We start from the raw sequence: 113,249 nt of genomic DNA, 5'->3' as shown, positions 1-113,249 counted from the left end.
TGCCAAATGACAGTTTAGGTGGTCATTTAAGACGGCTTGCATGGCGCGTGCGATAATGTGCTCAGACGAAGTGTGTAGTTACCAGTCGGAATTATACTCAATGAAGCATTCACATATTATTTCTTCTTCAAATAAAGTCACAAACTAAACATATTCACCAATCAAGACATGATATATCCCACAATGACATGCAGCAAAATTATAAGACAGTATCTCAACTCTTTTTACACATTGCAATTAATGCAATTTCTATTAGTTCTTTCCACTTCCAAACAAAAATGTGGTTGAATTATTCAGCGTATGATCAACCTGTGTCAATAAATCCTGGACCATGGTAACATATATGCGTACGTATAGTTGTGAACGTTGCTCAATAAATAACTACAGTACTGATACTCCATATTAAAAGCATTGATTTGCCGTTAAAATGAATTCTGTAATAACGTGCCAACGGTAGCAGTGACAATCGAACACTGCGGTTTTAATGTTCCACGTGTTCACAATTTAATTATCGTTAAGGATTAAAACAAATAATAACATTGGGAACTAAAACACATTTGATTGCATTCCGTTATCAAACATAGTCAATGTTCGCTCTGAAGACATTCCCAGGACAATAGGGTAAGGGAGTGGGGTGTGTGTGAATCAGTGCGGGGTGGATAGATGGCAGGGGGGGAGGGGGGTTAGAAGGCAGTTGGTGCAGAATGGATGGATTGAGACAGGTGAATTAGTACATGTTGGTTGGAGTAGGTAAAATTGTGAGGGGAGAGCATGGGGGATGTCAGAGGTGTTGAATGGGGGGGTTCAGTACGGGATGGATGGGGTAGACAAAAGTGCTGGAGAGGAGGGGTCCCAGTATAGGGGGGGGTCCGCGATGTACTGCGGAGTACTGGTTGAGGATGATCACATTGAATGGCGGTGCTGGCACGAAGGGCCAAATGGCCTATTCTTGTACCTATTGCCTCTTGTCCCCACCGTTGAAGCTCTGGGCCCGACTCTGGGAAAGGCCGCACCAAACCAGCTGCAAGGCCACGAGGAGCGAGGTGAAGAAGTGACAAGGAAGAGAGTCGCATCACTGTCGAGGTAGGCGCCTGAAAACGGTTTCCCCCCTATTTTTCACCCACCACCCCCCACACAAGACATACAGAGAAACACTAAAACATACTTTTGGACACAAAAAACAAAAAAAGTCGAAACAACAAACAGGCTAGTCCCATTCAGTTTTCTCTTCAGCATAATAGGCATGCTCAATAGGGTTCAGATCGGGTGATTTTTAGCTTTGAAAATCTCCTTTGTTGCTTTGGAAGTATGTTTGGGATCATCGTCTTGGTGTAGAATGAACCGCCGGCCAATGAGTTTTGATGCACTTAAAATGATAAAAACAGAGAAGGGACGTGACAGACTGTTGGCGAGTCGGCCATTACGGGCGCCACCGTAATGTATCATCAATGAAGATAAGTGAGCCAGTTCCTTCAGCAGCTATTCATGCCCAGGCCATAACACCCCCAGCACCACCACCACCCTGTGGGATTCCACCGAGTGCTCACGTTTTGTTTCCCCTCCAAAAGGAGTGCAGGTTTGAAAGGTTAGTTGGCCTGTGTTGAAAAAAAAATCCGCTAATATGTCAGGTGTGGATATGAAGGTTAGATAACGTAATACTAGAGAGATAATGCTGGAGTAACTCAGCGGGTCAGGCAGCATCCCGGGAGATCATAGATCCCCAGCTAGTCCCGAGCTGTTTCTCACCTGCAGACACCACCAACGTCTGCACAAGAATGCAGATTTCTGCGGACGCCCCTTTTCTGCCGCTCCTGAATCGCCCCGTTGTTTGGTAGCACCTGGCACCTAATCCCTGCACCATGTGCTGCCTTCTCCCTATATCCCTTGACCACTAGCCCCTAGAACTCTATCTAACTCTCTTAAATCCATCCAGTGACTTGACCTCCACTGCCCTCTGTGGCAGGGAATTCCACAAATTCACAACTCTCTGGGTGAAAACGTTTTTTCTCACCTCAGTCTTAAATGGCTTCCCCTTTATTCTAAGATAGTGGTCCCTGGTTCTGGACTCGCCCAACATTGGGAACATTTTTCCCTGCATCTAGCTTGTCCAATCCTTTTATAATTTTATATGTTTCTATAAGATACCCCTCATCCTTCTAAACTCCAGTACAAGCCTAGTCTTTTCAATCTTTCCTCATATGACAGTCCCGCCATCCCTGGGGTCAATCTCGTGAACCTATGCTGCACTGCCTCAATCACAAGGATGTCCTTAAATTAGTAGACCAAAACTGTACACAATACTCCAGATGTGGTCTTACCAGAGCCCTGTACAACTGCAGAAGAACCTCTCTACTCCTATACTGAAATCCTCCTGTTACGCAGGCCAACATTCCATTAGCTTTCTTCACTGCCTGCTGTACCTGCACGCCAACTTTCAGTGACCAGTGTACAAGGACACCCAGGTCTCGCTGTACCTCCCCCTTGCCTAACCCCATTGAGATAATAATCTGCCCCCTTGTTTTTGCCACCATTTATCTATATTATACTGCATCTGCCACGCTTCTGCCCACTCACTCAACCTGTCCAGGTCACCCTGCAACCTATTAACATCCTCTTCACAATTCACACTGCCACCCAGCTTTGTGTCTTCCGCAAACTTGCTAGTGTTGCTCCTAATTCCCTCTTCCAAATCATTAATATATATGGTAAACAGATGCGGCCCCAACGCCGAGCCTTGCGGCACTCCACTCGCCACTGCCTGCCATTCTGAAAATGACCCGTTCACTCCTACTCTTTGCTTCCTCTGCCAACCTATTTTCTATCCATGTCATCACCCTACCCCCCAATACCATGTGCTCTAATTTTAGTCACCAGTCTCCCGTGCGGGACCTTATCAAAGGCTTTCTGAAAGTCTAGGTACACTACATCCACTGGCTCCCCCTCATCCATTTTACTTGTCACATTCTCAAGAAATTCCAGAAGATTAGTCAAGCATGATTTCCCTTTCATAAATCCATGTTGACTTGGACTAATCCTTTTACTGCTATCCAAATGTCCCATTATTACCTCTTTAATAATTGACTCCAGCATCTTTCCCACCACCGATTTCAGGCTAACTGGTCTGTAATTCCCCGTTTTCTCTCCCACTCCTTTCTTGAAAAGTGGGATAACATTAGCTATCCTCTAATCCACAGGGACTGATCCTGAATGTATTGAACATTGGAAAATGATCACCAATGCATCCACTATTTCTAGAGCCACCTCCCTGAGGACCCTGGGATGCAGACCATCAGGCCCAGGGGATTTATTATCCTTCAGTCCCATTAGCCTACCCAATACTATTTCTCGCCTAATGAAAATCTCTTACAGTTCCTCTACCCCCTTAGATCCTCTGTCCTCCAGTACATCTGGGAGATTGTTTGTGTCTTCCTTGGTGAAGACAGATCCGAAGTAAATGTTCAACTCTTCTGCCATTTCCTTGTTGCCCATAATAATTTCACCCGTGTCTGCCTTCAAGGGACCCACATTTGACTTTGCTACTCTTTATCCCTTAACATATCTAAAGAAGCTTTTAATGTCCTTCTTTATATTCCTGGCCAGCTTCCCTTCGTACTTCATCTTTTCAGCCCGTATTGCCCGTTTTGTTTCCTTCTGTTGTCCTATGAACGTTTCTCAATCCTCTGGCTTCCAGCTACTCTTTGCTGTGTTATACATATTTTCTTTTAGTTTTATGCTATCCCTAACTACTCTTGCCAGCCACGGTTGCCTCCTACTCCCCCTAGAATATTTCCTCCTTTTTGGAATGAAATGATCCGGATTATGCCCAGAGATTCCTGCCATTGGTGTTCCACCATCATTCCTGCTAGTATCCCTTTCCAGTCTACCTTGGCCAGCTCCTCTCTCATGCCTTCTTAACCCTGCAACTGCATCACTGACACTTCCGATTTAACGTTCTCCTTCTCAAATTTTAGATTAAAACTAATCATATTATGATCACTACCTCCAAGCAGTTCCTTTACCTCGAGTTCTCTTATCAAGATGTTTGCGAAAATCCTCGCAGGCATGCTGAATGTTAACAGGTAGCTAAGAAGGTAAATGCACCGTGCTTTTCCTGGTCACTGCATCAGGGTGAAGAGACCAGGTTAAGGGGCTGTCCCACTGTACGAGATCATTCAAGAGCTCTCCTGGGTTTAAAAAAAAATCAAACTCGTGTTAAGCACGTAGAATGTACGTAGCTGGTACGTCGGAGCTCGGGACACTAACGGCAGGTACTCGGGAAACGCGGTAAGCTCGGGAAGAATCGTGAAGATTTTTCAACATGTTTAAAAATGTCCACGAGAGCCCCGAGTGCCAACGAGCGGGTATTACCGTAATTCTCTGAGTTCAAATTAGGGGAAACTCGGGAGAACTCTTGAATTAGCTCGTACAGTGGGACAGCCTCAATCACCAGGTTGCTGGTGATATAGCTAACTAGGAAAATGGACAGTGGATGTAGTGTACCTGGGCTTTCAGAAAGCCTTTGATAAGGTCCCACATTAGAGATTAGTGGGAAAAATTAGAGTACATGGTACTGACATGGATGGAAAATTGTTTGGCAGACAGGAAACAAAGAGTAGGGATTAACGGGTCCCTTTCAGAATGGCAGGCAGTGACTAGTGGGGTACCGCAAGGCTCGGTGCTGAGACCACAGCTATGTACAAAATACATTAATGATTTAGATGAAGGGATTAAAAGTAACATTAGCAAATTTGCAGATGACATAAAGCTGGGTGGCAGTGGGAACTGTGAGGAGGATGCTATGAGGCTGCAGGGTGACTTGGACAGGTTGGGTGAGTGGGCAGATGCATGGCAGATGCAGTTTAATGTGGAATAAATGTGAGGTTATCCACTTTGGTGGCAAGAACAGGAAGGCAGATTATTATGTGAATGGTGTCAAATTAGGAAAATGGGAAGTAGATTTAATTTCCCTGTATGCAAATAGCAGGGGATGTAGATTGTTAAGAAAACGGGAGCAAATGAGGTCCATTAATGGTCTTTTAAAACATTACACTTTGGTCAACATTAGAGTTGCTGAGAGGTAGTAATGGAGACAGTTCTCATTATATTTCCTGAACTAGAATGATGGAGGTTTCTTTGGAGCAGATGGGGACAGAAGACTGCTGGAGTGCGGTTATGACGATGTCAGTGAAGACTGTTTCCAATTGATTGGAGCACTATTTCAGAACCCATCCAGGCATGCAACTTTCTAAAAAATATTCCCCTTGTAAAAGCAGGTCTGCCCCACATATTTTTCCAGCTGGTGCTGAATTCCATGGGCATCATGAATACAGTACCATAATACCATATGACATAGGAGTAGAATTTGGCCATTCAGCCCATCGAGTCTACTCTGCCATTCAATCATGGCCGATCTATTTTTCCCTCTCAGGCCCATTCTCCTGCATTCTCCCCATAACCTTTGTCACCCTTGCAAATCAAGAACCTAGTAAGGGTCCTAAAGTTTTGAACCAGCATCTTGTGTGCAACCTTATAGAAAGTAGGTGCAGGAGGAGGCCATTCGGCCCTTCGAGCCAGCACCACCATTCATTGTGATCATGGCTGATCGTCCCCTATCAATAACCCATGCCCCATATCCTTTGACTCCACTAGCCCCTAGAGCTCTATCTAACTCTCTCTTAAATCCATCCAGTGACTTGGCCTCCACCGCCCTCTGTGGCAGGGAATTCCATAAATTCACAACTCTCTGGGCGAAAATGTTTTTTTCTCACCTCAGTCTTAAATGACCTCCCCTTTATTCTAAGACAGTGGCCCCTGGTTCTGGACTCACCCAACATTGGGAACATTTTTCCTGCATCTAGCTTGTCCAGTCCTTTTATAATTTTATATGTTTCTATAAGATCCCCCCCAGTGAATACAAGTCTATTCTTTTCAATCTTTCCTCATATGACAGTCCCGCCATCCCAGGGATCAATCTCGTGAACCTACGCTGCACTGCCTCAATCACAAGGATGTCCTTCCTCAAATTAGGAGACCAAAACTGTACACAATACTCCAGATGTGGTCTGACCAGACCACTGTACAACTGCAGAAGAACCTCTCTACTCCTATACTGAAATCCTCTTGTTATGAAGGCCAACATTCCATTAGCTTTCTTCACTGCCTGCTGTACCTGCACGCCAACTTTCAGTGACTGGTGTACAAGGACACCCAGGTCTCGCTGTACATCCCCCTTACCTAACCTATCAAGGGCCTTGATTGAATGTGCATGACAAATTTGTTCACAGCTCCTTATAAACCAGATTTGCACCTTTTTCCACATATCTCAAGCCAAAATATCATTGATGAGATTTCATTTCAGATTTTGGATCCAGTCCACTTATCCTACATTCAGGCACACACACACACACTAGTAAACATTAAATGTATGGAAGTTATACACAAAACGCTGAAGTAACTCAACGGGTCTGGCAGCATCTCTGGGGAAAAGAAATAGGTGACGTTTCAGGTCTTAAATCTTTGTCACCTATTCCTTTTCTTCAGAAATGCCATCTGACCTGCTGAGTTATTCGAGCATTTTGTCTCTATCTTCAGTATAAACCATCATCTGCAGTTCCTTCATGAACATTAAATGTATCCTAAAGTCTCTGCAGCCAAATACAAAGTCCATAAGTCTCAATGACAAACTGAAGATGCACAAAATCTGAAAAAATAGAAAATAGACAGTAGATAATAGACACTAGGTGCAGGAGTAGGCCATTCGGCCCTTTGAGCCAGCATCGCCATTCAATGTGATCATCGCTGATCATCCCCAATCAGTATCCCGTCCTGCCTTCTCCCCATATCCCCTAACTCCGATATCTTTAAGAGCCCGATCTAGCTCTTTCTTGAAAGTTTCCAGAGAACCAGCCTCCTCCGCACTGTGAGGCAGAGAATTCCACAGACTCACCACTCTATGTGAGAAAATGTGTTTCCTCGTCTCCTTTCGAAATGGCTTACCCTTTATTCTTAAACTGTGGTCCCTGGTTCTCGACACCCCCAACATCAGGAACATGTTTCCTGCCTCTAGCATTTCCAAACCATTAATAATCTTATATGTTTCAATAAGATATCCTCTCATCCTTCTAAACTCCAGAGTGTACAAGCCCAGCTGCTCCATTCTCTCAGCATATGACAGTCCCGCCATCCCGGGAATTAACCTTGTAAACAGGTTGTAAACAGTTGTACAGGGTATGGGTGAGACAACACCTGGAGTATTGTGTACAGTTTTGGTCTCCACATCTGAGGAAAGACATTCTTGCTTTAGAGGGAGTACAGAGAAGGTTCACCAGACTGATTCCTGGGATGTCAGGACTTTCATATGAAGAAAGACTGGATAAACTCGGCTTGTACTCGCTAGAATTTAGATGATTGAGGGGGGATCTTATAGAAACCTACAAAATTCTTAGGGGGCTGGACAGGCTAGATGCAGGAAGATTGTTCCCGATGTTGGGGAAGTCCAGAACAAGGGGTCACAGTTTAAGGATAAAGGGGAAATCCTTTAGGACCGAGATGAGAAAAACATTTTTCATGCGGAGAGTGGTGACTCTCTGCCACAGAAGGTAGTTGAGGCCAGTTCTTTGGCTATATTTAAGAGGGAGTTAGATGTGGCCCTTGTGGCTAAAGGGATCAGGGGGTATGGAGAGAAGGCAGGTACAGGATACTGAGTTGGATGATCAGCCATGATCATATTGAATGGCGGTGCAGGCTCTAAGGGCCGAATGGCCTACTCCTGCACCTATTTTCTAGGTTTCTAGGTTTCTAAACCTACACTGCACTCCCTCAACAGCAAGAATGTCCTTCCTGGATCCAGGAAATGCCCAAAGGGTCGGGCAACATCTGTGAAAAGGGAAACTGAATTACAAAACGCAAGATGAATACCCCTCATCAGAAAAGTGAAAGAGAAAAGAACATTAGTTCATGTTGCAGACAAGGTGGGGAATGGGTGGAAAGGAGAAAGGGAGGGTTTGTGACGGGTGAAACCAGGGTTGCCGGGGGAAACATTGCCAAGGCATTTTGTTCAAGGGGATATAAGGATAGTTAGGATGGTTAGAAATTATATTATAGAAAATACAATAAAATGTTGCAGGCGTGTGTAACATGACCAGCAGGACAGAACAGACAAACACTACGCCAATATCACTGATGGACGACTTGTAGCAGGTGATCAGTTCCCTTTACGATTGAAGCTAATGAGTTACCTGATCTTGGAGAATTTAATATAGAGTGCAAATGGCCACAGTGTGGCCATGTGGAAAACAATGCGTTGTTCTTCAAGCTAACACTGGCTTCACTAGAACATCAGAGGAGGCTAGATATATTTAAATAAGAGTGAAAGTGGAAGTGGGAGTGAATTGGGGAATGAAAGTTGAAGGCAACAGGAATCTGTATGCCCCTCTTGCAAACTAAATGCCCGTGTTTTGCAGATAATCTAGGGTGACGGAGTAACTGAAGGAAATTCACATTAGTCAGGAAATGGCGCTGGGTAGACTGACAGGACTAAAGGCTGATAAATCCCCAGGGCCTCATGGTCTACATCACAGGGTACTCAAGGAAGTGGCTCTAGAAATTGAGAATGCATTGGTGATCATTTCCCAATGTTCTATAGATTCTGGATCAGGATTTTGGGGTAGCTAATGTTTTCCTACTTTTCAAGAAAGGAGGAAGAGACAACGCAGAGAATTATAGACCAGTTAGCCAGACAACGGCGGAGGAGGCTAGATATATGGAAATAATTATGAAAGATGGAAGTAGCAGCGCATTTGGGAAGTACTTGACAGGCAACAGGAATCCAAGTCAGCATGCAAACTAAATGGAAATTATGCTTGCAATAATCTGGGGTTTTATGAGGTTGAAGGGGTCACATTAGTCAGGAAATGGCCAGCGTAGACTGACAGGACTAAAGGCTGATAAATTCCCAGGGCCACATGATCTACATCACAGGGTACTCAAGGAAGTGGCTATAGTCGGCCCGTCGACCCGGCCTCGCGGCCTACCAGCGGGCTTGGAGCGCTGTTTCCTGGCGGGGCCCGCCCAACACCTCGGCCTCGGTGGCGGCGCAGCGCTGGAGCGCCATCGTGGGGCGGAGCGGGCGATGCCTTGATGTGTCAGCAGCTGTCCGAGCACCACCTGTGGGTGTAGAGCCCCGGTGAGCTGTGACCGCTCCCTCAACCCCTCCGGGCTGTGAGAGGGAGCGGAGCGGGTGCGCGTGGGGAAGATGAGCAACATCGGAGAGATGGGGGGGTAGAGGGAGAACAGTTCGACTGTAAAACTATCTCCAGCTAGAATCTTGCTTTGCCCAGCCGCTGTGTGGTCCCTCTGCTGCCGGCGGAAGACCACCCCCTACTGGACGGCCACTGGTCGGGCAATGCGCAGATGACCAAGTTCCGGATGGCCTCAATATGGCCTGACTTTGGGGGGGGCAGGGTGGGGAGTGGGCTGTGTGCCTTCCCCCATCCTGCTTCCATTGTGCTCTGATTACCTTTTTGTGAAAAGGATTTGCTGTTAGAACTTGTCCAAGATGGCTGCCGTGAAGGGAGAAATTACATGGCGCATTTTAAAAAGCCAATGCCAAAAATTGTTTTTTGATTTTCTGTACATCTGCTTCTGATGGCCTCCTTTGTGCCGGTGTTGTGCTCAACCCATATTACCGTTTATATGTTTTTACGGTACCCTATGTGAAGAGTCATTGACGGATATCGCACAATAATAAAACTGGCATTATGGTTTAATTCTAAAATGTTGCAACGCATTGCATTTCCCAAGTCTATCTTGGAGAAATTCAAAAATGTTCGGGGTATTTTTTCCGACCGTAACAAGGAGGAAGTTACACGCACTACCTGACCAGTTAGCCAGCCACGGTGGTGGGGAAGATGGTGGAGTCAATTATCAAAGATGTAATAGCAGCGCATTTGGTTAGTACTAACAGGATCGGTCCAAGTCAGCATGGAATTACGAAGGGGAAATCATGCTTGAAAAATCTGGCATTTTATGAGGATTACAAGTAAAATGGACAAGGGAGAGCCAGTGGATGTAGTGTACCTGGACATTTAGAGTGCCTTTGATTAGTTCCCACACAGAAGATTAATGGGCAAAATTAGAGCACATGGTATTGGGGGTAGGGTATTAACATGGATAGAAAATTGGTTGGCAGACAGGAAACAAAGAGTAGGGATTAACGGGTCCCTTTCAGATTGACAGGCAGTGACTAGTGGGGTGCCGCAAGGCTCGGTGCGGGGACCGCAGCTATTTACAATATGCATTAATGATTTAGATAAAAGAATTAAAATTAATATCAGCATATTTGCAGATGACACAAAGCTGGGTGGCAGTGTGAACTGTGAAGAGGATGCTATGAGGATGCTGGGTGACTTGGACAGGTTGGGTGAGTGGGCAGATGCATGGCAGATGCAGTATAATGTGGATAAATGTGAGGTTATCCACTTTTGTGGCAAGAACGGGAAGGCAGATTATTATCTGAATGGTGTCAGGTTAGGGAAAAGGTAAGTACAACAAGACCTGTGTTCCCTAGTAAAAAAGTACAACATGGAGTGAAGAAAGCTAATGGCATGTTGGCCATCATAACGAGAGGGGTTGAGTATAGGAGCAAAGAGGTCCGTCTGCAGTTGTACAGAGTCCTTCTGCAGTTAACAGGGCCCTGGTGAGACCACACCTGGAGTAATGTGTGCAGTTTTGGCCTCCTAATTTGAGGAAGGGCATTCTTGCTATTGAGGGAGTGCAGCGTAGGTTCACAAGGTTAATTTCCGGGGTGGCGGGAGTGTCATATGAATAAAGAATGGAGCGGCTGGGCTTGTACTCACTGGAATTTAGGATGAGGGGGGATCTTATAGAAACATAAAATTATCAAGGGATTGGACACGCTAGATTCAGGATACATGTTCCCGATGTTGGGGGAGTCCAAAACCAGGGGCCACAGTTTCATAATAAGGGGTAGACCAATTAGAACAGATGAGGAACAACTTTTTTTCACAGAGAGTTGTGAAATTGTGGAATTCTCTGTTAAATAGAGCTTTTTGATCTAAATAGCTAGTTTCCACTAGTGGAATCAATGGATATGGGGAGAAGGCAGGAACGGGGGGGTTCTGATTGTGGATGATCAGCCATGATCATATTAAATGGCAGTGCTGGTTCAAAGGGCCAAATGGCCTACTCCTACACCTATTGTCTATGTATCTCTGTAGCACTCACCCAATCTGTGTTTTGTTTCTCCAATGCAGAGGAGACCTAAATGTGAACATTGAATGCAGTAAATGGGCGCTCAAAACATTTTCTTTTGCTAATTATCCAGCTCTTCTGGCCATTGGTCTGCCAATATCAAACTTTTCCTGACTGTTAAGCCAGGGAATGTGGCAACGTAATTTACTACAGCCATTTGCCTGAGCCTCCTGAATCTCTGAGTGTCCTTCACGGATAACCTACCACGACCCAAGGCTGACCTTAAATGCGGAATCCAGTTATTTTTGATCGGGGAAAGTCTGCTCAAATTCAAAGGTAGACAAAAATGCTGGAAAAACTCAGCGGGTGCAGCAGCATCTATGAAGCAAAGGAAATAGGCAACGTTTTGGGCCGAAACCTATCTCAAATTCAAGTTGGATGCAAAGTTTGCTCCCTGGGATTATGTTTTTTTTTTTCTACCATCCACATATTGAAAAGACATTATCTAACCATTATTGTTGAGGCATAAGAGACTGCAGATGCTGTGTAATACAGAGCAAGACTCAGGTGCTAGAGTTATTTAGTGGCAGTCTCCATCGAGGGAATGGACAGGCGGCCTGATGAAGGGTCTCGACCCGAAACGTCACCCATTCCTTGTCTCCAGAGATGCTGCCTGTCCCGCTGAGTTACTCCAGCATTTTGTGTCTGCCGACTGAGAATGGATGCAGACTGGGCAATTGTTTCACTGAATACCTATGTCAGTCGGCCTTGGCTTACTTGATCTACCGGTTACCAAATATTTTAACCCCTTTTCATTCCCATACTGATCTTTCTGTCCTGGGCCTGCTCCATTGTCAGAGTGAGGCCACATGCAAATTGGAGGAACAGCACCTCATATTTCGCTTGGGCAGCTTACATTGAGATGGTGCAGACATATAAACACCTTGGAGTGCACCTTGATAACAAACTGGACTGGTCTGTCAACTCTGACTCCCTCAACAAAATAGGCCAGAGCAGACACTTTTTCCTCAGAAGGCTCAAATCCTTCAATGTGTGTAATGACATGCTGCATATGTTTTACAACACTGTGGTTGCAAGTGTTATTTTCTACGCTGTTGTCTGCTGGGGCAACAGCATTAGTGCAAAAAACAGCAAGAAGCTGGACAAACTGGTTAAACGAGCTAGCTCAGTGCTGGAATGGAGAGTGGACTCTGGGATGGATGTGCTTGAGAGGCGTATGAGGCACAAGGTGCAGGTCATCCTGGAAAACCCTGGGCATCCTCTCCATGTAATTCTGGAGAGTCAAAAGAGCACTCGGAACACCAACCGTCTCCTCTCCCTGCCCTGTAGAACGGAGCGGTTCAGGAGATCCTTCACCCCTGCAGCCATTAGATTTTATAATACGGACCGCTAGGCTGTAGGGGGATGCATTCTTGCAATTTTTAATTTTTGATTGTTAATTATTGGTCTTTTTAAGTATTTATTGCTCTCAGGTAGTGTCCACAGTGTATTCTATGTATTTTCTGTCTGTGTTCATTTTGAATCTGTGGGTTTGTTGGTTGGGGGCTTCCGGACATCTGAATTTCCCTGAGGGGATCAATAAAGTATTTATTATTATTATTATTATTATTATTATTATTATTATTATTATTATTATTATTATTATTATTATTATTATTATTATTACAACCCAGCGGTATGAATGTTGATTTTTCCAATTTCAAGTCAAGTCAAGAGAGTTTATTGTCACAAAAATACAGGAGAAACTCAGCGGGTGCAGCAGCATCTATGGAGCGAAGGGAAATAGGCAAGGTTTCGGGCCGAAACCGTTCTTTAGATGATTTTCCAGCATCTGCCGTTCCTTCTTAAACAAAGAGTTTATTGACATGTGTCCCAGATAGGACAATGAAATTCCTGCTTGCTGCAGCACAACAGAATATTGTAGGCATAAATACAGAACAGTTCAGTTCAATATACACATAAATAAACAGATAAAGTGCAATAGGCTGTTACAGTTCAGAGTCTGTCGGTGGCGGGTTTAATAGCCTGATGGCTGTGGGGAAGCAGCTGTTCCTGAACCTGGATGTAACAGATCTCAGGCTCCTGTACCTTCTGCCCGATGGTTGCGGGGAGATGAGTGTGTGGCCAGGATGGCGTGGGTCCTTGATGACGATGGCTGCCTTTTTGAGGCAGCGACTGCGATAGATCCCTTCGATTGTAGGGAGGTCAGAGCCGATGATGGACTGGGCAGTGTTTACAACTTTCTGTATCCTTTTCTGCTCCTGGACCCTCAGGTTGCCGAACCAAGCCACGATGCTCTCTACTGTGCACCTGTAGGTCTAATTTGAAATAACCCTTGCAATCCCTCTCTTTCTGCTCCTCCCCCACGCTAGTCCTGCCTGTACAAGCTTATACAAACTTAAAGCACATGGCATTGGGGGTTCAGTATTGATGTGGATAGAGAACTGGCTGGCAAACAGGAAGCAAAGAGTAGGAGTAAACGGGTCCTTTTCACAATGGCAGGCAGTGACTAGTGGGGTACCGCAAGGCTCAGTGCTGGGACCCCAGCTATTTACAATATATATTAATGATCTGGATGAGGGAATTGAAGGCAATATCTCCAAGTTTGCGGATGACACTAAGCTGGGGGGGCAGTGTTAGCTGTGAGGAGGATGCTAGGAGACTGCAGGGTGACTTGGATAGGCTGGGTGAGTGGGCAAATGTTTGGCAGATGCAGTATAATGTGGATAAATGTGAGGTTATCCATTTTGGTGGCAAAAACGGGAAAGCAGACTATTATCTAAATGGTGGCCGATTGGGAAAGGGGGAGATGCAGCGAGACCTGGGTGTCATGGTACACCAGTCATTGAAGGTAGGCATGCAGGTGCAGCAGGCAGTAAAGAAAGCGAATGGTATGTTAGCTTTCATTGCAAAAGGATTTGAGTGTAGGAGCAGGGAGGTTCTACTGCAGTTGTACAGGGTCTTGGTGAGACCATACCTGGAGTATTGCGTACAGTTTTGGTCTCCAAATCTGAGGAAGGACATTATTGCCATAGAGGGAGTGCAGAGAAGGTTCACCAGACTGATTCCTGGGATGTCAGGACTGTCTTATGAAGAAAGACTGGATAGACTTGGTTTATACTCTCTAGAATTTAGGAGATTAAGAGGGGATCTTATAGAAACTTACAAAATTCTTAAGGGGTTGGACAGGCTAGATGCAGGAAGATTGTTCCCGATGTTAGGGAAGTCCAGGACAAGGGGTCACAGCATAAGGATAAGGGGGATATCCTTTAAAACCGAGATGAGAAGAACTTTTTTCACACAGAGAGTGGTGAATCTCTGGAACTCTCTGCCACAGAGGGTAGTTGAGGCCAGTTCATTGGCTATATTTAAGAGGGAGTTAGATGTGGCCCTTGTGGCTAAGGGGATCAGGGGGTATGGAGAGAAGGCAGGTACGGGATACTGAGTTGGATGATCAGCCATGATCATATTGAATGGCGGTGCAGGCTCGAAGGGCCGAATGGCCTACTCCTGCACCTAATTTCTATGTTTCTATGTTTCTATGTACCACTGTTGGAATCCATACATCTCTTTGTTATCATCTCTTCCACAGCCAACAATGGACCATTGTGGGCTCCACCTTTCCTTGGTCATCAATACTGGTTTGCTCTGAACCTTTTCATACCTCTAGTATCCCTCTCCCCTGGCTCACAGTCTGAAGAAGGGTTTTGACCGGAAACATCACCCATTCCTATGCTCCAGAGATGCTGCCAAACCCGCTGAGTTACTGTTAGTTTGGGTCAGGACTCTTCTTCTGACTGATGGAATAAGGTCCTGACCAGATTTGTCACCTGCCCATTCCCTCTACAGTTGCTGCCTTCATTAGCGTGGGTGCCAGGGGTTATGTGGAGAAGGCATGAGAATGGGTTTGGGAGGGATAGATAGATCAGACATGATTGAATGTCGGGTAGACGTAATGGGCCGAATGGCCTCATTCTTCTCCTATCATTTATGAACTATGAATTTGACCCGCTCAGTCATCCAGCTCTGCATTATTGCCCAAGTGTATAGGGTGATTTCACGAAAGGTCATTGGAGCGTAGATCCGCACCCACGTGACCGAAAATCTCAAGTGGAGGACATGCTAGACATCCGGTACATGTTAGTGGATGGGAAAACACGCACTTTCCCACCCGTTAAAAACATAGAAAACGGCCAGGTTTTGATCTGCAATTTACTGTGCCAGTCGGGGTGACCGTGAGGCACAGCTACCTAGATTTACAGTTAAAAAAAAGATAGAAACTAAGGTAAATTAAAGAGGGAGCTGAAGGTGCCAATCCATCGGAAGTGAACAGCGAACATTTGCCGTGGAGATTTAAGGGTCCAAAATATCGGGAATTATCGCGTTTGCTCGCTGAATTTCATCAAAAGTAAGGCATTATTGACTTAGGTCAGCTCCCTCTTTAATTTACCTTACTTTCTATCTTTTTTTTTACTGTAAATCTAGGTAGCTGTGCCTCACGGTCACCCCGACTGGCACAATAAATTGCAGATCAAAACCTGGCCGTTTTCTATGTTTTTAACGGGTGTGAAAGTGCGTGTTTTCCCATCCACTAACATGTACCGGATGTCTTGCATGTCCTCCACTTGAGATTTTCGGTCACGTGGGTGCGGATCTACGCTCCAGTGACCTTTCGTGAAATCACCCTATTGTGTACAAGAAGGAACTGCGGATGCTGGTTTAAACCGAAGAAGTTTCTTCGACCTGAAGAAGGGTCTCGACCCGAAACGTCACCCACTCCTTCTCTCCAGAGATGAGTTTACTCCGGCATACTGTGTCTATTTGTTGGTACAAATCGGTTTCCCCTCTTCTTCCATTATAACCGCAAATGCTTCATCGTATATTGCGGTGTCCTAATAAATAAATAAAACGTGCCAGTTAGTCTTTAGTTGTGGTGCTGTTAATGTATTTACAGCAAGGATGCATTTTTGATGCATTCAACTTTTCCTGCGTGTTGTGGTGTCAGTAATAACAGTGGATTTCACACTAGGGTGGGCATGTCTGCGGAGTGATAAACACAAGACCATGATATCCACAGTAGGAGGGGGAAGGAAGGGGAATTCCCAAGGAAAGACAGAGTGGATAAATGAGTGGAAGGCACTGCTCGACGTGGGGCGCTGTTGGCTGTGTTTTCCAAAGATACTAGAGTATTTTCTGTAGAGGTGGCAGCTAGCTGCTCGTTTTGCCCGCAGTTGCCAGAAGCTCAGTCGCTCCGGACTCGAGTTTGACCGCGGCCCCGGTGAAGCTGCGAGACCCAGACTCCGGCCCCTGTAACCCACCGACCCTGGATCATCGCGGGGGGACCTTGCCGGCTGAGAACACGACTTGAGGGGCGAGAGCAGCCCGCTGTGGGCTGGGTTGGGCTGCATAAACGGTAAGGTGGCAGAGCAGAGAGCGGAGGAAGCGCGTTGAGGTTTTTTGAGTTTCGTTTATTGATACAGTGAGTGTACAGTGGCAACTTCGGCCCACCCAGTCCACGCCAGCTCTATCCATCCATGCCATCCCACTCTCTCATCCACTCCCTACACGCTAGGGGCTATTTTACACCAGGGGAGGGGCAATTGAACGGAAAAGCCTGCAGGTCTTTGGGATGCGGAAGAAAACTGGAGTACTCGGAGGAAACCCACACAGTAGCATGGAGAACGTGCAAACTCCACACCGCCAGCAACCCGTGGTCAGGATCGAACCTGGATGTTTGGCGCAGCTCTACCAGTTGCACCACTATCTATGCTGCCCTTCTCGAGAGATATGGGGGGGGGGGGGAGACAGAGAGAAGGGATGGATCAGTGTTTGTGCCCAGAGTGAGGGATGGGGGTGCCCCTGCCCAGGTGAGTGGGCAGAGGGACTGTACCTGGGTGCAGGGTAAGACATGGTTTGCGTATGCCTATGAGATGTGGGTGTGTGCGTGTGTTCGGGGGGAGCTGGGGTCGGGTGTATGTGCTGGAGGGAAGGGCGTCTATTCGTGCTGGGGGGAGGTGTTGGGAGCAAAGATCTTATAGTGGAGCAAGATAGGCTACTCCTGCCAAATACAATGGGCTGACGTGCAGTACGCTACGCTACGCGTTTTTCTCCGCCCATTTTAGTAACCTGATCCTACCAACCCGACTCGCAATGTAATCCAATGTAATCTTATAGCAGAGTTACATAGAAACATAGAAATTAGGTGCAGGAGTAGGCCATTCGGCCCTTCGAGCCTGCACCGCCATTCAATATGATCATCCAATCAGTATCCTGTACCTGCCTTCTCTCCATACCCCCTGATCCCCTTAGCCACAAGGGCCACATCTAACTCCCTCTTAAATATAGCTTATAGGATCTTAGGTGTAATTCTGTTAGTTCTCACCTCTGTTAATTCTTGTCAAGAATGAAATTTGACTCTGGTAAAAGTGTTTTCTTTTAAAATGTTTTTTAAATAATTTCTTTTTAAATGACTTAAGTCGCTCCTGTTTCATCTTAAGCCTGCGTCTTCTATTTTTGGAATCCTTAACTGGGGAAGTCCCACTCCATCCATGTCCATGTCATGAAACATAGGCTGTGTTTGAGTTGATTTTGTATTCCACTTGCACTCTGTAATTCATTCATCTAATCACATTCATGTAATCACACTGTTCACATCTGCACTATTTGGGAAAATAATAGCAATATGAAGATTACAGTTGCTCTCGCCCTGAAATGTTACTTAAAGTTTTTGTGCTTATTTTCTTTTTTCTATGGAGTTGTTTCTCCACAATAAACGGGGTCTGGTCTTCCCAATAACCAGAGAGTGGAATGAGATCGGTCTGTAATGGTGGGGTTATCTAATTGTAGAATTTCACAAAATTAAATTTGTTTAAGCAAGATTTATAAATGATGTATAACTTAAGGATGATTTTATTCAGCGAGCATACAACGGACTAGATTGTGCTGGAAGGAACACACATACATGGATGTGATATAGATGTATATAATCATGTAACACACAAAATTATATTTATTCTGATTTTTATATCCAATGTTCAACTTTATTTCAGACCAAACAAGGGACATTAAATAATAAACATTGTAAAAAATTGTAAACCTGTGAACAAGATGGCGGAGGCAGGTTGCTAAAATGAGTCCTAAAATCACCCATGATTCCGCCCATGAGCGTACTACATGTTTGCGTGAGAGTAACCCATCTTGCTCTGCTATAAGATCTTTGGTTGGGAGTATGTGTGGATAGACTTGGCTTGTACTCGCTCGAATTGAGGGGGGATCTTATAGAAACTTACAACATTCTTAAGGGGTTGGACAGGCTAGATGCAGGAAGATTGTTCCCGATGTTGGGGAAGTCCAAAACAAGGGGTCACAGTTTAAGGATAAGGGGGAAATCCTTTAGGACCGAGATGAGAAAAACATTTTTCACACAGAGAGTGGTGAATCTCTGGAACTCTCTGCCACAGAAGGTAGTTGATGCCAGTTCATTGGCTATATTTAAGAGGGAGTTAGATGTGGCCCTTGTGGCTAAAGGGATCAGGGGGTATGGAGAGAAGGCAGGTGAGTTGGATGATCAGCCATGATCATATTGAATGGTAGTGCAGGCTCGAAGGGCCGAATGGCCTACTCCTGCACCTATTTTCTATGTTTCTATGTTACTCTGCATATCAGGGCAATGGGGGTATGTGATCATTGAGGGGCTGGTGGTGAGGGGGGGGGAGAATGTATGAGCTGATGGGTCAGGTGTGGGGCCAATAGCTTGTGCCCAGGGTGTGGAGGTGGCCTCACCCCAGCCCAGAGTCGTGGACTGTGGAGTCATAGAGCGATATAGTTCGGAGATAGATCTTTTGGCCCACCTTGTCCACGCCGATCAAATGGGCAAATTGGTCTAATTTGGTCCATATCCTTCCAAACCCTTCCTATCCATATATCTGTCCAGATGTCTTCCGACTGTTGTAATTGGATCAGTTTCTGAAATTTCCTCTAGTGGCTCATTAAGGATACAGACTGCCTTCTGAGTGGAAAAAGGTGCGCTTGAGGTCTCTCTTAAGTCTCTCCTGTTTCAGCTTAAGCCTGTGTCTTCTATTTTTGGAATCCTTAACTGGGGAAGTCCCACTCTATATCCATGTCCATGTCATGATCTTGTACACCTCACCAAGGTCACAATTTGGCCTTCTATATAGCCTTTCCCTATAACTCAAGCCCACAAGTTCAGGTAGCATCCTGGTGTACCTTTTCCACATCATTACCAACTTAATGACAGTTAGGCAGGTACATAGATAGATAAGACAGGTTTAGAGAGTAGTGTAGCTGGGACATGTTGGCCGGTATGGGCAAGTTGGGCTGGAGATGCTGTATGACTCTACGACATTCTTACTTTTTCTGGGTGGCCAGAACTGTACACAGTACTCCTACATTTGTTGTTTTACCAACAATTTATAGAGCTGCATCATGTTGTTTCAACCTCTGTACTCAGTAGCCTTCTCAATGAAGGCAAGCCTGCCAAATGTTTTCTTCACCGTTGCCTTACTTACTAGTTTTAGCAAATTGTTTATTTGTATTAATAGATCTCCCTGCTCCACAACACCTTCAAGGCCTCCACCATGTACTGTGCAAGTCCTGCCCTGGTTTGACATCCCAAAGTGCAAAACCTCATACTTGTCAGAATTATATTTCATCTGCCATTCTTTGGCCCATCTTGCCAGCTAATCTAGATGGTGCTGTAAACTTGGATATCCTTCCATGCTGAAGATAGACACAAATTGCTGGAGTAACTCAGCGGGGCAGGCAGCATCTCTGGAGAAAAGGAATAGGTGATGTTTCAGGTCAAGACTGTTCTTCAGACTGAGAGTCAGGGAAAGGGAAACGAGAGATATAGACGGTAAATAGAATGAATGAATGAAAGATATGCAAAAAGCAACAGAAAGGTGGAGCCCACAATGGTGCATTGTTGGCCATGGGGTAGGTGATAACGAGTTATACAGACAGGGAAACTCAACAGGCCAATAGTGAAACTAGTATGACGACTAGGGTGGGGGAAGGACGGAGAGATAGGGGATATGAGGGTTATTTGAAGTTAGAGAAATCAATATTCATACCGCTGGGTTGTAAGTTGCCCAAGTGAAATATGAGGTGCTGTTCCTCCAATTTACGTTTGGCCTCACTTTGACAATGGAGAAAGCCCAGGACAGAACCCAAACCACCCTCTCACCAGGCACTTTCCCTGCAGCCGCCGAATGTGCAACACCTGCCCTTAGACCTCATCCCTTGTGTCTGTCCATGGACCCCAACAGTCCTTTCGGGCAAGGCACAGGTTCACATGGGGCCTTTCCAAACGTAATCATTTCTATTCTTTGGGAAACCTAGTTCCTTGTATCCACAAGTTTTTTTTTGCTTTCTCCCCTTGGTATGATGGCTACTACAAAGTTTCATGGGGGGTACTGATGTAGGAATTCCTTGGTGATGATTAGAGTTATAACCATATAACCATATAGCAATTACAGCACGGAAACAGGCCATCTCGGCCCTTCTAGTCCGTGCCGAACACTTACTCTCACCTAGCCCCATCTACCTGCACTAGGACCATAACCCTCCATTCCTTTCCCGTCCATATACCTATCCAATTTATTTTTAAATGATAAAATCGAACCTGCCTCCACCACTTCCACTGAAAGCTCATTCCACACAGCTACCACTTTCTGAGTAAAGAGGTTCCCCATCATGTTACCCCTAAACATTTGTCCCTTAATTCTCAAATCATGTCCCCTTGTTTGAATCTTCCCTACTCTCAATGGAAAAAGCTTATCCACGTCAACTCTGTCTATCCCTCTCATCATTTTAAAGACCTCTATCAAGTCCCCCCTTAACCTTCTGCGCTCCAAAGAATAAAGACCTAACTTGTTCAACCTTTCTCTGTAACTTATGTGCTGAAACCCAGGCAACATTCTAGTAAATCTCCTCTGGTACTCTCTCTATTTTGTCTATAATTTTACCTATAATTTGGCGACCAGAATTATGAGGCAGGCTTGTTGTGCTGGTAGGGTATTTTCCTACATATCAGTTTCTAATGTTAATTAATTAATGGTGAAAATGTTGTGGGGATCTCCTGAAGACATTGGAGCAACTTTAAAGCTGTGCGTTCTTTATTGGCACTCCTCACAACATATAAATGTGAAACAGAATTATTCAGCTACATTTTGTTTAAGAAAGAACTGCAGATGCTGGAAAAATTGAAGATAGACAAAACTGCTGGAGAAACTCAGTTTTCCATATGCTTTAGTGCAGGTAGATTCACAATCTCTTCAACATCCCCTCTTTGACAATAAGAATTTGTACATTGAATTCTCCCAATTTTGTTAGTCCTCGCTGTCTCCTCCCATCCCTCAGCCCTCGGGTTCCTCCTCCTCCTTTTTCCTTTCTTCTCCCCCCCCCCCCCCGCCCCCATCAGTCTGAAGAAGCGTTTCGGCCCGAAACGTTGCCTATCTCCTTCGCTCCATAGATGCTGAGATGCACCCGCTGAGTTTCTCCAGCACTTTTGTGTACCTGAGAATTTATCAATGACTGGATTTGGAGCTGGATTATATAATATAATGTTTTTGGGTCATATTATCTTATAACAATTATCTAATCGACTTAAAGCTACAAGAAACATAAAAGTAATTTTTGGTGACATTCAAAACCATAAAGTTCCTCCTCTTTGTTCCTTCAACAAAGATAATCTGTTCCATTTCTTTTAATTTCGCTTTTTTCCCGCAGAATGGTAAAGAGAAAATGCAAAAAAACAGACAGATGGCGATTAGTCCACAACTAACTATTATGCGAACATAAACTGAGAGGCAGGACATATATTTCGATCACAGTATCCTTAATGACTTGTGTAGGAAGGAACTGCAGGTGCTGGTTTAAACCGAAGATAGATATAAAAAGCTGGAGTCTCAGCGGGTCAGGCAGCGTCTTTGGAGAAAAGGAATAGGTGACGTTTCTCCAGAGATGCTGTCTGGCCCGCTGAGTTACTCCAGCTTTTTGTGTCTACCGTCAATGACTTGATGCTATACCATTTACTGGTTAATAATGTTATCAATTGAGCTTTCCACCCAGACCGCATTCTTTTCTTTGAGTCTGTTCCAACAGATTTGATGAGGGGTCAACATTCACGGGCCATTTGGATGCTATTAAATGCTACTCACTTGCGATGGTGGGTGAAATAGAGGTCAAAGATATTTGCACTTTTTGAAGAGCAAGTGAGTTGCCCTCTGTATTTTGTCCAATATTTATCCTGGCTCTGCTGAAACAAATCATTTGATTCTTATCAGATGTTTGTGGTTAGTTGTGAGTTTGGCATGTTTTAGCTGATTTAGTTGGCATGTTTACAGGTGACTTAATGGGTCTGGCAGGAAAGAGAGCAATCAATCAATCAAAACTTTATTGTCATTCAGAAATACATAGATATATGCAATTCTAAATGAAATTTTGTTGCATATGGCTCCCCCTGTGCAACACAAAAATAACAGAAGGATGAAATAGAAGAAATGGATAAAAAGATAAAATAGATAATGGTGGTGGCACGTTACATGGCATTCAAGAGTCTGATGGCTCGGCTCTTGCAAAACCTGGCCGTTCTGCTCCTAAGGCCCCTGTCCCACTTAGGAAACCTGAACGGAAACCTCTGGAGACTTTGCGCCCCACCCAAGGTTTCTGTGCGGTTCCCAGAGGTTGCAGGTGTTTGCCGGAGGTTGCAGGTAGTGGAAGCAGGTAGGAAGACTGACAAAAACCTCCGGGAACCTCCGGGAACCGCACGGAAACCTTCGGTGGGGCACAAAGTCTCCAGAGGTTTCCGTTCAGGTTTCCTAAGTGGGACAGGGGCATAATACTACGATATCTCTTGCCTGAGGGCTGCAGAGTGAACAGTCCATGATGGAGATGTGTGGGGTCCTTTATAATACTGTTGGCCTTAGACAACCAACGTTTGCTCGGAATGTCTCCGATTGAGGGAAGAGAAGTCCTGATTATTTTTTCAGCCGTCCTCACCACTCTCTGCACGGACTTCCAGTCGGAGGCTTTACAGTCCCCAAACCAGACAGAGATGCAGCTGGTCAAAATGTCCTCTATGGTGCCCCTGTAGAAAGTGGTGAGGACGGGATGGGGGAGGTGAGCTCTTCTCATTCGGCGCAGAAAGTGCAAACGCTGCTGCCCTCTCTTAACTAGTGATGTGATGTTTTGTGACCAGTTCAGACTGTTCGTGATCTGCACCCCCAGGTACTTAGTGCTACTGACCAACTCCACATTGATGTCATTAATGTGTAGTGGTGTGTGACTGTGCCGGTTTCTCCTGAAGTCAATGATGACCTCCTTTGTTTTGTCAACAATCAGGATCAGATTGTTCATGTTGCACCACTCCACCAGTTGTTTCACCGCCCTCCCTGTAAAATGAAATGAAGTGAAATGAAATGATTCAATTTATTGTCATTGTCAGTGTACAGTACAGAGACAACGAAATGCATTTTTAGCCTCAAAGGGAGACACAGGGCTGTTGTGTGCCCTGCCGCTGTACTTCATTACAGATGTGGTTTTGCCCAAACACAACTGTATGCACAACAGTTTGAACCGGCTACCTGGGTCATCAGCCCATTGTGCTATCTGTCGCCTCAGCAATTGTCGTCCCAGATTAGGCTGTTGTGTCATCTGCGTATTTCATGATGTGGTTTGTACTAAACCTGGCACAACAGTCATGGGTCATCAGGGTAAACAACAGTGGACTCAGGACCGCTGCCCTGAAGGGAACCGGTGCTCAGAGAGATGATGTTAGAGGTGTTGTTTCCAACCTGCACCGACTGGGGTCTGTCAGTGAGGAAGTCCGGCAGCCAGTTACACAGGGGGGTGCTGAGGCCCAATGAACCCAATTTGCTTACCAGGTGCTGAGGGATGATTGTATTGAACCCTGAACTAAAGTCCACGAACAGCATTCGCACATTCACTTGGGGATATATTTGAGTCTGAGGAAGGGTCTCGACCCGAAACGTCGCTGAGTTTCTCCAGCATTTTTTATCTAAGTGAGATATATTTGGTATTGTGAAAGGTTTTGATCCATGATGACTGACTTACAGTTTCTGAAGCTACTGTCATGTATAGCTAGCTATATCAGTAATGTATTAAGAGTTAAACACAAGTTAAACTCATGTGTTGGACAGGGTCTTTAGTGACAAATTCGATTTTTACGTCTAAAATCCTTCAAGCTTAGACCACAACTCATAAAGTTTTTACTTCAATTTGTGCTCTCAACTTCAAGTTCAAGTGAGTTTATTGTCATGTGTCCCTGTATAAGACAATGAAATTCTTGCTTTGCTTCAGCACACAGAAAAATAGTAGGCATTGACAACTTCAGCATTTTCTGTATCATTTCATAACCCCAGATTGAAAGAAAACAATAGACAGGCACACGACAATATTATCTATTGTAGAACTCATCTATTGTAATGTGTCACAGTGGTGCAGCAGCAGAGTTGCTGCCTTGCAGTGCCTGAGGCCTGGGTTCGATCCTGATGACGGCTGCTGTCTGTCTGGAGTTTGTACATTCTCCCCGTGACCGTGTGTGTTTTCTCCGGGTTGGCTTCTTTTTTTTAAAATTTTTATTTTATTTTTATTAGAAGTACGGTAAATTACAATCCTACACAACACATATATCTTAATACATTTTTTGTACCGCTTCATTTTTTTTGAGCTTTAAGAAAAAAGATAGAAGTAAGGCAAGTAAAGAAAGTGCGCAAGAGTCGTGAAGTGCAAGAGTGTTGGGAAAAGAAAGCCCCTTAGAAAAGAAGTTAGAGAAGGAAGTAAAGTGAGAAAATAGACCCTAGAAAAGAAAGAAAAAGAAAATAGGAACAATCGCTCTATTATAACATTAAACTCCGCAGAAAGGGGACTACCAACCAAGTCTGTTTTTGTTGTTTTACCTCCCGTTACCAGGTCCTGATACCATTTATTTATTTATTTATTTATTTAAATTACTATTGCACCTCATACTTGTAATAGGTCCAGAAACATAGACCATTAATTGGCTTCTATAGATTGTCCATAGTGTGTCGGATAGAACAAGTGTACGGGTGATTACTGATTGGAGCGGACTCCATAGGTTGAAGGGCCCGTTTCCATCCTGTAACTCTAAACTATACTAGAGAAAAACACATTTACCAGCAACCATTCGATGCAAGATTAAAAGTCAGTAGCTTTTTTATTGGAATGAGTTTGATTGTTGACAAGTGGGGGTTAATGTTTGTCTATTGCTTTACAATTGTTTACTTATGTTTGGTTACTTCATATATGAAGTTTGTATGTGTATAATAGTTGTATGTATATATATATGTCTGTAGGTATTATGGGAAATTGCCTAGTATTATTATTATTAATTAATTGATTTTTAAATATGGTAGAAGTGTTGGGGAAAAGGGGTGAGATTTAATAAGTTATTCTTCTTCTCACTCCTTTTCGAGCTTGTACAGACACAGAGTTGGACATTGGAAATTTGCTTTTTGGTCTTTTCATTGCTTGTAAATATTGATTGTAATGTCCAATTGTTTGATAATTTCGATTTTGTTACTATTAATGTCTTTAATGTCTTTACTTGTTCGGAATAAATAAATAAAATAAAAAGTAAAAATAATTGTTAAAAGTTAACTAAATCAATGACTAATAGAAAATACAGGTTGTCAAGACTTTATGCGTCTATTGCATGAAGAAATGAAAGGGGAAATACACTCGCTGTAAAGGAAGTATCGTATTGCTTTATCGTGTGGGTGGAACAGGCTTTGCTTATTCAAATAGTTTGCCAGAGGGATACATAGTCACAGAGGGATACATAGGCATGGAAATAGTTTATTATTTTGCAAGCAATAGCATTCTTCACATTTTCTACACATCTAAACCAGAATTTTATGCTAGATATACTGAAATTATTTTCCCCTCACAAAGTTGACTCTAGGCTAGGATTCTATTCATAGAAACATAGAAACATAGAAATTAGGTGCAGGAGTAGGCCATTCGGCCCTTCGAGCCTGCACCGCCATTCAATATGATCATGGCTGATCATCCAACTCAGTATCCCATACCTGCCTTCTCTCCATACCATATATAATATAACCATATAACAATTACAGCACGGAAACAGGCCATCTCGACCCTTCTAGTCCGTGCCGAACACATAATCTCCCCTAGTCCCATATACCTGCGCTCAGACCATAACCCTCCATTCCCTTCCCATCCATATAACTATCCAATTTATTTTTAAATGATAAAAACGAACCTGCCTCCACCACCTTCACTGGAAGCTCATTCCACACAGCTACCACTCTCTGAGTAAAGAAGTTCCCCCTCATGTTACCCCTAAACTTCAGTCCCTTAATTCTCAAGTCATGTCCCCTTGTTTGAATCTTCCCTACTCTCAGTGGGAAAAGCTTATCCACGTCAACTCTGTCTATTCCTCTCATCATTTTAAAAACCCCTATCAAGTCCCCCCTTAACCTTCTGCGCCCCAAAGAATAAAGCCCTAACTTGTTCAACCTTTCTCTGTAACTTAGTTGCTGAAACCCAGGCAACATTCTAGTAAATCTTATTCCTTGGAGTGCAGGAGGATGTGGGGTGATCTAGACGTGTATACATTCATGAGAGGAATAGATTGGGGAGAGGCACAGAGTCTCTTGCCCAGAGTAGGGGAATCAAGAGGCAGAGGATTCCCCTACTCGATTCCCCTACTAGGTTTAAGGTGAAGGGGGAAACATTTAATAAGAACCTGAGGCATAACCTTTTCACACAAAGGGTGGTGTGTGAATGGAACAAGCTGCCGGTTGAGGTTGTTGAGGCAGGTACTATTGCAACGTTTAATAAACCTGTAGACAGGTACATGGATAGGACAGTTTTAGAGGGAAATGGGCCAAACCCAGGCAGGTGGGACGAGTGTAGATGGAACATGTTGGCCGGTATAGGCTGGTTGGGCCGAAGGGCCTGTTTCCACGCTGTAAGTCTCTATGACTCTAAAGCAAATGATAGTGAAAAGCTTTTGAGCCGTCATGCTAAGAAACCAAACCACCGCAATGAAAGGTCCAGGAGAAGTAAGCCAGTCAGAAAAGATGATGCATGCATGGTGACTAGGTTCCCATATCCATCAGATACCTTTACCGTTAAGCCATTTGGTTGGAATAAATTACCACTCTGCTTCCATTATCCCACAGAGGGCATCAAAAATGTTTACAACTAGGTCAGATTTACAACAATCAAGCAAAAATCCTTTTGCCCAGCAAACCAGGTATTCCTTAGCTTCACATATTGTTGTCTCTTTCCATCCCCCCCCCCCCCCCCCCCCCCCCAAGCCCACATCTGCCATCAGAGTGAAATGTATCCATGAAGGTCCTGTTAATGTTACAGGCCGCCATATGTTCAAATCCAGCTGGGGCATCTAGGAATGGAAAATAATGGCTGATTTTGCAGGTGGGACTAGTTTAGATGGGGCATGTTGGTCAGTGTGGGCTATTTGGGCTGAAGATAGTCATATAGCATATTTCCATGCTATATGACTATCTGATCTGATTGGATAGTCCACAAAACATAGCTTTTCATTGTACCTTGGTACATATGACAATAATAAACCTAACCCTAAAGGGCCTGTCCCACTGCGGCGACCTAATTTGCGAGTTTAGAAGAGATTGCCCTCGACTCATACTCGCAGCATGGTCGACACGAGGTCCTAGGAGGTCTTTGTAACTCTCCTTCATGCTCGAGAGTAGTCCCCGCGTACTCGCGGCCTCAGCTGGGTCGCGGCGTATTTTTCAACATGCTGAAAAATGCCCGTGAGTAAAAAAAGGTCGCCATGGAAAAAAAAAAGATATTTTGTTTACTCGTAGGTTTAGTCGAAGTAGGTCGTAGTAGGTCGGCATGTTATTCGTAGGTAATCGAGGGTCATCGAAGGTAATTGAAGGTAGTCGAAGGTAGTCGTAGATAGTCTTCAACATAGTCGAAGGGAGGTCGAAGGAGATTGAAGGAGGTCAAGTCAAGTCAAGTGAGTTTATTGTCATGTGTCCCTGTATAGGACAATGGAATTCTTGCTTTGCTTCAGCACACAGAACATAGTAGGCATTGACTACAAAACAGATCAGTGTGTCCATATACCACAATATAAATATATACACACATAAACAAATAAACTGATCAAGTGCAAATAGCAGATAATGGGCCACCAATAATCAGAGTTTTGTCCGAGCCAGGTTTAATAGCCTGATGGCTGTGTGGATGTAGCTATTCCTGAACCTGGTCATTGCAGTCTTCAGGCTCCTGTACCTTCTACCTGAAGGTAGCAGGGAGATGAGTCTGTGGCCAGGATGGTGTGGGTCTTTGATGATACTGCCAGCCTTTTTGAGGCAGCGACTGCGATAAATCCCCTCGATGGAAGGAAGGTCAGAGCCGATGATGGACCGGGCAGTGTTTACTACTTTTTGTAGTCTTTTCCTCTCCAGGGCGCTCAAGTTGCTGAACCAAGCCACGATGCAACCGGTCAGCATGCTCTCTACTGTGCACCTGTACAAGTTAAAGAGAGTCTTCCTTGACAAACCGACTCTCCGTAATCTTCTCAGGAAGTAGAGGCGCTGATGAGCTTTCTTGATAATTGCGTTAGTGTTCTCGGACCAGGTCGGCTTCACTCTCCACTATTCGGTGTCCAATTTTCCCGAAGCTAGTCGAAGCTGGTCTTCAACATAGCCGAAGGAGGTCGAAGGAGGTCTTCTACATAGACGAAGGAGGTCTTCAACATGACACTTTTTCAAACTCTCCTAAACTCTTCTAAACTTGCAATTAGGTCACCGCAGTGGGACAGGCCCTTAAACTTAAACTTGATGTGCAGAAAGTTTGTAATTACACTTCTGTCAAAATATATTGGTTGAACATTACGTATACAGTGAAAACGTTTTCCAATTAAACCCGATATTACTATACATGAGTACAATCAAGCCATGCGTAAGTACAACAGGTAGTGCAAAGAAAAACATTAGTGTGCATTTCTTAAATGGAATAGAATTAAAAGATTTGGACGATTGTATTGGATGATAGTAGATAATCTTCTGGGACTGCGATGCAAAGAGTCGGCATGTTCTGGTACCATCTTACAGCTTTTACTGCATTGGAACATTAGTAGTGGCATACTTTGGGTTGTGGTTGGTGGCTCGCAATGTTTACTGGAGTAATACAGATTTCCTTAATGTGCAAAAACCTATCAATCTCTGCAGATTCGCTCCTCAGTGCTTCTAACAATTAATGCCCATTAATTTTCTTGTATAAACAAATGCTTGTCATCGGCTAGTGCAAAACCTATCTGCAAATGTTGCACTGGCAACATGCATGAAGTTAACAATTGGACACTCAAGTTCACTTCCATATCTATCTCTTGCTTAAATGTGGATCATGTCTTTGTCAGGTTGGGAAGTTACTAATGTTGTGCCTCTATTTAAGAGGGGCTGCAGGGAAAAGCCTGGGAACAACGGGCCAATGAGTCTAACATCTATGGCTGGAAAGTTACTAGAGAGTATTCTGAGGGATAAGATATACATGCATTTAGATGAAGAAGGGCTGATTAGGGATGGTCAACATGGTTTTATATGTGGAGGCCGTGTTTCACGATTGAGTTTTTTGTAGATGGGACCAAAGAGGTCACATTTTTGTAAGTGGTCAAAAATGCTATTGGCAAATTGGCCTTCATCAGTCATTGTATTGTGTATAGACGTTGGGAGGTCATATTTCAGTTATATAAGACATTGGTGATGCCGCATTTAGAGTATTGTGTTCAGTTCTGCGCACCATGTTATAGGGAATATATTGTTGGAGTTTGAATGGGTACAGAGATTTATAAGGCTGTTGCCAGGGCTCAAGGGTCTGAGTTATAGCGACAAGTTGAGTAGGTTAGGACTCTATTCCAGTAGTGCAGTAGGATGACGGGTGATCTTATAGAGGTGTACAAAATTATGAGAGGAATAGATCGGGTGCAGTTACATAGTTCCTTGAAAATGAAGTCACAGGTAGATAAGGTGGTCAAGAATGCTTTCGGCACATTGGTCTTCATCAGTCAGAGTAAGCTGGAAAGGGTACTGAGAAGATTAACGAGTATCTTGATAGGACTTATGGGCCTGAGCTATTGGGAGAAGTTGAGCAGGGTAGGTTTTATTCCTTAGAGTGTGGGAGGATGAGGGGTGATTTGTTTTTTGATGCATATTGAATTGGATTGAATCTTATTGGCATTGTCTCATAAGAGATAATGAAATGGATTTTCCTTACAGTCATAATTTTTTTTAAAAAGCACAAGCACAGAATTCCACGACACACGTCCCCACAGCAGCACCAAAGTTCCCCACTGTGAGGGAAGAAACCAGCCTCCTCGCTGATGTTCCCCAATGTTCACCCGCGGTTGTGGCCTCCCGAGCACCCCGTAGTCGCCGCCACGGGTGGCCCGATGTTCAGGCCCTCTCGCCGGGGATGGTGGAACCCCGACGTCGAATCCTGACGGAGAACATCCTCAGCGGCCCGGACCTCCAAATCAGCCACCTCCCACCGGAGTCCGCAGCTCCCGAAGCCCACAGGCCGAGCCGGGCGGAGACCCCCGACAAAGGGTGATGAGTGCATGGAACGAGTTGCCGGAGGAGGTGGTCGACGGAGTTGTTTATCACAGTTGTTTAAAAAACGGTACGTGATTTAGGGAGATGAGGGGCAAACGCACAGTGGTGGCGCTAGTGTAGATGAGGAATATTTGTCAGTGTGGGCAACATGGGCTGAAGGGCCTGTTTCCACACTGTATGACACTATGACTCTAAGTCATGAAGATTAATTGTTATCGAAATTATTGTGTATTTTTTTTAATAGGTTTTTTTTGTTAAAAATAAAAAAAGTTAAAAGTTTTTGCGCAATTGAACATTTGATATCAAATAAGAGTTCTATTTCCATACAATGTTATGCTGAATGTTTAATTAGAAAATATAAAGGATTGTTGTGATAATATTAGCTTGTAACTGGGAGAAGGGCGGAGGGAGTTACAATGAGGCTGGCTTGTTGCAAGATAGGCAGATATATTGTCACTTGGCAACTGCATCATCGGAGCTGCAGAGGAATGTACAGTAGGCTTTGCCAATAGTTTTTTTTGGAAGGCATCCATGTTTAACTGGGCACTGTCATCATTTCCCGTAAATGGCTGTAACAGAAGCATGGTGTTGTCGGTAAGGAAAAACAACAAGGCAAGTAAGTAAGTGTGGACTGCTGGAGATTGTGTGTGTGTGTGTGTGTGTTGAAACTGCAGTGAAAGCAGAGGATTATTATAAACAATGCCAGGTTATAAATGTAACATCTCTGAGTCAGAGAATTGGCTGCTAGTAATAAGAACGTTTCAGTATTTAGTGCCGACCCCGGGAGGACGTTTTAGACAAGGAGCTTTGAAGGGCGGCCTACATGCTAGGCCTCATGTCTTCAGTGGGGCAGACTCAGAACACAATAACATGTAATGTCCTGTGTAATCAAGAGAGAGGTTTTGAGTGAAATCAGATAGTGAGTTAATGAACAACTGTGTCAGGAGGAGCAAGAGATAATATGTTCATATCCATACCAGCCTATATGGCCCTCCCTAACCTCTGCATTCCTCCAATTCTGGCTTTTGCTGTATCTCTGTGTAATGGTTACTTTTCCTGAAACCCAGTTTGAACCCAGTATCGATCACCGTCTTCTGCATCAGAGTCAAGTCAAGTCACATTTATTTATATAGCACATTTAAAAAACAACTCTCGTTGGCCAAAGTGCTTTACATTTGTTATAATAGTATAAACAAACAAACTACATACAAATCACATATAGCCCTCGCTCAGAGGACGTCAAGAAAGGCTTGGGAGTACAGATGAGTTTTAAGTCTCGACTTAAAGGAGTCGATGGAGGGGGCAGTTCTGATGGGAAGGGGGATGCTGTTCCACAGTCTAGGAGCTGCAACCGCAAAGGTGCGCGGTCGCCCCTGAGCTTATGCCTAGACTGCGGGACATTCAACAACCCCAAGTCGGCCGATCTGAGGGACCTGGAGGTGGTGTGGTGGGTGAGAAGACTTTTAATGTAGGAGGGGGCAAGCCCATTGAGGGCTTTGTAGACATGGAGGAGAGTCTTGAAATTTATTCGGAACCGCACAGGGAGCGAGTGGAGAGAGGCCAGGATCGGGGTGATGTGGGCCCTTTTTCCGGTGCCCGTCAGGAGTCTCGCTGCGGCGTTTTGGACCAGTTTCAGGCGGGACAGGGAAGATTGGCTGATGCCAGTGTAAAGGGCGTTGCAGTAATCTAATCATAGACCCTAACGCTCAGCAATTGCCATGAACTCAGCTTTCATTCTTTTTCTCCTTTAGCAACAGTCTTTACAAACTAGAAACAAGGAACTGCAGATGGCGATTTACGCAAAATGGCACAAAGTGCTGGAGTAATTCGGCGGGTCAGGCAGCATCTCTGGTGAACACGGACAGGTGAAGTGAAGTTTCGGGTCTGGACTTTTTGGGTTCCACAACAGACCCATCGATTCTGCATGCTCCTACCCCACCAAACTCATCTCCACAAACTTGCATTCCATCCTATCCAGTCCCTTTCAACCTACATTCTCTCCTCTCTTCCAGATTTATTTGCTCCCCCTCCCCCGCCTTCCCCTCCCCCGCCTTCCCCCCCCCGCCCCCTCCCCCCCTCCTTCCCCCTCCCCCAGCACAATCAGTCTGAAGTAAGGTCCCAACCCAAAACGTCACCTATCCATGTTCTCCGCAGATGCTGCCTGACCTACTGAGTTACTCCAGGATTTTGTATCATTATAAACTACTTTTGATTATGGTTTTGGCCCACACTGCTAATGCGTACAGTCAAAAAAATAGTCTGGAGATGCTGAAATTTGAGCAAAATATAAACTGCTGGAGGAACTTGGGTGAGAAGGAGTTGAAGGGACTGGCAGCATCTCTTGAGAGAAATGGACCAGCCACAGAGTTCCCAGTTGCAAGCTACTTCCCTTCTCATTCCCATACAGGAGAGAAGAGACAATAGATGTACAGTGAAAACCTTTTGCTGTGTGCTAATCAAACAGCGGAAAGCCTACATGATTACATTCAGGCCATTTACAGCGTACAGATGCAAGATAAACGGAATAACGTGATTAACATTTAGTGCATAGTTAATGTAAGAAATATTGCTGTGTAGAGAATTGAAAGTGTGGAGCGATTGTAATGTGTGATTGCAGATCCTCTTCTGTGACCAGCGCATAGACAAGGGTGGCACGGTGGCGCAGCGGTAGAGTTGTTGTCTTGCAGCTCCGAGACCCGGGTCCAATCCCGACTATGGTGCTGACTGTATGGAGTTTGTACGTTCTCCCCGTGACCCCGCGGGTTTTCTCCGAGATCTTTGGTCTCCTCCCACACTCCAAAGACGTACAGGTTTGTAGGTTGATTGGCTTGGTATAAATGTAAATAGTCCCCAGTGTTTGTAGGATAGTGTTAGTGTGTGGAGATCGCTGGTGTGCCGAAAGGCCGGCTTCCATGATGTATCTGTAAACCAAACTAAACTAAACACACAGAGTCGCCTGAGTTGGGCATCAGATCCTTTGGTCAAGAATATTCTCACCGAGCATGATGAAGAATCTTCATAATTTATTGACGTTCAGCATCAAAATAAATAATTAGATAACCAATGTAACATTGAAGTATCAAGGGGTTTTATAAAAATCATTTGACATGCATAAAATGACATCCAACTCAAATGATGAAAGCAGGATAGTGGGACATGTGCCCTGGAGGGTGTGTTTTAATGGTTAGGTATGCAGGAAGGAACTTCAGATGCTGGTTTAAACCGGAGATAGTCACAAAAAGATGGAGTAACTCAACGGGTCAGACATCATCTCTGGAGAAAAGGAATAGGTGATGTTTTGGGTCGAGACCATTCCTCAGACTGAGAGTCAAATGGCAGAAGGAATGGGGTGGAAGATTGAACCCTGTTTCGACGAATGCAATCAACCCGGCGTGCACAATCAAATAAGATCAATTAGAACAAGTTGTCCTACAACTTTAGGCTGTGCACCCCATACGCAAGAAGAAGAAGCAGAAGGAATCCGAGAGGGGGAGTAGCTAGAGAGGATGTGGCAGAACTCTTGTCGGAGAGAGGAGGAGAACCTTGAAAATAGGCATACCTTGAGGAGATTTCACAATGGAGCAGATGAGATGTGTAGGAAGGAACTGCAGAAGCTGGTTTAAACCGAAGATAGACACAAAAAGCTGGAGTAACTCAGCGGGCTGTGCTCCAACTCTCTGTTTGGCTCAAGAGGATAAAATTGCAAAGTACTCCAGGTGTTGTCTCATCAAGACCTTCTAAAATTGCATTGAGATATATACATATCCTAGTGGTCAAATCCTCATGCAATAATGATTCAGTTATATTTTATTGTCACATGTACCTAGCTATGGTGAGATTCTTTTTTCTGCATACAATACACAAAGAGTCACCATGTTTCTAGTGCCTACAAATTTACAAAAGTGCTCATTAGTATCATGTTGATCCCTCTTTTTTATTGGCGCCCCTACCCCCACCTCCGCCAAGTCCCTCTATTCCCAGCGGTGTGGCCCTACCACCCGCGTGAACGGAACCCTCCAATTTCCGGTAGCCCTTGCCGTCTCCTCCCCTTCTCAGCTCTCCCTCAACACTCGGGCTCCTCCTCTTCCATTTTCCTTTCTTCTCCCCGCCCCCCCCCCCACCCTCCATCGGTCTGAAGAAGGGTTTCGGCCCGAAACGTTGCCTATTTCCTTCGCTCCATAGATGCTGCTGCACCCGCTGAGTTTCTCCAGCACTTTTGTGTACCTTCGATTTTCCAGCATCTGCAGTTCCTTCTTAAACACATTCGCTACGCAGCCCTTCCTCAGCCTGACAGTCCTCCTCTGCCCGACTGCTCTGCCCCGTCCATGGCCCATCCGGCTTGGCGCTTCTTTGGCCCCAGAGAAAAATACCAAATTGAGCTCTTTAAAGGGCCAGGTCCCTGGTTTACCTCCGCTCTGTTCCCCCCCCCTACCCCTGGCCTGGACCCTTTACTCAAACTCTAAGAGAAATGAACTGGGGTAAGATTAGACACAAGGTGCTGGAGCAACTCAGTGGGTCGGCAACACCCCCAGAGAATAAGGATGAGAGACGTTTTGGATCGGGACCCCTGTTTAGTGTGAAAGGTCCAGGCTAGAAACACCCCCCCCCCCCCCATCACTCCCCCCCGGAGATGCTGTCCGACTCAGTAAAGAACAACATACCTAACTGCCTCCTTGCACATAAACTTTCACTGACTTGTGTATAGAATGCCCAAGTCCCTTTAAACATGAACACTACCCAATGATTTTAAAAGTACACGAAAAAGCTGGAGAAACTCAGCGGGTGCAGCAGCATCTATGGTTTTAAAAGTAATCTGCATTTGTTTTTTTTAATCTATTGAAGAATATAATCTCACATTTTTGACATTGTAATTATGATCAGCCTGTCTCTATCCTCTTGAAACCTCTTTGCATCCTTCGCACAGTCGCATTTGCGTTTACTTGGCAGCATGCCTGGCGTCACTCCCGGTACTTTGAAGAGGTGCGTCCAATAGTTTTGGTTTAATTCATTGTCACGTGTACTGAGGTACAGTGAAAAGGTACAGGTACCGGTGGGCGGCGCGACTCACATCGCAGCGGCCTCTGCAGTCCGTCTGTCTTTTTGTTATTTATTGTCCCGTTTTAATGTAGTTTTTATTTTTTTTTGATGGGGTATGTGTGTGTGTGTGTGTGTGTGTTTTAAAATCTTTCCCCTGCACGGAGAACCCGACCTTTTCCCTGTCGGGTCTCCGTTGTCGTTGGGGCTGCAACATGGAGCGGCATCCGGCAGGAGCGACCTGGGGCTCCAGTCGCCGAGCTGCGGACATTCACCATCGTGGAGCTGGCCGAGTCCGGAGCGGGTGGAGCTGTGGTGGCGCGCTGCTGCGACCCGACCCCTGGAGATTCGGAGGCTCCAACCGCAGGTCTGGCAGACGGGAACACCGGGAGCCCGCGGGTCTCTGCTGGGAGACCGCTTTTCGGGGCTTCCGCAACGGCGACTTCTCCCGCCCGAGTAGCGGGGTCGAGGAGTACCTGGAGCGGGGCCTTACATCACCGCCCCGCGCGGCTTCAACGGCTGCGGGACTTTGTTAGCGCCCGCCGGGGGGTCCAACAACAAGATCCGGAGCGCGGCCTTGCATCACCCAGCGCGGCGTTAATGGCCGCGGGACAATTGCCATCGCCCGCTGGGGGCTTTGACTCTGACATCAGGAGGGGAGAGGGAAGTGCAGGGGAGAGATACGTTTTTTTTTCCCTTCCATCACAGCGAGGAGGAGATGCGCTGTGATGGATGTCTGTGTAAATTGTGTTGTGTCTTGGGTCTTTTTTTCTTGTGTGTATGACTGCAGAAACAACATTTCATTTGAGCCTCTAATGAGGTTCAAGTGACAAATAAATTGTATTGTGTATTGTGTACACAAAAATGCTGGAGAAACTCAGCGGGTGCAGCAGCATCTATGGAGCAAAGGAGATAGGCAACGTTTCGGGCCAAAACCCTACAGTGCAAAGCTTTTGTTGCAGGCTAACCAGTCAAATAATATGAGTATGAGTAATATAGTATGAGCATCATCAAAGACCTATAGTTAAAAGTAATTTATTGTGAAAACCACTGGACAGTTGCATAGACTGTGTCGCCCACAACAGAATATAGCTGAGTGGAAAAGATCTGGTGGTAGGAACAACTGTTTCTCCAGTCACAACTTGTCCATGTTTTGGTCTGTTGACATCAATCAAAGTGATGGCTGTGTGTATCTGTGTGTTTGTGGGTGTCTTCATTCTTTAAATAAGCTTTTAAACTAAAAACCAGAACGCCAAGATCGGTGCATTTCTAATAACTTCTAATAGTTTCACCACGGAAATAGCAGAGGATTACTTTGTGGGTTTCAATACTGAAATAAATGTGTGCATGCTCTTCAGTGACATGAGGTAATAGGATATTCTTAGCATTTATTCAGGATCTAATATTGGTTTAGTGTGAGTTCTAAATATAGAGAGTACAAGCCAGTTTTACAGTTAGCGTGCTTTAGCATTTAATATTAACCAGCAGAGTACACTATTGAAAGGTTAGAGCTGTAGTCTCCCTATCAAATACAACACTGGCTTGAGATTATGTTCTTGTTAAATGTTACTGAGTGTATGCCTCATTGTCATGTCATTGTCAATGGTGGCTGATTGGGAAAAGGGGGAGATGCAGCGAGACCTGGGTGTCATGGTACACCAGTCATTGAAGGTAGGCATGCAGGTGCAGCAGGCAGTAAAGAAAGCGAATGGTATGTTAGCTTTCATTGCAAAAGGATTTGAGTATAGGAGCAGGGAGGTTCTACTGCAGTTGTACCGGGTCTTGGTGAGACCACACCTGGAGTATTGCGTACAGTTTTGGTCTCCAAATCTAAGGAAGGACATTATTGCCATAGAGGGAGTGAAGAGACGGTTCACCAGACTGATTCCTGGGATGTCAGGACTGTCTTATGAAGAAAGACTGGATAGACTTGGTTTATACTCTCTAGAATTTAGACGATTGAGAGGGGGTCTTATAGAAACTTACAAAATTACAAGGGGTTGGACAGGCTAGATGCAGGAAGATTGTTCCCAATGTTGGGGAAGTCCAGGACAAGGGGTCACAGCTTAAGGATAAGGGGGAAATTCTTTAAAACTGAGATGAGAAGAACTTTTTTCACACAGAGAGTGGTGAATCTCTGGAACTCTCTGCCACAGAGGGTAGTTGAGGCCAGTTCATTGGCTATATTTAAGAGGGAGTTAGATGTGGCCCTTGTGCCTAAGGGGATCAGGGGGTATGGAGAGAAGGCAGGTACGGGATACTGAGTTGGATGATCAGCCATGATCATATTGAATGGCGGTGCAGGCTCGAAGGGCCGAATGGCCTACTCCTGCACCTAATTTCTGTTTCTATGTTTCTATGTCGCCGTCCTCTCAGCTAACAATGAACCATTCCACGTTTCCTTCAACATCCGCCTTGCTCTGTCATTTTCACACCTTACCCTTTCATATCTCTAGGCTCCCTCTCCTCTGACTCTCAGTCTGACGAAGGGTCTCATCCCAAAATGTCACCCATTCTTTCTCTCCAGAGATGTGCCTGTCCCGCAGAGTTACTCCAGCATTTTGCGTCTATCTTCTGTGCAAACCAGCATCTGCAGTTCCTTCCTACACACATATAATCTTGTTTTTATTAGATGCAAGCTCAGTTATGCGAATGCTGTAGAACATGCGCTCCAGGGATTAGGGCCTGAGGCACTCGTTAACATGATAGAGGATAGTATGCTGGTGCATTATGTACCTTGATTGATTGTCCAGGCTATCTTACACAGTGGAAATTTGCCTACAATGAACAACTGATTCTCCAGACATTATTGTGTCAGCATTATTATATCAAAACATTAGGCGTGGCTCAGGTGACAACCTTCGCACTTTTGAATTAGAAATGTATTGGTTTAGTCCAATTCCAGAGACTTTATCATGGACATATAAGTAAATAGTCGAGAAAATGGCGGCGCTCCAAGATGGCGGCGCGCGCAGACGCAGCGGCCCCTCGGGAGATTGTCGGATTATTATCAGGGGCTGGATTGTTTTTATTGTTTTTTTTATGTGTAAAATGTTTACGTATTATGTGCGATGCTCTGGTATTCCCTGGGAAACGTCTTCTCATTTTGCACTGTACAACTGTTGCCTTGCAAAGTGACAATAAAGGTTGATTGATTGAAATGTGTGGTGTTGGTTGGTTGGTCATCTAAAATTGATTAATGTAATGGTCACACTCTGGGGTTGTACGTAGTACCCAAGCGGAGTATGAGGGACTGTCCTCCCCCAGTTTGCATGTGGCCTCACTCTGGCAACGGAAGAGGCCCAGGACAGAAAGACCAATGTGTGAAGGGGAGTTCACAACCAGAAGATCCAAGTGCCAGCATTTGGCGAAACAATCGCCTGGTCTAAAGGGGGTCCAAATGTTTGAGTATAGAAGCTGGGATGTGATGTTAAAATTGTACAAGGCATTGGTGAGACCAAATCTGGAGTATGGGGTACAATTTTGGTTGCCCAATTATAGGAAGGATGTCAACAAAATAGAGAGAGTACAGAGGAGATTTAGTAGAATGTTGCCTGGGTTTCAACAACTAAGTTACAGAGATAGGTTGAATAAGTTAGGTCTTTATTCTCTGGAGCGCAGAAGGTTAAGGGGGGAACTTGATAGAGGTCTTTAAAATGATGAGAGGGATAGACAGAGTTGATGTGGACAAGCTTTTCCCTTTGAGAATAGGGAAGATTCAAACAAGAGGACATGACTTCAGGATTAAGGGACAGAAGTTTAGGGGTAATATGAAGGGGAACTTCTTTCCTCAGAGAGTGGTAGCAGTGTGGAATGAGCTTCCAGTGGAAGTGGTGGAGGCAGGTTCATTGGTATAATTTAAAAATAAATTGGATAGGCATATGGATGAGAAGGGAATGGAGGGTTATGGTATGAGTGCAAGCAGGTGGGACTAAGGGGAAAAAAAATGTGTTCGGCACGGACTTGTAGGGCCGAGATGGCCTGTTTCCGTGCTGTAATTGTTATATGGTTATATGGTTAAATGCAGTAGATCAGGTAAGAGGAGGTGCACGGGATCCTCTGCCTCACCTGGAAGTGTTGCTGGGTCCCTGGATGGGTGTGAGGGAGGAGGTGTTACACCTGCTGCAGCTGCAGGGAAAGTACCTGACGAGGGGGTGATTTGCATTGGAAGGGATGAGTGATCCAAGGAGTTGCAGAGGGAGCAGAAACCAGTGGGAAGTTGTTGGCAAAGTAAATTAGATCAATGAGTTCTGTACTGGAGGCAGAACTGCTGCAGTTGTCGATGTAAAGGAATAGTGGAATGATAAGGAAAAAAGTTTCATCCAGAGGATGAAAAGCTATGGACATTGTGGTGAAAGCAGACCCTTTTAGATGTCAACAGCAAGAGACGGCAGGTTGTTTAAGAAGGAACTGCAGATGCTGGAGAATCAAAGGTACACAAAAAAGCTGGAGAAACTCAGCGGGTGCAGCAGCATCTATGGAGCGAAGGAAATAGGCAACGTTTCGGGCCGAAACCCTTCTTCAGACAGCAGGTGCTGGAAACAGTATTTGGATGGGTACTTGAAGACATGCAGGGTTACTTATCTGTTGCTGGAAGGTGGGATTAGCAGTTATTCTGCTAACACTGGCTCCGTATATGTTGAATAGCCAACCATGCCTTTTATTTCTGAAGGTACACAAAAAAGCTGAATGGGTTTCGGCCCGAAACGTTGCCTATTTCCTTCGCTCCATAGATGCTGCTGCACACGCTGAGTTTCTCCAGCATTTTTGTGTACCTTCATAATCAGAGAATCAATTCCATGATTTAAAACATCTCACATTTATTCTCAAATCACACTACGATCTGATGCATCTCTCACTGTGTTCTCCTTGGACTCTAAAGCTTTCTGAGATACCCCTATCTCCTTATCTTCTGGACTTGTGTGTGCCCCCACCGATGGCCATGACTTTAAAAGCAAAGCCCCCAACTTCTTCAATGACCTCCTTAAATCCCCCCTCCTTTCTTTTGCCCTTCATAATGCTCCTTAACCCAAATTTTCAAACCAAGAATTTGAAGGGTTTCGGCCTGAAACGTTGCCTATTTCCTTCGCTCCATAGATGCTGCTGCACCCGCTGAGTTTCTCCAGCTTTTTTGTCTACCTTCGATTTTCCAGCATCTGCAGTTCCTTCTTGAACACCTTTCATTTCTGAGTCAGCTTTTTATATCTAGAGGTTGAAGTTCATCAGAGAAGCTGGAAATGTGACAGTTGTAGAAAGCGAATGTTGGTTCAAGACACCAGCCTGGGGGTTGCCCTGGTTTGAATTGTAAACGGTTCAAAACAGGATATGGGTCAATACCGAAGTTCCGTTGTTTGTGAGCCTTTTGAAAGGCAATTAAGAGCTGTGTATTTGTTCTGGAGGGGGGCTGAAGTCATTTTAAATGTCGTTCCAGTATAATATGTAAATATGATGGCGTATATTCCCTGAAACGATCAGTTTGCTTGCGGCCACAGACAGTACTCTAAGGAAGTGGATTATTCAATGTAATCATTCCTTAGCTACAGCTGCTTGTGCAGCAAGTAAATGAGAGATAATTCTGCCAGCGCACTTTGCTTCCTGTGCTGTCAAACCCACTTCCATGTTTTCATTAACTGCTACTGTTGGCAATCTACCGCAATTGAGGAGGGGAGTGAAGGGTTGGCGATTGATGACCAGTTGGGGAGTATTGAGTTTCATAGAAACGTAGAAATTAGGTGCAGGAGTAGGCCATTCGGCCCTTCAAGCCTGCACCGCCATTCAATATGATCATGGCTGATCATCCAACTCAGTATCCTGTACTTGCCTTCTCTCCATACCCCCTGATTCCTTTAGCCACAAGGGCCACATCTAACTCCCTCTTAAATATAGCCAATGAACTGGCCTCAACTACCTTCTGCGGATGAGACTTCCAGAGATTCACCACTCTCTGTGTGAAAAATGTTTTTCCCTTGACTATGTGAAATTAAATGACCTCTATTGCACTCCTGCAGGGGGCCTTGTTTGGGCAGAGGTAAAGTATTATATAATTTCATGAAGTTGAATGTATTTTAAGTCCAGGAATCTGTTTGCTTCCCAGTCCCCAATGGAAAGGCTTGAGGAAATTGGCAGAATTCTAAGGACACGTCTAAATGACTTGCCGAAAATGTAGACGTAATGATTGCACCGTGATTCTTGGGGTTGCGGACTGTGAGGAAGGCTGTCAAATTATGCAGCAGGTCTTGATCAGCTGTGGAGAGGGGCGGGGAAAAGCAAGGTGGACTTTAATTGGAGCAAGTGTGAGGTGTTGCACTTTGGGAGGTCGAATGTATCCAATTAATGGCTTGACACTTAGCATGATGGAAGCAAAATAAAATGATGAGAGGCATAGATAGGGTGGACAGTCTGAACCTTTTTCCCAGGATGGAAATATCAAATGAGGTGAGAGAGGCAAAGTTTAAAGGAGATGTACGGGATATGTTTATTTTACACAGACTGGTGCTGGAACACATTGCCATGGGTGGTGGGGGAGGCAGATAGGATAGTGTCATATAAGAGATAAGCACATGAATATGCAGGGAATGAAGGGATACGGATTATACGCAGGCAGATAATGTTGAGTGCAGGCATGATGTTCGGTGCAGACATTCTGGGCCGAAGGGCCTGTTCTTATGCTGCATAGTTCTATGTAATCATGCATAACTGTGTAGTGTGGTGGCACCTGATAGCAACCCAAGGTCACGACGAACCATCGACTCTAGAGGGCGGCGTCTTGGCGGGGGAGGTGCAAGTCACCGGGTCGGTATCTGAATTGTTATTTAAGACCGGGCAACGCCCGTGTGAGGGAAGGAGTAGGGAGCTGTATGCAGAAGATTAAACACGTCTAGACATAAAAACATAGAAACATAGAAACTAGGTGCAGGAGTAGGCCATTCGGCCCTTCGAGCCTGCACCGTCATTCAATATGATCATGGCTGATCGTCCAACTCAGTATCCCATACCTGCCTTCTCTCCATACCCTCTGATCCCCTTAGCCACAAGGGCCACATCTAACTCCCTCTTAAATATAGCCGATGAACTGGCTTTGACTACCCTCGCTGGCAAAAAGTTCCAGAGATTCACCACTCTCTCTGTGAAAAAAGTTCTTCTCATCTCGGTTTTAAAGGGTTTCCCCCTTATCCTTAAGCTGTGACCCCTTGTCTGGACTTCCCCAACATCGGGAGCAATCTTCCTGCATCTAGCCTGTCCAACCCCTTAAGAATTTTGTAAGTTTCTATAAGATCCCCTCTCAATCTCCTAAATTCTAGAGAGTATAAACCAAGTCTATCCAGTCTTTCTTCATAAGACAGTCCTGACATCCCAGGAATCAGTCTGGTGAACCTTCTCTGCACTCCCTCTATGGCAATAATGTCCTTCCTCAGATTTGAACTTCTATTGTCATCAATTATAGAATTGGTAGTTGTAAACAGTATTAGTCGCTTGACATTAACACTTTGATATATTATGTTTTACGTAGATGTGCGATCTGGAATCCGTTAAGGAACCCGTGGATTTCAGTGAAGAGCATGGCAGAGGAAGATGGTAGAAGCGTATGATTCCAGTGCCCAGGATGCAAATATGGATGGAGAATGCCAACTTGGGTCCAAGCAGCAAATGCCATGCATTTCCGCTCACTCATTTACAAAGGTGTTGAAGTTTCACCGTGAAGTCTTGGTGGGACGTATCACAAACACAGAGTGCGTGCTGAACAACCTGCTGAAACACAAGTACATTTCACTCGAGGAAGCCGAGCTGTCACAGCAGCAGCCAACACAAGCAGCCAAGGTAAAGATTCAATCGCCCCTTGGCATTGCTCTGTGGATTAGAAACTTGTTTCATGTGAATGGATTTCTTTTCATCACTCGTGTCTTTGGAAGAGTTGTGTCAGCATGTATTATCAGGGGGCATTGCTTCACATTGGGATTCCCCTGTCATTTACAAACCTCTAAGAAAGAACTGGGGTCTGGCAGTCCTGAGATGAGTTGTGTGAAAGCCATGCGGAGTTTTGAGAGGCTCGGCAAGGCCAGCAGCATAATCACAGACATCGCACCCTGGGCCACTCCCTCTTCTCCCTTCTCTATTCGGGCAAAAGGTATAAAAAAATGAAAAAGCACACCTCCAGATTCAGGGATTGGGTGATTTCGGGTCAAAAAAGGATCTCGATAAGAAATTGGAACAGGGGTAAATTATGTGGCCCTTTGATTTTGCTTTGGCATTGAAATGAAAACCATTGTTATCTAAATGGTGGCCGATTGGGAAAGGGGGAGATGCAGCGAGACCTGGGTGTCATGGTACACCAGTCATTGAAGGTAGGCATGCAGGTGCAGCAGGCAGTAAAGAAAGCAAATAGTATGTTAGCTTTCATTGCAAAAGGATTTGAGTATAGGAGCAGGGAGGTTCTACTGCAGTTGTACAGGGTCTTGGTGAGACCACACCTGGAGTATTGCGTACAGTTTTTGGTCTCCAAATCTGAGAGAAGGAAGGACATTATTGCCATAGAGGGAGTGCAGAGACGGTTCACCAGACTGATTCCTGGGATGTCAGGACTGTCTTATGAAGAAAGACTGGATAGACTTGGTTTATACTCTCTAGAATTTAGGAGATTGAGAGGGGATCTTATAGAAACTTACAAAATTCTTAAGGGGTTGGACAGGCTAGATGCAGGAAGATTGTTCCCGATGTTAGGGAAGTCCAGGACAAGGGGTCACAGCTTAAGGATAAAGGGGAAAATCCTTTAAAAAACCGAGATGAGCAGAAGGTTTTTTTCACACAGAGAGTGGTGAATCTCTGGAACTCTCTGCCACAGAGGGTAGTTGAGGCCACGTTCATTGGCTATATTTAAGAGGGAGTTAGATGTGGCCCTTGTGGCTAAGGGGATCAGAGGGTATGGAGAGAAGGCAGGTACGGGATACTGAGTTGGATGATCAGCCATGATTATATTGAATGGCGGTGCAGGCTCGAAGGGCCGAATGGCCTACTCCTGCACCTAATTTCTATGTTTCTATGTTTCTATGTTTCTATTGCTATTCTGCTTTGGATCTTGTCTCCACATTCCTGCCTTTTCCTGATAGCCCATCTCTACCATGCAGATCAAATATTGGTCTTTCTTCAGCTTTAGTTTATTCAGTAATCAGCCTCCACAGCTCTGAGTTGGACAATTCCAAAGACTTGCAATACACCGAGAAAAGAAATCTACCTCGTCTCAATTGTAAATGGGAATGACCAATGTTTCTTTCCTTTTAAAGTACAGCTCACAGATATCTCCCGGGTAAAGCTACCATTGAATAAGGCACTAAATTATGGTCCATGTTGGGTCGAATTAGATAGAATACAACTCCAACTAAAATCCAACACCCAGCTTTGGTTTTCATTCCCCCAACTTGAGAAGAACACACCTCCTGTGATTAGTGTGACATTTTCCATTTCCCAGACCACCCAAGATGCCTAATTCAGGGTGGGTTGTACTGACAGTGCATTTTTTAGGATTAGTTTGGATTCTGTCCATTTTCACCATATAGGAGTTGGATTCCTGGCAAACTGTCATCCAAAGAAGGGTCTCGACCTGAACCGTCACCCATTCCTTCTCTTCAGAGATGCTGTCTGACCGCTGAATTACTCTGGTTTTTTGTGTCCATCTTTGGTTTAGAAACATAGAAACATAGAAATTAGGTGCAGGAGTAGGCCATTCGGCCCTTTGAGCCTGCACCGCCATTCAATATGATCATGGCTGATCATCCAACTCAGTATCCCGTACCTGCCTTCTCTCCATACCCCCTGATCCCCTTAGCCACAAGGGCCACATCTAACTCCCTCTTAAATATAGCCAATGAACTGGCCTCGACCACCCTCTGCGGCAGAGAGTTCCAGAGATTCACCACTCTCTGCGTGAAAAAAGTTCCTCTCATCGCGGTTTTAAAGGATTTCCCCCTTATCCTTAAGCTGTGACCCCTTGTCCTGGACTTCCCCAACATCGGGAGCAATCTTCCTGCATCTAGCCTGTCCAACCCCTTAAGAATTTTGTAAGTTTCTATAAGAACCAGCATCTGCAGTTCGTTCCTTCACAAACTGTAACCTGCACTTTGTTTATTTATAGGTTCGACAAATATTGGATCTAGTTCAGAGCAAGGGAGAAGAAACGGCAGAATATTTCTTACACATTTTATACCAAGCCAATGAGATTTACCCAGACCTAGCCCCATGGCTAAAGGAAATACAGTATCAGCCGTCAGAACACATACAGGCAAAATCAGTCATTATTACGGACAATGGTAAGAGTTTTTCATTGCATATCTGATAAATTTAAAAAAATAGTGTACTGTTATGCCCCTGTCCCACTTAGGAAACCTGAACGGAAACCTCTGGAGACTTTGCGCCCCTCCCAAGGTTTCCGTGCGGTTCCCGGAGGTTGCAGGTGGTTGCCGGAGGTTGCAGGTAGTGGAAGCAGGTAGGGAGACTGACAAAAACCTCCGGGAACCGCACGGAAACCTTTCAGGTTTCCTAAGTGGGACAGGGGCATTACATTTATGCTTTTCCATTGTACACCACATGTCTATGTTATGTTGTAAACAGGTATTGTTATTATTGTTTTTTTATTGTCACATGTATGTGCAGTGAAAAGATTTGTTTGCTTGCTAGCCTGTCAAATTATATTATATATGAGTACAATCAAGTACAACAGGTAGGGCAAAGAGAAAAATATCTTCCTGACAACCAATCTTCGTCATAACATTGACGTGTGATGAGCCCTTGGTGTCGGCGGAAAGACTCTAAATGATTACAATTGGCGCATCCACAGTGTATAGCTATAGGATAAGGGATGAAGTCAGTCACTCACTCAAGTTGACTGCAGAATCCCTGAGGATTGTTAGAATAAAGGGGAGGCCATTTAAGACTGAGGTGAGAAAAACTTTTTTCACCCAGAGAGTTGTGAATTTATGGAATTCCCTGCCACAGAGGGCAGTGGAGGCCAAGTCACTGGATGGATTTAAGAGAGAGTTAGATAGAGCTCTAGGGGCTAGTGGAATCAAGGGATATGGGGAGAAGGCAGGCACGGGTTATTGATAGGGGACGATCAGCCATGATCATAATTAATGGCGGTGCTGGCTCGAAGGGCTGAATGGCCTCCTCCTGCACCTATTTTCTATGGATCATAAAGTCATAAGTGATAGTAGCAAGAATTAGGCCATTCGGCCCATCAAGTCTACTCCGCCATTCAATCATGGCTGATCTATCTCTCCCTCCTAACTCTATTCTCCTGCCTTCTCCTCATAGCCCTTGACACCCGTAATATCACAAATCTATCTATTTCTGCCTTAAAAATAACCATTCCTTCCACAGCCTTCTGTGGCAAAGATTTCCGCAGATTCACCACCCTGTAAAGGAATTCCTCCTCATCTCTTTCTTAATTCTGAGGCTATGACCTCTAGTCCTAGATTCTCGCACTGGACGGACCAGTCCATATAATATAATATAACCATATAACAATTACAGCACGGAAACAGGCCATCTCGGCCCTTCTAGTCCGTGCCGAACAATTATTCTCCCCTAGTCCCATATACCTGCGCTCAGACCATAACCCTCCATTCCTTTCCCGTCCATATACCTATCCAATTTATTTTTAAATGATAAAATCGAACCTGCCTCCACCACTTCCACTGGAAGCTCATTCCACACAGCCACCACTCTCTGAGTAAAGAAGTTCCCCCTCATGTTACCCCTAAACTTCAGTCCCTTAATTCTCAAGTCATGTCCTCTTGTTTGAATCTTCCCTACTCTCAGTGGGAAAAGCTTATCCACATCAACTCTGTCTATCCCTCTCATCATTTTAAAGACCTCTATCAAGTCCCCCCTTAACCTTCTGCGCTCCAAAGAATAAAGCCCTAACTTGTTCAACCTTTCTCTGTAACTTAGTTGCTGAAACCCAGTCCACTGTCTCAAATCGATCACATAGGATGTCATCTGTGTCCACTGACCAGCATTGATCAAGTCTCTGTACCGGATTCTCCTCCTTCAGGTTTTGTTTGTAGGCAGGGAGTAGGAACAGATTTTCCGAAATGTGGCTGAGGAACAGAGTGATAGGCTTGGTGAACTACAATAGTTTAGTTTCATTTAGAGATAGAGTGCAGAAACATGCCCTTTGGCCCACTAAGTCCACGCTGACCAGTGACCCCCTGTGCACCAGCATTATACCTACACACATGAGGGATAATTTACACTTACACCAAGCCAATTAGCCTACAAACCTGCACGTCTTTGGAGTGTGGGAGGAAACTGGAGCACCCAGATAAAACCCACATGGTCACAGGGAGAAGGTACAAACTCCGTACAGACAGCACCCGAGGTCAGGATTGAACCCGGGTCTGTGGCACTGTAAGGCGGCAGTTCTACTGTTGCGTCACCGTGGCACCCTATGGCAACTAATGGTCTGTAATGATCTGTAGTAGTGGTCACAGGTGCCCCTGGTGCGACAAGGGACACGCTGATAGTACTTTGACAGTGCACCTCTGAGGTCGGCTTGTTTGAAGTCTTCGCCTACAACGAGCAAGGCTTCAAGGTGTTTAGTCTTAGGGCTATTGATAGTGGGGTACAGTTCATTCAGAGCAAGTTTGACGTCCACATGGGTAGGGATGTAGACTGCTGGCAGCACAGCTGAGGTGAATTCCATCGGCTGGTTGTAGGGACTGCACCTCACTATCAGATATCCAGGATGGTCATGTCTGTGTTACAAGCAAACTATTCAATCCATCATGTTGTACTGCTATTCATTTCCACATAAGCCATTTGCATCCCTTCTTTTAATCTTCACAGATATATCCTTCACTAGTGCAAGAGTGTTCTTCACTCCAACCTCAACATATAGTTGAGTTTCACCATTCCCAGCTCCCTCAGTAATATTAAAAAAATATATATATTTTATTTATTAGAGGTGAGTACAATGCATTGGTACAAAAACGATGTTAACATATTACATTCTCTGTACAACTTCCCTTTTTTTTTAAAGAGAGAAGTGAGAAAGGAGAGAAGAAAAAGAGGTTGTGAAAAGTGAAGAATAGATTAGTGAGCGTGGGTGAAAAACCAATAAAGAAAAAGTGAAAGAGAAGGAATAAGTGAAGAAGGAGAGCAGGAGAGAGGTTGTTCAATCGCCACAGTGAGATTATTATTATTTTTTTTTAATATTCTAAATCATCTTTCACCCATACCTGAAACTGTTCGTTTTCATGATACTATGTCACCACATGAATCCAAGAAATCAATAAATGGGGACCAACTCCTTAAGAATAGGTCTTGTTTGTCTATTAGGAGGAGTCTCATTTCTACCAAATGTGCTGTGTCCAGCATATTACTGATCCACATTTTAAATGTTGGTATATTAGCATTTTTCCAAAATTTAAGTGTGAGACCAAATCTGGAGTATGGTGTACAATTTTGGTCGCCCAATTATAGGAAGGATGTCAACAAAATGGAGAGAGTACAGAGGAGATTTATTAGAAAGTTGCCTGGGTTTCAACAACTAAGTTACAGAGAAAGGTTGAATAAGTTAGGCCTTTATTCTCTGGAGCGCAGAAGGTTAAGGGGGGACTTGATAGAGGTCTTTAAAATGATAGACAGAGTTGATGTGGATAGACAGGGATAGACAGAGTTGATGTGGACAAGCTTTTCCCTTTGAGAATAGGGAAGATTCAAACAAGAGTACATGTTTGAGAATTAAGGGGCAGACGTTTAGGGGTAACATGAGGGGGAACTTCTTTACTCAGAGAGTGGTAGCGGTGTGGAATGAGCTTCCAGTGGAAGTGGTGGAGGCAGGTTCGTTGGTATCATTTAAAAATAAATTGGATAGGCACATGGATGAGAAGGGAATGGAGGGTTATGGTATGAGTGCAGGCAGGTGGGACTAAGGGAAAACAAGTTGTTCGGCACGGATTTGTAGGGCGGAGATGGCCTGTTTCCGTGCTGTAATTGTTATATGGTTATATGTTATATAAGTATAATTTTTTTTGCTATTATAAACCCATAATTGAAAAATGAGTTTTGGTGTGTATTTAATTTGTTCCCATCTCGACTTACTCCAAATATAATCATTTCAGTGTTAGGTTCCATTTTTGTCTTAAATAGCTTTGAGAATATATCAAATATATCACACCAAAATTTATAAAGTTTTGTACAAGATGAGTGTGTAATATTGGCATTTTGAGAAAGACATTTATCACAAATGGGAGAAATATTTGGATAAAATGTATTCAACTTAATTTTAGAATAATATAATCTATGTAATATTTTAAATTGAATTAAGTTGTGTCTAGCATTGGTCGAACATTTATGTATATGTATCAAATATCTTTCCCATGTTTCTTTTGAGATTTTTATGATTAATTATTTTTCCCAGTCTTCTCGAATTGCCTCTGTTGATGGCGATTCTATATTTAAAATACTGTTATACAAGTATGATATTAATTTTGTTGACTCCACATTGATATTCATTACTTCTTCCAATGGGTAACATTCATCAGTAACCTTCTTGCCTGTACGGAATTTGCACGTTCTCCCCGTGACCTGCGTGGGTTAGCTCAGAGATCTTCGGTTTCCTCCCACACTCCAAAGACATACAGGTTTGTAGGTTCATTGGCTTGGTATAAATGTAAAATTGTTCCTAGTGTGTGGAATAGTGTCAATAGCGCTGCGGAAGGCTCGACCAGACCCGACGTGAGGTTTCGATCGCCCGGCGCGGGGGAGCCGACATCCCCCTGATACAGGGGCTGAACGCCTCGACGCGGAGGGCCTGAACGCCGCCTCGTCCTGAACGTCCTGTCAACGGGGGGTTCGAGGCCCCCGACCAAGGAAGAACAAAAAGGGAAGGACTTGGAACTTTAATTCCGTCTTCCATCACAGTGAGGAATGTGTAGGAGTCACTGTGATGGATGTTTATGTCAAAATGTGTTTTTTTGAGTCTGTTGATTTTTTAAATTGTATGACTGATTTGGCCAGTGAATAGCACTACACCAATTGGTGTATGTGACAATAAATGAACTTATGAACTTATGTGCGGGGATAGCAGGTCGGCGTGGACTTGGTGGGCCCAAGGGCATGGTTTCCGCGCTGTATCAAAAAAAAACAAATTCTTGTATCAATGATCTCCATCTTTGTTCTTCCCCACAAATTGAAATATTCTCTGCACTTAGACCACTTTTGACATTTATATCTCATGATCCAATGGTGGATTTAAAATCTGTTATATTAACTATGCATTTTTCTTTCCAGTCTTGCAGTACATTCAGAAAATCAGACAGGATCTACGGCAAGACACAAGGTTTGTCACCTCATATGTCAGGAAGGAAGATATCTTATTGGATGATACATACACTGATACTGTTATGGAGGTAATCAACGCAGTCAATGAAATTAAAGGGACCATCACCGACTTGGAGGATCTGTTCAGTGACGCTGAAATCATTAATGAAGATGCCAAAACCGTGTTTGTAACAGGTGACGCTGGAGTGGGAAAGACCATTCTCCTCCAGAGAGTTCAGAACCTGTGGTCAAAGGGAGAGCTCCGTGCCGATATCAAGTTCTTCTTCAAGTTTAGATGCAGAATGTTCAACAGCTTCAAGGAGGAGGATAAAATCTCTCTGCGAGATCTTCTGTTCAAGTACAACTGTTACCCTGATAAAGACGCCGATGAGATATTCAGTTACATCCGACAGCATCCGGCCACCGTTCTCTTCACACTGGACGGATTCGATGAACTTCACGTGGATGACGACCTTAACGATATTCCTGATATCTCATCGCCCTTCGAGCCCACACACCCTGTGGCCCTGTTGTTGAACCTTCTCCGCGGAAAACTGTTGAAGGGCTCCATGAAATTGTTGACAGCGAGGACAGGCACAGACTTGCCTTTGAGGATGGTGAGAAAGAGAGTGGCACTGAAGGGCTTTTCCAAGGAACATTTGCGGGGTTATTTGAAGAAATGTTTCAAAAACAAGGCCGATCAAAGTCTAGTTGTGACCCAGCTGGAGGCCAACCCTCACCTGTGCAGTCTGTGTTCAGTGCCTTTGTTTTGTTGGATTATAGTTAAATGCTACGAACATTTCCAGTCCACAAGCAGCCCCCAGCGGCTCTTGGATCACATCACGTTAACCGACATTTACCTGTTGATGTTGGAGGTATTCTTGAATCATTCTATCAAGCGGGGACTAAACAAGCAAAGCAACAGTCAAAAGGAGACTTTCAAAGCAAAGAAATGTGTGCTGATGCGTTTGGGGAAATTAGCAAGGAGAGGAATTGAAAACAACAACTTCATCTTCAGTCAGGAACAAATGACCGAGGCCAACATCTCTGAAGAAGATTTGAAATTGGGTTTCATCAAAACTGCGTGCCATTACGACGGATGTGGGAACCAGTCCACATACGAGTTTCTTCATTTAACCCTACAGTCATTTTTCACCGCTTTTGTCTTGGTTGTAGACGAGGATATCAGTGCCAGAGAAGCCATTAAGTTTTTTGCCAAATGTGACCGTCACATGAAAGTCGATTCTCTTTTGTTACGTTGCGTAGGGTATAATATGAATCACAGAAAGGAAACATTTGAAACAAATGAGCACCTGCAGTTCACCACTCTTTTCCTTTGTGGCCTCTTGTCCAAAGCTAAAAGGGACTTGTTCAAACATTTGTCCTCCACGGGCGGTGTCCAAAGGAAGCGCTCGGCACTTAAGACCTACCTTGCCGATCGCGTAAAGACACACTTAAAAAATCTCCCTTCATCGCCGTACCAAGGCTTTTGCAGAGTGCAAGTTTTGCCCCAGTTTATATGGCTGGCGCGCTACATTTTTGAAACGCAGAGCGAAGCGGTGGCCAATCTCGCAGCAAGAGGGATTTGCGCTGATTATATCAAACTCACGTTCTGCAACGCCTTCTCTGCTGACTGCAGTGCGATTGCAAACATCCTGCGCCATCGTAAAACGTCGATTGCTCTTGAAATGGACAACAATAATATCAACGACTATGGAGTGAAAGAACTAATTCCTTGCTTCCATAATCTCACAGTGGTCAGGTACGTTTTCATTTATTCCATCAATTTTTCATGAATAGGTTGTATCTCCCTCTTATAAAGTATTTGTTGTGGGATTAAGATAGAAATTAGAGCCATTCAAAGACCTTGGGATGTTCCAAAACACTTCAGTTCCAATGCAGTGCTTCATGTGATTATAGTGAGTATAGGAGCAGGGAGGTTCTACTGCAGTTGTACTGGGTCTTGGTGAAACCACACCTGGAGTATTGCGTACAGTTTTGGTCTCCTAATCCGAGGAAGGACATTGTTGCCATAGAGGGAGTACAGAGAAGGTTCACCAGACTGATTCCTGGGATGCCAGGACTTTCATATGAAGAAAGATTGGATAGACTCGGCTTGTACTCGCTAGAATTTAGAAGATTGAGGGGGGATCTTATAGCAACTTACAAAATTCTTATGGGGTTGGACAAGCTAGATACAACTCGAGGGTGGAACGGCGCTCCCGTTGGGGCGGCCCAGCTCGAGGGTAACGGCGCTCCCGTGAGGGCGGCCTGGCGCGGGGCTGAGACGCTCACGTGAGGGCGACCCGGCTCGGGGCTGGAGCGGTGCTCCGGTGGCTGAGACGCCGTTCTGGCAACGGTGGCCTGAGTCTGGGGTTCGGCCGCGGGCCAGTGGGCGACCTCGTCAACAGCTGCGTCCGCTGGACTGGAGGGCGGCAGCTTCGACCACCCCGGGCCGCGGTGTTTGAACCGGCCCGTTCGCGGAGCTCGGTGAGCCGCGGGACTGATTTACCATCGCCCGGTGGGGTATCGCCTCAGCGCAGAGGGAGAAGAGGAGGGAAGAGACAGTAACCCTAAGATTTTTGCCTCCATCACAGTGAGGAGGTGCTTGGTGGACTCACTGTGGTGGATGTTAATTTGTGTTTACTGTCTGTTCTGTTGTCTATTATTGTATGATTGTATGTATGACTGCAGGCACTAAATTTCATTCAGACTGAAAGGTCTGAATGACAATAAAGAAATTCAATGCAGGAAGATTGTTCCCGATGTTGGGGAAGTCCAGAACAAGGGGTCACAGTTTAAGGATAAAAGGGGAAATATTTTAGGACTGAGATGAGAAAAACATTTTTCACACAGATAGTGGTGAATCTCTGGAACTCTCTGCCACAGAAGGTAGTTGAGGCCAGTTCATTGGCTATATTTATGAGGGAGTTAGATGTGGCCCTTGTGGCTAAAGGGATCAGGGGGTATGGAGAGAAGGCAGGTACGGGATACTGAGTTAGATGATCAGCCATGATCATATTGAATGGCGGTGCAGGCTCGAAGGGCCGAATGGCCTACTCCTGCACCTATTTTCTATGTTTCTATGTGAGGTGACAAAGGAGATTGATGATGGTAGGGCGGGTGGTGGATGTTACCTGCAAGGTTTAATATACGGCTTGTCCAGAAGATTCAGATGTATGGAATCCATGATAACTTTGTTGTGTGGCTTCTTCACAGTAGACAGAGGGTTGCAGTGGAAGAAAGATATTCTGATTACTATGAGGGACCTTATCGAAAGCTTTACTAAAATCCATACATACAGCATCCACCACCCTACCTTCATCAGTCTCTTTTGTCACTGGTGGCATAGTGCTAGAGCTACTACCTTACAGCGCCAGAGACCCAGATTCGATCCTGACTATGGGTGCTTTTCGAAAGTTTGTACATTCTCCCCATGACCTGCGTGGGTTTTCTATGAGATTTTCGGTTTCCTTCCACACTCCAAAGATGTACAGATTTGTAGATTAATTAAATTGGTATAATTGTAAATTGTCCCTAGTGTGTGTTGGATAGCGTTAGTGTGCTGGGAACACTGGTCAGTACAGACTTTGCGGGCCAAAGGGTCTGTTTCCGCACTGTATCTCTAATGCCCCTGTCCCACTTAGGAAACCTGAACGGAAACCTCTGGAGACTATGTGCCCCACCCAAGGTTTCCGTGCGGTTCCCGGAGGTTGCAGGTGGTTGCCAGAGGTTGCAGGTGGTGGAAGCAGGTAGGGAGACTGACAAAAACCTCCGGGAATCGCACGGAAACCTTGGGTGGGGCACAAAGTCTCCAGAGGTTTCCGTTCAGGTTTCCGTTCAGGTTTCCTAAATGGGACAGGGGCATTAACTAAACTAAACTAAACTAAACCTCCTCATATCTCAATTCTTGGTGAGACATGATCTGCCACATACAAATCTGTGCTGCCTATCCATATTAAGACCATTCTCTTCCAAATGGGAGTAAATCCTTGATACTATTCAACTAGTATAAGGTAGACAAAAATGCTGGAAGAACTCAGCGAGTGAAGCAGCATCTATGGAGCGAAGGAATGAGTGACGTTTCGGGTCGAGACCCTGAGGAAGGGTCTGAAGAAGGGTCTCGACTTGAAATGTCACCTATTCCTTCGCTCCATAGATGCTGCCTCGCCCGCTGAATTTCTCCAGCATTTTTGTCTACCTTCGATTTTTCCAGCATCTGCAGTTTTTAACTTAAACATTTTACTAGTATAAGTAAGCTAACGGAATGCATTTCAACCTGAAATAAACAATTGTTAATGTTCACCATATTATGTAGACTTATTTTAAGCTGGAAAGAGTGCAGAGAACATTTACTAGGATGTTGCCAGCATTTGAGAACCTGAGCTGTAGAGAAAAGTTGGGCAGGCTAGGAATTTATTCCTAAGAGTGCAGGAGACTGAGGGGTGGGTGATGTTTTAGAGGTGTATAAAATCATGAGGAGAATAGATACGATGAATGCAGAGAGTGTTTTATCAAGGGTAGAAGCATCAACAACCAGAGGACATAGGTTTAAAGTCAGAAGAGGGAGATTTAGAAACATAGAAACATAGAAATTAGGTGCAGGAGTAGGCCATTCGGCCCTTCGAGCCTGCACCGCCATTCAATATGATCATGGCTGATCATCCAACTCAGTATCCCGTACCTGCCTTCTCTCCATACCCCCTGATCCCCTTAGCCACAAGGGCCACATCTAACTCCCTCTTAAATATAGCCAATGAACTGGCCTCAACTACCCTCTGTGGCAGAGAGTTCCAGAGATTCACCACTCTCTGCGTGAAAAAAGTTCTTCTCATCTCGGTTTTTAAAGGATTTCTCCTTTATCCTTAAGCTGTGACCCCTTGTCCTGGACTTCCCTAACATCGGGAACAATCTTCCTGCATCTAGCCTGTCCAACCCCCTTAAGAATTTTGTAAGTTTCTATAAGATCCCCTCTCAATCTTCTAAATTCTAGAGAGTATAAACCAAGTCTATCCAGTCTTTCTTCATAAGACAGTCCTGACATCCCAGGAATCAGTCTGGTGAACCGTCTCTGCACTCCCTCTATGGCAATAATGTCCTTCCTCAGATTTGGAGACCAAAACTGTACGCAATACTCCAGGTGTGGTCTCACCAAGACCCTGTACAACTGCAGTAGAACCTCTCTGCTCCTATACTCAAATCCTTTTGCAATGAAAGCTAACATACCATTCGCTTTCTTTACTGCCTGCTGCACCTGCATGCCTACCTTCAATGACTGGTGTACCATGACATTTACTAGGAACTTTTTCACTCGTGATAGGCGGTACATGGAACGAGCTGCCAGGAGAGGTTGGTGGTACACAAAATTGCTGGAGAAACTCAACAGGTGCAGCAGCATCTATGGAGCGAAGGAAATAGGCGACGTTTCGGGCCGAACGGGTGAAGAAGGGTTTCGGCCCGAAACGTCGCCTATTTCCTTCGCTCCATAGATGCTGCTGAACCCGCTGAGTTTCTCCAGCAATTTTGTGTACCTTCAATCTTCCACCATCTGCAGTTCCCTGCCAGAAGAGGTTGTTGAGGCAAGATAAACCAGCATTCAAGAGACATTAGGACATGTACATGGATAGGTAAGTTTCAGAGGTATATGGGCTAAATGCGGGCAAATGGGACTATCTTAGATGGGGCATCTTCATTGGCATGTACGAGTTGGGCTGAAGAGCCTGTTTCCATACTGTACAACTCCATTACATCTGCTTTTGCTTTGGTTCAGTTATGCCCTTGTTCTCCTAACCCACTTCAAAACCTCGTGGAAGGACACAGGAGATTGATTAGGTATTGATAAATGGCACTTTGGGTGTGATATGCATTTGTCGTCTGTCTAATATATCTTTTGTTGTTCAATGCAGGTTGAGTGTAAACCAAGTCACGGACGATGGAGTTAAAGTGCTGGCTGAAGAGCTCACAAAATACAAAATTATAAGATTTCTTGGGTAAGCCACTAATAAAAGTATTGTGCACAATGAATGTAATGTATGATTGTGCGAATCGTAGGAAATTCATGCAAAATTGTTTAGATGACCTTGATACCAGGCTGAAGGTGACTTACTGTTAAAACTGGTTTAGAAGCAGCCATTTGGTTGTCTAGATAGCCACACTTCCCCTCCCCCTTCTGCCCTCCCTTAGACAAACAGTGACGCACAGTGTTAGATCCTCTATCTTATCCAAGCTGATCTATACAATAGTGATAAATCATGATTTATAATTATCACCACATTTCACCACCTAATTACCCCAAACCATTTGATCTCCGAGTAGATAGAATGATAGAATGTAATTTAAAAGTTTGGGGCAATTTAAAGGCAGAGAGGGAGAAATTCCTCAGAGCAATCCTTTTCATCCTGAGTTTAAGAGGGAACTGCAGCCCTGTGGCATGCTGGAGAATCGAAGGTTACACAAAAAAGCTGGAGAAACTCAGCGGGTGCAGCAGCATCTATGGAGCGAAGGAAATAGGCAACGTTTCGGGCCGAAACGTTGCCTATTTCCTTCGCTCCATAGATGCTGCTGCACCCGCTGAGTTTCTCCTCAGCTTTTTTGTGTAACCTTTTCATCCTGAGGTGACTGAAACTAGATCATTCTGGCCTTACTAATTATTTCAGAATCTACATCCTTCAATCCATTGTGATCACTGCCCCAGGCATAAACAAGTCCAAGTTTTGTTTGAAGGAATTTGCTGAAGCAGCATCCACCTTTATCAGCATTATATGAGACACTGAGTCATACAGCACGAAAACCAGCTCTTTGGCACGACTCGTCCATGCTGAGCCAATCTAAGCTTGCCCCATTTGCTTGGATTTGGCCCTTATCCCTCTAAACCTTTCCTATCCATGTATCTGTTCAAGTGTCTTTTAAATGCTGTTATAGTACCTGCCTCAACTACCTCCTCTGCCACCTCATTCCATATACCCACCACCCTCTTAAGTGAAAAAGTTTCCCCTTGGGGTCCATTTATATCTTTCTCCTCTCACCGTAATAATATATCCTCTGCTTTCTAATTCCTGTATCCTGGGAGTAAGACACTGCGCATTCACCCCATGTATTCAGCATTCACCCCATGCAGTTCCTTACTACACACTAACTATTCCCCTCGTGCTTTTATACATTAGCAGAGATCCCATTCTATGCGTTTTATAAATTCACGCTTTCCCTGTATTATTCATTATCTTTGACTGCTGGACATTTAAAACGTCTGTGATTATTTAGATCTTTCAACTTGAATGCTCTGTCTGTGCAATAGTTTGCAGCCACACAGCAGTCAGATGAAAAGTCAGACACACAGCAGTCCTTCATGTATTGCTATTGCTGCTTTGGCTCTAATGTCATCTAGAGTTTCCTGAAAGGCAGCATATAAATACACGAGAGACACAAGAAGCAGTAGATGCTGGAATCTGGAGCAGCATCTGTTGTGGGGGCGGGGAGGGAGGAGTTGTTGGCGTCGACTATTATTTTCCTTCCCATAGGTGCCACACAATCCACTGAGATTGCAGATTGTTGATTGTTGAAAGCCACATGTAAATGTAATACTTTGTGTTAAAATTGAATACTTTGTAAGTTTGTTGCGCCCTTTATGTGGTGACTCTTTGCATACCTTGGGTATGCAAAATAACGATTCTCACTGTGCCATGTCACATGTGATAATGAAGTATTCATTCATTCATTCATCATTCATTCATGCATCATTCAATCATTCATTCATTCATACATTCAATCATTCATTCATGCATACATTCATTCATTCATTCAATCATTCATCATTCATTCATTCAATCATTCAATCATTCAATCATTCATTCATTCATTCACACCCAGCTGATGTGGGCATGTTTTAAGATCATGTACATTGGATTCAGGAAATAACACCAGAATATGTATCATTTTTTTTATTTTGGGGGACTAGAATTGTGGAGGAACAGAAATTGTTGCGACTTTGCACAAATCGTGAAAATCTAGAGTGCATTTGTAGCAAGCAATGAAAATGACTAATAGACCTCGAAGGGCCGACTGAACTTTATTTCAAGGGGAGACACGAGAAACGGAGATGCTGGAATCCTGAGCAAGAAACACTAGGTGCTGGCGTAACTCAGCAAGTCAGAAGGGTCTTGACCTCCAGAGATATTTCCTGACCCGCTGAGTTACTCAAGCACTTTGTGTTTCTCTTTTAGATTTCGAGGGGGTTGGAATAGAATAGATATAAGTTGTGCTTCAATTGTTTACAAACCCTTTTGGGTAATTGGGTAATGCATGTCAGGCAGGACAAATTGGTCTTGGAGAAGGTTACAGCACGGATCCACCATAGTGATCCATGGGTTGAAAAGAGTAAAGGGCCTGTCCCACGAGCATGCGACTGCATGCGGCAAGCGCGACCAAACCGGAAGCGGGGGCCACGCGGAGGTCGAGTGATCCCGTACGAGTTGACGTGAACTTCGAGCGAAGTCCGCGGGAAGTTCACATGTGACGTATGGCGTCAAGACGCTGCGTACGGCGTCGAGACGCTGTGCATGCCCGTCGAGGAGGTGCGTACGGCCTCAATGCGGCTGCGGGCCGGCAGGCCATTGCCGCGCGGAATTTTTGAACACGGTCAGTTTTTCGGAGCCCCACGCGATGTCGGGACCAGCTCCGCACAACTCCATACGGCTCCGACGATCGAAGTGGGACCGGCCTCGCGAGGCCGTACGGCTCAAGCGACCACGTTAGGTCGCGCTTGCTGCATGCTGTCGCATGCTCGTGGGACAGGCCCTTAAAGTTACTCAGCTGGTGATGTAGATTTGATTTGTATTCCCTTCAGTGCTGAATGCTGAGGGATAATCCTATCAAGATGTTTAATCCAAGGGATAGATGCAGTATTAATCTGTGTACATGAAAAGCCAGAGGACTCGGGATCAGTATCCATGATTACTTTATTGCTTGCCCTTCAAAGTTTGCCTCTGGCCAGCATGATTATACACTGTGGGTTGCTCCTGCTGCTGTCAAAGACTGACAAGGGTGATAATCAATTCAAACCTTTCACAATTGTGGCCTGAATGAAGAGATCGGTAAGTTATGCAGATAGACACAAAAAGCTGGAGTAACTCAGCGGGTCAGGCAGCATCTCTGGAGAAAAGGAATAGGTGACGTTTTGGGGTCAAGACCTTCTTCAGACTGAATCCTCTCTGAGTTACTCCAGGTTTTTGTGTCTATCTTCGGTTCAAACCAGTATCTGCAGTTCTTTCCTACACAGTAAGGTACGTGGTACACTTAACTGGGTGAAAGGTATCTCGCATAAAACAGCATAGTTTTCATTTGAACTACAAGTATTTTCACTGAACACTTTATACTGAATTTTAATGAATGGTGCTAGGAAGTATAAAGTTGTGCAGAACTGTAAAGAACTCTGACGATACCCAAAGAATTGAAGACCAAAGTAGCAAAGGATAGGACATACCTTGCAGTCAGAAGAAGGGTTTCAGCCCGAAACGTTGCCTATTTCCTTCGCTCCATAGATGCTGCTGCACCCGTTGAGTTTCTCCAGCACTTTTGCCCACCTTCGGTTTTCCAGCATCTGCAGTTCCTTCTTAAACACGAAAGGACATTTCTATTGGATTATCTGTCAAAGTAAACATTCTAAGTGGTCTGAAGAAGGGTTTCGGCCTGAAACGTTGCCTATTTCCTTCGCCCCATAGATGCTGCCCCACCCGCTTAGTATATCCAGCAATTTTGTCTACCTAACATTCTAAGTGAGACACATTCACCCATGTCTATCTCATTAACTGTAAAATATGTAAATAAATATCCACTCAGTTGCGTGTACGAGATGTTGCAGGACTTTATTTGAAATTTTTTCTTCTGGGAGACCATTTATAAGATCAGGGGTTTAGGGAGAGGTTGGATGTGTCGTCAGTATGTAAGCGACAGATATTGAAACCAATATGACATGGGGTCTGGCGTTGGTGGCTTTGCTGAAAGACGCTCCATTGAATAAATGGGGATCCTGTGGTTAGGGTGAACAGTGCGGACCAAAGGGATCCACATCTATAGGATATGACATGCAAGATGGGTTCACTCTCGTGATTAATGCTCCAGCGCTTAATTTAGTCAGCAATTGAGGAGATTATGATTGTCTCCGAGGATCCTACATGATACGCAGCCGGTGGAAAGCATCTTGTCCCGGTACTATACCATCTGTACAATGCTCTGCCAATTAAAAGCTGCTCGTACTCAGTGCGTACGGCCGAACGCACTATGGGACACTTCACTCACCCTAACAGAAACTACAAAACAGAAGGGAGAAACCCAGGGGGGGGAAATGCACAATTCATGCGGCGCTATATACACCCCTGCAACGGACTGTCCGGGCTGCTACGGGCAAAAGCCTCCGTTGCATGTGTGAGAACGGAATTGAGAGTAGGAGTTTCTAGAGGCAATTTCGGAAAGTAACTATTCCACCAGGGACTAACTGTCCTGAACGTTTTTGCACCCATAGCGCCTTCCAAAGGGCATGTGTGTTATGAACAGTCCAAACGCAGGATTTGGAGCTGTCTTTGATGTTATTTCTTTTGCACAAAAGTAAGAGCATTGCCACTTTCATTTCACTCACATCAGGTAGGGGAGAGGGCAACCAATGACTTGACTTGTCCTAGTTGAAAGATCAGAAATATCTCCTCTGCTATAGGAGCTTTGGTGCGGACTGCAGCCAATACACTGGGGCAAACGGCCAGCCAACATTCCAGTAGACAACTGCTCGTATTTCAGGAGCAGATTTGTGAGTGAGGGAGGGACTCTGTGGGAAGGAACAGATTGTCTACGTCAGATTGGGTCTTGGTGGGGTCTTATCAAAAACTTTTGATAGAAGAAATTAATGCTCCAGCTTAATTTAGTGCAAAATAGGAATTATGTGGACAAATGAAAATCAGAAGATCTGCTAATGTTGAAATAAGAAAAACAAAATGTTTCAGAGGTCAGACAACAGCTTTGAAAAGAGAAAACGTATTCCATTCCACAAATTATTGCTGTAGCATTTTGGGTTACTTGCAACTTAATTTTTTTTTATATAGAAACAAACAGAATAAAAAAACAATACTAACTGAAGGTTTCATTTGCACCATTGAACCGTGGTAAAACAAACACTTTCTGAGATGGTGCTGATTAAATGTCTGACAGATTGAAATGCTGAATATGGAACACTGACATGGTGACTGTAGTGTTTGTGTCTGGCACAAAGTAGGTGAAAGGGCATGTTGCAATGAGGATTCTTGAACGGTGCAGGATATAAATAGATTCAGTGAACTGGACATTCAGTCAATTGGGTGAAACCTTGGCAAATAAACTGAATGTCACAAAGTGTGAAGTCATGCAATTCCGTTGGAAGAATTGAAAGTCAGCTTATTGCCTAAACGACAGAAAAACTGCAGATGAATGAATCTAGATGTTCTTGTGCAGGAGTTACAAAATGTTAGTCGGCAGGTACAATGAGTCGTTAGGAAGACAAATTACCTTTATGCAAGTGGGATGGAGTTTAGATATTTGAATGTGTTGTTACGAATGTGCAGGGCAGCGGTTCGGCCATGCCTGGCCTATGATCTTTGGGTGTAATGTGCCCTGTTTTGGTCCCTTTAAGAAAGGATATACAGAAAAAACTTCTGATATTCTAGAAAACTTCAGACATTGGTTGTGGACTAGCAGATTTTCCAAGCGATTGGATGTTCTTAATGTCAATACACTAATACATTTCTTTAATTTGCTTTTTTTAAATGTTACACTTTGTTCTAATTTAAATTTCTCAAGAAACCCAGCAGTTTTAAAAGAAGGCACAAGCCTTCTGCAGATGTTGAAACCTTGAGCTAAAATTAAACTGCTGGAGGAACTTAGTGGGTCAGACAGCATCTGTGCAGGGAGATGAATAAATGACATTTTGAGTCAGGACCTGTCTTTAGATTAATAAATTTGTATGTCACAGGAGCAGATTTTGTCCATCGGCCATCGAGTCTACTTCACCATTCAGTCATGGCTGATCTACCTTTCTCTCTCAACACGATTCATCTGCCTTCTCCTCATAACCCCTGGCATCCTTACTAATCAAGAACCCGATGCTTTAAAAATAGAAGATAGGCACAAAAACCTGGAGTAACTCAGTGGGTCAGATAGCATCTCTGGAGAAAAGGAATGGATGATGTTTCGGGTCGAGACCGTTTTGCCGACTGAGTCAGGGGAAAGAGAACAAGAGATATAGACGGTGATATCGAACAAATTAATGAAAGATATGCAAAATAGTAACGATGGTGAAGGAAACAGACCATTGTTAGCCATGGGCTAGTTGAAAATGAGTTAAAGACAATGAGACTTAAAAATACCAAATGGCTTGGCGTCCACAGATATCTGCGGCAATGAATTTCACAGAATCGCCACGTTCTGGGTAAAGAAATTCCTCTTTGTCTCCATTATAAAGGTACGTCCTTTTATTCTGAGGCTGAGTCGTGTGGTCCTAAGGGCGTGTCCCAGTTGGCCGTCAATTGCGCGTCACGCAGATGGTGCGTTAAGATTTTGTACACGCAGCCGCGCATCATTGCCTATGTCATCACGCACCATGCGCGCATCACGTGCATATCACGAAGTGCGTGTCATCCGTCATGACGCATAAATGATGTCGCATCAATGACGGCCAAGTGGGACAGGCCCTTTAGACTCTCCCACTAGTGGAAACATCCTCTCCACATCCACTCTACCCAGGCCATTCATTGTTTGTGGAGTGGAGCCTGCTATTTGAAAAGGAGCATGGAAAACAAGGCTCTTGGTCAGATTAAAAAAAGCGTGTGTGTAACAGTGCCCTAATGAGTCAGAATGGGGTGCAGGGACTATGGTCCTGATGAATTGAAAGGGAGTGTGAAATAGCTGGTGGGTCAAGTGCTGAGCTAGTGGGACTTCGGAATAATTGGATAACAGATTAACTGCGGTTTATTCCCCAGGCATTGAGGCTAGTCCAAAATAAATTCACTAGGCTATTTCCTGGAATGTGAGGGTTGTTATATCAGGAACAACTAAATTAGACCTATGGTATTTGGAGTTTGGAAAACGGAAAGGCGATGATATTTAAAAAAGATAAGACAGATATCCAGGCTATGTGATAGGATAGAGGTCACTTAAGTTGCTACCAGTGGGTGAGTCCTAGGGCCACTATTCCTCTGATTCAAAGGCTGAGCTACTGCCTCCGTTGTCCACCCATGGCTATACCATCAGCACATCCATTGTGGATGTCACCATAAGGTTTACCGCAATGCGTTACTTCTTTGAAATAGCAACATAATGTAGCTCTCATAAGGTCATGTGATAGGATAGATGTTGTCAAGTTGAAAAGGGAGCAGAGAAGATCTATGAGATGTTGCCCTGCAGGGCCGGCCTCAGCATGTGGTGGTAAATGGTTTTAAATCCAAGAACATGATTTTAAACACTGGTGCCCCCCAGGGTTGTGTCTTATCACCAATTTTATTTTCCATCTACACAAACAACATAACAAACAATAACAGTGACATTTCCCTTTTTAAGTATGCAGACGATATGGCCCTGGTGGCCCACATCAAGGATCACACTTCTCTGGCTGCCTACTATCAGCAGGTCAACACCCTGATGCTGTGGATTAAAGAGAGCTCTCTGGCGCTTAACATCTCCAAGACCAAGGAGCTGTGTTGTGGGGGGAGGCGAACATCTTCCCCCCAACCTCTCTTTGAACCTCTGAGGCTGAATGGGCAGACAGTTGAGCAGGTAGATGCCTTTAGATACCTGGGCACAGAGATTGACACCCGCCTGTCCTTCTCCCAGCACACAGACTCTGTGTACAAGAAGGCACAGCAATGCCTGTTCCTGCTGAGGAAACTCAGGAGCTTTGATGTCAGACAGGACATTTTAACAGCTATCTATAAATCACTTATAGAATCTGTACTCACCTTTAACATCACATCCTGGTTCACCCTCACCTCTGTCATAGACAAATCAAAGCTTTCCCGGATCATCAATCAGGCAAGCAAAATAACTGGCAAAACTCAAAATCAATTATCAGTACTCCACACCCAGGCAGTTAAAAGGAAAGCCAATCTCATTACACAGGATCTCACCCACCCCCTGCACAAGTCTTTCCAACTTCTGCCATCAGGCCGCCGATATAAAGTCCCCCTATCCAAGAAAAACATCCACAAAAACTCATTCATACCCATTGCCATAAACAGCTTAAAAAAAAAATGAACAATGGACAAATTAACCCTGACGATTGTCACTTTATACGTATCCACAATTTTTATCTTGTCTATTTTTACAGTTTTGAATCTTTATATTTGCTTTTAAGATCGATACACACTGTGTGTGCTCGCAGAAATCTGTGTTGTATGACTGCTTATCAGTACATTGTCCTGTCTGTATGTTGAGCCACGTCAAAGAAGATTTTCTGGGACGTGTTGGCAGGTTGGGCCGAAGGGATTGTTTCCATGCTGTAAGACGCTATTACTCGATGTAAAGGGTAGTTGCCAGTCAACATGGTCTCTCTGTGCTGGTGGGCTTGGTTCTGCACTTCCTCAGTCTATCGTCTCCAAATCTGAGGAAAGACATTGTTGCCATAGAGGGAATACAGAGAAGGTTCACCAGACTGATTCCTGGGATGTCAGGACTTTCTTATGAAGAAAGACTGGATAGACTCGGATTGTACTCGCTAGAATTTAGAAGATTGAGGGGGGATCTTATAGAAACTTACAAAATTCTTAAGGGATTGGACAGGCTAGATGCAGGAAGATTGTTCCCGATGTTGGGGAAGTCCAGAACAAGGGGTCACAGTTTAAGGATAGAGGGGAAATCCTTTAAAACTGAGATGAGAAGAACATTTTTCACGCAGAGAGTGGTGAATCTCTGGAACTCTCTGCCACAGAAGTAAGTTGAGGCCAGTTCATTGGCTATATTTAAGAGGGAGTTAGATGTGGCCCCTGTGGCTAGAGGGATCAGGGTGTATGGAGAGAAGGCAGGTACAGGATACTGAGTTGGATGATCAGCCATGATCATATTGAATGGTGGTGCAGGCTCGAAGGGCCGAATGGCCTACTCCTAAACCTATTTTCTATGTTTCTATATTTCTATGAGTCTCAGGACTCCAGATGATATTGGAAGCAGATCTCAGCTCCTACGCTATCGGCATTTCGTTCCCTGACATGTCTCTGCATGTTTACGTTTGTGAGACTCATGAATCAGACAGGAAAATGATGCGGCTCGCCGTACTTGACTAAAGTATTGGCTGGATTAAATTGTTCCCTTTGTCTGTGGAAACCATTTGTGATTTAGAGCAATCATGTCAACTAATTAGGCAAACATTTGGCAAACCCCCAACAGCGCAATTACATCTGATCAGTGGGAAATTTGGTAGTTTTTCTCAGTATAAAGAACAGCCTATCATGTTTCAGGTGTTTCCTTTAATGAAGTTGAAGCAGGTTATTGGAGCTGAATAACAGGTTTTTCTCCATAACACAATCACTTGCCTCTGGCCTCCTGCGTCACGCTATTTGGGCTGCATAGACCCTTGTCTTTCACTTGGGCAACTGGGACAATCTCCACAATTTCAGATAACTTGCTCTTTCTATTACTATTTCTATTTCCATCTGAACTGGCAGTGCTGCTCCAAGGTGTTTCACCTCCAGCACCAACTCGTTTTAATCTCTCTCCACCGATACTGCTGCTCTGTTAGGTATTTCCAGCATTCTGAAGAAGGCATAGAGTGCAGGAGTAGTTCAGCGGGTCAGGCAACATCTCAGGAGGACGTGAGGACGTGGTTAGGCAACATTTCAGATCGGGACCCTTCTTCAGAATGATTGCTATATTTGAGAGGGAGTTAGATGTGGCCCTTGTGGCTAAAGGGATCAGGGGGTATGGAGAGAAGGCAGGTACAGGATACTGAGTTGGATGATCAGCCATGATCATATTGAATCGAATTGCCAAATGGCCTACTCCTGCACATATTTTCTTTGATTCTATGATTCTATGATTGTAAGTGTGGGGAGGGGGAAGAAAACATAGAAACATAGAAAATAGGTGCAGGCGTAGGCCATTCGGCCCTTCGAGCCTGCACCGCCATTCAATATGATCATGGCTGATCAACCAACTCAGTATCCCGTACCTGCCTTCTCTCCATACCCTCTGATCCCCTTAGCCACAAGTGCCACATCTAAATCCCCCTTAAATATAGCCAATGAACTGGCCTTGACTACCCTCTGTGGCAGAGAGTTCCAGAGATTCACCACTCTCTCTGTGAAAAAAGTTCTTCTCATCCCGGTTTTAAAGGATTTCCCCCTTATCCTTAAGCTGTGACCCCTTGTCCTGGACTTCCCCAACATCGGGAGCAATCTTCCTGCATCTAGCCTGTCCAACCCCTTAAGAATTTTGTAAGTTTCTATAAGATCCCCTCTCAATCTCCTAAATTCTAGAGAGTATAAACCAAGTCTATCCAGTCTTTCTTCATAAGACAGTCCTGACATCCCAGGAATCAGTCTGGTGAACCGTCTCTGCACTCCCTCTATGGCAATAATGTCCTCCCTCAGATTTGGAGACCAAAACTGTACGCAATACTCCAGGTGTGGTCTCACCAAGACCCTGTACAACTGCAGTAGAACCTCCCTGCTCTTATACTCAAATCCTTTTGCAATGAAAGCTAACATACCATTTGCTTTCTTTACTGCCTGCTGCACCTGCATGCCTACCTTCAATGACTGGTGTACCATGACACCCAGGTCTCGCTGCATCTCCCCCTTTCCCAATCGGCCACCATTTAGATAATAGTCTGCTTTCCCGTTTTTTGCCACCAAAATGGATAACCTCACATTTATCCACATTATACTGCATCTGCCAAACATTTGCCCACTCACCCAGCCTATCCAAGTCACCTTGCAGTCTCCTAGCATCCTCCTCACAGCTAACACTGCCCCCCAGCTTAGTGTCATCCGCAAACCTGGAGATATTGCCTTCAATTCCCTCATCCAGATCATTAATATATATTGTAAATAGCTGGGGTCCCAGTACTGAGCCTTGCGGTACCCCACTAGTCACTGCCTGCCATTGTGAAAAGGACCCGTTTACTCCTACTCTTTGCTTCCTGTTTGCCAGCCAGTTCTCTATCCACATCAATACTGAACCCCCCAATGCCGTGTGCTTTAAGTTTGTATACTAATCTCTTATGTGGGACCTTGTCGAAAGCCGTCTGGAAGTCCAGAACACCACATCCACTGGTTCTCCCCTATCCACGCTACTAGTTATTTCCTCGAAAAATTCTATAAGATTCGTCAGACATGATTTACCTTTCGTAAATCCATGCTGACTTTGTCCAATGATTTCACCACTTTCCAAATGTGCTGCTATCCCATCTTTAATAACTGACTCTAGCAGTTTCCCCACTACCGATGTTAGACTAACTGGTCTGTAATTCCCCGTTTTCTCTCTCCCTCCCTTCTTAAAAAGTGGGGTTACGTTTGCTACCCGCCAATCCTCTGGAACTTCTCCAGAATCTAATGAGTTTTGAAAGATTATTACTAATGCATCCACTATTTCTGGAGCTACTTCCTTAAGTACTCTGGGGATGCAGCCTATCTGGCCCTGGGGATATGGGTGGAAGGGAACAGGGAAGGGGAAAGAGGGATGGGTGGATAATCAAAAGTGGGACTCGGGGATGGGAGATGACCATACAAAGGAGGAGAAGGGAGACTGGTGAGGTGGGAGATATTGGGGATATGTGTGCACATCGGAGGGAAGGGGAAAGACAGGTATCTAGTGGGATATTCCTTAAAATTGGAGAATTCAATATTCATAATGTTGGGTTATAAACGTTCCTCATCAGACAGTGAAAGGGTCCAAACCCGAAACGTCACCTATTCCTTTTCCTCCAGAGATGCTGCCTAACCCCCAGAATTACCACAGCATTTTGTGTCTCTCTTCGGTGAAAACCAGCATCTGCACTTCCTTGTTACACAATGGTATCATAGTGTGTGTCCCACCGCTGTCATTAAACATGGTTGTTATTTTTTCCAGCCTGTATTGGAATCAGATCACTGATGTTGGTGCCCAGGATGTTGCCCGTATCGTTGAAGAATGTCCAAGTCTTCATACACTGAAGTAAGAAATACGTTAACAATTTATGTGAATTGTTGCCACTGTATACAATGTTAATAGTATCAATTAATAACAAAAGACGATTGAAACGTGGGTATTTTTTTCTTCCGTGAAAGCATATAACAACATAGAAGAATGATTAAAAAATATCAATTAACCAAGTTCTCTGGAAAGTTGAAATCCAATCAATTTAGAACTTGTGGCAGAATTTGAAAGAGGAACGACTAACGATTCAACATAGGAATTCAACATGGGAATTCCCAAGATTCAATCCAGCACTTGAACTGGTTAAAGTAGCAGAACCCAACACTGTGAGTGCCCGAAAGAGAAATAATCAGGGTGGGGACAAGGATGAATGGAATTCATGTCAGTAGCATACTGCCTAACCTGTTGAGCGCTTAAAGCAATTTTGTTGGGTTTTTTTCAGACATTTTTAATATTTTGCTTCCATATTATTATTAACATAGAAACATAGAAAATAGGTGCAGGAGTAGGCCATTCGGCCCTTCAAGCCTGCACCGCCATTCAATATGATCATGGCTGATCATCCAACTCAGTATCCTGTACCTGCCTTCTCTCCATACCCCCTGATCCCTTTAGCCACAAGGGCCACATCTAACTCCCTCTTAAATATAGCCAATGAGCTGGCCTCAACTACCTTCTGTGCCAAAGAATTCCACAGATTCACCACTCTATGTGTGAAAAATGTTTTTCTCATCTCGGTCCTAAAAGATTTCCCCCTTATCCTTAACTGTGACCCCTTGTTCTGGACTTCCCCAACATCGGGAACAATCTTCCTGCCTCTAGCCTGTCCAACCCCTTAAGAATTTTGTATGTTTCTATAAGATCCCCCTCAATTTTCTAATTTGTAGTGAGTACATTAGAATGATTGCTGGAGGCATAAAATGATGTGCTGCATTTTGTCCTTGGGTATTTTGCTAATCAGTTGGGTTGCAATTGGTCCGTGATTACACTCCAAATGCCTGCTTTGACCGTTAATTTTATTTTTAGTTTAATTTGGAGATACAGTGCAGAAACAGGCCCTTCGACCCACTGAGTCCGCACCGACCATGGATCCCCGAATACTTACACACATTTGGGACAATTTACAATGATACCAAGCCAATTAACCCGTAGGCCTTTGGAGTGTGAGAGAAAACTGGGGATCCTGGAGCAAACCCACACAGTCACGGGGAGAACGTACAAACTCCGTACAGACAGCATCCGTAGTCAGGATCGAACCCGGTTCCCTGGCGCCGTAAGGCAGCAACTCTACCACTGTGCCACCATGCCGTCCTAACCTTTAATACTTTTCATTAACAGGTTTATTAGTCTTGCATTTAAAATTAAAAATTGACCTCAAATCATTTGTAAAGAGACTTGCAATTTTTCATCAGACTAGATCCAAGATTCATTTTAATTTTCACATGTACCAATTAAGGTACAGTGAAATTTGAGTTACCATACCACCATACTAAGTAAAAAACAAAAATACACACAGCGCATGAAATAATGTTTAAGATAAACATCCACCACAGTGGAATCCACATTCCTCACTGTGATGGAAGGCAATAAAGTTCAATCACCTTCCTCCTTTGTTCACCCGTTGTTGGGGCCTTTGAACGGGGCTGTTGCCGACGGTTTGAACCTTGAAACATAGAAAATTGGTGCAGGAGTAGGCCATTCGGCCCTTCGAGCCTGCACAGCCATTCAATATGATCATGGCTGATCATCCAACTCAGTATCCCGTACCCGCCTTCTCTCCATACCCCCTGATCCCTTTAGCCACAAGGGCCACATCTAACTCCCTCTTAAATATAGCCAATGAACTGGCCTCAACTACCCTCTGTGGCAGAGAGTTCCAGAGATTCACCACTCTCTGCGTGAAAAATGTTCTTCTCATCTCGGTTCTAAAGGATTTCCCCTCTATCCTTAAGCTGTGACCCCTTGTCCTGGACTTCCCCAACATTGGGAACAATCTTCCTGCATCTAGCCTGTCTAACCGCTTAAGAATTTTGTAAGTTTCTATAAGATCCCCCCTCAATCTTCTAAATTCTAGCGAGTACAAACCAAGTCTATCCAGTCTTTCTTCATATGAAAGTCCTGACATCCCAGGAATCAGTCTGGTGAACCTTCTCTGTACTCCCTCTATGGCAAGAATGTCTTTCCTCTGATTCGGAGACCAAAACGGTACACAATACTCCAGGTGTGGTCTCACCAAGACCCTGTGCATCTGCAGTAGTACCTCAGTGCTCCTATACTCAAATCCTTTTGAAATGATGGTCGAAACTCCGGTGTCGGGAAGGATTGGAACACGGAGCTCCCGACTAGGCTCACGTCCAATTCCTGCTGTTGGGATCCTCAATGTGTGCATTGCAGATGGGAGGTTACTGTAGAAGTCTCAGGTTTGTTCCTGAGGTACAGTATATAATGTGACATGTATATAATGTGAACATTTCTATCAATGTTCCTTGTAGAATTGGGCTCAACAAACTAACAAGTGAAGGAGGGAAATTATTAGCACAAGCAATTAAGAAAAACAAGGGATTCAGAGACATTGGGTGAGTATAGAACATAATCTTAATCCCGATTCTCATGTTTACAAAATAGTTATGCATGAGGAAGACCACTTGACCTGTTTCCACCCAGAACAAACCCAAATTCTCCTCATTGTAGTAACAGAGTGATTATTTGTCTCTCCTCTATAATTTTGTTTAGAAATGTAATCCACATATTCATATATTCCACAAAACGTAATCCACTAGTAGTGCAAAGAAGAATTCTTAAAGTAGAACTGAAGTGCAAATCTTTGGACTAATCTTACACAATGGTTGACAACAATGTTCCAGATGTATCTTTTCTATATTGTTATTAGCTGATCAGGCTGCTCCTTGCTCAGCTTCTTCTGAGACAGAAACAGCACATTTTTGCAAACCTTTCTCCCCTCCATATCACACAAATGTTTTTATCTTCACAAATGTACCTTTTTTTCTCCGACTTCTCCGACCATTATGAAGCCTTCTTTAGAACTGGAAACAGTACTTAAAGTTTGCCTGACCATAACTTTACATAGGTTGACTGTGATTGCCTAGAAATTGACCCACTGTTTCTCTTCTTGTTATGTGAAAATTACACATAAAAGCTGCTTTTAGATCACACCTATCGTCACTTTAGAGTCAAATAGCAATGGTCAGATAATTGGCTACTTGGCCTGTTACTTAGGTCTGTTACTTTCATGATTTGTAATTTGGTTTGGCTCAAAGGACTAGACCAACCACTTGACTTTGTACTTAAGAAGGAACTGCAGATGCTGGAAAATCGAAGGTACACAAAAAGGCTGGAGAAACTCAGCGGGTGCAGCAGCATCTATGGAGCGAAGGAAATAGGCAACGTTTCGGGACGAAACGTTGCCTATTTTCTTCGCTCCATAGATGCTGCTGCACCCGCTGAGTTTCTCCACCACTGAGTACATGCACATTGGTTATTGCACAACAGATTTCATAAATTTATATCCAGTACAAATATAACCATATAACCATATAACAATGACAGCACGGAAACAGGCCATCTCGGCCCTACAAGTCCGTGCCGAACAAATTTTTTATCTTAGTCCCACCTGCCTGCACTCATGCCATAACCCTCCATTCCCTTCTCATCCATATGCCTATCCAATTTATTTTTAAATGATACCAATGAACCTGCCTCCACCACTTCCACTGGAAGCTCATTCCACACCGCTACCACTCTCTGAGTAAAGAAGTCCCCCCTCATATTACCCCTAAACTACTGTCCCTTATTTCTGAAGTCATGTCCTCTTTTTTTGAATCTTCCCTATTCTCAAAGGGAAAAGCTTGTCCACAACAACTCGGTCTATCCCTCTCATCATTTAAAGACCTCTATCAAGTCCCCCCTTAACCTTCTGCGCTCCAGAGAATAAAGACCTAACTTATTCAAACTATCACTGTAACATAGTTGTTGAAACCCAGGCAACATTCTAGTAAATCTCCTCTGTACTCTCTCTATTTTGTTGACATCCTTCCTATAATTGGGCGACCAAAATTGTACACTATACTCCAGATTTGGTCTCACCAATGCCTTGTACAAATTTTAACATTACATCCCAGCTTCTATACTCAATGCTCTGATTTATAAAGGCTAGCATACCAAAAGCTTTCTTTACCACCCTATCTATATGAGATTCCACCTTCAAGGAACTATGCACGGTTATTCCCAGATCCCTCTGCTCAACTGTATTCTTCAATTCCCTACCATTTACCATGTACGTCCTATTTTGATTTGTCCTGCCAAGGTGTAGCACCTCACATTTTTCAGCATTAAACTCCATCTGCCATCTTTCAGCCCATTTTTCCAAATGGCCTATATATATATAAAGTATCGGAAGGAACTGCAGATACTGGTTTACATCGATTGACACAAAATGTTGGAGTAACTCCGCGGGACAGGCAGAATCTCTGGAGAGAAGGAATGGGTTTTATTTTTCAAGATGATTGTAATATTCTGTTTTTAAAACCTCAGAGGATATCAATAAAACATTGAATATGATTTGTAACCAATCTTATAACAACTTTTGTAGATTGAGCTATTTCTATTCATCCCTGTTTGCTTTCCACAGACCAAGCTCCTCTTTCAATGGGAACCACATCAATTGTGAAATATTTTCTTGCAAACATGGTTTACCTCAGTGACATGGTGTTTTAATTAATTCAACCCTTCCTTCACAAAGATAATGGTGGCCGATTGGGAAAGGGGGAGATGCAGTGAGACCTGGGTGTCATGGTACACCAGTCATTGAAGGTAGGCATGAAGGTGCAGCAGGCAGTAAAGAAAGCGAATGGTATGTTGGCTTTCATAGCAAAAGGATTTGAGTATAGGAGCAGGGAGGTTCTACTGCAGTTGTACAGGGTCTTGGTGAGACCACACCTGGAGTATTGCGTACAGTTTTGGTCTCCAAATCTGAGGAAGGACATTATTGCCATAGAGGGAGTGCAGAGAAGGTTCACCAGTGATTCCTGGGATGTCAGGACTGTCTTATGAGCAAAGACTGGATAGACTCGGTTTATACTCTCTAGAATTCAGGAGATTGAGAGGGGATCTTATAGAAACTTACAAAATTCTTAAGGGGTTGGACAGGCTAGATGCAGGAAGATTGTTCCCGATGTTAGGGAAGTCCAGGACACAGCTTAAGGATAAGATTTTAAAACCGAGATGAGAAGAACGTTTTTCACACACAGAGTGGTGAATCTCTGGAACTCTCTGCCACAGAGGGTAGTCGAGGCCAGTTCATTGGCTATATTTAAGAGGGAGTTAGATGTGGCCCTTGTGGCTAAGGGGATCAGGGGGTATGGAAAGGAAGGGGAGCATCGGGATACTGGATGATCAGCCATGATCATATTGAATGGCGGTGCAGGCTCGAAGGGCCGAATGGCCTACGTTTTCTATGTTTTTTTCTATGTCTATGTTCAATCTTTGCCCTTTAATCAACAATCTTTATCTCATTTATTCAAGTATTCGTTTGGATGTTCATTGTACAGGGTTTGTGCATGGTTATCTCTCTGCTTACATAATGCCATCTTCTAAATCAGTGCAAAGGCCATCACAGTCTGCAAATAGTCAACATATTTCTGTTTCAACACTGTTAGTGTGGGAATGACTGCAGATGATGTTGGTTTACAAGAACACAAAAAGCTGGAGTAACTCAGACAGGCAGCTTCAATGGGTTTTAAAAGAATCATCATGATATTCTCTTATTTGCTAAACAATCTTTATAACACTTTGCAATGACATGCACATGAAACATCCTCATTAAATATTTTAAAAGATCTTGCTCTTTGTTACTTCTTGCATACGCACAATCCTCTTAGCATGCGTCTACATGCACTCTGCCACGTCAGTAACCTGTACACTGCAGCCACACCCGCAGGCAGCTCTGTACTTGCGTCAATATTATAGACAACCACGCAGTGGATCTCTCTGTGCTGATCACACCCCATTTTCCTTTCCCAAATGAACTGTTCGCTGAATGCAAAAATTACAGCCCCGTTGAACAATTTGCAAAGCATTGGGGCCACTAAAAACGTGGGAGTCTATCAAACCAGTTAGAAACATAGAAAATAGGTGCAGGAGTAGGCCATTAGGCCCTTCGAGCCTGCACCGCCATTCAATGTGATCATGGCTGATCATCCAACTCAGTATCCTGTACCTGCCTTCCCTTTAGCCACAAGGGCCACATCTAACTCCCTCTTAAATATAGCCAATGAACTGGCCTCAACTACATTCTGTGGCAGAGAATTCCAGAGATTCACCACTCTCTGTGTAAAAAATGTTTTTCTCATCTCAGTCCTAAAAGATTTCCCCTTTATCCTTAAACTGTGACCCAGTTCATTGCAAAGGATTGGGTAAGGCCTAGATACAAAGGCAAGTGCTGTTCACCCTCATCTCCACTGTGACATTTCCTGCAATTGTAGAAGGGTTACCCTGGTTTACAGTTTAGTTTATTGTCACGTGTACCGAGGTGTAGTGAAAAGCTGTTGTTGCGTGCTATGCCATCAGCGGAAAGACATTAAATGATTACATGATGAAAGGTTCTTCATGTGCTAACCTGTTCCCAGTGGCAATACAGCAATGATATGTCCTGTATATAGAACTCCCGATGGCCTCTGTGCATGTCTGATTTGAGTCCATGAAAATGTTTGATAAATATAATCATTTATCCTTGGGCCTATATGCAGCACATTTTTAGAGGTAACTGTCCTCTGACATTGCATTTTTAAATTATTTTGGTTAGAAGTTGTCAGACGATTCGATTGGGAACAACCTTTCTTAGTTTGTGCCCTTCTACTTTGTGTGTTTTTCCCTAGAAGTTTCTGTTCAGCTGTGATTTGTTGAGTGGAATATAGACAAACGGTTTGACTATCATGGAAATTGGAATTGGACTTGGGTCATTCAAACTTGCACTCCCGATCAGACCGACCCTGGGATTTACTCCATGTTATGTTTGCTGGAGAAGTGTCCAACAAAGTCTCCGGTATTCACCAAGGAGAAGGATATTGAATTATGTGAGGTAAGGGAAACTAGTAGAGTAGCTATGGATACTATGAGTTTCAAAGTAAAAGAAGTACTGACACTTTTGAAAAATATAAAAGTGGATAAGTCTCCAGGTCCTGACAGGATATTCCCTAGGACATTGAGGGAAGTTAGTGTAGAAATAGCCGGGGCTATGACAGAAATATTTCAAATGTCATTAGAAACGGGAATAGTCCCCGAGGATTGGCGTACTGCGCATGTTGTTCCATTGTTTAAAAAGGGTTCTAAGAGCAAACCTAGCAATTATAGACCTGTTAGTTTGACGTCAGTGGTGGGCAAATTAATGGAAAATATACGTAGAGATAATATATATAAGCATCTGGATAAACAGGGTCTGATTCGGAACAGTTAACATGGATTTGTGCCTGGAAGGTCATGTTTAACTAATCTTCTTGAATTTTTTGGAGGTTACTTGAGAAACTGACGAGGGTAAAGCAGTGGATGTTGTCTATATGGACTTTAGTAAGGCCTTTTACAAGGTTCCTCATGGAAGGTTAGTTAAGAAGATTCAACTGTTGGGTATAAATGCAGGAGTAGCTAGATGGATTCAACAGTGGCTGAATGGGAGAAGCCAGAGGGTAATGGTGGATGGCTGTTTGTCGGGTTGGAGGCAGGTGACTAGTGGGGTGCCTCAGGGATCTGTGTTGGGTCCTTTGTTGTTTGTCATGTACATCAATGATCTGGATGAAGGTGTGGTAAATTGGATTAGTAAGTATGCAGATGATACCAAGATAGGGGGTGTTGTGGATAAAGAAGAGGATTTCCAAAGTCTACAGAGTGATTTAGGCTATTTGGAAGAATGGGCTGAAAGATGGCAGATGGAGTTTAATGCTGATAAATGTGAGGTGCTACACCTTGGCAGGACAAATCAAAATAGGACGTACATGGTAAATGGTAGGGAATTGAAGAATACAGTTGAACAGAGGGATCTGGGAATAACCGTGCATAGTTCCTTGAAGGTGGAATCTCATATAGATAGGGTTGTAAAGAAAGCTTTTGGTATGCTAACCTTTATAACCTCAGAGCATTGTGTATAGAAGCTGGGATGTAATGTTAAAATTGTACAAGGCATTGGTGAGACCAAATCTGGAGTGTGGTGTACAATTTTGGTCGCCCAATTATAGGAAGGATGTCAACAAAATAGAGAGAGTACAGAGGAGATTTACTAGAATGTTGCCTGGGTTTCAACAACTAAGTTACTGAGAAAGGTTGAATAAGTTAGGTCTTTATTCTCTGGAGTGCAGAAGGTTAAGGGGCCACAGCCTCAGAATAAAAGGATGTACCTTTTAAAAAGGAGACAAGGAGGAATTTCTTTAGTCACAGGGTGGTGAATCTATGGAATTAATTGCCACAGACAGCTGTGGAGGCCAACTCAATGGTATTTTTATAGTGGAGAATGACATATTCTTGATTAGTAACGGGTGTCAGGGGTTATGCAGAGAAGACAGGAGAGTGGGGTTGAGGGGGAAGGATAGATGAACCATGAATGAATGGCGGAGTAGACTCAATGGGCCGACTGGCCTAATTATGTGACTAAGATTTATGTACTCATGAACTGCTCAGAATGGACCTATATATGGTGATCCTACATTACACTCATTTTTTTTAAACTCTCACCCATTCCCCACAGATTGTAGCACTTGCCTACAGACTCTGGGCAAGCTGCAGGTTGTGAATAGATGTGATGGGCACACAAGGTCAATGTGACAGAAGGGTCTCGAACCGAAACATCACCCATTCCTTCTTTCCAGAGATGCTGCCTGTCCCGCTGAGTTACTCCGGCATTTTGTATCTATCTTCGGTGTAAACCAGCACCGGCAGTTCCTCCCTGCACTTACAGCATATCGACAGTTGTGGACTGGACTGTCCCAGAAGCCTAGAAGTTGATAATCACAGAGGCCTTGACTTTGGCGGTGAGAGCGGTGCAGGGAACTACATGATTTGACGTCAGTCAAGACAGCCTTGTCAAAAGGTAGCTCATGTAGACAATGCTCCATTGAGTCATAGAGTCTTACAGCATGGAAACAGGCCCTTCAGCCCAACTTGCCCACACCGGACAACATGTCCCATCCACGCCTATCCCACCTGCCAGTGTTTGGTCCCTATCCCTCTAAATCTGTCCTATCCATATACCTGTTTAAACGCTTCTTAAATGTTGCGATAGTCCCTGCTTCAACTACCTCCGGCAGCTGCTCCACTTAGAAATCCAGTTCACACTGTGGCTCCCAGTAAACCCGGAGTAGAAATCAACCTTGGCGATGGCCCTGGTTTGGCTCCTGTGATGTGTGGAAGGCGTTTTGCAAGTCTGTGTCATCCATGGTGAGGAGTGCTAGATTTAGACACCTGTACATTGTAAGTCAGTTTTGCTTCGAGTAAATTGGATCAAAATACATGGGAAGCTCAGTTTTCAGTGTGAGCAATGTACAGAATGAGCTACCAGCCTGCAGAGTGCTGTACAGCTGTCTGCTTGTGAGTGTTTGTTCACCATTGGTAAAAGCTGATTCGGTGAGTGAGGTTTTTCAGATCATTTAAAAAAAAAAAATCTCACAAACATTTTGGGCATCGTAATATTGTTGACATGGTTTGGGTGAATTTGATGCTGGATACACAGTGCTAACCAACTCAAATCTTTCTTAAAAAAAAATAACCACAACTTGCACAACTGGTGCAACAATGTCCAGAAACACGATGTGCATGTTTATCACGTCTAATGAGGTTGAACGGGCAAATTCCTAATCTACGGAAAGACATTCTTGCCGTAGAGGTAGTACAATGGAGTGCAGAGAAGGTTCACCAGACTGATTCCTGGAATGTCAAGACTTTCATATGAAGAAAGACTGGATAGACTCGGCTTGTACTCGCTAGAATTTAGAAGATTGAGGGGGGATCTTATAGAAAATTACAAGATTCTTAAGGGGTTGGACAGGCTAGATGCAGGAAGATTGTTCCCGATGTTGGGGAAGTCCAGAACAAGGGGTCACAGTTTAAGGATAAGGGCAAAATCTTTTAGGCCCGAGATGAGAAAAACATTTTTCACACAGGGAGTGGTGAATCTGTTGAACTCTCCTTGTGGCCCTTGTGGCTAAAGGGATCAGGGGGGTATGGAGAGAAGGCAGGTACAGGATACTGAGTTGGATGATCAGCCATGATCATATTGAATGGCGGTGCAGGCTCGAAGGGCCGAATGGCCTACTCCTGCACCTATTTTCTATGTTTCTATTAGCAGGCCAGAGTCTTTTAATTATACAAATGTAGCTCAATTAACTATCTTCACACCATCCATTTACGAAAACAAAAATTGTGGAAGTAATTCCTGCTTATTTTCCATTATTCAATGTGGTTTATTGTACCAGCTTGCAACTTGTGACTGACTTTAACTTTTCCCCATTAAACCACCACTCTCTGTGTAGTACCAAGTTGTGAGCATGTATTCTCACTATGTTATTAAATTCAAGTTATGAAGTCAATTTTATACTTGATAAATCTTTCAATAATTGGGATGGGAATTCTTGTACTTGCCCATTATCAGAAATCCCTGAGGTTGATATAGAAAAGCTTATGGATAAAGAACTCGCCATCGGTCCCAAACCCAGTGTAATTTATTGAAACAGGGAAAACTCGCATTTATTTAGAGCCTTTCCGAGATTATCCAACATGCTTTCAAATGCAAAAAAAATGCAATTGAAGTATAGTCTCTGAGAAAACATTACAGCAATTGTGTGTGTTGCAAGATGCCAGAAATCCTAATGAAATGAATTTAATTTTGCAGTTTTTGACCGTTATATTGGGTTGTGCAGTGGGATTTTTCACTCCCTTCTGGAGAGAATGCCCAGCTCCCTCATTATTGGAGCAATCATTTATTGCGTGCTCAAATCTATAAATAGGTGTGTTGCCTTAAAACCACCCAAATTGGATGGGTGAGTGAATCATATGAGCTATAAGACATGGCACTAAAGACATAGAAGCAGTATTAGGCCCTTCAGCCCATCGCCTGCTTTGCCATTCGATCACGGCTGATCTATTTTCCCCACTCAACCCCATTCTCCTGCCTTCTCCCTGGAACCTTTGATGCACTTTCTAATCAAGAACCTATCAATCTCCACTTTAAAAATACCCAATGATTTGGTCTCCACAGCCACCTGTGACAATGAATTCCACAGATTAGTCACCCACTGGCAAAATAAATCCTCCATTTCCATTCTAAGGCACGTCCTTTCATTTAAGGCTAAGCCCTCTGGTCACTACAGGAAGCATCCTCTTCACATCCACTCTACAGAGGCCTTTTCATTATTCAGTAGGTTTCATTGAGCAACCTTCACATGTCCATTGATAATTTTGACAGCTGTCGTGAATCTTTCTTTTCTGAGCTTCTTGTCACTGGAAACACTCTTCCCTGTTTATTCCAGCAGAACATTTTGTAAATTTGAATATTAACCTGCTTAAGCATCTGTTCCATGGAAAACAAGGTCTTCACATAACATCTGTATCTCACCCCTAGCACCATTGCAGCAACTCACCTCTGCATCCTTAAGGGCCTGTCCCACGAGCATGTGACATGCATGCGGCAAGCGCGACCAAACCGGAAGCGGGGGCCGCGCGGAGGTCGAGTGAGTGACGTGAAGTTTGAGCGAAGCCCGCGGGAAGTTTGTGCGTGACGTACGGTGTCAAGACGCTGTGTCTAGCGTCAAGACGCTGCGTATGCCCATCGAGGCGGTACGTACAGCGTCGAGGCGGCTGCGGGCCGGCAGGCCGTTGCTGTGCGGAATTTTTGAACACGGTCAGTTTTTCGGAACCAGCTCCGCACAAATCCATACGGCTCCGGCGATCGAAGTGGGACCGGCCCCGTGAGGCCGTACGGCTCAAGCGACCACGTTAGGTCGCGCTTGCCGCATGCAAGCGCATGCTCGTGGGACAGGCCCTTAACCAGATGTGGTGGGTGATTTGGACAGAATTTTCCATCTGAAGCCCAAGCAGCAATTTGCAATGAAATACAATCCTCTAGCATTATAAAGCCAGCTTAAGAAGTTGTACATGTAGATAAAGCACCATTGTGGCCACAGTCTCTGGCTTCATTCTTGTTGCTTGTACTCACGATGATGTTTTGATTCTGTGTTCCCAGTCGAACAAGCCATAAAGTAGAAGCCAGATACTTGAGGAAAAGTGCTGGAGTAACTCAGCAGGTCAGGTAACACTCTGAGGAAGGGTCCCGGTCTGAAACATCACCTTTCCACATTCTCAAGATGTTGCCTGACCTGCAGCAATTGTCAATTGAAATGAACAAGCAAGCACTTCTCTTGATAAGACGGCATTCACATTTTATGTCCTATCAATAGAAGTGATTACTTGTCAATTTTGATGGCCACCAACAGTTAGAGTAGCAACTGTTTTCGTTAAGAGACAATGAGGTGACATGGAAATAGTATCGCCCTCCCCTTCCCAAACACACAGGTTATCTTATGTTTGTGAATTTCCAGAGTAATCTTTAATTCGTTCTCTGGATCCTAATATCTCATTTGTGTTATAGAAATACCTGTTATGACAGAACTACCTGCATGTCACGAGAAATATTTGAAACCTGCTTGGAATGATATGCTAAAAGTATACTATTAGAATAGAATAGAATAGAATAGAATAGGATATGTTTATTGTCATTGCACAAAACTGAGCAACAAAATTCCATTTGCTTCTCCTCCGTTAAAAGAAATACAACACGACACTAATGCACATATTTACAGTTAATAGTAGAATGTAAATACATTTTTAAAAGAGATTAAAAGAATTTAGCGGTATTCCTCGAAGTTGCTTCTTGCTTCCCAGTGTTCACTATTGGAGTTAAGCTCTTTTATCGCACAATGGTAGAAAGTATTTTTTAGTCTACCAGTGCGAGCCTGCAGAGACCTGAATCGCCTCCCGGAGGGTAGCAGAGTAAAAAGGTGGTTGGCAGGGTAGGATGTGTCCTTCTTGATATTTATGGCCCTGCGCAAGCAATCGGGCCTTTTATATGTCATCCAAGGAGGGCAGGTTAGCGTTTGTAATGCGCTGTTTTTGAATTTCCCTGCAGCGCCCTCCTCTCACCACAGTACAGCTGGCACACCAGGATCCATAGGAGAGGATACTTCCAGGCGCATCGATAGAAGGACAGCAGCAGCGGCTGTGAACGTTAGCTCTCCGTAGAGACCTTAGGAAATACAGCCGCTGATGAAACCTCTTCACGAGAGTGACGGTGTTCATATGCCATTTGAGGTCCTGGGAGATGTTTATTCCCAGGAACTTAAAGTCGTTGACTCTCTCCACCATGTCTCCTTTGATGTTCCTTTGGTGTCTCCTATTGTTTAGAAATGAAATGGTTACTTTCTTTGCACACTTTGTTTCCCTGTGTTGGTTTGAACCTGCAATGATTTTCATTCATTAATTCAATTACAGAATGTGGGGGAACCAGATTGGAGATGTGGGTGCTGTTGCTTTTGCTGATGCGTTAAGGAATCACCCTTCAATACAGGAAATCAGGTAATTACAATCCTTGTGACGTCTTTGTGACTTAAACCGGTCACCAGGGCTCGTCCGGTCCTTGAAAGTCCTGGAATTTGAAACTGTCTTGAAGGTTTCAAGGATTTATCAAAGGTCCTTGAAAGTCCTTGAAAGTTTGCCTTTTATGATGAAAGTATTAATTCATGCAGTAATGTGGTTGTTTTTTTCATCGTTTATAATGCGTGTGTTCATTAAATGTCGGGAAACATTGTTAGATATGTTTGCTAACAACATTCCCTATAGTTGGGGAACTAACTAGTTCCCAGTTAGACCCAGCAGAGTCAGACCACATGCTGTCTGCATGGTGGAGGTTGTGGTGAACGGAACTCTGGTGAAGCGATGACTCTGGCCCGCTGGTGGCCGGTGGAGAGGCGAGGATTTTAAGTTCCTTTTTGAGTTCATTACATTTATAACATTGACATTTCTTTATTTTTTCCTACGGCCCGCAATAATGTGCCAAATACATAGTGTGACCCTCATGCTGAAATGTTTGGAGGTTCCTGTTGTAAGGTATAATTTCAAAAAAATGTCAGTATAAATTAAGGGTAAACAAGCAGGGAAATTGTGTCAATTAAAGGTACGATTATGACAAAATTATCAAAAATGTCCAGTGTAAAGGATATTTCTCTATAATTAGAGTAAATAAGCAAGAAACAGGTATCATATTGCAAGGAGGTGTAGGTTTAAGATAAAATAGTTTCAATATGACAATAAGTGTAAACAAACATGGAGTTGTTGTCATTTTATGATCATCACAAATTTTCTGTGTAACTTAAGAAGGGACAAGCAAGTAAAATGTGTTATTTTGAGGTACAATAACAAAAATTACAATATCAATTAAGGGTAAGCAGGCAAGAAAACAAAGTGTCATTTCAATGTAGAATTATCAACAACTAAAAAAACTGCATAAAGGGGGCACAGCCCCTTGGAACCCTAACAGGGGGTAATGCCCATTGGACCATCATCTCTCTAACTCTTTTTTCAGTCATGCCTGATGACTACAGAGGTCAGTGCGACAGACCTGTAGTCGTTAAGACCAGTAATCCTTGTCTTTTTGGGTACAGGGCCAATAGTGTTTGTCTTATACAAATAGTGTTAATGTTTGTCTATTGCTTTACAATTGTTTACTTATGTTTGGTTACTTCATATATGAAGTTTGTATGTGTATAATAGTTGTATGTATATATATGTCTGTAGGTATTATGGGAAATTGCCTGGGGTAGTATTATTATTATTAATTAATTGATTTTTAAATATGGTAGAAGTGTTGGGGAAAAGGGGTGAGATTTAATAAGTTATTCTTCTTCTCACTCCTTTTCGAGCTTGTACAGACACAGAGTTGGACATTGGAAATTTGCTTTTTGTTCTTTTCATTGCTTGTAAATATTGATTGTAATGTCCAATTGTTTGATAATTTCGATTTTGTTACTATTAATGTCTTTAATGTCTTTACTTGTTCGGAATAAATAAAATAAATAAATAAATAAATAATAGTGGAGACTTTAGAAACATAGAAAATAGGTGCAGGAGGAGGCCATTCGGCCCTTCGAGCCAGCACCGCCATTCATTGTGATCATGGCTAATCATCGCTTATCAATAACCCGTGCCTGCCTTCTCCCCATATCCCTTGACTCCACTATCCCCTAGAGCTCTACCTAACTCTCTCTTTAATCCATCCAGTGACTTGGCCTCCACTGCCCTCTGTGGCAGGGAATTCCACAAATTCACAACTCTCTGGGTGAAAAAGTTTTTTTCTCGCCTCAGTCTTAAATGACCTCCCCTTTATTCTAAGAAGCAGGCAGGGGAAGTACAGGTTTTCAGGGACAGATTGAACAACCAAGAGATGAGAAAATGGACCATCAGTGGTCCGAATATAGAGAAGTTAACCATCCGATGTGTAATTATTATGCAGTTTAGTGTCGTTCTGTGCTACATGGACTAATGGATTGACTGATCACCTTCTCAGATTTCCCTGAAGATCAGCGTCTGTACATCAGAGCACACAAGTAACACAACAGAAAACAAGGTCTTAACACCAAATTCCAATGGGCATTTGGCAATAATTCGAGCTACATCAATGGTTCATAACTTTGAAGGAACTTTGAGTTGAAAGTTGTTTTTTCTGCTGTGTTCTTTGTATCAGAAGTGTGCAATACATGATTTTCAATCAAATCTGAGATGGTGACCAGCCAACCTTCTTACTTACTTTTATTTGGTACAGAATTAAATCATCCAAGACCAAGCAATATACAAGTCGCCGATAAACCATCAATGTTTGCTGGATTTTGGTCCTTGAAAATAGGATTGTTGGACCTTGAAAGTCCTTGAAAAGTCATTGCATTTATAGCTGTAACAAGTGTACGAACCCTGGGTTACATAGATTGCAATCCAATACCTTATTGTAAAGATGATCAGATGTCACTGAGTCACCCGTTCCATCCAGGTTTATTGCTCAAAAATGTGTGCTGAGAATGCAAAATTTATTTTGGGCTCAGTGTGAACTTGAGAGGTGATGAAACAGCACATCGCTAGTCGTCCTTGGAAGCTTGAGCATCATTTAGTTGAGAAAAGGTCTCCCCTGCTTTTTCTAAGGTACACTTGCCACTAATGGAACCAAGTATGTCGAATACTGTGAGTCACAAGGCATGAATACAAGTTCAAGCTCAAGTTCATGTGTATTGTCACATGCACTAATTAAGGAACAGTGGAATTTGATTTACCATGTGACCGTGCAAACAAAATAGCACAATACACAATAAAGAACAACATGAACATCCACCACAGGGGAATCAACATTCTTCACTGTGGTGGGAGGCAATAACTTTGTCAGTCCTCCTCTTTTGTTCATCCGTGGTCAGGGCCATGAACTCTCCGCAGTCGCCGCCACAGATGGCCCGATGTACAGGCCCTCGTGTCGGGATGCTCGAACTCCGACGTCGGGTCGGACGGACACTCCGCGGCTTGGAGGTTCCGAATCGGCCACTCCCTACCGGAGACCGGGGCTTCACGATGTTATAGGCCGCAGGCCGGCGGTCGGAGCTCTTAAAGTCCACACTGCGCCCACGAGGCTTTCTCTATGGGCCTGAGCGCAGTGCGTGGTGATACGGAGTCCAAGGCCCTTTCTCCCCATTGGCGTGAGTGTAAATGATCCAATGAAGCTATTTTAAGAACTCTCCCTGTTATTTTGACCAATGTTTACTCAATCCTCACCTTAAAACAAATGATTTGCCTATAATCTTATTTCTGTTAAGAGGCATTGTGGTAAATTCATGAGAGGAATAGATCGGGTAGACTGGATAAACTTGGTTTATACTCTTTAGAATTTAGGAGATTGCGAGGGGATCTTATAGAAACTTACAAAATTCTTAAGGGGTTGGACAGGCTAGATGCAGGAAGATTGTTCCCGATGTTGGGGAAGTCCAGGACAAGGGGTCACAGCTTAAGGATAAGGGGGAAATCCTTTAAAACCGAGATGAGAAGAACTTTTTTCACACAGAGAGTGGTGAATCTCTGGAACTCTCTGCCACAGAGGGTAGTTGAGGCCAGTTCATTGGCTATATTTAAGAGGGAGTTAGATGTGGCCCTTGTGGCTAAAGGGATCAGGGGGTATGGAGAGAAGGCAGGTACGGGATACTGAGTTGGATGATCAGCCATGATCATATTGAATGGCGGTGCAGGCTCGAAGGGCCAAATGGCCTACTCCTGCACCTAATTTCTATGTTTCTATGCACAGTATCTCTTGCCCACTGTAGGTGAATCGAGGACCAGAGGACATAGGATTAAGGTGAAGGGGAAAAGATTTAATAGGAATCTGAGGTGTAACTTTTTCACACATAGGGTGGTGGGTGTATGGAACAAACTGCCAGAGGAGGGAGTTGAGGCTGGGACTATCCCAACGTTTCAGAAGAAGTTAGACAGGTACAGGGATAGGACAGTCATGGTTGGCCAGCGGTAGAGTTGCTGCCTTACAGCGAATGCAGCGCTGGAGGCCCGGGTTCGATCCCGATTATGGGTGCTGTCTGTACGGAGTTTGTACGTTCACCCCATGGGTTTCTTCCGAGATCTTCGGTTTCCTCCCACATTCCAAAGGCTTGGTAAATGTAAACATTGTCCCTGGTAGGATAGTGTGAATGTGCGGGGATCGCTGGACGGCGTGGACCCGGTGAGCCGAAGGGCCTGTTTCCGTGCTGTATCTATAAAGTAAACTAAACTTAAAAGACAGGTTTGGAAGGACATGTATGTGCCAAATGCGGGCAGGTGGGAATAGCAGCTTTTTCCCCCCTCAAGAGATAGATTTTAAGAAGCATTCTGTCAGTAGGGAGAGTAGAGGAAAGAAGAAAGAGTCTGAAAAGACTGGACTCTTTCCCCCCCCCCCCTCCAATCACCACTTAGCACCCAATTACAGCCTGATCGCAGAAGACGGAGGCCTCGTCCACTACCCACACCCTCCGTGCTGCACAACATCACTTCTCCATCATCAACAATAAAAATAGAGGAGGTGGAGAGGATGTTCAGAAGACCGGCCGGGTATCTCCAGGATTGGACAATGTTTCCCCCTCTACCCTCAAGCTCTGTGCCGAACAACTGACACCTGTCTACTCAGACAATTTCAACCAGTCCCTGCAAACCTGTACAGCCCCTGCCTGCTTCAAAATCTCCACTATTGTCCCTGTATCCAAAAGGGCAAGGATTACTGGTCTTAACGACTACAGGCCTAACCTCTGCTGCCATGAAGACCCTTGAAAGCCTTGTGCTGGACAAGCTGAAAAATCTCACAAACTCCCTGCTGGACCCTCTGCAGTTTGCATATCGGGCCAATAGATCTGTGGATGACGCAGTCAACCTGGGCCTTCACTTCATCCTCCAGCACCTAGACCGCCAGGGGACCTATGTGTGGATTTTGTTTGTTGATTTTAGCTCTGCATTCAACACCATTGTGCCAGAGCTACTACACTACAAACCTTCCAAGTTGACTGTGCCTGAACCCCTCTGTCAGTGGATCACCAACTTCCTGACAGACAGGAAGCAGCATGTGTGGCTGGGAAAGCACATCTCGGACCCGCAAACCCTCAGCATAGGAGCACCTCAAGGCTGCGTACTCTCCCCTCTCCTCTACTCTCTCTACACCAACACCTGCACCTCCACAGACTCCTCTGTCAAGCTTCTCAAGTTTGTGGATGACACAACCCTGATTGGACTGATCCAGGATGGGGAGGAATCTGCCTACAGACAGGAAGTGACACAGCTGGCGTCCTGGTGCCATCGCAGCAACCTGAAGCTCAATGCACTTAAGACAGTGGAATTGATTGTAGACTTTAGGAAAGCTCCCCCCCCCCTCACCCCACTCACCATCAACAACACCACAGTCACATCTCTGGAGTCTTTTAAGTTCCTGGGAACCATCATCTCCAAGGACCTTAAATGGGGGGCTACCATCGACTCCACAGTCAAAAAGGCACAACAGATGATGTACTTCCTGCGGCAGCTGAGGAAGCACAATCTGCCACAGGCAATGATGGTCCAATTCTACACGGCCATCGTAGAGTCTGTTCTCACCTTTTCCATCATGGTCTGGTTTGGCTCAGCCACCAAGCACGACACCTGGAGGCTGCAGCGAATCATCCGATCAGCAGGGAAGCTTATTGGCTGCAACCTTCCCTCCATTGATGAACTGTACACTGCAAGGACCAGGAAGCGAGCGGGTAAGATCATCTCTGACCCCTCTCACCCTGGCCACAAACTCTTTGAATCACTTCCCTCTGAAAAGCGACTCCGGACTGTCAAAGCTGCCACAGCCAGACATAAAAACTGCTTTTTTTCCGCGAGTGGTATCTCTACTCAAAACCAAAAATCTGTAGCCTCCCTTTGCTCTGGTATTTTATTTAATTAACTTGTTTAATCAATAATGTTTTATTATTAATATTTAATGTTTTATGTGTCATTCCTATCTGTCACTATATGTCATGTTGTCATTTGCAAGCGGAGCACCAAGGCAAATTCCTTGTATGTGAATACTTGGCCAATAAACTTATTAATTCATTCATTCATCCATTCATTCTTTCATTCATTCATTTAGGAAGAGAATCGTGGCCCAAAGTACTTGTTCTTGTGCTATTTTTGTCTAGGATCTCATTCCAGAGCTTCTGTTCTAAGCAGCTGAAGGCAAGGTTTGGAAGTCTATGATGAGGCAAATTGGACTGTTTCTTCATTACTCCATGCAAGTTAAGATTCTCAAGCTGTCACATTCTTTACTAACAATGTCTATTGTCCTTTTATCTAGTTTGGCAGCCAATGGCATTTCCACAGTGGGTGGCAAAAGCTTGGCAGAAGCGCTGAAAGACAACAGTTCTCTGGAGATATTTTGGTAAGAATGCTCTTTGCATCAGAACATTCGGGTTCATCTGGTGAAGAGCAACATTCAGAGTCCTAGAGTCATACCCAATGGAACAGGCCCTTTAGCCCAACTCAATCATGCCTACCAATATGCCCCATCAAAGCTAGTCCAATTTGACCGTGCTTAGCCCATATACCTCTAAACCCATATACCTCAACTATCTCTTCTGGTAGCTTGTTCCATATGCCCACACCCTCACTGCGGAAAAAGTGTTTCCTCGTCTCCATTCTAAATAGCTTACTCCTTATTCTTAAACTGTGGTCCCTGGTTCTGGACTCCTCCAACATAGGGAACATGTTTCTCTAGCGTGTTTCTAGTGTGTCCAAACCCTTAACAATCTTACATGTTTCAATGAGATGTCTGTAAGACAGTGTCTTTGTTTGTATGGCTGTGGAAACAACATTTCGTTTGAGTCTCACTGGGGCTCAAATGATAATAAATTTGTATTGTATTGTTGTCATTTGCAAGCGGAGCACCAAGGCAAATTCCTTGTATGTGAATACTTGGCCAATAAACTTATTAATTCATTCATTCATCCATTCATTCTTTCATTCGGCCTCCTTTAGGTAATAGAATCCTGGCCCAAAGTTTAACTAATGTGCTATTTTTGTCTAATCCATTCCAAGCTTCTGTTCTAAATCTTCTCTGCAAAAGGAGGAAGTCTATGACTGAGGCGTTATTATCTTTCTTCGTTACTCCAGAAAAGTTAAGATTCTCAAGCTGTCACATGTTTGCTATGTCCTAACGATTGTATATTGTCCTTTAATTTTATTTTGGCAGCCAATGGCATTTCCACAGTGGGTGGTAAAAGCTTGGCAGAAGCGCTGAAAGACAACAGTTCTCTGGAGATATTTTGGTAAGAATGCTCTTTGCATCAGAACATTCGGGTTCATCTGGTGAAGAGCAACATTCAGAGTCCTAGAGTCATACCCAATGGAACAGGCCTTTTAGCCCAACTCAATCATGCCTACCAATATGCCCCATCAAAGCTAGTCCATTTGACCGTGCTTAGCCCATATACCTCTAAACCCATATACCTCAACTATCTCCTCTGGTAGCTTGTTCCATATGCCCACACCCTCACTGCGGAAAAAGTGTTTCCTCGTCTCCGATTCTAAATAGCTTACTCCTTATTCTTAAACTGTGGTCCCTGGTTCTGGACTCCCCCAACATCGGGAACATGTTTCTCTAGCGTGTTTCTAGCGTGTCCAAACCCTTAACAATCTTACACGTTTCAATGAGACCACCGCTCATCCTTCTAAACTCCTGAGTGTACAAGCCCAGCTGCTCCATTCTCCCAGCATATGACAGTCCCGCCATCCCGGGAATTAACCTTGTAACCTGCACTCCCTCAATAGCAAGAATGTCCTTCCTCAAATTAGGGGACCAAAACTGTACACAATACTCCAAGTGTGGTCTCACTAGGGCTCTGTACAACTGAAGAAGGAGAAGGAGAATAGACCTATATAAGACCATGCCTCGGCCTCCTGGGCTCCAAGTAATAAAATCCTAGCCTGCCCTTGAACTAATAGCGAGTCCCAGCAAATGATTTGAATACATAATTGTAAATCTTCCTGCAAAAGGGGGAAGATTGACTGAACGTTATTCTTCCATCGAGTGAGAAATGTTGATTGAGTGTGGTGACAGCCGCCGGAAAGAAGCTTGTTCCTCGGTTCTTTTGGTTCATATGGGTATGGAAAGACCAATAGCACTGTACCCCGGATTGGTAGGTGACAATAAACAGTGAACTTGAGCTATTTCAAGCACAGGGTCCTTGGCGAGACTGACACCTGTCCTCCGCGTACAACGCTTGCATTGGACAGACTCAACGAAGGGGATTCGAGGAACCGGTGATGCAGAGGCAATTTTCACCACCCTCTGCAATGCCTTCCGGTCAGATGACAGAGCAGTTGCCATACCATACTGTGATGCGGTTTGTAAGGATGCTCTCGCCGGTAGAAACCAGAAGATTTTAGAAGATTGAGGGGGGATCTTATAGAAACTTACAAAATTCTTAAGAGGTTGGACAGGCTAGATGCAGGAAGATTGTTCCAGATGTTGGGGAAGTCCAGAAGAAGAGACGCGGATAAGGGGGTTAATGTTTATGGGGGTGTGCGTGCCGCCTCTGGAGTTCCTGAAGTCTACAATGAGCTCCTTGGTCTTCTTGGAGTTAAGGGCCAGGTTGTTGTCAGCGCAACCATGCTGCTAAGTGCTGGACCTCCTCCCTGTAGGCCAGCTCATCGTTGTTGCTGATGAGGCCAATCACCGTTGTATCATCTGCATACTTGATGATGGTGTTAGTACCATGTACAGGTGTGCATCATATTGAATGGCGGTGCAGGCTCGAAGGGCCGAATGGCCTACTCCTGCACCTATTTTCTATGTTTCTGTTTCTCTTTCACTTTTTCCTACAGCAAAATCCTTCCTATAGCAATTTCGATAATGCTTCAATGCAGTAGCACAATACTACTTTGGGCTTCTAAGCAGCACATTAATATAGATTTGTAATTGTGAAGCACATATTAACCTCCAGAATGCTCCAAAACACTTCAACGGCAGCCGAGTACTTTCATAAAGTGCATCCTCTAATATAAAGTGGGAAATGATGTAGCTAATTTACAGACAATAACAATGATGGATATAACCATATAACCATATAACAATTACAGCACGGAAACAGGCCATCTAGACCCTACAAGTCCGTGCCGAACCACTTTTTTTCCCCTTAGTCCCACCTGCCTGCACTCATACCATAACCTTCCATTCCCTTCTCATCCATATGCCTATCCAATTAATTTTTAAATGATACCAATGAACCTCCACCACTTCCACTGGAAGCTCATTCCACACCGCTACCATTCTCTGAGTAAAGAAGTTCCCCCTCATATTACCCCTAAACTTCTGTCCCTTAATTCTGAAGTCATGTCCTCTTGTTTGAATCTTCCCTATATATGGCTATGTATGACTGGATGATCAGATAAGAACGTGGACTAGGCCCATGCAGTCATGGGGAGAATGCGCAAAGTCTACACATAAGAGAACAAGTAGTAAGCATGGGAAGATATATAGAGAAATCATTGACAGTTCCCCCTGCTGGTTCTGGCTATCAGTTACTATATATATATATATATAGTTTTTCTTATTTTTTTTGTATAGTGTTTCTAGAATGTATCTTCCAACTCTCGTTTACTGTGCAAGAATAACAATCAACTTCGGAAACTTTTTGATCTTTACTTTTGTACATTAGGCTGACAGAAAATCGGTTGACCGATGAAGCAGCGTTCATGTTTGCCGAAGCAGTCAGGGTAAACAAAAAACTGCTTCACTTATGGTAAGTGTCAAGATGGATTACATGTGTTGTTGCTGTTTGGGAATCAGGGGTCATGGCTGGACTTTGCATCCATGGTAGAGCTGCCAACACACCTGGCTTCCGCTGGAGTTTACTTCACATGCCCTCCAGCTATTCATAATGTATGTGTATACTGTATAGGAGCAGAGTTAGGCCATTCGGCCCATCAAGTCTACTCTGCCATTCAATCATGTTTGGTCTATCTTTCCCTTTCCTGCCTTCTCCCCATAACCCCTGTCACCTGTACTAATCATGAATTTTCACACAGAGAGTGGTGAATCTCTGGAAATCTCTGCCACAAAGGGTAGTTGAGGCCACAGTTCATTGGCTATATTTAAGAGGGAGTTAGATGTGGCCCTTGTGGCTAAAGGGATCATGGGGTATGGAGAGAAGGCAGGTACAGGATACTGAGTTGGATGATCAGCCATGATCATATTGAATGACGGTGCAGGCTCGAAGGGCGAATGGCCTACTCCTGCACCTATTTTCTATGTACGAATCTTGATTGGGCCTTTCACTATTTGGTAAGTTTCACTTAGGTCTCCCCTCATCCTTCTATGCTCCAGTGAGTACAGGCCCAATGTCAAATGCTTATCATATGTTTACCCAATCATTCCTGGGATCATTCTCGTAAACCTCCAGTCAACCTTTTTGAAGTTTCCACAATTTTACATATAAAATTAAAAAATTGTAAATTACACATTCTTCCATATTCCTCATTGCTTGACTTTGGCAGATTATATTTTGATTCCATAGTCTCTGGGACTATCTGAGTTCAGGCAGCCATTGGTGAAGCTAGTGTTGGAACATTAATAAGTTTCCAGTGAGTTGCAGTATTGGGTAGGTTACCATATAACCATATAACCATATAACAATTACAGCACGGAAACAGGCCATCTCGACCCTTCTAGTCCGTGCCGAACACATAATCTCCCCAAGTCCCATATACCTGCACTCAGACCATAACCTTCCATTCCCTTCCCGTCCATATAACTATCCAATTTATTTTTAAATGATAAAAACGAACCTGCCTCCACCACCTTCACTGGAAGCTCATTCCACACAGCCACCACTCTCTGAGTAAAGAAGTTCCCCCTCATGTTACCCCTAAACTTCTGTCCATTAATTCTCAAGTCATGTCCCCTTGTTTGAATCTTCCCTACTCTCAGTGGGAAAAGCTTTTCCACGTCAACTCTGTCTATCCCTCTCATCATTTTAAAAACCTCTATCAAGTCCCCCCTTAACCTTCTGCGCTCCAAAGAATAAAGCCCTAACTTGTTCAACCTTTCTCTGTAACTTAGTTGCTGAAACCCAGGCAACATTCTAGTAAACAGTTAGCAACTAGTAAACAACGGTTACAGTGATAGAGAGGGGAGTGAGTGCATGGGTGTAAGTGAGCAATGCTTCGGAGCTTCTAAGATTCTAAGATGAATGTCAATGGACTTTCCTTGACCACAGATTCAGTGGCTAAGCCTTAGACTAATTTTCTACTAGACCCTACTAGATCAATGCCAGCTTCCAGAGCAATCCTACTCTCCCACTTACCTCCCCATGACCTATTCTCTCACATGCCTATTAGCACTCCTAACACCCACCTCCACTGGGGACAATTTACAGTGGCTAGTTAAACATAAAACCATAGAAAATAGGTGCAGGAGTAGGCCATTTGGTCATTCGAGTCAGCATCGTCATTCAATATGATCATGGCTGGTCATCTAAAATCAGTACCCCGTTCCTGCTTTCTCCCCATATCCCTTGATTCCATTAGCTCTAAGAGCTATATCTAACTCTCTCTTGAATCTCTCCATCTGCACATCTTCGGGACATGGGAGGAAATCAGGGGAGGAAATAAAACATAGGGATAGGCGGCGCGGCTCTGGCCACACGGCCTCTGCAGCCTGTCCGCGTTTTATTGGTTTTTGTCTGTGTTTTTAGGTAGTTTTTGTTCTGCTGTTGGGGTCTGTGTGTGGGGGGCCAGGGGTGGGGTGGGAGGAGGGGGAACACCTTTGAATGCACCTGCAAGACCAGACCTTTTCTCGTCGGGTCACGTTGTCGTGAGGCTGTCGATACCTAGCACTCAAACGTGAAGAAGCATAATTCATTGAGATAATAAAATATGTTGTATTTTTACAGGCTGATAAACAACAAAATCACAGCGGTAGGAGCAAACTATCTCCTGGAGGCACTCAATGAAAATACAATAATTCAAGAGATATGGTAAGCAAAATCTCACTGTCTGGAAACGTGTGGGTTTGTAGGTTAATTGGTCTCTGTCAATTGCACCCAGAGTGTAGGGAGATGGAAAGTGGGATGGCATGGCATTGGGATGGAAGGGTGATCAGAGGTCAGAGTGGACTCGGTGGGCCAAAAGGCCCATTTCCATGCTCTAAACTCAACTATCAAGCTGCACAATTACACCCACACCTGATTTTCACTTTAACCTTACAACCTATTTCTAATTCTAGCATAAATCTAATTCCCAGATTATCCATAATGTCATCCCTTTGAAGCTGTGATGACTGAGAATGAAGTGCCTGTTCCTGTGCAAAGCTATTTTAGAAGCATATTGTCAGAAACATATTTGAAAGCCAGCACATTCATTGACTGGTATCAAGCTTTAAAGCACATGACTAGATCCATAGTAGACATGCTTCACTGTGGTACTCATCATAAGCAATCTGCCTTGTAACACTAAAATAATCTTTTGGAAATAATAATCTGTGATAAACAGTTTTGCAACTGAAATCTCATAATATCTTACGTGAAACATTTGTTCGTCTGATGTAGAAGGAGCTGGGATCAAAACATTGATTCAGAGTATAGACGATTGAAAATGAGAGTTCTGGTTTGACCACCGGGTGGCGCCAGCATAGGCTGCCTCACCAACAGTCTGTCTGTCCCTTCCTTCATGTTGTTTGTTTGTATGCGTTAAATGTATGTTTTAATGGTCTTTAACTTGTTTTATGTGGGGGATGGGGGTTGGGGGACACTTTTTCTAATCTCTTACCTCGACGGAAATTCCGTATCATATCTCCGTCCGCACTGCGGCCTCACATTAAGGAGTGGGCGGACTTTGCTGGAGACCGAATTTGGGAGCTCCACCGCGGGTGCCTGAGGACTTACCATCGTGGAGCCCGCGATCCCGTTGCCAGGGATCGACCACTGGTCAGAGACCGACTCCAAGACGTGGGGGCTTCAACCGCTGGCTGAAGGAGCTTCGATCGCCCCGACTGCGGAAAGTTCGACTGCCCCGAACACAGGAGAATAACGAGGAAGAAGATTAGACTTTATAGCCTTCCATCACAGTGAGAAACGTGGGGAATCCACTGTGGTGGATGTTTATGTTAACTTTTAAGTAGTTGTGTGTCTTGGTGCTATCTTATAGTACGGCTGAATGATCATTAGAATTTCACTGTACCTTAGTTGGTACACGTGACAATAAACTGACATTGTCATATCTGTTTAGGATAAAGACTGGATAAATGGTGAGGTTATCCATTTTGGTGGCAAAAACGGGATGAGCAGACTATTATCTAAATGGTGGAACGATTGGGAAAGGGGGAGATGCAGCGAGACCTGGGTGTCATGGTACACCAGTCATTGAAGGTAGGCATGCAGGTGCAGCAGGCAGTAAAGAAAGCGAATGGTATGTTAGCTTTCATTGCAAAAGGATTTGAGTATAGGAGCAGGGAGTATGGGAGCAGGGAGGTTCTACTGCAGTTGTACAGGGTCTTGATGAGACCACACCTGGAGTATTGCGTACAGTTTTGGTCTCCAAATCTGAGGAAGGACATTATTGCCATAGAGGGAGTGCAGAGAAGGTTCACCAGACTGATTCCTGGGATGTCAGGACTGTCTTATGAAGAAAGACTGGATAGACTTGGTTTATACTCTCTAGAATTTAGGAGATTGAGAGGGGATCTTATAGAAACTTACAAAATTCTTAAGGGGTTGCACAGGCTAGATGCAGGAAGATTGTTCCCGATGTTGGGGAAGTCCAGGACAAGGGGTCACAACTTAAGGATAAGGGGGAAATCCTTTAAAACCGAGATGAGGAGAACGTTTTTCACACAGAGAGTGGTGAATCTCTGGAACTCTCTGCCACAGAGGGTAGTCGAGGCCAGTTCATTGGCTATATTTAAGAGGGAGTTAGATGTGGCCCTTGTCTGGAAGCTCATTCTACCTTCACTGGAAGCTCATTCCACACAGCCACCACTCTCTGAGTAAAGAAAGTTCCCCCTGGTGTTACCCCGGGAGTTCACGTCCCTTAATTCTCACTGTCACCTCACAGTTTGAAACGTGGGGAACTGACCATGGAAAAGCTTATGAAACGTTTAACTCTGTCTATCCCTGTCATCATTATAAAATGCTCTATCAAGCCCCATTTAAAATATGCGCTCCAAACAATAAAGCCCATAACTTGTTCAACCTTTCTCTGTAACTTAGTTGTCCTGAAATGGCTTACAAGAATTGATCCCAGGAAATCTCCTCTGTACCATCTCTGATTTTGTGCTGGCACTGGGCCTGTACCGCTGGAGTTAGGCAAGAATGAAATTGGACACCATACTCCATAATTGAAAGGCTCACCAATGGATGTGGAGAGGATTTTTCCAATAGTCCCAACTTCTATACTCAATGCTCTGATTTATAAAGGCCAGTGGACATGTTTCCAAATGAGGAGAAATCTCTTAAGTCCCTGTGGTGAATCTGAGGAATTCACTTTCACAAGAACTGGGGACAGCCGTCAGTGGATCCCTCTGTTCAGGCTACATTCTTTGCACACAAGACTGGGTTGATCAGAGGTTCCCATTTGAAGCCCAGGAGAATAATATTTTTTGGAAGACTAACAGCCTTTCAGCTGTGGAATGGCGGAGTTTGATAGGTCTAACAGGCTAAGTCTACTTGTAACACTTATGACCTTATGACATGAACTTTGCATTGCCTTGCATTGCATTGTCTTCCCATTGGAAACCCATAAAAATGGCTTTTTGGCGGACTAACCAGCCTTTCAGCTGTGGTAAAGATCAATTCTAACAGACTGTTAGTAAAATCATGTGCTTCCATTCATTCACATTCTTCTCTGTAGAAAAGGCATGAGGATATAACTGACTCAATTCCTCAATCCTCTCATCCATGTTGAAATTTGAGCATCCTTTAGTATGCGATGTTCCAATACTTACCTTCAGCGGCGCTGCAGTTCTGCCACTGGTCGTGTGCACGACTTTGGAGCCTTTGAGTGGGGGGGAGCAGGATTAAAATGCTGTTTTCTCTCGCCTGTCGGAGGTGAACTTCCTCGGGCTGCCAGCTGATGCAGAACAATCAACCGGACTTCCGCTCTCAGAAGTTTAAAAAAAAAATCGCTGGACAACTTAATCGCTGGAGTAAAATAAAAAGCTACTTCTAACGCCCTCAACGCCTACAACAGGACGGATCTCACGTAGGGGACAAAACATAATGAAAGTCTTTAATTAAAGTTGTTTCTATTACATATAAACTTGCTTCTTAGGATGACTCTAATCCAAATTTAATTGGCGAAAATGTGATTTTGGCCCCATACGAACCGGCAGTGTTTTTCCTGCCGATATGGGGTTCAAATTCACTGCAACCGCAACGTTCCAATCGATCGCGTTCCATGAAAACCCACTCGCAAGATGATTTAAATGCCCATTCATTTACGGGAATTAAACATTAAATTCCTTCCATTTGGCCTATAAATTCATGACAGTGAGATTTAAAAATCATGTAAAATTGTGAATTCTTGTGTGAATGTTATTTGGACACTTAGGCTATTTAAAAATGTTAACCTTTTCTTAAGAAATGGATAGATGTTTAGATGTAGTAATTCAATTTTATAATTAGCTACAGTTAGGTAACTGACTAATTATATAATTTCAGGTCATCCAAATAGATTGTTTCATATTTGTTTCAGAATGCTTCCATCTATAATAACTAAAAATTTCATTCAGTTCTCTTAATTTTTAAGAAAGTTATGGGCTTTTGACTGTCCTCGATCACAGCTTTTGAGTTAAGTCAATGGAAAAGCAATAGGGAACAAGATGCTAATTTCCGAGTATGACAAATGGCCATAACTTTTTAAATACTGAAGATATGAAAATGAATTAGGTGTCAAATTAAACTTCTCTTTATGCTTTATCTGATGGGATAAATTGCAGACTTGATTTGGTAAATTTTGTAACATTGCTACCTTTAGAACTTAATACAGAGAAGTGTGAGGTGCTGCATTTTGGAATGTCTAACAAGGGCAGGACCTACACAGTAAATGGTAAGCCTCTGGGGAGTGCTGTGGAGCAGAGGGATCTAGGAGTGCAGGTGCATGGTTCCTTGAAGGTCGAGACGCGGGAGCTTCGATCACCCCGACACGATTGCCCCGACGTGGGTGCTTTGATCGTCAGCTTCGATTACCCCTACGGATGGTTTGACTGCCCCGACTGCAGGAGAAAAATGAGGGAGGAAGATTAGACTTTATTGCCTTCCATCTTAGTGAGGAATGTGGGGAATCCGCTGTGGTGGATGTTTATTGTGGTGCGTGGGTCTCAAAAGGAGGCACGAAGTCCAGTGTTTGAGAAGCACCTTTATTGTATTCCTCCCGGTTGAAGGGAAGAGACGAAACCAGAGGAAGATGGCACCCAAACCCTGCCTTTTAAACCCTCCGGCTGAGGGCCGCCTCCGGACTGCACCACTCTGCCGAGGGATTCGGCAGTATAATGGCACGACCCTTAGGAGCCGCCACATTATGTTAATTTTTATGTAGTTGTGTGTCTTGTTGCTTTTTTAGTGTGACTTTATGGTAATTTGCATTTCACTGTACCTTAATTGGCACACGTGACAATGTAAGACCTTTGAAACCTTTTTGAAACCTTGGAATGACTCAGTTCCTCAATCCCTCATCTATGTTGAAATCTGAGCATGGTTTTAGTGAAATAAGCAGTGCAAATCTGTGTCCGTTTTATCAAGGAATGGTACTTAGTCCATATCTGGAGTAGGCTTTAACTTGTCCTAATTTCTTTCCTAAACAGCCTTAACGGCAATGCCATATCTGCTGAAGAAGCCAAAGCATTTGGAAATGAAAAACGGTTGATACTGTGAATGCCTTTTCACATGTACTGGATTAATGTTCTGGAGGTTTCAAGCGAAATGACACAGGAAAATCTTCAAGTCATTGGCAATTTTTTTAGGAACTTTTGAAGTTTGTGGATGCGTTCATAACTCTAAAGAGACAGTGTTTTCTACTTTTCCCAAGGCTTCATTGCAGAGGCATGAATAGACATATGAAGCTGCCAATGGGTATTCTTCATCAATCAGTGAATCATATGGTACGTGCATCTCTCATTTTACATGGAGGTTACGTGCTTGAAAAGCAAAATGTAATACAAAAATTCCCAAATTAAATATATATGTGACGATGCTGTCAGCAGCAAATTTGAGTGTGTTATTCCCAAAATACACTAGTGTAAATCAAACTCTGATATTAAAGGAACAAACGCATTATTTCAAAAACACATACATCAGACGGAAGTAAAACTCAAGGTGCCTGTATTCTGAAGCAGCACGGATTGGTATTTCCATTACTGAGATACATGCAAGCAACAAAACGTTTGTAATTATTTATGTTGGTTTATGATACGATATTATGGTGTTTTATGAAATAAATTTCAGGGAACGTATTTAAGTTTGCAGTTTTTTCCAATAACTGCACTTTATCTTGATCTCCCTTATTAATACAAGCCTTAAAAGATTAATTTACAAGAAAAGTGAGATCTGATCCAAAGCTTGGTTCAATTGAGAACACAACCCACTTGTCAGTTGATTCCACTTTCCAAATCATCCTTTCTTGCTTAGATATTTTGAAATTGTAGCAATTTTTTGGGCAATGGTTTTGCCAAGTATTCCAAGATTGTGTCTGTCTATGGCATTTCTAAAGGAACATACCAGCTTCCAGAGAAGATCAAATAATGGAGCGTTGGTGACTGGGAAGAGGAAATATCAGTATATTTTTCACTTTCACCACCAGCTTAGGCACTCACACCACACCCCACGTCTTGGAACTCACACTGCACGTCTAAGGCACTCAAATGAAAATAAAAATGATCTTGTTTTAATTTAAAACATTACCTGGCCTAAATGCAAATGACCCATACTTGCACAACACATAATCCAGCCCGCTATTGTTTGGAAGATATAATATAAAAGCTTGAGGCAATGATGTACTGTATGTTTCTTGTGAGATGTGCAGTCAAATTGATTACTATCTAAATGACGTCAAGTTCAGAAAAGGGGAAGTGCAACGGGATCTGGGGGTCCTTGTACATCAGTCTATGAAAGTAAGCATGCAGGTACAGCAGGCAGTGAAGAAAGCGAATGGCATGTTGGCCTTTTTAACAAGAGGAATCGAATATAGGAGCAAAGAGGTCCTTCTGCGGTTGTACAGAGCCCTAGTGAGACCACACCTGGAGTATTGTGTGCTGTTTGGCTCCCCTAATTTGAGGAAGGACATCCTTGCTATTGAGGGAGTGCAGCGTAGGTTTACAAGGTTAATTCCCGGGATGGCAGGACTGTCATATGCTGAGAGAATGGAGCAGCTGGGCTTGTACACTCTGGAGTTTAGAAGGATGAGAGGGCCAAATGGCCTACTCCTGCACCTATTGTCTATTCTTTTGTCTATTGTCAAACAATTTGCACCCAAGTGCTTTAACTAGACACTCTTCCAATTTTGCTCTCCTTTGGTAATGATCAGATAATCTCGTGAGTCCAGAAAGAAGGCATATAACATATAACAATTACAGCACGGAAACAGGCCATCACGACCCTTCTAGTCCGTGCTGAACACTTATTCTCCCCTTAGTCCCACCTGCCTGCACTCATACCATAACCCTCCATTCCCTTTTCATCCATATGCCTATCCAATTTATTTTTAAATGATACCAACGAACCTGCCTCCACCACTTCCACTGGAAGCTCATTCCACACCGCTACCACTCTCTGAGCAAAGAAGTTCCCCCTCATGTTACTCCTAAATTTCTGTCCCTTAATTCTCATGTCATGTCCCCTTGTTTGAATCTTCCCTACTCTCAGTGGGAAAAGCTTTTCCACGTCAACTCTGTCTATCCCTCTCATCATTTTAAAGACCTCTATCAAGTCCCCCCTTAACCTTCTGCGCTCCAGAGAATAAAGACCTAACTTATTCAACCTATCTCTGTAACTTAGTTGTTGAGTTATGAGAGCCTACATATGAACAGTGTAGGAGAAATATCCATAAAATTGAATGAAAATCCTCAGGTTGGGATCCATTCTGCAGAATATTACAGTTATCCTGCAACACATGGTTGTGGAAATGTAGCTGGAGTTACTTGCACAACTAGATGGATGGTGAAACTTTGAAGTACAAAGCAGTGGGTGACATAGACAAGGGGCATGGGTGGAATGGAAGAATATTAGGGGGCTGAAATTGGAGAATATTACTTTTGTTTGAGATCCATACAAAGTAGGTTCAATATCCTTTGTTCCACATTGTGACTTCAAGAGAGACTTAGATTTAGCTTGCGGGGTTAAAGGAATCAAGGGATATGGGGAAAAAGCAGGAACGGGGTACTGATTTTCGATGATCAGCCATGATCATATTGAATGGCGATGCTGGCTCGAAGGGCCGAATGGCCTACTCCTGCACCTATTACTATGTTTCTATGACTCTGTTTTGAAGTGCAGAATGATAGGAATTGCAGATCAAAACTAATGAATGTTTCATTCACAACCCAATCCATCGGCGCATGCCCACAATGAACGAGACTTGGACAATATGTGTGATTCAGCTGATAACTGACAAGTAACATTCGAGTTTAGTTTCGAGATACAGCGTGGTATCCGGACATTGTGTCCACCAAGTCCGCACCGACAAGCAATCCCTGTACACGAGTACTATCCTACACACCGAGGACAATTTATCATTTTTACCAAAGCAAATTAACCTACAAACCTGTACACCTTCGGAGTGTGGGAGGAAACCGGAGCACCCGGGGAAAACCCACGCGGCCACGGGGAGAATGTACAAGTTCCGTTGAGACAGCACCCGTGGTCAGGATCGAACCTGGGTCTCTGGTGCTGTAAGGAAGCAACTCTACCGCTGCGCCATCGTGCCACCCCAAAGAGCCAACACAGAACACTTCCACCAAGGAACTATTGCTGCTCAGGGCCAAGCCTGGCTTTGGTGAACTGGAAGAGATAGAGATATAATGGCCATCTGATCAGTGGCTGGTTGAATTGGAAATTGGAGTAGCTGAGCAGATAGAAGGATCTAATAGAAAGGCCATGGTATGTAGGGGAATGCAAGAAGGAGGTCCCTCGCTGACATACTTGGGCCAGGAGAGATCAGACATTGAGAGATCAGGTAAGTGGCCGAATACTGGGACCTGTGGAAGATAAGGTGAGTGATGGAGAATCCAGGCCTGTGTCGGGGTGGAAGGAACTCGGTATCAATGAGTGAATCTGGCCTTGGGGGTTGGGCAGAGAAGTCATCTGTGGAGATGAGGGATGGCGAATGGTCAAGAGAGAAGACTGTTGAGGGAAGTGACTGCTCTGGTGCCAATCCCTGGTGACCATTCACATTGTGATATTGCATCCACAAGGTCCTCTCCCCACGACAGCAATTGCAAGAACGAATAAAAATTCACAAATGGTCTTTCTATGGTTCTTTATTTCTTGTCATTGTCCCAAATTAGTAATGGGAGCTTCAAAATATTATTGATGATGCAGGTGGTTAAAGCTGAGCAACATGCTGTGTTTCAGACGGCATCTGTACCACTGATCAACCTCACTAACTATCAGCCTCACCTGCAATACCATTTTGCGTGTTCGGATAACATGACTCTGGCATGATCAGGTAGAAGCCTAAATCAAGAAATGAAATGAATACTAAACAGTTTGTAAATAACGTATAGTGATATTTAGAAACATAGAAACATAGAAAATAGGTGCAGGAGTAGGCCATTCGGTCCTTCGAGCCAGCACCACCATCCAATATAAGCCGAGTCTATCCAGACTGGATAGACTCGGCTTATACTCGCTAGAATTTAGGAGATTGAGGGGGGATCTTATAGAAACTTACAAAATTCTTAAGGGGTTGGAAAGGCTAGATGCAGGAAGATTGTTCCCGATGTTGGGGAAGTCCAGGACAAGGGGTCACAGCTTAAGGATAAGGGGGAAATCCTTTAAGACCGAGATGAGGAAAACATTTTTCACACAGAGAGTGGTGAATCTCTGGAACTCTCTGCCACAGAGGGTAGTTGAGGCCAGTTCATCGGCTATATTTAAGAGGGAGTTAGATGTGGCCCTTGTGGCTAAAGGGATCAGGGGGTATGGAAAGAAGGCAGGTACGGGATACTGAGTTGGATGATCAGCCATGATCATATTGAATGGCAGTGCAGGCTCGAAGGGCCGAATGGCCTACTCCTGCACCTAATTTCTATGTATCTATGTATCAATATGATCATGGCTGATCATCCAACTCAGTATCCTGTACCCAGTGGCGTAGGGTGGGTTTTGAGCGCCCGGGACAGTTTACAATATTGTGCCTCCTCATTTGCGGCTAGCCATGGCCCATGAGCTGTTATAAATCCAAGTTTTGTATTTATTTTCTCAACCTAACAAAAAGATGGCGGTGCTGCATTAGCAGCTGCGGCTCACCTGCAGTCTGTTTTTTTTTTTCTTTTTTTGTGTTGTTCTTTTGTCCTGTTTAGTTGATTTTTGGTTGATTATGAAGTGTATGTGGGGGGGGAACACGTTTTTGGTCTCTTCCTTCTTTTGTCGTATCCCCCGTCTCCGCCTGCGCCGAGGCCTAATGGCGGAGCTGGCGGCCTCGGAGCTGAGGCAGCAGCAGCGGCGGCTGGGACAGCGGCAGGGGAAGCGGCAGTGGCGACCAGAACTCGGAGCTGGGCAGCGGCAGCGGTGGCTGGGACAGCGGCAGCGGCGGCCTGGCCTCGGAGCTGGGACACCCACTTCTCGTTGCATCTCCCCTTTTCCTAATCGGCCACCATTTCATATACTTTTATGTATCATATAATATTTTATATACTTGCACGCTTCCTGCCTGCAGAACTTTACTGTCTGTTGTCAGTTTTATGTTTATGTAGCAGTTATTTCTATTATAAAGTTTATTATAATTCCTGACTCCATATTTACAGTGGAAATTTCCCATATTAAGCCATCAATCTGTATAGCACAGCCCAGCCAGTAGGAGTCAGTGCTACTTAATCCAACAATCACTCTCAGTAATGGAAAAAGGAATTCAAAATCATAATCATAAAGAGGCAGAAGAGTTGTTGGATTTTTGATCAACTGCTTATTCTTGGTTAGAATATCACATGCAAAAGCAATAGCACAGATTTGTAAAAAGTTGCATTTCCACTGTCAGTAATCTCATGTAGATCTCCTGGTGTTTTTTGTACTGGAACTATGAATTTATGGCTAGGTTTTGAGGGATTTTATCATTACCTTTTTATCACACATTTACGGGAACCACTGTTGCCCTGTTCTTGCGTTAATGTCTTACAATGGTGATTATTTATTATTATTATAGAGTTGTACAGCAAAGAAACAGGCCCTTCGGCCCATCATGTTCAAAAATGGGGTACCGATCTAGACTAAGCCCACATACCAGCACCTGATCAGCAGTTTACTATGCCTTCACACTTGAAGGGCTTATACAAATAATTTTCATATGTGTGAGTACCTATCTCCACCACCAATTCAGGTAAATCCCAACCACACTCTGGATGAAAACGTTTTTCCTCGTGATCCCTCTAAATCTCTTCCTCCCCCTAAATCGATGTACTCTAATTTTAGATTGCACTGCCGTGGGGAAAGGTATCCTTCGATCTATTTTGTGCCTCTCTTAATTTTATATACCTCTGTTAGTTCCCCCGGACAGATACATCTCCAGGGCCTGATGGTCTGCATCCCAGAGTACTCAACGAGGTGGCCCTAGTAATCGTGGATGCATTGGTGATCATTTTCCAATGTTCTCTGGATCAGTTCCTGTGGGCTGGAGGGTAGCCAATGTAACCCCACTTTTTTTAGAAAGGAGGGAGAGAGAAAACGGTGAATTATAGACCAGCTAGCCTTACATCGGCAGTGGGAAGATGCTTGAGTCAATTGTTAAAGATGTTATAGCAGCGCATTTGAAAAGCAGGGACAGGATCGGTCAAAATCAGCATAGATTTATGATGGGGAAATTATGTTTGACTAATCTGGAATTTTTTGAGGATGTAACAAGTAGAATGGATAAGGGAGAGTCAGTGGATGTAGTGCATCTTGACTTTCAAAACGCCTTTGACAAGGTGATTAGTGCAAAATTACAGCACATGGTATTGGGGGTAGAGTATTGACATGGATAGAGAACTCAGGAAGCAAAGAGTAGGGATTAACGGGTCCTTTTCAGAATGGCAGACAGTGACTAGTGGGGTGCCGCAAGGCTCAGTGCTGGGGCCCCAGTTTCTTACATTATATATTAACGATTGAAACGAGGGAATTAAATGTGACATCTCCAAGTTTGCGAATGACACAAAGCTGGATGGCAGTGTGAGCTGCGATGAGGATGATATGAGGCTGCAGGGTAGATTGGGTGAGTGGGCGGATGCATGGCAGATGCAGTATAATGTGGATTAAATGTGAGGTTATCCACTTTGGTGGCAAGAACAGGAAAGCAGATTATTATCTGAATGGTGTCAGATTAGGAAAAGGGGAGGTGCAACGAGACCTGGGTATGCTTGTCATCAGTCACATTCTATCTCTGTTCCACCCACTCCCCTGACATTAGTCTGATGAAGGGTCTTGACCCAAAACATCACCCTTTCCTTCTCTCCTGAGATGCTGCCTGTCCCGCTGAGTTATTCCAGCATTTTGTGTCTACCTTCGATTTAAACCAGCATCTGCAGTTCTTTCATACACTGAAAGTAAGAATGCAGGTACAGCAGGCAGTGAAGAAAGCTAATGGCATGTTGACCTTCAATGCAAGATGATTTGAGTTTAGGAGCAAGTTGGTCCTACTGCAGTTGTACCACACCTGGTGAGACCACACTGGAGGATTGTGTACAATTTTGATCCCCTAATTTGAGGAAAGACATTATTGCTATTGAGGGAGTGCAGCGTAGGTTCACCAGGTTAAATCCCGGGATGGCGGGAGTTACATATGATGAAAGAATGGGTTGACTGGGCTTGTATTCACTGGATTTTAGGATGAGGAGATCTTATAGAAACATATACAATTCAGAGGATTGGACAGGGTAGATGCAGGAAAAATGTTCCCGATGTTGGTCACAGTTTTAGAACTTAGGACTGAGATGAGGAAAAATATTTTAACCCAGAGAGTTGTGAATCTGGAGTTCTCTGACAGTGGAAGCCAATTCACTGGATGCTTTCAAGAGAAAGTTAGATTTAGCTCTTTGGGCTAATGGAATCAAGGGATATGGGGAAAATTGAGGAACAGAGTACTGATTTTAGATAGAAACATAGAAACATAGAAATTAGGTCCAGGAGTAGGCCATTCGGCCCTTCGAGCCTGCACCGCCATTCAATATGATGATGGCTGATCATCCAACTCAGTATCCCGTACCTGCCTTCTCTCTATACCCCCTGATCCCCTTAGCCACAAGGGCCACATCTAACTCCCTCTTAAATATAGCCAATGAACTGGCCTCAACTACCCTCTGTGGCAGAGAGTTCCAGAGATTCACCACTCTCTGTGTGAAAAAAAGTTATTCTCATCTCAGTTTTAAAGGATTTTCCCTTTATCCTGAAGCTGTGACCCCTTGTCCTGGACTTCCCTAACATCGGGAACAATCTTCCTGCATCTAGCCTGTCCAACCCCTTAAGAATTTTGTAAGTTTCTATAAGATCCCCTCTCAATCTTCTAAATTCTAGAGAGTATAAACCAAGTCTATCCAGTCTTTCTTCATAAGACAGTCCTGACATCCCAGGAATCAGTCTGGTGAACCGTCTCTGCACTCCCTCTATGGCAATAATGTCTTTCCTCAGATTTGGAGACCAAAACTGTACGCAATACTCCAGGTGTGGTCTCACCAAGACCCTGTACAACTGCAGTAGAACCTCCCTGCTCCTATACTCAAATCCTTTTGCAATGAATGATCAGCCATAGAGGGAGTACAGAGAAGGTTCACCAGACTGATTCCTGGGATGTCAGGACTTTCATATGAAGAAAGACTGGATAGACTCGGCTTGTACTCGCTAGAATTTAGAAGATTGAGGGGGGGGGATCTTATAGGAGGGCTAAAGGGATCAGGGGGTATGGAGAGAAGGCAGGAACAGGATACTGAGTTGGATGATCAGCCATGATCATATTGAATGGCGGTGCAGGCTCGAAGGGCCGAATGGCCTAATCCTGCACCTATGTTCTATGTTTTGGATGTTTCAGCCTCCTCTGCACCAAGGAAAGGCGGCATGGTGACACAGTGGTAGAGTTGCTGACTTACAACGCCAGGTACCCGGGTTCGATCCTGACTATGGGTGCTGTCTGTATGGGATTTGTACATTCTCCCTGTGACTGCCTTGGCTTTCTCTTGGTGCTCCGGATTCCTCCCACACTCCAAAGACGTCCAGGTTTGTAGGTTATTTGGCTTCAGTTTTACAAAAACAATGAAGATTGTCCCCAGTGTGTAGGATAGTGCTAGTATATGGTTGGCGTGGACTCAGTGGGCTCAACGTCCTCTCCTCACTGTCTCTCTCAAAATGAAATGAAAGCAAAACCAGCTTATTCAGTCACTCCTAGTAAATATCCAGGCCATGTACCATCCTGGTGCATCTCCTCTGCACACTCTCCAACGCAGTTACATTCTTCCTGACGTGAGGCAACCTAAACTGTACACAGTATTCCAGCAGTGATTTTTACAGTTGTACCATCACCTCCCTGTATTTATATTCATTCATAGCTCCAGTTAATAAACACAAGTCTCCCATTTACCTTATTTACTATTTTTTCCACCTGTGTTTCAGCTTCAGGGATCTTTAGACTTGGACAGCAAGTCTGATCTCTTCCTTAATATTCCTTTTGGTCTTACCATTCATCGTGTATAACACTTATAGGTTCATCACTATGCACTTAACAGGATTAATTCCCATCTGCCGTTGATCTCCCATTTTACCAATTGTTCAATATAATCCTGTAGCCCATGACAAATCTCCACCTTGTTCTTAGTGCATTCCCAAGAGACCCTTTAAATCAATTGCAGAATGATTAAGAATTGTTAAGGGTTTGGACACGCTAGAGGCAGGCAACATCTCTGAGGATATGACATGGACATCACACGCCGCAGCACTCGTGAGTAAGGCAAGGCAGCGCCTTTACCACCTCAGGCAATTGAGGAAATTCAGAGTGTCTCCGAGGATCCTCCAGTGCTTCTACTCAGCGGCTGTGGAAAGCATCTTGTCCGGAAATATTACCATCTGGTTTGGGAATTGCTCTGCCCAGGACAAGAAGGCTCTGCAGAGAGTAGTGCGTTCGGCCGAACGCACTATGGGAACTTCACTCGCCCCCCTGCAGGAACTATACATCAGGAGGTACAACTCCAGAGCCAATAAGATCATGGGAGACCCCTTCCACCCCTTCAACGGACTGTTCCAGCTGCTACGGTCAGGCAAACGCCTCCGTTGCTATGCGGTGAGAACGGAGAGGTTGAGAAGAAGCTTCTTCCCAGAGGCCATTAGGACTGTAAACGCCTATCACACCAGGGACTAACTTTACTGAACCACTCTACTGCTTTTTTTTAAGAATTGCTGTTTTTTCCCCTTTTTCGTTCCGCCCACAATATTTAATATGAAAAATAATATGTGATTCTGTTCCATTCTGTTTGTAGTTGTTTGTTTGTTTGTCTTTTTGCACAAAGTCCACGAGCATTGCCACTTTTCATTTCACTGCACATCTCGTATGTGTGCGTGACGAATAAACTTGACTTGACTTGACTTGTTCCCGATGTTGGGGGAGTCCAGAACCAGGGGCCACAGTTTAAGAATAAGGAGTAAGCTATTTAGAACGGAGATGAGGAAACACTTTTTCTCACAGAGAGTGGTGAGTCTGTGGAATTCTCTGCCTCAGAGGACAGTTCTCTGGATGCTTTCAAGAGAGAGCTAGATAGGGCTCTTAAAAATTAGCGGAGTCAGGGAATATGGGGAGAAGGCAGGAACGGGGTACTGATTGGGGATGATCAGCCATGATCACATTGAATGGCGGTGCTGGCTCGAAGGGCCGAATGGCCTACTCCTGCACTTATTGTCTATCGTCTACTGTCTAGTGATTCTTAGCACTTATTCAATATTTGTGAGTTTGTGAGAATGCAAAGCTTTTAATCAAATCTGCTCATCAAATTTAACGTATTACATGAGTTGGACACAGAGTGCTGGAGTAACTCAGCGGGTCAGGCAGCATCTCTGGAGAAAAAGAATAGGTGATGTTTTGGGTTGGGACACTTCTTCAGACTGCTAAGGAGTCGCGAGCCGAAACATCTCCCATCCTTTTCCTCCAGAGATGCTGCCTGACCCCTGAGTTACTCCAACACTTTGTGTCTATCTATCTTTGGTATAAACCAGCATCTGCAGTTCTTTATTTCTATTTAAAGTATTGCATTCTCTGTTTATGTTCTGTACACTCATGTAAATTGGAGGATAACCATATAACCATATAACCATATAACCATATAACAATTACAGCACGGAAACAGGCCATCTCGACCCTTCTAGTCCGTGCTGAACACGTATTCGCCCCTAGTCCCATATACCTGCGCTCAGACCATAACCCTCCATTCCTTTCCCGTCCATATAACTATCCAATTTATTTTTAAATGATAAAAATGAACCTGCCTCCACCACCTTCACTGGAAGCTCATTCCACACAGCCACCACTCTCTGAGTAAAGAAGTTCCCCCTCATGTTACCCCTAAACTTCTGTCCCTTAATTCTCAAGTCATGTCCCCTTGTTGGCATCTTCCCTCCTCTCAGTGGGAAAAGCTTATCCACGTCAACTCTGTCTATCCCTCTCATCATTTTAAAGACCTCTATCAAGTCCCCCCTTTAACCTTCTGCGCTCCAAAGAATAAAGCCCTAACTTGTTCAACCTTTCTCTGTAACTTAGTTGCTGAAACCCAGGCAACATTCTAGTAAATCTCCTCTGTACTCTCTCTATTTTGTTGACATCCTTCCTATAATTAGGCGACCAAAATTGTACACCATACTCCAGAATTGGCCTCACCAATGCCTTGTACAATTTTAACATTACATCCCAACTTCTATACTCAATGCTCTGATTTATAAAGGCCAGCACACCAAAAAGCTTTCTTTACCACCGTATCTACATGAGATTCCACTTTCAGGGAACTGTGCAGTTATTCCCAGATCCCTCTGTTCACCTGCATTCTTCAATTCCCTACCATTTACCATGTACGTCCTATTTTGATTTGTGCTGCCAAGATGTAGCACCTCACACTTATCAGCATTAAACTCCATCTGCCATCTTTCAGCCCACTCTTCCAACTGGCATAAATCTCTCTGCAGACTTTGAAAATCTACTTCATTATCCACAACCCCTCCTATCTTAGTATCATCTGCATACTAACTAATCCAATTTACCACACCATCATCCAGATCATTGATGTACATGACAAACAACAGTGGACCCAACACAGATCCCTGTGGCACCCCACTAGTCACTGGCCTCCAACCTGACAAACAGCCATCCACCATTACTCTCTGGCATCTCCCATTCAGCCACTGTTGAATCCATCTTGCTACTCCGCCATTAATCCCCAACCATTGAACCTTCTTAACACACTAACTATTCCTCAGGCTAGTGTATTAAACTGCTATTTGTTTATATTTGACAATATCACCTCCTTACTTCTCTGGTTTGTTCAGATTTTGATCATCATTTTCTTCTCCTTTCCTGCTGGTTTTGCCGAGTTCTTCATTTTCTTCACTTTGTCTGTAGCCGGGGATGTGACGAGCAAGACCTCTTAGTGGTGTAGCGTATAGCTGCTGCTTTACATTGCTAGAGATCCGGGTTCGATCCTGAATCAGGCCATTCAGCCCATCAAGCCTGCTTCACCATTTGATCATGGCTGATCTATTTTTCCCTCTCAATTCCATTCTTTGGCCTTCCCCCCTTTGAAGCCATTAATAATCAAGAACTCCCAGTAAATATGCATGGGGAAGGAGGGAGGGACCATGGGCAAAGGTGTAATGCTGAGGCTCTGATCAGGCCGCATTAGGAGTACTGTGAGAAAATTTGGGCCTCATACCTGAGGAAGGATATGGTAGTTCTGGAGAGGGTCCAGAGGAGGTTTACAAGAATGATTCCAGGAAAGAGTGGCTTCGCATACAATGAGCGTTTGACAGCATTGGGCCTCGACTCACTGGAATTTAGAAAATTGAGGGAGGACCTCATTGAAACCTACCGAATAATGAAAGGCACACATACAGTGGATGTGGAGACGATGTTTCCACTGGTAGGAGAGTCTAGGACCAGAGGCCATAGCCTCAGAATTAGAGGGGAATTCAAATTGTAGAAAGGAGATGAGGATGGACTTCTTTCAACAGAGAGCAGTGAATCTGTGGAGCTCATTGCCACAGACGGCTGTGGAGGCCAAGTCAGTGGATATTTTTAAGGCAGCAATAGACAAATTCTTGATTAGAATGCTTATGGGGGGGGGAAGGCAGGATAATGGAGGCTGAGATCAGCCATGATTGAATGGCGGAGTAGACTCGATGGGCCGAATGGCCTAAATCTAATGTGAACGTGTGAACTTCTGTAAGTTTGTTTAAGGTAGATTGTGAGGTTGAACATCTCTTGGTTTAGAATCAGTCACAGGCTACAGCCTAGCTTTTGGCCAGAATTGCAGTAACTGAAGAGAACCTAATGCAGGTTTTCTTATTATATAACCATATAACCATATAACAATTACAGCACGGAAACAGGCCATCTCGACCCTTCTAGTCCGTGCTGAACACATAATCTCCCCTAGTCCCATATACCTGCGCTCAGACCATAACCCTCCATTCCCTTCCCATCCATATAACTATCCAATTTATTTTTAAATGATAAAAACGAACCTGCCTCCACCACCTTCACTGGAAGCTCATTCCACACAGCTACCACTCTCTGAGTAAAGAAGTTCCCCCTCATGTTACCCCTAAACTTCAGTCCCTTAATTCTCATGTCATGTCCCCTTGTTTGAATCTTCCCTACTCTCAGTGGGAAAAGCTTTTCCACGTCAACTCTGTCTATCGCTCTCATCATTTTAAAGACCTCTATCAAGTCCCCCCTTAACCTTTTGCGCTCCAAAGAATAAAGCCCTAACTTGTTCAACCTTTCTCTGTAACCTAGTTGCTGAAACCCAGGCAACATTCTAGTAAATCTCCTCTGTACTCTCTCTATTTTGTTGACTAAATATTTTGTATCACTTTTATATCCCAAGCTATAATTGAT

General features: G+C 44.0%; 1 protein-coding gene across 3 annotated transcripts; it reads left to right on the top strand.

Annotated features, from left to right (window-relative positions):
• Nucleotides 1-16,396: 16,396 nt before the first annotated feature.
• Nucleotides 16,397-100,174, top strand: nod1 (nucleotide-binding oligomerization domain containing 1). 3 transcript variants are annotated; one of them, XM_055651124.1, is made up of 12 exons: nucleotides 16,397-16,645; nucleotides 43,411-43,718; nucleotides 46,027-46,201; nucleotides 51,189-52,980; nucleotides 57,125-57,208; nucleotides 69,294-69,377; nucleotides 71,852-71,935; nucleotides 82,902-82,985; nucleotides 89,287-89,370; nucleotides 92,648-92,731; nucleotides 94,883-94,966; nucleotides 99,787-100,174. In XM_055651124.1, exons 2-12 carry the CDS (start codon nucleotides 43,473-43,475, stop codon nucleotides 99,854-99,856), a joined length of 2,871 nt encoding a protein of 956 aa, XP_055507099.1. In that variant the 5' UTR covers nucleotides 16,397-16,645; nucleotides 43,411-43,472; the 3' UTR covers nucleotides 99,857-100,174. The 3 variants fall into 3 exon arrangements, with proteins under 3 accessions (XP_055507099.1, XP_055507115.1, XP_055507106.1); XM_055651131.1 differs by lacking the exon at nucleotides 16,397-16,645 and adding an exon at nucleotides 31,352-31,482; XM_055651140.1 differs by lacking the exons at nucleotides 69,294-69,377; nucleotides 71,852-71,935; nucleotides 82,902-82,985; ... (2 more) ...; nucleotides 94,883-94,966; nucleotides 99,787-100,174 and having other exon boundaries at nucleotides 57,125-57,212.
• The last annotated feature ends 13,075 nt before the right edge of the window (nucleotides 100,175-113,249 follow it).

The sequence above is a fragment of the Leucoraja erinacea genome, chromosome 2 (genome assembly GCF_028641065.1).
Source record: "Leucoraja erinacea ecotype New England chromosome 2, Leri_hhj_1, whole genome shotgun sequence".
Classification (NCBI taxonomy): Eukaryota; Metazoa; Chordata; class Chondrichthyes; order Rajiformes; family Rajidae; genus Leucoraja; species Leucoraja erinaceus.
This window is presented reverse-complemented; position numbering and strand designations above follow the sequence as displayed.

Excerpts from the sequence above, each read along its gene's own strand:
- nod1 (XM_055651124.1), top strand. The coding sequence starts at position 43,473 with ATGGTAGAAGCGTATGATTCCAGTGCCCAGGATGCAAATATGGATGGA. Across the intron at positions 46,202-51,188 it reads AGTCATTATTACGGACAATG|TCTTGCAGTACATTCAGAAA; the intron begins GTAAGAGTTTTT and ends TTTTCTTTCCAG. Across the intron at positions 71,936-82,901 it reads AAGGGATTCAGAGACATTGG|AATGTGGGGGAACCAGATTG; the intron begins GTGAGTATAGAA and ends ATTCAATTACAG.